Source organism: Amblyomma maculatum, chromosome 1, assembly GCF_055883805.1.
Source record: "Amblyomma maculatum isolate TAMU_Amacu chromosome 1, ASM5588380v1, whole genome shotgun sequence".
In the NCBI taxonomy this organism is placed as follows: Eukaryota; Metazoa; Arthropoda; class Arachnida; order Ixodida; family Ixodidae; genus Amblyomma; species Amblyomma maculatum.
In genome coordinates, this window is record NC_139344.1 from 393,479,731 (window position 1) to 393,623,909 (window position 144,179).

Below are 144,179 nucleotides of genomic sequence, written 5' to 3' on the forward strand. Positions count from 1 at the left end.
AACAAACTGCCGTCGACGAGGAGTATTTTCCGTGATCCATTTAGCAAAATCTGCACAGCATCCATGCCTTTGGCGAGCGCACATTAACGCTTGTTGCAACCTTGGAAGCCAATATTTCCCCAATGTTCACTCATATAGCTGTAGTTCCGCGCTGAAAGTCCTCACCTGTGTCTTCCCTGTCTCCGCGCTGGCTTGCTCGGGTCTCTTATCAGCGTCATACACGCGCGTATCGACGGCATCATCTCCTTTATTCTTTTCGTTCCGCTTTCGCGTCACCGGCAGCTTATCGCACGAGGCTACCGCTGGCGCGCATGACTGTATCGCGCCCCAGCTCGAGTCGCTCGGTGGGGAAAAAAAAACTACGCGTCTTCGGTCAACCTGCTTGGACCAAGCATGCTCCATGGCGGGCCCGGCTTGGACGGGGCCACTGCAGGGGCCACTGCACCATACAGCGCTGCTGCTGTTGCTACTGCTACCACTGCTGGCCGTCGGTGCCCACCGTTCTGATCCGAACAACGTTGTCAAGAGGGCGGCGGACATTGTTATCGTGCTTGATGGCGGCGAGCCGGGGAGATCGTACCCGGCGCGAGGAGGTACGAGAGCAGGTTCTGAGCACTACTGCTATACTTGCCCGTGTATATCTATCTCTGCTGTTGGACCGAAATTCCTTTTTGTGGGGTATCGAAGGTGGGCGTCTAAGACACGCTGGTACCTGCGACGGTGTGGGGGAAAAGAAGCAGCTGTTTAACGCGCGGCCCCGTTTAAGACTCCTGGGTGCCCCTATATTACGAGCAGAAAGTGGTCGACAGATGTGGGAGTGGTATATATAAAAACTACGCCACGTCAATTCAAGGAGTAGGCAGTGTTTTTATGAATTATGCTCATACAGTTTGTCCTTCAATGCATAGTCTACGTAGTTCCTATTTCGAGTTCTATCTCGTACATTTCTAGTCGGGAACATAAGTGCGTCATTTAGTAATGCATATGTGCAGTTGCATGGAGTTTCAGCATGCCTTGAACAGGTGATAAACAAGCACAAGACATATTTGCACTCATTGCCAAAAGTAAATTGCACAAGGTGGCTATCCTTCTGGATAGCGCTGCAGCCTGATATACCGCCCTCCGAACGGTTAAAACTTTCACGAGGGTTAGCTGAAACAGTCTCATTACATAGCTTAGAAGTAACCCCCACAAGGATCTAAACTTTTATGGAGAATAACGCCCTTCTTGCCTCATGCTTTGTGTGACCACCAGAGAATGTGACTAGTAAACTTCCCTCGCACCTGTATATAATTTAGAGTTCGACTATATTGAAATACCGACAATTAATTATTCTAATTATGATTTAGTTAGCCATGGCATGATTAGACATAGTCGTGGTTATGGTTGCAGTGTCTGACGTCATAACAGCTCAATGTAGACGGCGTCACTGCATGTTCTTACATAGTGGCTAGCGCACAAGGAAGACTCACACTGAAGGTAGAGGGACAGGACATACGCTAGCTGTAACAGCTGTAACAGCTGTAACAGGGGGACAGAACGCGTGTGTGCTCTCCCCTATACCTTCAGTGTGCGTATTCCTCATGCGCTAGCCACATGTAAGAATCTGTACACTAACTAGCCCAGTTAGGAGCATTGGTAGCCACTGAATGCCCAGACATGCCAGAACATGGCAGGCTTTGGCGTAACTCCGTGTACAACACAGCGCATTAGAAGTGTGGACGCAGGCGTATAACCAGACGAGTAATAGGAGAGAAATGATTTCGCTTTGCCGCACGTAAGGAGGCTTAGGTGTGCCCGCCGGAATTTTCGACAAATGGTGTATCCTCGATTCAATGCGTCGATAAAGCTATTTGATTACTTCGATCGACGGACGTATAGCGACACGAAATGCTTTGCATTATGCTTATGCGTTATGCATGACGTAAATTCTTCTTGGACATTACATTCTCGTTTTCCCTCCAGCACGCCGTGAGTGGTCATTTTATTAAATGTCAAGTATATAGCTTTTAACACATTCAAGTTGCTTTGAAGAGGTCTCACAGTTTGAGCGGCTGACGGCAATTGTGTGGGAATTCCACCAGCCGGATTACCGGAACGAGATAGCGGAAAATTGTGATAAAGCGAGAGAGAAGGCTTTTGTTTGCAGTGATAATCGGAGTGGCTTTCGTGGCGTCTTGGTTATTGGTTCTCGTGTCCACCGCAACGTACTTATGTGGTTTACTTACCGAGGAAAGGCTAGATTCGATTCGGTTCAATGTATCATTAAAATAGACATAATTCAGCCATTAATGCACAGTGATTGCACATTCACATACACATTTAACGCAATTGCAGACGCCGTGTACTACATGAGAATATTGATTCATTCAGTGCTGACTGGCACTTAAAGCAAAATGATGAGTGCAAAATTGCTGATATTTTAAATCACTTATATTACCTAATTTTGAAACCAACTCGTACCGCTTTTCTAATTGATGTCGGACATGGACTCAGTATCCTCAGAATATTTTCCAGTGAGAAACCCGATAGCTAGAAATATATGTTTGCCGCTGGGATTGGAATTGAAAGAATGCGCGTGCGTTGTGTTCCGGCCGCGGCTGTGACATTTAAGGTTACGACTATGTGCACAGTACGAGTCAAGCGGCAGCTTGAACCAGAGACCAAGTCTTTTCGTGTACATTATCGCGCATTCAAGAGCTATAAAACGAGATGTTTATTCTATAAGTTCGGTACAGAATCTCGTCAGATTCGATTAATGCATTATTTGGAAAACTTTGATGAAGGCGATAACGTGCACAGCACAGCGCAAAAGTGTGTCGCCGAATGCACGCTGAGGGATTGGCTACTGCGATTCAACATAATTTTTTTAAACTATCACGAAAACGCTTGCACAAATACTTGATTTCGATGTCTTTCCTTCCTCCTCTTTCTCGCTCGATGTTTAGTGGATTGGAAGCACGTGAAGTCCTTACGCGGTACAAAAAATTGTTTCAACGAAGGCTTTCTTCTCACACGCGTAGACATTGCCTGTGAAGACTTGGGCTCAGAAAAGGGTATTTTTGTGTCATCTATGAAGTGCTGCCTTTGTGATATTCCTCTGACAATTGACCATTGATTCATCAATAGTAGGAACTCAATTGTATTCTGGGATGTTGTCACTGACCTTGAAAAACAACTTTGACATCACATTCCATTCAAAACTTCACCGCAGTACAATACTGCTGATATGTTTGTTTTTTATATAATTGGAGGGCATAGTTTATAAAAAAACTAGAATGATGGATTGGTAATATGAATGAGCTGTTTCGACCATATCTTCACGCACATAATTGTTCACCTAAGAGTAGTCTATGAACAGACCGACTTTGAACCGCACTGGGGCTTTCTCTTGCTATAATGCTAAACCTTACATCACATCCAGTATATTTAGGCGTCTTTAGTGGCTTCTAATAAAATCTCTTTTAATATTTCATGTGAATATAGCACATTTTCAGTGTAATAAATGCCATGTTTTAACAAAAAAGAGGCGGCCCCATAGCTACGACGTTCCATATTTCCATCCCGCGAGAAATTCTTGGATTCGAATCTTCTTTGGTTAGACGTTTTTTTGGTGTGTTTTTTTTTTAAAGCATGAAATTATTTTAGTTATTATTGTTGGCGACCTTAAAGTGACGTCGAGCAAAACCGAGAACTAACATCCGGGCACCGAGTTACTGTCATCTGGGCAGCGAAAAAAAAATTTAACGAGATAAGTTCACCGCTCCATAAGCTTTCGAGCACGACTGGCATATACGATGGGTGCTGCACAAACAAGTTACAAAAGTCATTATTTCCAATTTGTTCTCAACGTTCGTGGAGATATCGATATCACTCAAGTTGTGCATTTGAAACACGCTGAATCTCTCAATTCCCATAACTGCATGAAAAAGACAGATTTAAGGCACCATACACTTCATTATCATCCGTTGGTTATCAGGGGGTCTTTGAGAGAGTGCCGCTCCAGGATAAGAGGGATGCTCCAGGGTGAGAGGGGCTCTGAGTGGAACGACGGCTTCTGCGTCGTCCCCAAGGATGTGCATGGTCTCACACAGCCGCTGAACCAACTCACCAGAACCTAGTTGTATCTATTGCTTGTGAATAAAGGTTCTCTACTCTAGCCAGATGCACTCGAAGAGAAACGTGGTTTTTGCCCACTCTTTAAAATTTTGCTAACGGTGAAACCGACACTTCATTATTTTGCGATCAGTCTTCGAATCGTTATTTTTTTTTAAGCTTTGTTGTCTAACATTTCGGATCGCCCTGTAACTGACGGGTGGATCTGCTAGAGTAGTTCGTATTACTGTCTTAGGCAAAACAGTTTCCCAATGTTTATTCGGAGTATAGCCAGCAGATTGGACGTGGGAACTGCAGAGCCTGCAATAAAAATTTTTAACGCGGGAGCCTTTCTAGGCTCATGAAACAAAATTCCGTGCGCTAGAGATGCGCGAGATCTATGCGCGAGATTTACGCGAGATTCCGCGAGATTAGTTCTTGTCTAGCGTTCCTGCCATCTGCAATGCCATACTTGAACGCTCGCCAACGAACGCTACGCGACAAGAGCCACACTTGCCGGAGAAAGTGTGACAAACACTACGCCTTTCATTTCCTGCAAACAAATTATAATTATATGTAGCACTGCAACGAACGCCAATAAGAGGCAAATGACATGAGAGGAAGGTTAGGCTTTCGCCATTCTCATCTTGAGAGACATCTAAGAGACCACCTAATTTTTTTCGCTCTCAAGGTTAAAAGCTTCGATGTCGGCAATTTTAACTGTGAGTGGAGTATTAAAAAAAGGCTGATCTCCTCTAAACATCTCATAGCAGGAAGATTTGACATCAGCGCTCATAACACTACGCGCGCGTTGTTTCGTCTCCAGGAGTGGACTTTCCCTGCACCCACCAGGCGAACTGCACCCCCTACTACGCCGTGTGCAGCAGCGATACGAGAAGGTGCGAGTGTCCAAGCGGTCACAGGAGACACGGCAATTTCTGCATCTACATGGGTGAGTTGGTCGCTTCCACAGTACGCATGACTCACAAAAAAATATGCATTCACTAGCGCTCACGTGCGTTCACTTTTATTCATGTGCGTTCACTTGTGTTCACGTGCGTTTACGTGCTGTTCATGTGCTTTCCGGGTCTGGAGTACGTATCGATGTTGTATCCTTCTTTGTGCTTCGACAGAATGGCTGTCACAAGGAACAAATGCATCTCAGATCTGTGTACTAACTTTAGTGTCTTTCGAAGTATAGCTGCCGCTTGTGGCCGGACATTAGCCATTGCGAAGGACCGTGAAAGACCGGAAGAGGCGCGTAAAAAGAGCGCCAGCAGACAATGCTGGCAGCGCCACGAACGGCGGTGTCTGCCTTCGCTCACGTAATTGCGTGCCGGCCGCTACTAGGTGTGTTCTTCGTATGTCGATAACGTTGTTTGTTGAGCAAGCTTTCTTTCTCCTCTAGTTTTGTGGTGAACTCAATGCTGAGGGCTGTGTGCACGCCTGGTGGTCTGGTGGTCTGGTGGTCTGGTGGTGGTCGGTGTTGAATGCGCATGTCCTGTATGTGTCACAGGGTTGTCCTGTGATAGTTGGCCGGTTCGTTTTGCAAGCCTCGCAAATATGCTGCCCGTGTGATGGGTGGGAGGCACTCAGTGACGAGTGCTCTGTATTGTGCGACCTGAAACCTTGCGGCCTGCGGCGAAATTTCTAAGCCCCAGTTTTTCTGACGTCTTTAAGAATGCTTGATTTTCCGATAAATGACGTGGCTGGAATAACCGCGGTCTGTGATCTGCATTATTATGCTTTCACATTTATAGCAATCCCGTTCTGTAATTCGTTTTGACATTGAAGTAATTAGACGCGAGCACGTGCATAAAACTGTTTTAGTTACACTTGCGCACCTTGCTAAGTTTTTGAAAAAGAAAACGGCAGAACTGCTTCGCCGGTAATTGAGATTGTTCTGCAGCGTTAACAATTAAAATCCATTGATCTTATGATTTATCGCTTTTTGACTCATGCTATTTAAAACCATCATTGTTAAACGATCCAGGATGACGACAAAACTTACTCATATTAGAGGCCGAATAGCTTATTGCCTACCGGACAAACCACAGCAATGGTGGTAATTTATAGGCTATGCACATTTCGTTACCTCTGCAGATTTTCTCTGAGCTTCATGTCGTAGGTCTTTAGTTCTCGAGATCCCTAATGCAAGTTTTTTTTCCCCTGGCCTGGTGCTCGCCTCTTTGGGGCGAAATACTTGGGACATGTGTCAGCGACCCCACCTATAGACTGAAACACCTTGTGTGTTAAAACTCATCACCATTCTTATTTTTTATTCAAAGTTGCACTGTAACCTGAAAACACGAAGAAAAGCAGTCTGAACAGCATGGTGAACTTAGAAGTGCAAGAACTAATTAAAGAACCACAAAAAATGAAGCCGAGTAAAAGTTCGCAAATCTTACAAACTATTCACCATATACACATGTGTCAAACATGCTTTCGCCCTCTAAGTTAGACCACAAACCATGGTGCTTCTGTGATATGCGTCATTTTTGTCTCCTTTTCAATCCTTTGTATAGCGCTGGTTTTAAATAGTTAGCCACTCGAGCCAAGAACCGCAGACGAAATCTGGAGATTACCCCCTCTTTTTAATGCTTCAGGAGGAGCTGTCGTTTGGCAGGGAAGTATTTTTTTATTTCTCTAAGAATTCACAAGTGTTTACGCGTCTAAGTAAAATGCTCTCTGCAATTTGCTCACTTCACACACACCAGCACTAATCGGCAATAAGAGCGCATAAATACCACTGAAAAGGAAATGCGCTGCCTTCTCCAATTAGCTAGAACTTTTTTATTCTACAACCAAATAAATCGTGGAAACGCGACCAAAAATGGCCGATGACCGGCACCTGTACATAATCCACGGGGCTAAATCTTGGCCTAAGTCATTGACGTTTGCCTTAAAATTAAACTCCCCAACTAGACAGACTTATACGCTTTTGAATGCGTAGCTGCCATCCAAATGAGCTTTTACCGTTACTTGAGGTAAGCTTCCGCTGTGAATCTCATGTACTACACAGTTGGCTGTGTAAGATGCCCCGGAGAGTTTCTCTTCGTTGGGCCTCCGCACAACTGCGCAAGTGTGCATCTGTGCACCCGAATGGATTGATGACGAACAAAAATAGGCGGAGAGCAGGAGGCCGGGTAACGAAATGTTCAAAATGTAACATTTAGTAATGCATTTTATGCACAAAACCTTATTTGCAGCTAGGGTGCAATTCTTGCGATTTTTTACACAGTTGACAACGAAGAAGACCGTGCGAGACGTTCCAAGTATTGGGCACGGAGAAAAGGAGGTGAGTATAAAAGGCGGAAGAAATTTGGAGACCACTGAGATAGATCGTTGAGGGCGGTTTGCTGTGCGCACGCTTCCACCGCCAGGCCGTTGTTGCCAGCAATACATTTTTGATGGGTGCGGCACGGTAGCGCCATCATCCTGCTGCACGGTACTTTATAGAAGACGGGAACACTCAGCCTTTAGTGCTAGGCAGGCTTAGATGGTAAGCATCAGCTCTCGTAACTTGAAAGAATGGAAGATGCATTGTCCCTTGTGGCATGCCGGCTGGTAGGAGCATTGGATGCAGCGGGAATGAAAGCACAAGAGCAGACCCAGGTCACGCGGTGTCTTTGCTTCTGTTATCGCACTGGTGTGACCAGCGCTTTACGCCTCTTTAATATAAGGCAAAGAATTGAATACTAACTGAGTACTACCTATTCCTGTAAATGGGACTATCTATGCCTGAGATGAGAGCCTTTATTATTATTATTATTATTATTATTATTATTATTATTATTATTATTATTATTATTATTATTATTATTATTATTATTATTATTATTATTATTATTATTATTATTATTATTATTATTTGGTTGTCGTGGGCGACCATCTGGAACACATCTGATTCTGTACAGGCGGCAGTCCGGACAGCATCGCCATATACCAGGTGACACTTGTGGTGGCAGCCGTCTTCATGGTTTTGGTATTCTCAGTCTTTGTGGGCTGCGTCGTCAAGAGGTGAGTTCATGCATTCGTACCTGCATAAGTCTTCGCATGTCTGTTGCTGGGCTCTTAAATCTTCCCAGTAGACAGCGCGCGCATTTTCTGCAAAATTTCTTGGCTTGTGATACACAAAAATGTATTGAAGTGCAAGGTTATATTTCATAAGCACAAGAAAACCCCGCCGTGGTGACTCAGCAGTTTGGGCACTCGACTATTGGCTCCTTGCACGTCACCAGACGCACAACGGTCGCCGCTTAAGTCGCCGCATGCATTCAGTGCCACTGGTGGCCACTTCTGCGTTCAGAGTGGGAAAGCGCCCCATAAGAATACTTGTGCATAAAAGCCTTAAAACATTTTTCTTTCACAGCGCAAGTACGATTATTCGCCTTTCACGAAGAAAAGCTGAGTACATCCTAAAACAGAGTGAAAAATAATGAAGCCCCAAAAAACGCCGCGATACGTGAACGTGGGAGTCGACTGGCACTGGAGGGGAGTGCAGTGCGCAAGGGAGGCTCATTCAAACAAAAATTGTTCGAACATTTTTCTCATTTCATTGTGCACTCAAGTATAGGTAGCCGTTCGTCCATCATCATCATCAGCCTGACTGCACCCACTGCAGGGCGTAGGCCTCTCCCATATTCCTCCAATTAATCCGGTCCTGTGCTAGCTGCATCCACTGGACCCCCGCGAACTTCTCAACCTTATCCGCCCAGCTAACTTTCTGCCGCCCCCTGCTATGCTTTCCTTCCCTTGGAATCCAATTAGTTAGCCTAAGCGACCATCGGTTATCCTCTCCTCGCACTTCATGTCCTGCCCTTGCCCATTTCTTCTTCTTGATTTCCACTAGATTTCCACATTACCATATCTTTTGAAAATCATTACAAGGTATGCGATGATATTTAGAATCTATGTTTTTAAAATGGCACGAAAAGTGAATGTTGCGAGGCCGGGCATACCCCTAACAGGCGCTCTGCTCTGTCAGCTTGGTGTTTTAGAACGAAAAATTTTCTTCTCGAGTCCGACAAGCTTTTTTGTGTTCTGCCCTGGTTCAAAAGCACGGTCGCTAAAACTGGGCAGCCTAGATGCTCAACGCACAAAGCAGCTCTCAAACGGCATGATAAACGACTGAAGACAAACGGCGCACTTTTGCAGACGATGGCGCAGAGGACACCCCGGCCGCTGCCGCCATCTGCGCGCGAGCAACCTCAGTGGCCGGGGTATTGCCTGCGCCGTCGTCTGCAACGATGCGCAATTTGTTTTCGTTCGTTTGTCGTACCATCTGAGAGCTGCCTTTCTCGTAGATTGTCAAGGTTGCCCAGTTTCAACGACCGTACTGTGAACTAGTGGAGCGCACGTAACAGCATATTGGACTCCTAGAGAAGCTTTTACGATCCAGAGAAACACCATAGCCCGTATTCCGAGTTTGCATCGTTATCGAAGTGACGCTATCTCACGTGACCTCGAGGCATCTGATTGGTCGAAATGCCGGAACCGGGTGTTGCCACTACGGACCCGGAAGAAGGGGCAACATAATGTTCCGACTTTTCCACCAATCAAATGACTCGAGGTCGGGGAGATAGAGACATTTTCGATAACGACGCAAACTCGGAATACGGGCCCAGCTCACAGAGCACCTGTCAAGGGTATGTCTGGCTTCACAGCACACACTTATCCTGCCATTTTAAAAATATGGCTTCCAAATGTCAATGTATATTTTGTCACAGTGTTGTTCTACCTGCACGCCAACTGCGAACGAATAACTGTCTGCACGGTGAAACGATAAAAAAAAATAATCGATGTTTTGTCTCTGTGAGTCACGCTCCCATGCGGTGCCGGTGGCCAGCGGCGACAACCACGCGCGCGTATCGCGGTGTTTTAAAAATACATTGCCTTCGAAATGAGGTTTAATAATTTTGCAGTATCTTTCGGGGTGCAATGGACATTTCTTCACCAAGGGCCGACATCATTTTTGCGCTGTGAAATAAGAAGAATTGTTTTAAAACTTTTATTTACATGTATTCCTATGGGGTGCTTTCCCACTTTGGACGCCGAAGGTACCGCTAGTGGCGCGCACGTCGCCCCGGAGTTAGATGTGCATGGAGCCTATTGAATACAAGGACGCAGGATCGAATTTTCGATGGACTCGAAAAGCAAGGCGCCCGCATACTGTGCAGGGTCAGTGCACGTTAAGGAACCCTAGATGGTCGAAATTTTCGGAGCTCTCCGCTACGCTGTCTCTTATAGCCTGAGTCGCTTTGCGACGTTAAACCATAGAAACCAAACCAAACCACACTAAAAGAACAATAACCGCTGTTCTTTGAGCTTCTTAACCTCAGTATATTTGAACGGCCTCTTCGATTTACTAATGAAACTCAAGAACAGATCTGATATGTTTGGTTTTTAGACTCGGTGGAGCTATCGCGTCTCAGCTGTGGCAATCCTTCACCTTCTAAAAATAAAATAAATGGGGAGACCCTTAAGCTCCGCTTTTAAGGGTATGGCGCGATAAAATTAATGGCTCCCGTTCTCGGTTCTTCATTAACCTCCATTCCCTTTGCTATTCTCTTAATTGTGCATCCAGTATTCCGCACATACCCATTAGCGTAGAGACATAAGATAGCACATTGTGTGAAATGCCACCTCAAACAGATATAAATCCTTGTTTTAAGCAAGTAGTACGAACTCGCCTGCATGGCCTATAGGGAAGCTTGTCTAACTGGGGACCCAAGGGTCCTGGAAGGCTGGATTCCGGTCTCACCCTCCCATCTCAAAGGCGATGCCTGAGTTGACAGCACCTGCCAACTCAGCCATGTCACGTGGCCTCGTGACGTCACATACACCATCGACCAATCAGTGTCCAGCCATGCCACCTGCCAACTACCACCTGCCAGAGCCATGCCAGCATTCTCTTGCTCACAACTCCGACGCCGAATGTCTTGGTGAAAGGGGCGTTTAACACTGTCGCGTTAAAACAAAAAGAAAAGACGTTATGAATATTCGGGAATCATTTTCTATAGATTTCTATGGATTTTCAATCCGCTAACTTGAGCGGGCACTGTGTGCTCCTCTTGAAGGCTCTAGAAGCAATGCAGAAACGAAATCATGGAAGCAAGCAGTGCAGATGCTTTTGTTTTCTGCATCTATTTGTTCAAGGCCGAGCCCCTGCGGTATTAAGTATGGCTCCCTTAGTGGTCTGGTCAGAGCAATATGATTTGAGTGACGACCTTTGCAAACGATGAAGATTCTGCCTACTCTTCTTTACACCCATCCATGGCCACGAGTCTTCCTATTCAATAAAGAACGTTCAATCAATCAATCAATCAATCAATCTGCTAAGATTGGGATATATGCATGGTGCTGTGCAAGAAACAAACATCTTCCACGCGCTTTCTCGTGCAACGTGAGTGCCTTGCATCACGCGCAGGACATGCGAGCGCTCCAGGGACCTGGCTGAGAGGATGCGGGAACTGTCGATGGACGTGTACACGGTTCCCGCAGAGTTCGAGGGCTTGGATCGGCCGCCTTCGTACACGGACATCGTCAAAATAGACAACATGGTGAGTTTCGCGTTTGAACCAGGCCGCGTGCACTTGTCTCGTCACTCATGCGCCACTTATTCTTTCGATTTGATTTGATTTATTTCCAGAAATAAAGAAGTACAAGGTTGTGGGGGAAAACAAAGGGTAAAAGGTGCAGAACAGCTTGATTGGTGCCTAGTTCCATTAACAACACAAATTCGAATACGAGGTCTAATATTCTCTTATAAATTTCACGAAAAAAGTTGCGATTAAAAAAACTACACACCAGCAGGCGATTATGATGATAATGTGAATTTTCAGCACAGCTACCGAGATATTTTTTTCTCGATATGTTGGTGCAAATAGTTTGTATAGAATAAAGTGTACATTTATAAGCCTCTATTTCTTTCCGCGCATGCTCGTTTTTTAACTAGCCCTCTTCTACTGATCCTTTCATAGTCAGGAGGGAAACGTTGTGAGCTGCGAAGGGCCAGGAGGTGTGTTCGAGGGTTTGGTTTTAGGCCTTGGTTCTGAAGACGAAGTTTGTGAACGTATTTCGGGAAAGACGGCACAGAACTGGGAGGAGTTATGAAGGAAGGAACACTACTGGACTTCATAAAATCAGCCAACTTTTTTCCATTCATTTAATCATTTATTCATCCTTCATCTCATACCCTACTGATGCCCTGAGGCAATAAATATCGATAAAAAAGAACACTACTATTGAATCCCGGCGAGAAGCCCCTGCTCGTGAGGCTCGTTTGGCTGCCGCGACAGGCGAAGTACTACCTGCTGCATCGATCACTGTTTAAAAAGAACTGACAAAGTATTATTTGTTAAGCCAGCTGCCGTTCCAGTTATCGAAAAGAGCACAAAAGCAGATAGAGTATGTACAGTAATTTATCATTGTTGCTTGAGTAGATGGCCAAGTATGCATATACTAGCGGGCGCTATTTCATTATCATTCCACGATAACCACCGGTAGCCACCCGGTTACAGTGGTCCTCAAAGCCGACTCACTTAAGAGCTGGGCTTTGAAAAACAGATATTACACGTAGGGCTGATATTACTAAACGTTAACAAACCCGCAAAGTGAAGCATTTATGCTCGGGGACACATAACTTACACTTCAAAATCTACAGTGTGGCTGATTTGATCTTGTCGGGCCATATAATGCGTGTCTGTGCGATACCCCATAGCTGGACTCATACGCCGCGCAGAATTTTATCGTTCATTCAAGCAACTTTAATGCAGTCCTGGTTTGACACTTCACGGTTGCTGGGTAAAAACAAAATAAAAAGGCTTGAAACGATATGATTGAAACATTGGAGGAAGTTCGAAAAAACGAAGGAACGATTGCTTGTATAGTCGTAGAGTCATAGACTAGGTTTATGCCATGCGAGTTCATGGAAAAATACTTCTTGAAGATTCAGGAAAAGCACACTGAAAAGTTTGCACGTAGACACAAGTACCAATCGAGGAAAACAAGGACGAGCGATTGTCCTTGCGTCTACGCGCAACTTTTGGCTCCCCTCAGTTAAATGAAAAGCATAGAGGCAATTGGGCATTAGTATAGTCCATATTTTGGAGCTAATACCAGCTGACTGCATATAGTGAGGCACACAGAAGTTGTCTTTATTTAGTAGCAATCTTCCTATGTGCAGTACCTTTACTGAATGGATATTGTTAAGGTTCCATGAATGAATATAGGAATTGCTTCTTTCAATGTACTGAAAAGACCCTTATCAATCGCACATTCTACTCTTTTGGAGGTATTCGAAACGGCATGTGCGTTTTAACTACATTTCAGCAGAAGAATATACATCTTGTTCTGTTATACAGGGTGCTTAAGTGTAATCTGATTACGACTTTCAGATAGACACTGTGATGTAGTTTTTGTGTCAAATATATCGTCTCAACCTACATTTCGATATGTGATGCTTAGTCCAGCTAAGTGTCAGGTGGCATTGAAAATGTTGCAGGACCAGCGCCACAATATCAGAAAACAAACTCCTTTCTTATATATTTGTGCCAAATACAGGAATGAAACTGTCTGCAGCGAACATCGTTCGACCTGTTTTCAATTTAAGAACATAAATCTTTTTTCTGGTTTGATGTCAAGCAGCGTACTGCTTTCCAAAGGAAGACAGAGAGGGCTGGGGGATAAAACTACAGAGACGAACACAACATAGAATGATTCGCATCGTTGGTTTGACAGAAAGAAGGAAAGAATGGACGCAATGCTCTGCTGTTTAAACGCGACTTGGGTAGATTGTGTGACTGTCCTCTCCTTTTATTTTTGTTATTCGATTGGAATGTAAACATCACGCATTGCTTTTTTTTTTTTTTAACAAGGTGTTTGACGTACTGTGACATTTTGAAAACAGAGATTAGCACCGAGCGCGTAGCTTGGACTGCTTGGATTGACGACCGCGCCACGGAGCGTTGACCGCTGTGTCCGTTGCATGTTGCACGCCGTACTTGCTACTACTGACGATAGCAGATACCTTGATTGTTTCGAGTGCTCTTTCGTCTGTGGATATTTGCTGCGGAGAATGAGCGATGTCGAAGGGGGCGTTTTGCCGCCTTTGGCTTGCAGCTATTTTGTTGCAGTTTGCTTATCCGCGTAGTCCGTTATGGACGAGTTAAGGTTTTATAGCTTCCACGGATTTAGGTTTGGGTGAAGTTTGGGCCTCGTTAAAACCGTGTGCTCGCTTCGCTGCAAACGGCCGCCGAAGGAAGCACAAAAGTAAAAAAATTGGCGCCCGCTATTGTCAGCTGCTGCTTAAAACCCTATAAGCTCCGTGCACTCGGCACGCGCTGATTCCATGGATGGATGGATGGAATATAGTAGCGTCCCCTTTGAAACGGGGTGGTAGCAGTAGCTATCATGCTCATTTTTCTCCCTATATCTTAATTATTGATTTAGAATGGTTAACTAAACCATCATTTTATTTATTAAATTTTTGTTCCTACATTACTAACATTATGTCACTTCTCTGCTTTTAAGCCACCAATCCTCCAGTCGTTTTTTGCTAGTTTCCACCGCCGGTTTATTCACCCGGCCACTGTTATCTCTAAACCCCAGAGCTTCAGGAACTGTGATTTCGCCTGCATCAACTTCCGGATAGATACCATTACATTCGAGTATAATATGGTCAATTGTTTCACTGGAGTTTCCACATACAGCACATGCGTCATCTCCATTGTTAAATTTCTTTTTGTAGCTGCGTGTTCTAAGGCACCCTGATCTAGCTTCAAAAAGTAGAGCACTGCCTCTTGAGTTATCAAAGAAATCTTCCTTCCTGATCTGCATTTTCCACTTTCGGTATAATTCCACACTCTGTTTCTTTTCCATCGAATTTATCCAATTTTTACCTTCTGTGTTTTTCACCTGTTGCTTAATGTTCTTTATTTCTCCGTCCTTGTGACTAGCATACTTACTAGTTAGTTTCCTAGTTCCTTTCCTCCATTGTGAGTCAACGCTTCTTAAGTACAGGTATTTAAATACTTTAGCTGCCCATCTGTTACTGTCCAATTTCCTCAGGCGTTCCTCATATAATATTTTACTCTGAGCTTCCCGTACTTCGAAAGATGCCCAGCCCATATCTCCCTGTACCGCCTCATTTGTAGTTTTGCCGTGGGCACCTAGTGCTAATCGTTCAACGGATCTCTGATTTATTTCTTTGATTTGATTTATTTCTTTGATTTATTCCATCGGCAATGCGTTCAGCGCCACCAGTGGCATCTTCTGCGTTATGAGTGGGATGGCGCCCCATTGGAATACCTGTACAAAAAGTTTTATGCGCAGTTTTATGATCTCACACTGCAGCTGTGATATTAGAGACATTTAGTTTAGCGCTATACTGCTGCTGTCTACCGCTACTGAGTGAGTGTCAGTACGCATGCGCACATGATCCCGAGGGCGACAGATGGTGTCACGTTCCTGTCAAATTCCGGCGGACTCCGCACGCAGAGACCAATCAGCGCATGCTGTGCTGACGGCGCTCGGTAAACTAAATGTCTCTATTGTTACTTTGTGAAAAAATAAATGTCGAGCAAACTCTAAAAGAGTCCGCGCAAGCATGAAACGTTCTTTCAAACGCGACGTATTTTAAACGCTGCGATATGTGCGCGTGGGAGTAACCCCTGCAGTCGGCGCCAGGTAGGAGTGCGACCAATATAGTAACGTATAGAAACAAAATTTTACGAACAGTTTTTTTCGTTTCACTAGGCATTCATACAGGCAACCGTTCGTACACAGATTCCGTGCGTTTTGGAGGAGACTGTGACACACTATGCAAAATTATTTCGAAGCTGCCGTGTTAAAACGGCTAAGTGCGTGTTGGGAAGCTTGACGCAACCTTTCCAGACATTCTGCCATCTGGAGTTTCTCCGAACCGCTTAAGCTTCTCTTGGAGTTCAAAATGCTGTCAGGTGCGCTGCACTGGCTGAATAATGCGGTCATTGAAACTAGACAGCTTACAATGCTCTACATGAAAAGTAGTTCTCAAATGGCGACAAGCGAACGAAACCTCTGCGCAGTGTTGCAGAGGACGGCACAGACGCCGCTTCCCGCGTACGCGCGTGCGAGCCCTTTACGTTTCTAAACAGAGTAGTGTATCGGCTGGTCACAGGCTGACAAGTCTCTTTTATGGCGAAAACTTGACTAAAGACATTAGGCTGTTTGCATCTAGCCACTTCGATGGCATAGGGTAACCGCATGACTGAAGATGAGAGTGAAATATATATGGGCGCCGTCTGTCACAAAACGACGGCAAGCCACACGCGGCAAAAGAAACAAAGAGGGCATTTTACTGCTTTGTTTTACTTTACATAGAACATGTAACAAGAAATCAACATTTTAGAGTTGTTTTAAGACAGAAAGAAATGCATCTGTGATGACAATAATAGAAACAATACAACGAGATCTTACTCCTGACGACGAACCAGCGAGATAAATTCAAAGTGTCCGCTGTTCTTTCTTTCACATCTTGGTCCCCGGCAAATTGTGATAAGTCCTGTTGCACATCAGTTAGCATTACTCTGTTCAATATCCATAGGTGCCCGAAAGAAGCTCCGTGACGTACTGCATAACCCACTGCTACGCACGGCGAAATTCCTCTACTTACCCACTTTGGATGCTCGCGTCGCCGCCAGGGGCGCGCACATAGCTCCTGATTTAAATTTCCAAGAAGCCTCATGTTCTCTAACACAGAGACCAAAACCGCTGGCTTTAGTCGACGAAGCTGAACCTATGCGCTGGTTCAAGTTGAGTTTGCGGGTGACGGCACGTGTGGATAACATGGTCGTGTCTCTCAACTCCTATTTAGTGTGCATGGAGTACCAGTGCGACGAAGAAAAGCCTAGCGAACAGTGTTCTAAACAGATTACGAGGCATGTCCACCAAGTGATCTTCATTTGATTAAAGGCGACTGAAGATTAGATAGAAAATAGAACCTCGCAAATTGAGCATTGTCTGTCTCGCGGCCGGCCGCCGCGAATGCTTTCACAAACACAGCGAAAAAATCACACTGCTAGCAGTATGCTGGTCATCTTCTGCTAAGACTTGGTTCTTGCCTTCTCGAAGGCCATGCATTTTCCGGACCTAGGGTTGTAGCTGCACCCCACTTTCTGGATGTAGAGGCTTGCACAGTCCTTCTGTTCTCGGCCGTCCTGACGCGCTTTGGCCTCCTGGGCCTTCTGCGCCGGAGTCCGGCCGGGCTTGGACAGGTCCTGGCAGTTGCCGATCATGGCGTTCACCTCCATGGACCGCCTCGAACTCCGGCACCAGCGCAGCGCGTTGAAGTTAGCTCGACAGTGGAAGTAGCTGCGAAAAACGGCCAACGGCAACAAGAGGTTACCCTAACTCTCAGTTCATCAGCAACGTCACCAGTAGTAAAGCCAACCCCACCCCCGTAGCCATCCACATTAAGTGTGCTGCCGAAAAATGTTTCAAGGATTCTCGACTGATTTTTGGTTAGCCGCCGACTTTCGGCTCACCTGTGATTAAGGGGAGGGGAAAGAAGTTTTATTTTATGTAATTTATTTTGGATGAATAGTTTCGTTTCATCACTTTGGATCTACCTGCCATACCAACAAAATTTTTTAACCGACAACACTTGGTTTATATCCAGCTTATCATGAACGTCTTGCCGAGCCAAAATGCAATCTATTTCGGCGGTATCATTAGGAACTCGTAGTTCCATGCTGAGATTCCGCCTGACGTATTCAGACACACAGGCCACATAGAGCAGAAAACGGAATCTTGTGCAACAAGGGCAGGGTATATAAAGGATTCTTCCCGGTAATTTCCCCGCGCAAAATGTCAGCGTGTGTCTCTTTCTTGTTTCGCTTGTCTCAAATACGTTGCACAGCTCACTTGCCAGTTGTCTAGTTTCTATAGGGGGAGTGATATCACTTCACTCCAAGTACGCATTCTGCTCCTCCCTGTAGGTATTGCGACCATGTTCTGAGCTTTATGCCTTAAGGAAACTCGAGGTAAATATATAACGACCCAGCAGACCTAGCGTAAAGAGGCTCTATGGTGGACCCTAAGCGCTATCGTTAACTCTTGATGGTTCTTATTTCTCGCACAAATTGTTAATGGTAGGAGATTCAGGATTTCTCTCAATTCTTTCCTTCTGAACAGTATGAACCATGTAACTTACATTAAATTAATCAGGTATTTTCTTGAAGAATCCTTTTTTTTTTTCTTGCTTAAGAACCAAGCCGTACAGTTCACTGTTCCTAGCATAGTTTCGGTTTCACTTCCTTTATTTTTCGGTATGCCATTTCGCTTTGTAATTGGCTTTGCTGATTTTTTTTTCGTGGAATTCGTTAGTATACCTTAGGGCTCCTTATTTTTGGTGGTATGTTGATGTGAACGCGATGTTGCATAGGCGATTTGAGGGCTTTATACCTTATAGCCAGCTCAGCTCTGCGACCTAAGGTATGACTGCATGGCATCGTCACTTAACGTAACTATGGCGTTTACTCCGCTGGTGGCAGTCGCAAAGACTGCTCAGTTAGTCGTCGTCATCTTAATGTAAGCCCAATGACTGCTACAGTTGACCCGTCTCGGTGAATTTGCCACCTGACGGTGATGGCAGCAGCAAGAAGTGAATGTCTCCATGTCAGCGTAGCTGAATGAGGCGGTTCGAAGATCTGGTTTTCTGGACAAAACGTTCCCAAGCAATACTTGCCTGACATACTTATTGCGCACAACGGTGGCTACGAGCCCAAGTTCTTGGACAGTTGGTGAACCAGCGACCGTGTGACCATGCTAAAGATTAGCCTTGCGTTAAAAATATCCCCGCATACTGTTAGCCTGAGGTACAGAGTGCACAGGTTGTTCGCCGAGCTTTTTCAATTCGCGCTTAGGTGCGGTTGCACTGTCGTAATCCCCCGTGTTCGTATCCCCTTCCCCCCAATCTAACAAGGGTGGAGGAGGTATCTCTGAGACGGCTGAGAGTCGGAGTGGCCCTTACGCCCGCCGTTCGACACCAGTGACAAAGTACTACTATTCCAGTTCCCGACAAATGCCCACACTGCGAAGAACCCGCTTGCGACACCACTGTCCGGCATCTAATATGGACATGCCCAGGAACTTCGCATATGCGCCAGATCATTTTACAAAAAGCGGGACTTTCACCGACTAATGACTCTCATTTCCACCTATGGATAACAAACTACATTTATGCACGCAGTTTATGTGACTTTTTTTTTTTTTTTTTTTTTTCGAAGAGTTTGCCACAAGGCATAAGGTGAGAAAGGGGGAATGGGATGCAGGAGATAGAAAGTTAAAAGAAGGAGTGCAGTCCAGTTGTGCTTATGAATTCGAGAAGGTTGGCAGTATAGCGATTGTCCATTGTCCATTTGTCATAATCACTATCGCGATTCCACCGCAGGCCCACCTTCATGATTATCCGTTGCCTGATGTGCGTTGTTGATGGACACGTCCACAACAAGTGGCGCACATCGCAGACGTCAGGTGGAGTGTCACAGTGAGGGCACCTGTCAGTCACTGGTAGGTCTTTTTCCCGCCATGTGACTTATGTGACTTCTTGCACATGGCTGCACTCCACACATTCCTGTGACTCTACCACCACCTTTTATGCCGTGTGGCAAACTCAGCGCCATAAATAAATAAATAAATAAATAAATAAATAAATAAATAAATAAATAAATAAATAAATAAATAAATAAATAAACACTGTCGTACGGAGTGGCGCTGCATCGCACTCACAAGTCGCAGTTGGGGCACTCTAGTTTGAGCATGGTCCGGTAGGTGGCGTACATGACGAGCGCCACGCAAGCCCCGTCCAGCGAGAGCAGCAGCCAGGACCGGTTGTCCACGCAGCGGATGAAGGTGCGCCAATTGAATTGGCGTCGCCGAGTCACGGACTCCGCGTTGTCGTGGCACACAAGCAGTACGGCCAGCAGCAGAGCGCGCCAGCTTGGCCCGCGGAGAGGGCACCCTGCATATGCCGGAGGGAACTTTCGATGAGTTCAAACGCGCCATACGCTACCGCGGTCTGATCATGCTATGTTATGTGAATACAATATGTGATGTCTCTTATGTACATACGAGTTGCTTCCCCAAGAGCGTCTAAGTAGCGTTTATCATATAGTTGTGTGGGTCTGCAGTCGGGCATCGTCACTGCCGGTGTGCATCACCACAGTTTTGACTAAGATAGGTTAAAATATTAGCATGGACTTCATGGAGCAGCACGACATCCAAAAGTAAACCGACACCATATGGCCCAGTGACTGACATTTAGCTTTTGAGGACAAGGTCACAGGTATCGAGTCGTGACGGCTACATTGCGAAAGCGACAGAGACAAAGTGGAAATTCATCCATACTGCGATTTCCGGGAAGCATGCATTAACGAGGGCAAAATTACTGCGGAGCCTATTTAGAACTGTGGGGTGCTCTCTAGTGGAAATATATAATTTTTATAAGCTTTTTATAAGGTAATATATAAGCTTTTACAAACAAACAAATTTACTGAGCGAGTTGGGCTAGTTGGTTTTGCATGGTGAAGTCAAAGGACGGGACACAGTGACACGAGGAAGCACAAACACAAAGCGCTGATCATGTTTGCCTTCGCCTTGTGTTTGTGCTTCCTTATGTCACTGTGTCCCGTCCCTTGCACTGTTCCTTCACCATTTACTGAGTAAGTTAACTTGCTAATTGAGGCGGTCATGTAATATTAAATAATTATCGGTATCATCAATTACTTTGTTAATTAAGAAAAAAAAAACAAAATGCAGACTTAAGCTACAGCCTCTCACACGCGCGTTAAAGCCCATGCATTGCACCTTTTCGCGGCTTTCTGCTTCGCATATAGCACAAAAGTCCAAGCATTATGTCTGACAGCTTTGGGCTGGCCGAGCAGTCAAAGACGCGTTCAACAACATGGTTCCTAATCTGCGCACAATTTCTCGGATGTGATCTCGAAATCCTCCCTATGTGTCGTATAATGCCCACTCGAATGGAGCACATCAGTGGGCTGTATCTGTTTCTGAGTAAATTGTATATTCAGCCAAAATATTTACACATGTGAATTGAGACGAAAAGTAGCGAGTAAACAACCAGTACCCATTTTTCAGTGTGCATGCGCATAAAAACAGTACCGTGCTATGCAGCGACATGCAATCTCTTCTGTCGGCAGGGCCTTGGCCTTTCAGGGAGCAGCCACCTGTACAGGTGACTCATACGGGGCCATCGGACGTTGTTTTATATAAGAACAGGTGGCGGCACCCCCTCTCCCTCTACTTGGCGCTGGGCTGGTACCTTATGATTTGCCCTGCTTTTGATGAATGAGTCTACCTGCGTAACAGAGCTAGCTTTACCAGTATTCTACATTACAGTTCGGCGTGAACTTCTTATACGACAAACTTCTTAGCCCTTTTATGTTGCCTCAAATATGTAGCATGCAAGTTCGGTACCGGCCTTAATATTTCGCACAATGATTCGACAGTCACACTCTTCTCGCGAAAATAAGGAAGTGCTTTATAAAATCGAATAAGCCATCATACCTTCAGCATGGAATGAGTGCACAAATTTCGAACGCAGAAGAGTGCCCCGTAGTACCTTGGCCGCACCTGCGCTTAATGCATTTACTGTATTGATTGACAGATTCGATTTTGTAATCGAGCTCACTTTGCTCGGGGGTTGCTCAATACTCGAGTCGCGGCCAAGGCGGGAGAGAATGCGAAGGGAGTGAATGGAAGCAAGCAATGCTACTGCGGAAAGCCTTGTCTTCTGGACGCCTTGGAGCCTTCATGCACTGAGGCAGTTGCTACCGCCGGTGCTGCACAATGGTTTTACGTGCCCTTTCTTTTTCAATAGAGCGCGCAAAGGACATTCAGATAAGGCCGATACGAAAGCAGGCACAGAACTCAGACAGGAATGAACAGGCTGTAGTAGTGGCACTGCTGCTACTAACATTCGTACTAATAACACTAGTATACTATCACTAGGTGGTGCTAGGAGTATGGAGAGTAGCATTTGTCATCCCTCTGTGGAAGTTTATATCTTGTGTTTCGGCTGTATGTCGACTGTAAACAATGGATGGCCGCCATGTTGAAAATGCTACTGTGCAGCGGGTCCATCTGTTCACTTGTGCACGCGCTGTTGCAAAGCAAATGCAAATAATGGGGGACGGAAAGAAACACACACACACACACACACACACACACACACACACACACACACACACACACACACACACACACACACACACACACACACACACACACACACACACACACACACACACACACACACACACACACACACACACACACACACACACACACACACACACACACACACACGCACGCACACGCACACGCACACGCACACGCACACACACACACACACACACACACACACACACACACTATATATATATATATATATATATATATATATATATATATATATATATATGTATGTTTGAAAACAGCGTCGAATTAATGATAGCAGGAACCAAGAGACCGAAATGGTTTTGATGAGGACCTGTAATGAGTGGAATAGAGAACAGATGCTGTATTAGTGGATACTGAGGGAAGCGAAGAACAACTCGGTGGGACTGAGATAAGAGAAAATGAAATTAGGGGATATTTAAGAGATACAGGATCCAGTGGCTGGTACTGGACAGGTATACTTGGAAAGCGTTCCGAATTGCCTTTGGCTTGTAATGAACTCAATAGGGATACTGTTGATGCTGATGATAACGGTGATGAAGTTGCAATCACCGTTACAGTTGGTATTGTGGGTAGGCTACCAAACGTATTTATTAGATGAACATGCATTGGCTGAGGGTCAAGCGCCTTTTGAGTTTACGAGACCATGGTTGCGTCACTTGCGCTTGCTTATTTTATGGCTTCAAAAACAGATAAACAATGCTGGAAAGAACAAATCACGAATTGTATAGTATATACACAGTGGCGCCGCTGTCATCACTTGCAGATAAAACCAATCAGAGACGACGTTTTTATCAGTCATATGCTGGTAGGTCAGCGCCACCAGGGAGTCAGGCTCTATCCAGAAACTCATCCAGTGATGGCTGTGGACCTTACTGAACAGCTTGTTTAGAACAGCGAGACTGGAACACATGAGAACACATGACTGACATGACACATGACTGGAACTCGGCTATCGATCCGCATGGAGGAGAGTTTGCCACACAGATGATCCGAACTTGTACTCACCCATGCTATATAAGTTGTGCTATATCCAGCTGCTGACTCCACTGCAATGCTTCTAAAGCGGACCGAACGGCGGTTGCTGAGTGCTGTCGGCCGTAGGTCAGCGACGCATTCGCGGTTGGCGAAGCGCTCCGCTCTAAACATAACCGCACAATGCAAGGATGCGGACCTCAGACGGCTGTCGTCTGCCTGTCTTGGCTGCCTTTGAGTGATGGCCGTCTCATCGCTGGCCAGCTGGAGCTATCTTAAGCTGAGCGCTAAAACCGACTCCTACCAGTGTTTTCCTAGTTGATTTTGGGCTTGCTCAGTTACCCCGATGAGTATTTTTAACCTGTTTCAACATGCACATTACTTGCACTGTCAAGCATTTAGGAGTCAGATCTCTTGGATACCTTGCCTTGTTCGGGCCGAAGCCCTAACTCAAGTTAAGATCTGTTTGTAATTATACGTTATGTGCCTCAAATATATGCGTAGCTCAGTGCTATCCGTAGCTCAGCGATCCAAGGGCAGCTTGCCTCGGCGGAGGTGGTGGTGAAATCATGAAATGAAAAGTTGCCAAAGGAGTGTGGGGCCCATAGTTTAGGGCTCCAGTGCTAAGTGCCGCTTCCTTGGCTTGTTCCACTAAACAACGGTTGTCACCCGGTTGCGAGCTGAAAGGCGTAGCTTCCTAGCTCTTCAGTGGAAGGGGCTCGGATGGGTGGAAGGTTTTGGCGATGTTGGCAGGCCCGCATTACCTTATATAGGCAGAATTCTGAGAATGGTGATGTGTCTCATGGTTTTATGTAGGGAATAAGTGATGTAGTGATCCAAGGGCTGTGTATATGTGGGACTGAAAGTGGCGTTATGTGATGGCCTCTTCCCGCTTTAAACTCCATTGTGCAAAGGGAAATGGAACTTCTTTCCTTAGTGATGGGTGATAATCTTACTGTGTTGATTGGGGATGATGTGCGGCCGGCGGACACTGGCTTAGTACGCTGTATTTGGCACCCCTTGTGCACAGGCTCAGGCGAAGGTATAGATTTGCCGATTTCCAGGTAGAGACCAATGCACACGAGCCCAGATAAGCTTGTGTTGTGGTAGTAGGCAGAAAGAACACTGAGCAAGGGCAGATGGGGGGGGGGGGGGGGCTCAGTTCACAAGTCGAGCGAATGTTTCGACAAGTTGACGCCTTCGTCTAAGCAGCGCGAGCATCACTGGCAGGGATTTAAATGTCAGTGATGATCGCGCTGGCCGGGCGAAGTCACCTTGTGGACACGTTGGCTCGACTTGCGAACAGAGGCACCTCCCCCCCCCCCCCCTCCCCCCCCCCCCCTTTACGCTTGCTCAGTGTTTCATAGCATGTAGTCATCTTCTTTTTCTCGTTCTACCATGGTAGTAGGCAGAGAATAATGAAATTGCCCTTGCCGTTTCGGTGGCGGCATAAGATGGCTTTGGAATCAGAAAGGACGATTATATATCCTTTGTCTATGGCGATTTCAAGGGCAATGGTGACCTCTCCAGCTTCTGTCGGATTGGCAGCGGCCAGTGATGCTGTGGCCACCGTCTTGAGTTCGTGGGGTTCACAACATTCACACGGGTCTTCCCAACTTATCGAACGATCGTACAATGTGCCAAATAACTTTATATTTTCGAAGTGATTGAGGTGAGTCGATCTTTGGGGCGGGGGTATAACTTAAAATTATTAAAAATGCGCCGTGAAAGGAAGAATCTTCTGGCCTGCTCTGCTCCTGCGAGCGTCGAACTGCAACTCCAGTTGACAGGTGAAGTCAGTAAAAGAAAAGCAGACTGCAGTATATATGTCACGGCTCGCGCGCGGCTTCCCTTTGTCAGATTTTGCTCTACGTGCCCGCTCAGAAAAACGTTCTTCAGACTACAGCGCCGACTTGAACACATCGCAATGCGTTCAGGAATCAGGACGTGCGAAAGTGCCATGCTATCACGGCATGCTCAACGTTTCTTTGTGTTCTCCCATTATTACCACGCCTACGCGTTGTTTTTTTTCGAAAGGAAATAAACTTGCACAATAAGTAGAAGAAGAAAAGAGGCGTGACAACAGGCGCATTGCGCTCTGTCCTGTCGTCACATCTCTTTCTTCTTCTGTTTATTGCGCAAGTTTATTTCCTTTTGCTAATATGAACCAACTCGCTCAAGAGAAAGTACTTAGCGTTTTTTTTTTTTTTTTTTTTGCGCGTTTAATCCACCATTCGGTCGTACACAATGGGTGGACCACATTTACCGGTATCTCCTTGGAATCGTGTGGCGTGTATCGCCAATTTACGTAGTAAATGCAGGTCTGCGTTGCGATCTTATTTATTTTGTGCTCTTTAAAGGAACAGAACACTGACCAAGATAGGCAATATGATTATGGCGGAAATGAAAATATCTAGTCTCGTATAGTATAGATTAAGCACTAAAATATCCAAGAAATTCGGATTGATCATTTATTTTTTTTTACCGAAAATCGCATGAAAACGGCAGCGAAATGCTGTAATTATCATTGCTTTAACTCACGTGACCATATCTCGAAAAAGTCTCACTGGTTTTCGGAAGTGCACGATATTCTCTAATCTTTGAAGATTTCTCGCCCTGCTTTATTATATCACTAGATGGCGCTACAGTGTTTCGAATTCCTTGGATGAAGCTGTGACTACATCTATGGTCCTATGGCCCACTAAATCTTCAGTAAGCGTGCGTTCCTGTGCCGTGTCAGCCTTCGGTGTAGAAACTGAAATTGACGCTAATCTGTACTAAAATACCTATTTATTGTCTGGCGTTTCGTATTTATATTCGGTAAGCGCCATCGCGGTCGCTACTCATGGCTTCGACCGTCAGACTACATACAATCGGGCGCATGAACTGATCGAAAAATTCTCGGCATAATTTTTCAACAGCGTTTTTGACAAAACCGTTAGGAATCCACCCCTCTAGACAGAAAGCTTCCCTGCGCCGAAAAAAAAAAAAGGGACGTTAAAGTGCTGTGTTCTGTCCCTTTCAGTTTTCAATCCTGTATCGATGGGTCACTGCCATTTTAAACTGTTTTCTTTATGTTCTACGTTATATTATTTTTGTTTGCTTGAAGCGTCATTTATCGACATTGCCGAGAAGCTGAATGTAGCCGTAGGCAGTGGCCGATCAGGGAAATGTTCCACCCGTATCGTCGATACCCCTCATTACTTCACGATGCCAGCTATCGGATGCTGCAACCCGAACGAGCTATAGTCGCATGAGTCAATAACCGCATCGGGAATTCTGAGTAGGTCCTCTTGCCTGTTTTGTCCTATGGTGGTTCAGATTTCTGATCTTTGGCTGTACCCAGCTGCCCCGCTCCTGGGGACGACGGCGTATGCTGAATGATCGCGCTGTGACTTGTACTTGTAGTAGAGGCTTTAGTAAGTGAAGAGTGGTGAGTCCGTGAAGTGGGGACTGCCAGGCGAAAGACACGCCGTCTCGCTCTGGACACTGTTCATTGTCGGATTCGTCGTCCCAGTCCCATCATTCTCGCCATCTGGCGAGGTTCTGTCGTGTCACAAAAATATTGAGAAACCTTGAGTTGAATATGGCCTTGCCATATCTGTTCATATCCTTTATAGATAGCCGCACATGGATGGAGGAGGTATATCTCCCCCGAACTCTAGCTTATCGACCACCTCCGCCGGTTTTCATAGTCTCAATTTGCCCTACTGCTCTTTGTGAATTCCCCTCCAGCTCCACTCCCCCCCCCCCCCTTCCCCTCCTTAGTACAGTAAGTTACCCGGCTAAGCGGAAAAGATTCCTGGCTATGTGCTTGCTGTAAAAGTACACCAGAGACATTGTATGCCGATGGCGACTACCTTTCCAATGCTTCAACCGTTCTTCCAGCCTCGAAACGTAGCTCCACATCTCACCAATTGAGCTCGCCGAAATTCTACTCCCAGGTACCAAAACTGGGACACCCGCTGTCTTCTCCTATTGTTGATTCCATAGCTGAGAACTAGGGAGCAAAGCACAGGCAACACACGCACAATGACAGATAACAGAGAGGGCAACGCGCAAGTACCGTAATCATGCAACAGTGACACACAGCCAACCAGCGCGCGGCACTAGCAAACCGATGGAGGAAACGGGCATCAACGGTCACCTTCCTTTGGCATAAATTTAGCATTACACAACGCAGCGAACTACAGAAGGGAAAATGATTAATATAATGTTAAGGAATAAAAAGAGAGCGTGATAGATTAGGGCCAGAAAGGCGGGTTAATGGCGCCTTAGATGAAGAAAGGAAGGGCAACTGAATATGATCGGGGCGCGAAACGCGCTGAAAACATAAACGCTGGCTTCATAGGGCTATTGAAAAAAATGAATGTAGCAGGGGTGTAAAGATAATCAGGCGGCCGGACGAAGTTTTCAGGGGTAAAATGGCAGCAGCTGGGTCTGCCTAGAGAGGTCTAATTGGAGGGCATTGGGAAATGTCTTCGTGCTCCAGGGGGCGAAAACGGATTGATGATGACGCTATGTTCTACTGTAATGGTGGTCTGTATGTTATGATTCGCAGGTGTACGGCGTGCCCCCACCCGAGTACTCGGCGCCCAGCGCGCCGCAGGATCCTCAAGAGGCACCGCCGCTGCCGCCCCCTCGTACGCTGACCCTATCCTCAGTGGTCCGTCAAGCCGCATCGCGAAGAAGAGCGCCACCTCCGCCTGTGCCGGTGCATGCGCACAACGCCAGGCCCGAGGATGCCGCGTCCATCGTCACTGATGGCGAGAATGCTACGTGAATACCACCTTTTCGGCCTGCTTCGGTCTGGCTCCTCGGCTCCCATCAACGTGTGTGTGGGTGTGTGTGGCTTAACTCTGCGGCGACCGTGTACAACGCTGCTGGAGACTCTCGCCGACACATTGCGATTGTTGTGCCTCTTTAATGGCGCTTTGGTGGGCACTCTAGGCGGCAGCTATTGTAAATAAACTCAACAACAATGGTTCTTTTTCCAATACAGCTTATGCGTGTCTCCTGGTGTGAGCTTCTATACAGTAAACTGAACCATGCCTGGGCTGCAGCACTTTACACCAAATTTATCCAGGCAGGTCTGTGATTTACTACTGTAAAGGTGACTCGCGCACGTTCTCGTTGCCAATGATTTCGCACTTGTGGAAAAAGAAGCTTTGGATTTTTCCTTTGTGCGCCCTCGAGTATCAAATTTCCGCGCCGATGTGTCTCTGCTGGAACAGATATTCTGCGCGGCGAAATTCTGTTGTCCGTCTACAGCCGTGACCTATTTTGTTTACACGTACTTTCAGTGCTTATAGTGCGGTCCTTGGTTACGTCTGCAATCATTTGTGTCGTTATCTGTGTGTAGGCAGTTAGTGATCACCTCTAGTCTTCAGTATTCTGATGCGCGTTGCCTCTTTTCTCGACCTTTTCTCGCTGTGGACGATCAAGCCAGAGGCATGTCCGTCGCTCGACAGTTTTGCCTTTGCTTTCATTAAAATGTTATTTCCTTGATTGGCGCAGCGCGGGGTTGCAAAGGAAGGCAGGCTGAAACCGGAAGTGGCCGCCAAGTTTTACCAGGGTTCTTCACTCGCCACCTATGCTCATCTTTAAGACGCGACTTCGGACATTACTTGATCATTACGCGTGTGGATGCTACTATTGCAACTCTAGGAAGATAAGAGCAGCCGATATGGCTGCTTAGCTTTGAGAAGACATAAATTGGAGGCGAAACGATTCCACAGAGTTGAGATCTAGTTTGTGCCAGAAGTTCCGTGCAATTGGACATCACCGCTCAAGGAGCTTTAAAGTTCTGGCAAGCTCGATCAGCTACGTTGCTATAACAATGAAGGCTTAGAAGTTGGTAATAAGCTGTATTTTGCCTTTCGGCTAGATGTTTTGATGATTGTCTCTCTTACTGTCCCATCTCGTGCCGGAGCCGTCGCGTCATCATCCCGAGTGTTGGTGAGTGTGCCTCTAAGATCCGAGTTTACGAAACTGCACTGGTTGCAGACACTGCTAGGTTGTGTTTACAGCAGCACCGCAACACTGCAGGATCGCGCGGTAGCTGGGAGTAACTAACAGTTATTAATAATCATGGCCGCCTGTGATTAACATCATCGTACATGAGCGGGTGATGGTTTGGCCTCTGGAAACCAAACTCAGATGCTACGAAGGCCTAGCATTTATACCCATTACACCTCTTCCTGCGCGCGCCTTTCGTAGTCCGATACATAAAAGTAACTGTAGTCGACCACTTTTCAGAGAGGCACCAGGGGTTCGTATGTATGCTTAGGGGCTTGATTAACTAACAGGCGATCGAGATGAGAGACTTCTAGTAAAAGTCTGTCCCCGCTACGTATCTTTGTGCTCCTCAGTTTCGCTATTAAGGTGTCTGTGCAATAGCCTACTTTTATAACACATTTGCACCGAAATTAAACTGCACCGTCAAGGTGAATCCAATAAAAACAAAAATATCTCGAGATGACTGGCAACCCAAGTGGTAAAACTATTTTGCCGAACATTTGTGCATGCAACCTGACCGACTGAAACTTCTCGGGCCTAGCTCGGCCAGCTAGCTTCGCCCGTGCAAAAGAATTAACAATAGCCTTAGACTGGCTACTAATTGGCAGCAGCCTTTCATCGACATATGCAACAAAGGCATTGCCGGCTTTGCCATCAATCAGCATTTTGTGTCAATGCATGATTCGGGAAAGTTCCAGTTGGTATTCAGCAGCGGCAACCATTTCAGTAACACGGTTTTAGCTTGAAATATGTGCTTCATTACAATCTGTTGTATACAGTTAGAAATGTATAAGCAAGTCATGCATAACTTGAGTCATTAAATAAGATTGACCAATGTTTACGCCGCTACCTTGAGCAACAATGCCTGTATAAAATATTTCAAACAATGACTTATAGTTCATATACACTGCAAGTACCGCAAATAGCCGCGCGTTACAACAATCATTCGTCTATGCAAGATGACAGCTGTATCAAACAGATGTTGGTAGCAATATACAAGCATCCTAACGCAATCTTCCCTATTTCGCGCAAAGAGGTACAAAGCTAAGCAATAAGATCAGGGTAAGTTGTTTATAAAGCTCAATTAAGGTTATTTCACAGCCAGTAATAATGGTTCTCTTAAAGTGCTTGAAAGGACTGTGAAAAGCTGTTTAATAAAACTAGAAAACGCTCACGAGCGATCGGTATTCCACCAATATCATTGGCAACGCAAGAAATTATAAACTACTTTCATTAACACCGAAGATATCGACGATCAAAAATGATGTTCCTCATCTTCCCCCTCAAAGAGACGCTTGGCGGGCGGAAGAAACAAAAGATTTCGGGGCACTTAGGGCCGCCAACGTTGGGGTCGCCTGCGTGTATGAAGGCGAAAGGTCGCTCGCGCAGCGGCGCCTGATTCGAAACGCGTGCTGCGTTAGGTCACCTGGTGTAGTGAAGGGATTAGGACATACATTTGGTGATACATAAATCAGATGCACGCCAAGTAGACAGCGAAGTGTTATGAATGACACCACCCTGAACGCTGCACAAAGAACGATTGCATCACAATATTGATACGAAACAGGGCGAACCTAACGCTACGTGGAGGTACATTACCGATAGTGATGACTTAAGAGTGAATGACTTAGAGGGAAGAGCCTTGGCATGGGAGTGGCACGGAAACCGCTACAGCAGTGCCGTTCTAGGTTCTTATGTCTTGGGAGTGGGGACGCGTCTGTACACAGCACTTACTCTAACCTGTGTCCTCGTCCGCAGCTCTTCTGAATCCAGTGTGTAGTGTCTCCTAGCATGATGTCCATCGGGATGCTAGTGCGAGGTATAGGTGATATGAGAACCTGGCAATGATCTTTTAAGTGGTGTGTTGTACTGTGTTTGACAGCATAGTCTCCGCACCACGTAGTCTAAACGTTCAAGGACAATAAGGGAGGACTGTTGTATAGCCAGTCAGCATCTCATTTTAACATGATAGTTTACGACAGCGCCCCGTGACCAACGACGATGTGTTTATTTCCAGCCGGCACTCAGAAGAGGCTCGTTGGTTCACAGTTCATACCAATGGCAACGAGAAACGGTAGCATAATTTCATAAATGATAGTTGATTTCACTTCAGCCAGTCATCATTCAACACACGATGGGCTGGGCGATTTCATGGTCTACAAGTATGAGAATATTTGGAAAAGAAGATATCTACCATACTATAACGAAGTCATTTAGCGAGTAGAGGGCAGTATTGCTGGTAACGACGCTGACGAAATTGGCCAAGTGTTGTTCTTGATCGTTCCACATCGGCGAGGTGGTCAGAAGAGTGAAAGATAAAATAACCAAAGAGAGCTGCGTTCGAGCGCAACTCATTGTGAGCAGCTTGCTCTACGATTTTTCTCTGGCTATATATATATATATATATATATATATATATATATATATATATATATATATATATATATATATATATATATATATATATATATATATATATATATATATATATATATATATATATATATATATATATATATATATATATATATATATATATATACACTAAGGAAGAGAAGAACACACTTTTTATTCTGACTGGGTGCTGCTAAACTTCTCTTCCTTCGAGTGAGAGGAACGTTTCGTCCAGTGTAAATCCTTCGTTAAGCGACTTCACCGATACTTGTCTGAAGCCGTTACCAACTTGGGGAGCACATTTGAGACAGGAATCGAGCCTACCAAGACATCCCTCTTTCGCAGATTTCACCGATGTCACCGATGATTTCACCGACGTGTGTGTAGCCGTAGGCAAGAGCTGTCAGCTTGGGCAGCACTTTTGAGATGAGACTCGGATCCCGAGTCACACCTATGCCATGCAGGCACGTTAGTACTACTTGGTTAAACACGACTTCGCATCTATGTCGGGCGGTCTTCCACATTGTGGTAGGTTACGAATGTATTTTGCCACCCTTATATGGAATCATACTTTCATATGCGGGAGTCGACACAGTGAAATGAAAGAATACAACGGCGACGACAACATGGAAAAAAAAGTTTAATGTATACAGTTAGGCTATTGATGCCGGTGTAGCTCATCAAAGAGTGCAGAGATCGACGCCCGCTGAGTTGAAGATTCCCACACTGGAGGCTGATGTTTCGTCGCAGTAGTGGTCAGCGTAGGGTAATGAATCACGTGCTTGACCAGGCTTCGCCCGGGTCTCGGTCGGTTTCGGCTTTGGCGGCGGAAGATTCTCGACTGCTCTCGGATCGCTCCTATGGCGAGTCTTCTTCATTTCGACCGGTGATCTCGATGATACGTGACAGCTGCTTAGAGAGGGTATTTAAGCTTATTAACTGCGGCCCGCTTCCTCAACTTAGCCATGAATGATGCGGTGCCTGGGTTGTCAATGATCTACAGAGTTTATGCTTGTTAAATAGAGGCAGCCGGGTTGAACCCCAACAATTTTGCTCTGTGGCTATCCTGGAACCTGATGCATGGCATTTCACACGATGACCATGGAATGCATACGGTTCCGCTAGGAGCATGACTACATATATGTGCTAGTACTGATGCTTGGGCGAGTTGGTATGCCATTTTCTGAAGAACAGCGCGACTTGGACAAGGACGGAGCTTCCGGCCAAATCACACCTGCTGGTCTTATGAACCACGTAGCAACAAGCCATTGCTTCCGTTTGCGTCGTCGCACTCTAAGCTCGTAAAACGCGCCGTGGCTAAGTCGTGCTATACAAATGCCTTAAACAAATCATGCCTTCATTCCGTAAAAGAAAATTTCAACCATCAAACCGATCGCCTTGTGAAGGCAGGATATCCCAAGCAACTGCTCGTGTCCGTTTCTGAATCGATGCTTGCGTGTTTAGGCAAAACCAAAAAGAAGGAAACGGCCGAATCCGCTAAAGAAAAACAAAAGACGACAGTCATTCCCTACATCCACAAATTTTCCCACAGGCTAAAGAAGATAGGCCACCGAGCTAATGTCAGAGTTGTCTTCTCGGCTCCCGAAAAGCTTGGGAAATTGTGCAAGCTTGTTAACGCTGAATCTATACGAGAAAAGTGCACTATATATAAAACATGAGAATCAATTTGTTGCATGCAAAGATGGTGTTATCTACTCCATCCCACTATCTTTCGGCAAGCAGTACGTCTGCCAGACGGGCAGATGCCTTAATGAGCGCCTAAGAGAACACAATAATAATGTTTTCAACTCCGTTAAAGGGCATCTCGGCATCCATTGCAGAGATTGCGAAAGTAACGACTGCCAACCTTATTTCCAAAAAAACAAAAGTGTTAATTAGGCATCGGGACAAGATAACCCGTGAAATTATTGAGGCCGCACAAATCGCATAGTCAAATGACGCCTGTGTCAGCAGCCCGTCCTTGGCGTCGTCAGCAAAGGAGCTTAGATATCTAGCTACAGGGAAGTGACGTGGTGGCATCACACGAGTTTTCAAGTGTTTATTCAATTGTGTATCGCTTCTGTGTTTTCTCTTGTTGTTTGGAGCCTGATATATATATTACCACGTTCCGAGCAATAAACTTCAGTTTCAAGTCAGCGCCTGTCCGTGTTGTCTTCCTCTTGTCCTTGTCCAAGTCGCGCTGTTCTTCAGAAAATACATATATGTGCGCGGACATCCCTGATATGGCTGTAGCTTCACACACGGAGTATCTTAAAAGCTGTAGCCGCTACGTTTTGCTAATTAGTGTGTGCGACCGGGAAACGAAGACGAGAATTCGCATTTGGCCTAACCACGCCGAATCGGCCGTCTTTTTTTCACGCTCTCTACAAGAACAAAGACGTGAACGATGCCGCGTGGGTTCGTGCAAGATATGGCGCGCAGTACGCAGAGGAAGAGGAGAAAGATCAGACTCTCGAGGGCGCTCTTGCCGTAGGCACCCGTCTAATTTTTCCCGGCCGCATAACCTAGGTAAGTCTCCCCCTATGATGCTGACTTGTCTTTAATCCGTGCCATTGAATACTTTGTGCGGTGTTTGCAGAAAGAGGGTTTTGTATATTCTCGTCCGCGACAGAAAGCATTAGCCTAGAGTTCAGCTTCTATCGCTGGCCATACCGTCCGATTTTCGTATATACCATGTGTGCTGGCGTGCGTATATATGTGCAAGTCAATGTACATTCACCAAGGGTGACGTCATCATCTCTATTTTTTTTACTGCAAGAAACTTTGGGACGCTCTTCGACCTTGCCTCTACTCTAGCAATTACCACGCGGCTGGTCGGTGCCTTACTGTTAGCGGCCACACATCGCTATAGGACACCATGGAGTTTGAAATCAGACGAGTATACCATGCTCTGTAATGCGAGAACACAGGGCTAGCTGTTACGTTGTCTCCACATGAGTTGTGCTTCAGCGCCTCATCCTGAACCACCACGCTATGTTGTAGCTGCTAACACAAGGGAGAAATGGGTCACGCTAGACATGAGAGCATCTGCGCCAAAGGCATTAACGCTTCACTTATTGCTATCGGCATTAAACATATAACATCCCTACGTCTCGCCCCAGGTTGGCTCTGTTATACTTCACTCCTCTCTCTAAATGTTGTAGGTTGTCTGCAGTGTCTATTTTAGACTTTTTGTGCTCGTGTCCTTTTTAGCCTCGGAGTGTCGGATCATCGCATAAACCTCCCAACTTTGTCGCCTATCTTGAATGGTCAGCTATGCCAGAAACAAGTAGTTTTTCAGTCTTCAGCCCAGACTGTGGCTCGGCCGCCAGGGGCCGGGTGGTTCGCGCAGATGGCGGACCCTAAGGGTGCCCCGGTGGCTCGTTACGTGCGCGCGGCCTGCGGCCCGGGCCTAGCCGTGGCGGCGCTCGTGGCCACCGTGGTGGCCGCATGGATCCGCTTCGCGCCGGCCGCTGCTGCCGCCGGACGGCAGCTGGAAGCGGATACCGGATTACCCGCCTGGTGGCCCGGAGCTGCAGAATTGGCCGTTGTGCGTAGGTGGGTGGTCTTGTTGTGCACGCTGCAGCAACCCGTGATCAATGGCTGCATGAGACTACAGATGGCTTGAATATCAGTTAGCGTTAACACATTTAACCCCTACGGCTGTATGCGACACGTTGGACGATGCCACGACATCATCGGCATCGTAAGGACTCTCTAGTCACTGTCACTTTCCCGTCACCCGTTTTCTTGCAGCGTCGATCACGCCGGACGCGCGCCATATCTAGATGGATTAACGGCCGTGTATGGCAAACACATATATCTTACGCCCTCATCACCACTCATCTGCGTCCCTGTCTCATATATCCTGTTACCTACGCACCCATGACTGGTATAAACGTACTCGGTCATGACAACGCCGACTGGCATCGGCATATTGAAGCACCCCGTTGTTGCTGAAATGCTCAGGTGATAAGGGCAAGTAACTAACGATTTAGGTGCAGCACAGAGTAGCCAAAGGAGAGCACGAACGGCAGCGCTACCAACTGGTCTGCGTGTGCAGTTCAGGCGGATGATCTCGGTGAACCCGCTTCGGCAATGTGGAGCTATTGCTATACAGACGTCCTGAATGTCAATTGGCATCTGTGCCTCTTTTGTGCAATGCAGAACAATGAAAAAAAAAAAGAGTGGACAGAAATACTGCGACCCTTTTAACCAGGATATATATATAGGGAGTATTGGACGCCTTCGATAACACGTAATTCAAAACGTCGAAGATGAGACGCCCAGGCCTGAAGACTGTTTCGTCGGATGTAGTAGCGCCATGGATTCCTACGGGCAGTTTAATGTGAAATTTCAAAAGGCGGTCTGCCGGTGGGCCCAGGTTTTGAGTCTAATGCTCACAACCCATTGGGTTGATCAACCCATGGATGGGATAAAATTTATAAACGCGTCCCTTCCTGTTGCGGGTGCTTTGAAAGCAAGTAACCTGGGCAGCATGATGCTCTGGAAGTAGCGAAACTTTATTCCCTTTCCTGAGCTAATGTCGCCATGTCACGATCAATGCGGGAAATTCCTAATACTCCGCTGCAGTTATCCTACACGTTACTTTCAAAGGAAGTTCTCATTGTGCGACTTTTTCTTGTCGGATATACGAAAGCAGTGAATGACCTGTGAATCTAAGAAAAGCATGCCGAAATATTTTTTAATTTTACGAATGGTATAGTAATTGAGTAATTCGACAACTTTCCATGATTATGCTGCACTGTTGCCACAAACAGCTAATAATATAATAAAAAAAATTGCCCACGATTACGTTACTTCCTAATGCGGAATTTGAGCTCAGCTTATCAGCTGTTTCACCTTTTCGATAGATTGAGGCAAAGATTGAGAGCAAGACACGTATGTACAATTACAGACAACTTTTTAATTTTTCACTCGTATTCCATCAAGAAACACTCCACTAACAGTTCTTGGCTGTCATGAAAGGAGCTATGTGGTCGGAGAAAAGAAGAGAGCAATTCAGTTATCGGAACGTTGCGGGGAGCAGCGCGTGGGACTATAAGAACGTTGCGCGACGAACAGATAGCAGCGACTAACTGATGCCGCTGACGCCGCTAGCGAGTGAAGCGAGTGAGAACAGGATGCAAGCAACGTGATCATCTGGCAGCGAGCCAGCGTTTCGGTTTCGGAGGAGCCAGCGGCGACGGTGTTCTACGCAGTCACGTTGTCTTGACTCGCTGGCGGCGGCAGTGGCATCAGTCAGTCGCTGCTAGCGCTGCCTCTGGCGACCTCCCCCCCCCCCCCCCCCCCCCCTTTCCTTTTCTCGTGTTCTCCGGTTGCTGCGCGTGCTCCTGCCCCCATCGTTCGCCCCTGAGTGTACCCCCCTCCCCTCTTCCTGCGAGGCTCCGTTTGCCGAAGCGCCGGCTCGAACTAGGGGGATGAAAGGGGGGCGGAGCTGGTTACGGGGCCGACGCGGTCGACCCCAACGCCGTCGACGAAGGCGACGACGCGAAAGCCAGGAACGGGCGCCAAAGAGCTGCGCTCTAAAAGGAGAAACCCGCTGCCTTAGCCGAGTTCGTAGAGCACTGTACTCTGTACCTTGCAACAGTGATGGACTCGGCGCCCACAGGCTGGGCTTTAACTATTATATTTTGTCGATTTTTTCCTATACAAAATATGCCTTATTACCCTGTCTTAGAGCGCAGATCTACGGAGATCCTCCTAGCATTACATGTTGTCGGTGCCATCGTCGGCGCAAAGTAGTAAGCGTAAGTGTCGGTCTGCTAGCCCAGTCAGATAGTAGTAAAGCCCTTCGACCTTCGAGCGGACTTAGATAACGGCAGAGTGAAGCGCCACCACCCGCGGCTTGCAGGAGGCAGAGTGGAGAGACGAAAATCATCGGCCTAGGTATAATGAAGATGGCGAATGAGTGAAATGCAACAGACGGCGTAGTGCTTGAGGGTGTGACGAGAGTCGAGGATGCGCAACCTGAAGGTGGCTGCCACACTGGAAGAACCTGGAGAGGGGCCACCGTGCCGGAACGAGGTTGTGAGCAAGGTTATGACAGAGAGCAGGGCAGCTACAGAACAGGAAAGAAGCAAGCAAAATAGGGAAAGTAGAGGAGAGAAGGGGTGCGGTAATCGGGCTTAGCTGGCTCTGGCCGATGCTCTATATTAACACGACAGCGGTAAGGCTTTCGTTCAGCAGAAAAGCCAGCGTAGGTGTGGTCGACGCTGCATTCGAAAAGTAACGAATACGTCTCTCTCTCTGGCAAGTAGTATTTTGGGTTATTTGAAGGCTTAAAGGGGCATGAACTACTACCCGAGATGGCACATGCTAACTAGGGTTCAAGGACGACAAGGACATGGGCAGGGTAATGACAGGACACGTAATGAGAAGGTAAGACACTCGATAATTGCTAAGGGTAAGAAGCGACTGGAAGGCTAGAGTCGGGGTAAGTGGGTGGGTGCAATTAGGAACAAACATTAAATTAGGAAGTTTGCAGGGATTCTGCGTATACAGCCGCCACAGGGAGGGGTATGATGATGATGATGATGATAAGTGCGCGTACTCGAACCAGGAACCGTATAAGGAGAGCCACAGACGGAAGCCATTAACGAGGTTACCTCTGAAGGCGGAGATCAACTGCCCTCAATTTTTCCGCAGTGAAATATGTTTGCACAGAAGAGAAATGCATCCACGTCGCCCACGCATCACTCGAGACGGGGTCTACGAGGTGCGGCGTCGGAGATGACAGGTCTCATGCTGGCGCCTCCTTTATAATTATCAAGAACTGAGAAAGGAGTGAGTGTCACTTTGAGGACGGTAACGCATCTGAAATAGAGAATAGGGTTAACTGCACACACACATATATACACGTCTTTCTCTAATCCTTTTGCTTAGAATATCGCAGAACCAAAAATTTGAAGGGCTGGCCTCACATTTCGTATTTCCGAGCATTGTTCTCGTCGGCCCATTTTTTTTTTTCTGACAAAGAAAAGCGAGAACGAAATATTTTCCAATATATTCTTAATATATCACCACTGCGCTCGCAGGCCCGGCCCCCTGGCCCACATGTCGGTGCTTCGCGAAGACACATTGGCCTTCCTGCGTGCCCGCCACCGGACATCGGCGCAGATGGTGCGTTACAACAACCGACTACCGCGGGCACTCGTGCCCGAGCACTACGACATCGAGATGCGGCCGCGCTTCGGGGAACCATCCTCCGACGAGACAGAGTTGGCCGGCGGGGACTCGCAGGCTAGCGGGGACGACGACTCCTTCACTGCCACCGTAGCCATACGCGTGCTTTGTGAGCAGAGCACCAACACGGTGGTTATGCACTCCGGCAAGTTCAACTACACCCCTTCCTCGGCGGGTGCCGGCGCAGCCGTGCAGGTGAGGTTGCGTTCAGAGAACGGGGTGAGCTTGAGGCAATGAAGTGGTTGGTCTGTGAGAAAATGGGTCATAGGAGGAACTGAGATCAGAGCATTAGGGTAATCACTTGGTTCGTTAATATGTTAGTACTGATAGTGCTTCAACTTGACTGATATAGGATTTATGGGGCAGCGATAGGATTACTGGGAATGGTGCCATGCCTTTGTATCAGATCTACCCCGCGTAGGTTAGCGCCTGTTGACATTTTTCCCCCAGACTGAAAAATCACATGGCAGAAAGAAAAAAAAAAAAGATACTACCGGTTACCGTAGTCATGTGTCGCCATCACCGTATCGCTGCACTTCGTATTCCGCACCACAGAGCCCGTTGAGCTCACTTTAGTAGGCTCCGCGCCGCAAATATTTAAATGAACTTCAGAAAACATCCTCCACCCTGTAGAAAGTGCCCTTAAATACGCTTTTCACAAGTTTCTCGTATGAGGATAAGACTGGAAGGAAGCGAATCGCTTCGTAGGCTGATGCTTATTGAGACAAAAGAGCGGATGATTGGAGTGCTGCGCGCAGCCGTCCTTCTTTCCTGCCATTTTACTTGCTGTTTCGCATTATGCTGCCTTTCAGTTACTCTCACCTTTTTTAACGCACGTGGGCACCGTCAACTACTTCTTAACTGTGCACTTGCAACCATAATTGCACAGAGCACTTGCTGGAGTAATGACCACAGCTTGTAGAGTCCGGGAAGCCTTTGGTGTAAGCGTGCGATTATTCTGTGGTTTCGTTTTCCGGGCCCCGCCGCAGGTATGGGATGCTTCCAGTCCACTCAACCAGGTGCCAGTTATCGGACTCGACAAAAACGACACTGGTATGCTGGTGCTGACTCTGGCCAACAACCTCGAGGCAGGCAAGAAGTACGTCGTGCAGATTCAGTTCAGCGGACGCCTTGGCGATACCAGGGGCTTCTACAAGTACCATTACACATCGGGAGACCGGAGACAGTGAGCTCGCCTCTTCTTCATATAACGTTTCAAGAAAGTGTTGGCTCCCATTACGCGGAGACGAGGATGTGTTCCACTAATCTTTCTTTGCTTACCGCCATTTTCACTGCCGAGGATTGGTCATAGGTCGGTAATATTTGCATAAACCAGCAAGACTAACTACTTGTGTCTACTATTGTTTATTTGGCGACGGGTTGCTGACAAAGCAGTTAAAATATTCTTAACTGGCACATAACCCAGAGCTGTCATTGACCACGCACTGTATCGATCCTTCTGTAGTAACAACTGAAGTTTCAGTCTTTCAGACTAGGCGAGGGACCTGTGCTCGCAGAAACGGGCAAAAATGGAGCAGCTGACTTTTTTAGCTCCTCAATGTCGTTATTTATTTCCAACAATGGGCAATTTTGAATGCCTCTAGAGTCCCCACCCGGGTTAAACACGACAAAGCGCGAGTCGAGTAGGCATCACTTCACCTGCTTGCTAGTGGCAGCGGAAGTAGCGCTTGACATTGGCACTGTCTTCGTTGGCATATATGGTCGGTGTGCCAGCTGCGTGCCTTGTGGGGCGCGGTTTGTGCCCTTGCTCCACAATCGTTGCTACACGTCTTGCTGCAACCTCTTCTAGCAAAACTTCATGACAAGTCAAAGAAACTCTGTCGGTGTATTCCACGGATGATCAGCTCGTCAACGATACTCTTTGTCCTCTATTTCCTGGCCTTCTTTTATCTAACACGTCGAAGTCTAGACGTGCCTAAATTTAAAAGCAAGAAAGAAAAAAAGCTCACCAACCTGCCATCAAATATATTTCGATATTCCTACGAATGTACCGGCCAATTGATATCACTAACAGAAGTGAGTAAGACACATCAGAGTAGCAGCAATATAGTGTATGCAGTTTTGGCGCTAAATCAAAGGATGTCGACAGAAACGAAAGTTCACGAAGACTCTAGCACGTGAGAAAGACAGGACACAGCACACAGGCGGTACAAACTATCAGTCCAATATTGGCATTTTACTGGCAACGTACTGGCAACGCACTGGCTCTAAGTTTTAAAAGACATTGCCAACACAGCGCCAATATTGGCCAAAAGGTTTGTGGTGCCGGTGCTAAATTGTAACGAAATTGAAAGCAAAAATGCATATACGCACTGAAGCGCGTTCAATGAAAAAAACAAACAAAACAAACAAACTCAACGCATGAATGAGCCATTTGCATCAAGTAATGTCATTTTCTTATCCGAGAAATTGACTGGTGGTGAACTAACGCACTCGGTTCCGTTCTTTTGTCAATCATACGGGCTCCTGTTATGTCATGCATGTAACGGTCCTAACAACATGCTTCAACTGTGCACTTGCTGAACAATGGTTTGTTAGGACAGTCGTGGCAGCGCTCCGACTGGCGACCGTTTCCTGGGCTGTGCCGAAATACGCTTCGGCCCTATGTACGTATACGCGACCCCTAAGCCACTGGGATAGGGTGTACTATTCCTTCTGTACACCCCACAAACTTATTTCGATGCCAATTTTCGCATTCTTTTGCGCTGCTTGGAAATGGCTTCGTCATCGTACACAATTTCGATAAATTGTCCGGGGGTGTGAAAATCAACCACACATTTTCTCTGCTGGCAACTCTCTTGAGCCTGTGTGAAATGCCTACATGTGCAGAATCACCGCCGTCATTTTTTTCGTAACGCCTTTTACGACACTTCCGCAAACGATCTGTCCCGGAAACAAGCACATCGCTAGGGCAACCACCTGTACAAACACGACAGGCTTACGTAGTGAGGCTGATGGGCGTTAAGAGGGGACAAAACTTTTTCGTGCTGTTGGGTAATCACGTGTTCACTATTGCACTTTTGACAAGCTTCGTATGAGAGTGGTTTGTTAACCTAGGGGCGGTAATACCAACTCACGGGGGTTTGATAAATAACCATCGCGAAAGACTAAGACGAAATGCTAGTCTTTAGCGCTGGTTATTTATCATGTCACCGTACCAACTTGCCCATATGTCTCTTCTATCAAGGAGGTTGCTGAAAAAGTAATATTAAATATATGAACTGCGACCTGTTATCAGCCGGCATCTTGCGAGGGAACTCAAGCGGATTGACACACTGTTTACAAACGCATAAAAGGAAGTTTCGGTTCAACATAATCTGGGTTATTGTCAATAAATATTAAAAATTTGTCAAAGCGCCTGAAAACATCTAAAACTTAGTAATCTAGCTTGTAGCTGGGTGGCTACCATCGTGCGCCAAGAATAGATGCTAAAAACCGGGGAATGGATCTCGTGGGCTCTAGCGGAGGGTCAAAGGTCAACATTCCCATTCTGTGTTCGTTGGCATGTCCTTTTTTCGCAATTGTATCTTTGTCTGAATTCAGAACGTGTTGAAAACAGCCAACGTTAGTCGTACAGCTAAGGCAGATTACACAAGTTCAGAATCTACCCACATCTTGTGTCTGTGGTTCGTCCCACGTTGTTTTTTTTTTTTTGCTGCTAAATAAAGGTAACCAATTAGTTACCAAGCCCTTTTACGTCATCACAGGCACCTGTTGGTGACTTTCTTCGAGCCGACATTCGCCAGGGAGGCGTTTCCGTGCTTCGACGAACCAGACATGAAGGCCACGTTCAGTGTGGTAGTGGTTCGGCCTGGGCCGTATCATTCCATCTCGACTATGCCACTGGTGCGATCGGAGGATAGGTGAGGACCGTTACCAACGTTTACAATGAATGGGTGGAGCACCAAGAAATAGAGTGAATCGCAATGAATAGCGCCACTCGTGTTTTCGTCGGGTACGTGCCCGAACATTCCTCCTAGCATTACCCGTTGTAGATCAGAGGAAATGAAAAAAAAAAAAGAAAAAAACGCTATGTGTAAACCGACCAGTAATCGAAAGTATCAGGTGAAAAAAACAACAACGAATTTTCCAGAACTACACCCGCTTGCACTAACTGACGAATGTTTCCCGCCTCAAAACAGGGAATCCTTTTCACCAGCTGTGGACCCTGAATAATAGAAGAGGATATGATCTGTCTTTAAAATGCCTTGCTTCTGGCAGTGGTACTGGACACGTAGCATAGCGCCTTTGGTTCATTTCCGATCGCTTGCGTGACGTGGCGCGTACCCATTAAAGGGACGCTTAAAAGCAGGTTCCTAATCTGAGCGCAATGTCTCTAGGACGAAAAAAAAACAAAAAAAAACAAACAACAGCCGCAGTTGACAGCCTGTCTGAAGATCTTGGCCTGTCATCAGAAATGGAAATAAAGCAACTGATACCACGCGACATTACAGCTACAGTAAAGCTCCGCTAGCTGGCTCAAGTAATAAGCAGCCCAATAGCTTTCCAAAACGCATACGGTGCAATTCTCGTGAGGGTTGATCTATTGGTATCAGTCTTGTGACTTTTTAGTGACTATTATTTGATTTCAAATCGAAGCATCTGTAATGCAGGTTTATTGACACTGCAGAGGGCTAGACACTCGACGGTTTTCACTGGCAGACAGCGGCGGACGTTCCCCGCAGAGGAAGCTAGCAGTGCGCGATGGTATTCCCGCTGCCGCATAGGCGCACCGTCGTTGTTATAAGATAGAAATCATCCTGTCTGCTCAAAGCCTGGTACCCATAAAGGGTCAGGATAGGGCTTCAGACGGCTGACAGGAACTGTTTCACGGTCACGATGACGGAGGTCAGACGAGAGAGAGAGAAAACTTTTAATGAGCATATAATCAGTAAATATTCGCAGGAGCTGGGTGGTCGGTGCCCCTAGTCCAGGGCTCCGCTGGCAGCAGCTGACTTGCGGACTAGCTGGATAATCCAGGCTTGCTGGTCCAAGTTGTCGCTGGTCAGGGCCGCCTCCCACTGCTCGTGTGTCGGGCATGGCACTATTAACGTTGGGTCAGGTTTGTCCTGGCATTCCCAAGAGATGTGAAAGAGTGTGGGGCTTGCACCGCACCAAGGACAGTAACTCGTGTATTTTGTTGGGCTTATCTTATTTAAAATTTGAAGATTAGGGAATGTGTTTGTTTGTATTTTTCTCCAGTCTATAGCGTCCGAGGAAGGAAGGTGTTTGTGTGGTGGTGAGAAAATTCTTCTTTCTAACCGTAGGTGTTCCAGCCTGTCGCCGTAGGGTCCTAGGAGAGGGGTGAGGTAGGGATGGGGATCCGCCCGGTTTGTAAGAGCTCGGGCTAGATCATTCGCTACCTCATTTCCTTCTAGGCCTTCGTGTCCAGGTGTCCATGTAATTGTGTGCGTCTGGGAGATGGAACGTAATATTGCACACGCTCTTTTGTGAGGTTTTCCGGCCAGGTAGTCCCTGCAGGCTGGTTGGGAGTCCGTCACTACGTGTGATGACTTATTTTGGTTGTCTTGTGTTTTTATGGTGATGGCTATTGCCAGTGATTCCGCTTCCGCAGGATCCTTGGCATAGATCGAAGCCTGAATAATTGGCCTCTTCTTGTGGTCAACTGCAGCTATTGTGAACTTGCCAGGTTCGCCGTAAGCCCCTATGTCCACGTAGACAACTTCCGCGTCTTTAGACAATTGTTTTTCCAATGATTTGACTCTGGCTTTCCTTCGACCCTTCTGTAACTCATGGTGCATGTGCCTGGGTATCGGGTTCACATAGATGTTGTTTCTTGTGGATGTCGGAATTTGTGATTTGATCTCAGAAGTTCTTAGTGCCTGCCATAGCCCTAGTTTTGACAGGATTTCCCTACCCGCCTGCGTTGTTGTTAGGCGTTGTTTCTGACTCTCTAGAACCGCCTCCTTGAGCTCCTCGAAGTTGTTGTGCACTCCGAGTGCCCAAAGACGTTCCGTTGATGTTGTTGGCGGGAGGTTTAGGGCCGTTTTATAGGCTCCTCTTATGATAGTGTCAATGGCCCTTTTATCAGTGAATCTAATTTCGTGATATGGGAGCCCGTAGGTAATTCTGCTAACGACTAGGGTCTGTACAAGGCGTAGGGTGTCCTTCTCCCTCATCCCTTTCCGGTGGCAGGTCACCCTTCTAATCATTCTGGAAATTTGGTTGACTGTGGTTTTGAGTGTTTTGATTGTATAATCCACTTGTATAATCGACCGCATTGTTCGCCTCCATGGAGGAAGGAAAGAACTTAGGAGAGGCCCTGACGTCATTTGTTTGAAGCCGTCGCGACCGGATGCTGCAACGTCTCTCCTCCTCTTTTACCCTCCGCATTCTCTTTATCCGCGACGCTCACGTACCTAGGGCCCTTAGCAACGCTGTTGCTAGTGGCCCGAGTTTTCATAGTAACAGAGTCGCCGTTGCTAATGGCCCGACTTGGCTAACCCTAAATTTTGACGTCACTTCCCCCACACTTTCTCCAGTGCATTGGGAATGGCAAGGGCCTCTCCTAAGTTGTTTCCTTCCTCCATGTTCGCCGCGCATGTTCGTCGAACAGCACAAGGGACATGATACTCAGTGAGGAATTTTAAAAACAACAATGAGTTCCAGAAACAATAGACAGCTAATAAGTGAGCCGGAAGGATACGTGATAAGAGGTGCAGCGAGATCACGGTACTCTTTCTGTCGGTTCTGATCATCACACATAGGAAACAGGCGAGATGGCGGCGCTCCTCAGCATACGCCGTAATCTCGGAGGCATGCGCGTAGGCTGATGCATCGGTATGGTAAGGACGAATTATGTAAAGCAGGCTTGAAAGTTCGCAGATAAACACACAAAACCGACAGGGACAATCCGGTTTAACCCGTTGTTCTAAGATGGCAGGCCGTGGTCGCCCGGTGAACAATGCGCCATTGTTCGAAGAGCGCTTGGACAAAGTTTGATAAAAACAACCGCGGCCGCTCAGAAGCTCTCGAGGGGAGCTGTGGCGGAGAACGAGCGGTCGGATGATGAATAAAACCCCTTGTTGACACTGGAAGAGCCTCCGTTTCGGCTTAGCGCGTCAGATGGTCGATTGCTACATCAATCCAGCACTGGCTTGAAGTAGATGACAAGCGCCAGTAAAGGTCGATGCCCACGCGATCAAACGCACGGGCAGAAGGATAGAAAGACTGCAACGAACCATAGAGATGCATCGGAGGGGTTTGCGGCGCTGGCAGTGAAGGCATGAGTTGATGTACTTGTATAAAAAGCTGTACATTTCGTGCCAGTAATACCGGTTGCAAATCAAGTGTAGGCTCGCAAAATGCCTTCATGATTAATTAGCCTGCAGGTAGGCGAAGGAAGCGGTGAATTCAGCGCGTAAATGGCGGGGAATGAGAAGAAGCCATTTGCGGCTTCCGGGCATGTGGTCGCGATGTAATGTAATGTAAATGGTTGTATAGTCGTTTGGGCTTAAGTGCGTTGGTACAATCATTAGAAAGCCATCGCTTCCTCTGAGACTCAGTGAACTAGTTATCGGATGCAATTAATAGCCCCACAGATTAATATTATTTTCGAGAACAATATCGCGCAGTTCTACGATACTCATTTTTGGCTTAGAGTGCGCTCTGAATTTTCGAGTGTGACTGCACTGGTTCCTTTGTTGTTTCAGGTCGGGCGGAAGCGTTGCTGACCACTTCATGACGAGCGTCAAGATGTCGACTTACACGCTTGCCTTCATGATCAGCAACTACACCTCCACTAAGAACGGCAAGGCAAGACGAAGCCATATGCATATGCTAGTGTTCTCTTTTTTTTTGCATAGGCTGCGTTTGGTGAAGGGATGAAACCACATCGTTGGCGCTCGCAGGTCGCTATTTGGACTCGGCCCGAGGACGCAGACCAGGCCAGCTACGCGGCAGAGATTACGCCCCTCATGATCGATTACTACGAGCGCCTGCTGGACATGCCTTATGTCCTTCCCAAAATTGGCAAGCCTCTTTCTGGCGCTCCAGTGGCAGCGCGAAACGAAACGCAAAGTGTGCCATAAAAAAACATTGCCTTAAAGGGACAGAACATTGCACTCTCCCCAGATTGGTTTTTATGCGCACAAAAAGACGACACAAAAAGACTAGGGGGACTTGTCTTTTTGTGTCGTCTTTTTGTGCGCATAAAAACCAATCTGAGTATGAACCAACTAGCCCCACAACGCATATTATTGCACTCTATGTTCTCAAAATTTTTTGGGTGAAATGTAAGGCTTCCTGTCTGGAGTGGTCAATTCCATGACGGCTTTTTCAGAAACGCAGTAGAAAAATTTTACAGATCAGTGTGCCTGTTTTTGCAGGAAGCCATGAGTAGGGACTGGGATGGTGATTGCGTGTCAACAAAGTGATGCACCAAAAAATAATGCAATTTCACTCTCCAGACGCTAATTAGACTTTGTTTAGTACACTTTAGCATCAACTTTAGTTTCTACACCCAAGATTGCTACGGCACTGTAACGCAAGCATCATCGACGGAAATATTCAAAACACTGTGGCGCCTTCTAGTGACAAATGCTAAAAGCACATCATAGCCGATGCGAAAGGAGGCGTTTTCTTGCTGCCGGGCATGGCGGAGAGAGTGAAAAGTACAATAAAACAAAGCGATCGAGCGCTCTTCAAAGTATAGAGAACACTGGTGCTTACGAAACAAGTGACATTTTCTCACCATGTGGTCACGTGGGTTACTGCAGTGAACATTTAATTAGGCAATAACGCGCTAAAAGGCATGGACTAAGATTGTAAGGAAAAAGAATATCCAAGACAAATATTTCAACGTTGATTGAAAGTGAAGCGCCTATCTTTGCGTATACTTTTATAAGCGTAAACGTATGCGCGCTTAAGTATGCTTTCGTAAACGTACAACTGCACAAACTGTCAACTTGTTGAGTTGACATTGTTGTTCAATGTGCCTAGAATATATTCTAGGCACTATAGCCATAGTCACCGCTACATCCAAAATATTCAAAACACTGTGGCGCCTTCTAGTGACAAATGCTAAAAGCACATCATAGCCGATGCGAAAGGAGGCGTTTTCTTGCTGCCGGGCATGGCGGAGAGAGTGAAAAGTACAATAAAACAAAGCGATCGAGCGCTCTTCAAAGTATAGAGAACACTGGTGCTTACGAAACAAGTGACATTTTCTCACCATGTGGTCACGTGGGTTACTGCAGTGAACATTACAGCGTTTCGCCGCAAGAGGCGACACCAATCGTTTTCATGCGACTTTCAGTACCAAATTAAAATTTTAAAGGTTTATTTCTTGGATATTGTAGCACTGGATCTATACCACACGAGGCAAGATCTTTTCATTTCAACCATAATCCTATTACATATTTTGGTCAGTTTTCTGTCCCTTTAAGACGCATGGATGCGCTCCTATGAAGAGGCCCTGTACACCTTTTATCAGCTGGAGAGAACAATCGGTAGACGAGCCTGTATACGAGACAGCGGCCCGAGAAATGCGAGCCCCAGAGAAGAATAAATGAAAACGCAATTAACGCACGCCAGTGTTATCGTGACTAGGGCTTTTCATTCAATAAACTTTTAAAAATGCCTCTTATGGGATCTCATCAGCCAGTTAGCTCTTAGAAGCGAGTCAAAAGCAGCATTCTGTTTTTAATTAGGCAATAACGCGCTAAAAGGCATGGACTAAGATTGTAAGGAAAAAGAATATCCAAGACAAATATTTCAACGTTGATTGAAAGTGAAGCGCCTATCTTTGCGTATACTTTTATAAGCGTAAACGTATGCGCGCTTAAGTATGCTTTCGTAAACGTACAACTGCACAAACTGTCAACTTGTTGAGTTGACATTGTTGTTCAATGTGCGCCTATGCTCAGGTACCCATGGTGCTGCGTATACACACCTTTTACTTAGGACGTCTTAAAGATTCTACAAGATTTGTGCTTCATACTTTTCTTATCCTTTTTCGCTATGCTTGGTACCACCGAACAATATCTACCCCCCATCCTGTATTCTTCACAAGGAGAACAAGGCTTAACGTTTTGTAGAGCTTCAGTTTACCTGTATACTACCCCTCCGGCATTACACTTGCAGACCTGGTCGCGCTTCCATCATTTCTGGTGGACGCCATGGAGAACTGGGGCTTACTCACCTTCCACAAGGGCAGTCTGCTTTTCAGCGAGGCCAAGGATGCCCCCACGCGCAAGGTGGCCATCGCAACGGTCATCTCCCACGAGCTGGCTCATCAGGTGAGCACGTGACCGGCGCTTTCATGAATGGTTCGAGCACTGGTTGACTGAGAACTCCAGGTGGGGTGGAGAAATAGTGCGAGTCAAAACTAGCTAGCGTGAAATTCACAGGCAAGCATAGTTTCTAACAAAGAGTTATGGTTTCCTGCATCCTCTTATTGACTCCAGTTTGCAACCATGCACCTGCAGCTGCGCTTCGTAACGGTGTTGATAACGTTACGCTTAAGGGCCTACGTTTTTATGTCTATGTTTTCTCACGTGCATGAGGCCACTGATCGAACGCTTGTGACGTCAGTACCAGGAAATGCGCTATTGTGTTGTTTTACAGGTGAACGTATAAGACATTGTGCGAGATAATTTGACCTTTCTGACAGCGCCCCCCAGAGCGTGGGGTCTTTGTCTTCGGGCCGTCTTTACCTGGCAGTCATGATCCATAAAATATCTTGCACATTAGTGATCACGCTGATCGAGATGGTTAAGAGGCTCATTTTTGTAGCGTGGCACTGAAGCGTTCCCTTAAGACTGGCTTCAATGTATCGCAGTGGTTTGGCAACTTGGTGACCATGCGCTGGTGGAACGACGTGTGGCTCAACGAAGGCTTCGCCTCGTACATGCAGTACCTGGGCGTAGACGCAGTTCATCCGGAGTGGAATATCGTGAGTGCAGGTGGCGTGGTCGTCGCATCCACAGCGTTCTCTCTTTTCGCCTATAGGCCAAACTAAGCATGTCTTCTTAATTTCTACATATCAGGTGTTTTTCTTAAGTTAGCATATAGGCCAAGCTAAGCATGTCTTCTTAATTTCTACATACCGGGTGTTTTTCTTAAGTTAAACGTTTTCAGGCAAATGTAACTGGCTTTAGGTTTTAGCCCTGGGGTTATATTGGGGGCTACGGTGCACACTAAGTAAGAGGTAAACTTCATCAATTAGTTCGGTAATTAACTACATACGTTAATTATTTTTCTGAAAATTTTAGTTTAGTGTGTTGTGTTTGCCGAATTGTAGCTCGTCCTATGAATAGTATAGCCTTCAAAACTAATTTTCTTTACAAAATTGTGCTTGTTACAATGTCCGAAAATATCACCCTACCCTTGTTCAGTGCTCTTTCATACCTCGATAGGCAGTTTCGCACTGTAGCACAGAACCTGTGACGTAGATCTTTGCGCCCAGCGAGGTCGTCACTATACTGGCATCACCTAATTGCCAGACGGGCGCATGACGGTTCGCTTTCACTTTAGGTTCGACCATCGCCTCGCTCAGTCATTGCGCTTGGAGTCCGCACTCAATGCGCCAATTGGCCGAGCGATCTACGGCCGGACGCTCGCTCCGCTGGCGCTCTCTCATTCGATGTAACCGTCTATCAAGGTGACATTTCTGTTCCTTGTATACCGCACGGTACAGTTTTCTTCTAAGAAAATCTTTTTTCGCGGCTATACCACTTGGAAGACGAGCTACAATTTTGCAAATACAACATATCCCTCAAATGAAAATGAAAATGTTAAGGTAATTTGTCAATTCGCTAACTAATTGAAGCCTTCTGAATCTTACCTGGAGTATGCCGTAGCTTTAATCTGCAAGCAAAAAGTTTAAATATCGCATTACGCCGGACACGCACTACAGGACACTGTTATCCAGCACGCATTGCGACCCTGAATATATGTTAAAAAAAAATTAAACACGCTGTAGCAATTGGCTAGCTTAAATGCGATATGTCACAGTTTAAGTTCGTTTTATTAACGGGTGAGGATTGCGTTTGAAGAGCGAACCACCATTTTGAAAGTGCGGTTTTAGTTGCCCGTTCTTAGACCACCATGTGAGAACAAAATTTTATTGCGTATTTTGCTGCGTTGCATCGCAGTATTGTGGGCACATTTCCAAAACGTGTGGTTTGGGTTAATATATTTCTATTAAAAATGGAAACGTTGTGCCCTATACCTTAGACAGATTGCCAAAACATATTATTGCCATACTGACACTCTAAAACACTAATATGAGGTCGAGATTATTGTTCCACAAGCTGCTGTAAACATCAGGCCTTTTTTACGTTGGATTCAGTTCTAAATACCATTCAGGGGGAAAAAAAAAGTGGTGTGTAAAAAAAAGTTGTATTAGCCGCGTTTCACTTTAGTGCAGGCTATATTGAAAGCTGCGCTTGATTTTGTTAGCAGACTCTTCGTAATTGAGCTTTTGCTTTAAATTGCGCAGCTGATTAATTAAGCGAAATGGTTGTGTTCTAAAGCAATGCACACCAACGACACGAATAAACATCGGTTAAAAAATGATTGTCCCCTCCAATGAGAAAAGTCGACCACCATTCAACGTCGTCATGCAAGCGTGGCGAAATAATGGCTTTCACAAATTGCTCCGCTCTGCGACCCCGGCCCTCTCGCAGCTCAACCAGTTCACGGTGACGGACATGATGCCAATTATGAAGGCCGAGTACAATACCGAGAGCCATCCGCTGTCGGTTGACGGAAACTTCTCCACCGAGCTGGACAGCCTCTTTGATAGGATTGTCTACAACAAGGCAAGTTTTGCATCACACAAACACTTTGGGGGTTTCTCCGTTCAGAAGTTAAACTCCCGTTTTATTCATCCCGCAGGGTCCCTCCATAGTGCGAATGATGTCCTACTTCCTGTCGCCTCCCGTGTTTATGAAAGGCATCAGGGTACGTTGGAATGGTCTGCGCCATTTAAGGAGTGTCATGTCTTGCCGTAGGCCTTTGGAAAAAGAAAGTTCAGCAATTTCTTATGGCTTTGTCATGGTCTGATGTGTGTTATGTGGATACCTAATGCTGCTAGCGTCAAACCAACAGAGCCACGAACAGGGAAAGCAGAACTAGAGACTGAATACGTACTACTTGTCTTGTTTGAGTTTCGTCTAACGCCGAGAGTGCACTTACACGAATGTCACTGAGTTAACCTGGATTTTTGGACTGTTTACTGCCCTTCTTTGTCTTCAGCGATCTGCCCTAATAGCACGTATATTTGTTTAAAAATGACCAGAAATCACTATTTACATATAAGTCATTCGTATTAAGGGGTTTGAAAACGTACTGATAAGGGCAGGAACATATATTTCACTGAACGATACCTATCGAAGAAGTGATGGCCACTACGACGCAGTTCTTATTCTTTTGGTGTCGTTTCCTTTTCAGTCTTACCTCAAGAAATATAGTTTCGGCAACGCAGTGCAGGACAACCTCTTCGAAGAGCTTACGAAGGTAAGTCTGTCCCCGCGAGGAAAACAAGTAAGCAAGCTGTTTTTGTAACGTACCTAGTCTCCTCCACGTATTCAACACTTGCCAGGTACCGTATTTACTCGCGTAAGGGAAGCTTTTGCATTATGAAAGCATCCCTTGATTTGTCTAGCAAAATGTTTTTTCTTTTTTATCTTGTAATGAACGCTCGCTTTCTTGGCGCACACTGTTCTGCTGATAACGACAACGAATGCTATCTGGTGCCATTTATTGAACTCCGAAACAATTGCGCAATAATATAATATAATATAATATAATATAATATAATATAATATAATATAATATAATATAATAATACTGATACTACTACTACTACTACTATTAATAATAATAATAATAATAATAATAATAATAATAATAATAATAATAATAATAATAATAATAATAATAATAATAATAATAATAATAATAATAATAATAATAAGAAGAAGAAGAAGAAGAAGAAGAAGAAGAACAACCACAACAACAACAAGAAGAGCAGTATAACGTAATAATTGCGCAATAACAGGAAGCCGCATCTGCCTAATGTCAAGCCGATTACGCCTCACCCAATGGACGAACCGGCAAAACAACGTTCTGCGAGGAATCCGAGAACCAATAAAAGCCACGCTTGCTCGTACAAGAAGGCTCCTCATTCCACTCTGCTGTAATAAGAACTTTCGACTTTACGCGCACCGCCGTGTGTTACGCTAAAGTTAACTACACTTCTGTTTTCTCTTTGCCAGAATCATGGCCCGGTACACGAGTTATACTGGCGGGGTTAACATGAAATATATGTTGGCTAAGCACCGATCATTGAAATTGTGCTGAAGAGCGTGTTTTGTTTCATTAGAGAAGAGGTCGTACCGGCCGGGCGAATTATTTTTCACTAGTCTGCTGCTTGTAGCATCTTTCCAGTTTCAAAATGCTTGAATATTGTATCACGTGTAGTTAAGGCGCACTCAAATTCGTAGATATTATATTGGCAAAGAAAAGGTGCTCATTATGTCAGTAGACTTGGCAATATATCATGCACGTCTGTGGGGAAGCACCTTCTTCATTAAACTGCACCCCTAGCCATGTACAGTCTTTGTCAAAAGTATACGACCCAAGAGGTTCGCTTCTAAGCACTTTAACGCGGCTGCTGGCAGCAATACTGGAATATGAATGTAAGCTAGAGGAGGAGGAGGAGGAAACAACTTTATTTAACGCATTACATTAAGCGTTAAGAATGTCCCGGGCCAGGGTCACCAAGGGCAACTGATCTTGCAGCTGGTCAGAGGCTAACCAAACCCGCCACGTTGGGGGAGGAGGGTGTGGAAAGTGAGGAGATTGGAGGGCGACAGGGCATGAAAAGATGCAGAGGAGAATGAGGGCGAGCCTTGTCATCTACGAGATTTCGAACGCGAGAGTTGCTTTACGAGCCTCGTTACAGGGCTAAGAACAAAAATCATGGGCCGTATACTTTTGATAAAGACTGTACATCTTCGCTGACGCAGTATTCGTTCGTAGTTTTTCTTCTTTCCCGAACTAAAAGCTGATCACAAAATTAATGGGCCTGTTAGCGAAACAAAATATATCCTATACGGCGCAGGCGCAGCCCGAGAGTAGGCACCGGGTGAATGTCAAGGAGGTGATGGACACGTGGACAAGGCAGCCGGGCTACCCGGTGCTGGATGTCATGAGGGACTACAAGCTGCGCACGGCGACCATAACGCAGCGCCACCACTGCGTCAGGCCCGACCAGTGAGAAGAAGCTTCGGAAACGCTTCTTTCCGCTCTCTTTTTAGTTAACGGATTGAACACCAATTTCTTTCTGCCAGCGTTGCTTCTGGAATCACCAGTAGCTGTAGTTATTAGCGAGTCAAGAACGCGGTTGGTCTAGCAGCGGACAGTTGTATCGCTGAATATCCGTATTTCAACTGAAGGACGGCTAATTTGCCCATCTTACCAAAAATGAAGCAAATCAAGCAAAGAAGTCCAGAGGAGGGAGCAAGGTTTAGGGGGAAAAGAAAACGAAAGAATTAGCGAAAAATTATTTATTTAACCGGAGCAAATTAGTGTGTTAGCCTGGCATGGGATACTTCAAACGAGTTTCGAAGTGTTCTACATTCTGTACTGTGATTTCTAAACATTAAAACTACTGTTTATATTATTTGTTTATAGTTTTTTCTTACATCTACCTCTCTAAGTGACAGCTTGGTTGTTGAGCAAATAATGCCGTACAATAAGGCCCCTGAGGTGCTGCAGGTAATATCAGATTCTGGTCAGATTAGTACATTTTTTTTTGTTACGTGTAAATAAGGAGGACACTTTTTCTATTCAGGTCAAGGTTGTGGATCGTCCCAGTTACATACACAGACGGAGAAATGAGGAATTTCACGGGCACAGAAAACGTCTTATGGATGAAGACTAAGAAGGGTAAGAAGTCCTTTGGCTTGTAGTGTAGATTCCTCTTGCTCGTGGAAAAAATATCCTTAAAGCAGTTGAAAGAAATTTCGAAAGTTGCGCTGAGCTGTCTTAGTTCTTCCTATTAAGGGGGGAGCACGGCGCTCGACATCTTGTTTTCACTGACCACAGCTTGGTCGAAATCTAAAATATATATGGCCAGCTACATGGCTACACATATCCAATCCGTATTATTGTTTTGGAGAAATATCTACCGATTGTGACACTTTCTTTGGATGCATGGTTAATAATCACAACAGATTCTTCAAAACAATCCCGATTAGAACACTCTAATTCTGAATTATAGAACCTGCAAGATTCAGCGCGCTCACTGAAAAGCGTTAATAAGCAGTCGATAGAGAAATTGGAGCTTCAAATACAAAACTTCACGCACTGCGATTTCAACGATTTAAGATCAGGGCGTTGCGGCGATTAAAAAAGGAAACCATGTCAGTGTGAGACTAATTGAACGATAGTCTTCAGGCGAAGGAAATAGTTAAGTGGACATGCCGTGGACATAGAAACTGCCAGGCCCTAGCAGAGTTAACAATAGTATACCTCCGTCGCATTGTGAGCTAAATTCTCATGCGGCGTTTTTAGTGTTTAGACGCCCATGCGGTTCATTACATTGCTAGGGACACACAACACGACCCCTTCATAACATCATATTGAACATCATAACATCATATCTTAACATTGTAAATGACTTCGCTATTTGGTGATAGCCTCCCTTTTCTAACCTTACGTCATAAATCTCAGCGAAAAAAACAAAAGCTGGGCCATCTTTCTCTTTTGCTTAACTTCATCCGACCTCAAAAGTTTTCATTGAGTGGCGATGCTAGTTTGTCCGTTAGCAATGTGAACGAGAGGGGAACATGGACGCTTGCTTGATTTCGTCTAATCTTTGGATGACATGCCCTCACTTTTCACTGTACTTGACCACCAGTTCGCTCGAATTCACTCTCAACAAGGTCGTGTGGCACCACCTGAAAAAAAAAAAAAAAAGAAAACAGCTTCCTTTATTCTTCCAGCTATGCTGCAGAACCTCCCCGGCAAAGATGTATGGATCATACTGAACCTACAATCGGCCGGCTACTATAAAGTCAACTATGACGTCGACAACTGGGCGCTCCTTCGGAGACAGCTTCTTATCGCACCTGAGGTGAGGCCTGCCCTACATTTATTAGGTGCCTGCCCTTGCTTAGCTACCTATAATGCATGCGAACGAATCAAACAGCGGCGTGCGATCATTCGTGCAGTGCCACTACCTTAGTTACTGATTATGCTATAATCGCGGTACATTAGTATTGAAGTGCATCTGAAGGAAATGAGCGCTATACAGCCGGTTTAAAATAACAAATTTATTATGACTTTGTAGAGTTGCTTCGATTGTGTTTTCTTCCGCCCTTTAAATAAGCACTAACACTGGTCGTTGTGCTCCTGCTGTGTTTCTTTATGAAAAACGTGCACTCACTTACCCCCCCCCCCGCCCCCCTTTTTTTCTTTCACGTTTTGACGACGCCAAGTAGGCAAGGAGGTAGAAAGATTTCAATGAATCTCTGCCACTGGTTTCTAAATCACTTTCTTCAACGCCACGTTTCTTAAATGAAAATGAATCTTACGTGAAGTTCAGATCAAACTGTAGAAAAAAAAGGGGCGCATGCTGTTAGCAAGAACGTGAACTCTGTGTTTCAGAGGTAGGTTTCTCCGAACCGTCTGACTTCTGGCTCTCCAGAATTTATAGTTTGTGCATACTCTCCGTGCAATGAATCCGGTGTTCTACGAAATAACCGGCCGCGTGTTATCTCAGCATGCTCAGGAATGTTTCTACTCTGTCGTAACCATTGAATTATCTGCCAGTATGTGCTCTCACTATGTATTTGAAAACAGAGCCCTGTGTGAGTTTTTTTTTTTTTTTAATTAATCAATGCAGAATATCTACTTGTTGCAACGAGTGAGTCGCAACAGTGCACTTTTCAAAAGTTCCGCAGAGTCGCTGCTCTGAAAGCACATCCCTCGCGCAGTAACGCTGAGTCTTACTCGCTTCTTCCGTGGGAAATATTGGACACTAGAGGGGCTGGGGCTTCAGGTGCCAGAGAGTTCGAAATTGTAGTCAGTGTATATGAAGCGGTATACATTGCAAAATTTTCGATATTTGTGTTATGCTATATTCACAAGTTTTAAGACCAGTATAGGAAGACTCAAGCGTAGAGATCCAGACAAGTAACACTGAATGTGTATATAGCGTCGGTTTCTCCGGTGTAATTTTCTGTGACTCTAAGGACAAGCTGAAATGCATATTAGCCTCTGAAAAGGGACTGTATCAACACCTGCGTTCAAATGCGAACCCATTTTCATGCGAGGGGCGTTCAGCCGGCCAGCCATACATAGCAATGGTAATTTATATTTAACCTTGAAATCACCGGACATAGAGCGCTATACATTAAGGACTTAACGACAAGGCGCAAGTGTCAGAAGAGTCAAGAGTTGCGGATTTTTCTTTCTAAAAAGATTGAGAGGAGGCATCGCACGTGTCAGGCAAGGAGAATGCTAGTAGCGCTCAGCGCGAAAAATAAAATAAAATAAAAATGTTATTTCAGGCGATTCCCGTGCTGAACCGGGCGCAGCTGATTCAAGACGCGAACGACCTGGCGCAGTGAGTAACAGAGACCCCTTTTTGGCGGTGCTTTTTCTTCTCTTTAGTAAATATTCGGCGCGCTCTGGGGAGTCGATCCGTTAAATGTCAAGCACCAAGCACTCAATAAGGATGCTTGACTTATCGCACTACCATTTTTATTTTTTTTTCGGCTCCACGTGCATGTTTCTTTAAATAAATAGGAAAGTTTATGTGAGCTTTTTTTTTTTTTCATAATTCAGCCTTCACATGTAGTGCTTTTCTTCCTTTTTATATTTAAATGATAAAAAAGAAAATATGAACTGATGAGCAGTGCTTGGCTGCTACAGTATCTTGAAAAGGATGAACTTTTCTGCAGAACTAATTGTCACAAACGAGCAGTAAAAAGCATGTACAACTACATGTGCACTTCTGGGTCTTTATCGATAAATAACTGAATTAAAATAAAAGCGGCAAAAAAGTTATTTTACCCACACGCTTCCCGATTTCGTAAAATGTTCTCCTAAAAACTTCTGGGAATACCTTAACTCAAAAGAAAGTATGAAGAAAGCCAAACTAGCGCAAACAAGCTAAACAGCTACTTCCAATCTGTTTTTACAAGATAAAATGGCGGCTCCCCACATCTAAACCCATGCAGTTTCAGAAGTCGCTTAAAACCACTTTCAGTAACCGAATCGGGAATAGTAAACCTTCTACTAAACCTTGATTTTAAGAGAGGGACTGGGCCCGAATGTTTTCCTCGTACGGTACTCTGAGTGGGTTGCGAAATACGTATGTGTATTGTTTGACAAATCCCTTATATCTGATAAATTACCAAGGAAACGGAAAATAGCAAAGGCTATTCTATTCACAAATCCGGTAGCAAAGACGATATTTCTAACTTTAGGCCAACATCACTAACTTGTACAGTCTGCAAACTTCAGAACACAAAATACTGAAACACTTACACATATCTTGAGCAGGAATACCTGTTATCACCCTTTCAGCACGGTTCCCGCAAGGGACTATAAACTGTCGCCAACTATTGGAGCTAATACACGACATTTACTTTAGCATTGATAACCAAAAACAAATCAACCTCATCTTAGATTTCTCTAAAGCCATCGATTGCGTTTCTCATGTAAAACTTATCAATAAATTAACATCTACATTCGGTGATAACCCTATTATAGATTGGACTCAGGAGTGTCTAACAGATTGGTACCAGTTTGTACAAGTAAATGACCAGAACTCACAAATAGTACCTGTTATCTCTGAAGTACCGCAAGATTGCGCACTGGCGCAAATATTATGTTTAATCCTAATAAATTACCTTCCTAAAATTATTCATGTAAATATCAGGCTTTTCGCAGATGATTGTATCCTTTATTGTGAAAAAATTCCCCTGAAGATCATGTCGCCCTAAAAAGCGCACTGGAAACAGTGTCACAGTGGTGTACAGAGTGGCAGATGGTACTAAATGTTAACAAGTGTGCTTTCCTACCAATAACAAGAAGGAAACAGTGCTTGTATTTTCCTTACAGAAAAAATAATACTTTACTAAGTTCAGTCAGCGAACGCAAACATCCACGCATAACCTAAGATGGGACTGTCACTTAAATACCGTAGCTGCAGCTGCTACTCGAAATATTTTCCCTTAGACGTCGTCTCCGAGATGCGCTACCTGAAACTAAAATGCTAGCTTACAATGAATTTATAATATCACCAGTAGAATATGATAAAGTCTTATGGTTCCCGGCAACTAAACAAAACATAAAAAACTAAAAGAAATGAAGACGATAAGGTACATTTTTAACAAATAAAAAATGACTGACTCGCCAACTCATCTACTTAAGAAAGCTGGCATGCTGAGTTTGAAAAAACGTGCAGTACCAGCACGCCTGAAATTTATGTATCTACTCCTGCATCACCACATAAACATAGATACATCGAAGTACATCGTCATCGTAGACGCAAGGCTCACACGTTATGAACACTTTTTGACTATAAATGAATTTTCTTGTCATTCTGACAGTTTTAAGAACTCATTTTTCCCCTTGCAATTAGGGAGTAGAACACCGTAAAACCATCAATAACACACAGTTCAACACTCGATGAATTTGTATAGCTAGTGGAGGATCTTTTACACACAAATTCTTGAATGCTTATCCCAACAGATTCCTTATTAGCATACATTGATAACTTGGAAATTGTACTAAGCCCTTATTGCACTGTTATTCCCATTCTATGCTCATTCATATACATTTTTTTACATGTATCAACAGCTTTTTTTTGCGTCATTGTTGATGCTGTATTTTATTTAACAGCACTTCACTGTAGTTTTTACACTGTACACTGAACATTTTCTTGCTTCGTTTATTTCTAACTACAATTTCTTCTTTAGTTCAAAATTACTGTTTCTACCGTCATTTACGAATTGTCTACGACTGTAAACAGCGCCTAACACCGTATTCACCATTCGCATGGGTCGTGGTCAGCTTCTATCGCCTGACAAAGCTACATTGGACCCAACAGGCAGTGACGAATGGTCCGAGCGCAGTGTCGAGTGCGCCATTTGAGCGCTCTATAGAAACGCATGTACACGTGTGTGCGTCGTTTCAAGTACAGTTTGCGCGCGTCCATTTTTCACGTTGGCAATGGCCCCGCCTTTCACGTGCCATTTTATTTTCTTTCTTCTTGCTTCTGCGTCTACATACGGTGCTGACTGGAGGCAGCCGTGAAAAATAGAACTTTATTTCTTTTTGTACTAAGTGTAACTCAGCAGGCACCCCCGCCTAGACCATTCTTTGAGGTCCGCGTGTGTACTTACATGACCTAGACGCAGGTAAAAAAAAAAAAAAAAAAAAAAAACCTGACGTTGGCATTGCCTGCGTTGTTAATGTGCCGCGAAAATCCTTAATGCGTGCACAGAATCGGGACGTCAAAGTCACGTGACCTCGCGAGGAGTTTCGAATATCCCATAACGCTCACGAGGAGGTAACGTGACGCGTGAATTGGAAGCGATTGAAGAATTGCATGTATTGCGAGTTAGAGGCCATGTGTTTCAAATGATTTAACTGTATGAGACAATTGATTTCGCTTAAATAGAACCGTTAAGGTAGCTCTGTGGAACCTGCGTCCTGATGAATGTTCCTTTGAGGCTTCGGTGTTCTCTATTCGGAGGCGGCGTTCGCGAGTCTTCGTTCAATTTGTCAATGCTGAACCATCCCAGATGATCACAGGCCGCTATTGCGTCATACCCTTAAGGAGGAGTATTAGTGTACCCCGCCGGGGTGGCGCAGTGATTACGGCGCTCGACTACTGTTCCCAAAGACGCGGGATCGAATCCCGGCCTCGGCGGCCGCTTTTCGATGGAGGTGAAAAGCAAGGCGCCCGTGTGCTGTGCGATGTCAGTGCACGTTAAAGAACCCCAGGTGGTCGAAATTTCCGGAGTCCTCCACTACGGCGTCTCTCATAGCCTGAGTCGCTTTGAGACGTTAAACCCCACAAACCAAACCATTAGTGTGCCCATAATGTTTGTACAGACTGCAGTGTAACGGTATCGCTGCAGTGTAACGGTATCGGGTAGCTATATTCGACTGTTTTAACTCTAGGCTTTCCTAGAGTTTTAACCATCGCACTTCGGGGTGGTGGCACGAGAAAGTTTTGTCGCTATAATCACCACTAATCGTTTGTCTGTGCCGAGCTCTGTTATCGCACTCAATGACAATATGCAGAATCATTTTTCCTCTTGTGATAAGATGCGTGCAGCACAGGTGACACTCGAAATTTCACACAGGAGGTCGTCTTATTGTCACCAAGCGCTTTTGTGTTTCCTACGCGCTTCTTTCTGTATGTAAATGGTACACAATACATTTGCATATTTTTATTTAATTCCAAGAATTTTTAAGGAAACGTAAGCTCGATACTCAAAAACGAATTTACATTTAGTTGTGCACGATCTCCAAACTTATTACAGACACCAAGGCTCTATACGAAAACCAATAGAAAACCGAAACATCAACAAAATGCATGTTTACCACTGACAATTCGCGGGTGTTCGTTAACTGCATAATAGTAAAGCTTTCTATTCTAAGTTTTTTCGACCTTTACTTTGTACAGTGCTGGCAGTTGCGATTACCATAGCGAGGAAGCGCATATAGTCGCGTCTAGTTAATATGGATGACTAGAGAAGGAAAAACTTTTTCAGGGAAAATTTTTTAAAATTTAATTTGGTTTAGTTTATAAGGTTTAACGTTCCAAAGTGACTCAAGTTATGATGGACGTCGGAGTGGAGGACTTCGGAGCAATTTCGACCACCCGGGTGTTTTTTTTTTTTTAACGTACACTGGACGTCGCACAGAACACGGGCGCCTTGCTCTTCGCACCTACACCGCAGCGTCCGGAATAAACTGAGCCACCGCGGCGGGTGGAATGCTTTAATGTATTTACGGCTGGTTGTTGTATACATTTTCTTTTCGGGCAACGCACAAGACGGAAACTTACAGAATGCATTGGGCACACATTTTATTCACGATAATGTGGATAGCCGATGAGAATAAAATCTAGACTTCATCAACAAAATTATTTTTTTTTAGTGCGAAGCACCAGAGAAAAGCAACGTGAAGATGCAAATGCCTGAATAAGTGAAAGTTGGACTATTTATTCGGTAATCCTTTACAGCTCTAGGGTGCCTTACTGTTCCCAGTTACATGGATGGCAGTGAGGAAACTCTCCCGGAAACATGAGTTTTTCAAAGCCCCATTCAGCAGCTACCTGCCTATTGAGTATATATATATATATATATATATATATATATATATATATATATATATATATATATATATATATATATATATATATGAAGGAAAGAAGTCAACAGTCGGCGAGGCCAAGGAAAGCATTGGGGATTGTATTTTATGTTTTTTTTAATTTTTTCTTGGATAATCACAGAAATTAGTAATGTAGTATATATATATATATATATATATATATATATATATATATATATATATGTGTGTGTGTGTGTGTGTGTGTGTGTGTGTGTGTGTGTGTGTGTGTGTGTGTGTGTGTGTGTGTGTGTGTGTGTGTGTGTGTGTGTGTGTGTGTGTGTGTGTGTGTGTGTGTGTGTGTGTGTGTGTGTGTGTACTAGCAATTAGTGGCGAGTGAACAGTCATTGATGAGGATACACGCATGTCATGCTTCAGACTGCGCCGCAATATTTTCGTAAACGACACCAAGATAACGCACTTGAAGCTCTCAAGAATCGGTCCAAGTTACATCTCTCTTTAAGAAGCAGACTGTCACTTCAGGATGTCACTTTTATAGTTGTCATTATATAATCATTCTAATCATTCTTCTTGTTTTCTTCACAATTTTTTCTTGTGAACGACTCTCCTGATTGGCAGTTTGGATTATGAACAAATGTGTCCATATATAGCGAGGCACGATAGTATTTGATAGGTGAACCATAAGAAGTTTACCAATCAAGTGGCCACCAACTGACTGCCATTTAATTTGGCTGCATTGTACTGGCTTCATTTATATATATACATAAGGCACCTTTTTATATGTTACCTTTGTACAAACAGCTCTAATCGAGAACTGTCTTATGTATATCGAGCGAATGACAAATATCTGGCAGGCTTTAGGATTGTTGGGGGTGAAGATATCGCGGTTCTCTCACAGAACATGGGATCGTAAGCCTAGTAAAGAGACAGCGCGTGTCACGCAGTTCCGGAGACCTGAGCTACGCAGTGGCCATGGACATCCTGGACTACGTGCGCCGGGAGTCCGAGTACGCGCCACTCAAGACGTCTATGAACACGGTCGAGGTGTTGGACGCAAGGCTGAGGGCCACAAGCTTCTACACCAAGTGGCAGGTGTGTGAAATATTTAATTTGTTTAGCGGAGAGTTCGATGAGCTCTGCTTTCGCAGAGTTTATGGGTAAATGGAGCGATATAAGGCTTCGACATTCAAATTGTTGGAGTTGGCAGTATGTCGAAATAAATGAATAAATAAATAAATAAATAAATAAATAAATAAATAAATAAATAAATAAATAAATAAATAAATAAATAAATAAATAAATAAACAAACAAACAAACAAACAAACAAACAAACAAACAAACAAACAAACAAACAAACAAATAAATAAATAAATAAATAAATAAATAAATAAATAAATAAATAAATAAATAAATAAATAAATAAATAAATAAATAAATAAATAAATAAATAAACACGTCTTGCCTGCATCCTACCGGCGAAAAGGGGAGACAGTTGGGCTGAAGTTGTTTTTCTGAACACGAGTAGACGCAGTACGATCGCTAACAGATCAGGTCTTAACAATTTAGTCACTTCATATCAATCAGCCGAGATGTCCGCAAAAGATATTCATAGCATTCTTATTGGTTAATCGTTTTTTTTTTGCCATCATCTGTTAGGGCTGCTTCTGTGTTTAACTTCGAAAAACTATTGACTATCGATATGAAAAGTGAGTACAGTGGCAGGAGCGGTTAGGGAAGCCGCCATTGTATATATATGTATATATATATAGCTTATACTTGCTTTTTTTTTAACATCTGCTTAATAAAAAAAGTGAATTTGTAAGTAATCATGTTGTGGTATCGGTGACCTAGCTCTAAAAAAAGGCAGCAAATAATATTCTTCGAGCTTATAAAATAATCATCAACCATATGTCCTTTTTTTTTTTTTTTCTTCAACGAGCAGACTTACATGAACCACCAGATGAAATACCATTTCGATCGCCTGAATTGGGAAGGCCCTTCCAACGAAGCCATGTCGGACAAGTAAGGACGCTTCATGTTCGCGGATTTCGAGCCGTTATCGGGCACCGGTTACCCAGATAGGCCCGCTTTTCTCGCAGGATGATCCGCAAGGACGTGATATTCTGGTCCTGCCAGTTCAACTACCAGCCCTGCGTGGAACACTGCGTGCACAAATTTAGGTCCTTCATGAACAGCCCTTATCTTCTGAAAGAGTAAGTTCTTCAAGGTACAACCCTGAAAATAACAAGAAATAACCGACCATGCCATTGTAATCGCAGGAAGCAGAACAAATATCGATGTTCAATAATGATATTGAAAACAGTGTAATGCTGAACTAAATTAAAACCGCGCAGAAAACATCCCGCCGTCGGTACACTCGAAACGCGGTTGCAGCAAAGTTAATGCGAATGAGGTTCATGTTGCGAGTTACATGATGCACTAGCGTCAAAGGTTCAACGGGAAGGCCCAAGTATTCAAACCAGCAGCCAACTGTACCGCTCTCCTTCGACCTGAAGTGACGATGGTGACTGTAATACGCCCTCTTCTTGCACCATGTCAGCAGCCGGTCCCCATGGCCCAACATTTAACAGCTTCATAGGGCAAGCGATAAATGCCGGAGCTTTCGATAATGATACACTAAAACGCTGTGCGTATTGGGAAAGGGTCTCTGTCACCATCCACAAAAACGGGAGAAATTGGCTTTACATGCCAGTCTCATCGGCCTCCTTCCATCGCAGTGCACTGAGGCGCGACTTGACGGGCACACTGGTCACGCTGTGTCACGGCATTCGGCTGGGCGACAACACCGACTGGCGCTTCTTGGTCGACCACATCCGGGATGCCGCCAGTGCCGACGAGGCGCACGTTATCGTCAGTGCCTTGGGCTGCAGTCCTGAGACCAAGAACCTGCAAAGGTGCGCCATTCTCAGTTTCTGGCCAGTGTTGCTGCCGCCATAACTATACTGTCTTCTGTCTCTCACTGCTCATAAACCCATACTGTGATACAACAGTAGTGCGGGCGAGGTAGTCCTCCCTGATCTTAGTGTGACCCCTGTCTCTGCACTTAAACCCATAAAACTAAAAAAAATTACGAGGGACTTTAGCGACTAAAGTAGTGAAAGGTAAAAGCCCGAGTGCCGCATTTTGCTAGGCAACTGGCACTAATTAGTAATTGATTAATTAAGTAGTTAATCAGGTAAATAAATGAGTAGTAATTAAGTAGATAATTAAATAAATATCTAATACATCAATTCAGCATCAATTAATTTACTTATTTAATGATCAATTGGTAATAAATTCATAAAAAAATAATTAGTATTTCATCATTGTTTGACATATGGCTAGAAGGCACGCATTCGCGCATACTGTGGTGGTGCTCTGTGATTGGCCGAGACCTCTATGACGTCATCCCGCCTCGGCCAATCAGAGCGCCGCAAAAGCGGGACACATTTTGTCCACGACAGCATAAGCCATTAAAGGCTTTCGCCTTAAAAGTGAGCTTTGGGCGAATGGTAAGGGTGAGGACCATAGAGTTCCTTACACTAACTAGAGGGAAAGCTGAGGGCGCTGCACTTCAGCCACCATGGGCGCGCTAAGAATCATGGGCCGGTGTGCTACTTGTTGCGGGACAGTCGGTTTTTCTCGGGTACGTGGAGTGGCGTTACTGCAATGTTTTGTTTTCGTCATCATCATCATCTAAAGGCGCGTACATAGACCGCGAAAGCCATAGTAGCGAAGGTGCAAAAGCAGACGTCGCCAATAAATGGTTTTTGTTTCCCGATATGCCTCTAAAAACTTCTTTTAGTGATTGCACAACCATAAATATTTTTGTAACGTTTTTTTATTTCAAAGTTTGCCTATTAAGTGCGAAATATTGGTATTTGTGCTGCTCAAAACTAAGCCAATAGGAGAAAGAGCCATCGCTTATATTGGATAAATATCACACTGACATGCTGTTGCTCTCTCTCTTTACAATTTATAGTCACAATATTCAATCTTAGGGCATTATTTACGGTAGAACAACGTTTATCTTTGCATTAGTTTTGGCCAAAAGTTGTAGTTCTGCACTCGGTAGCTCACCGGCCCATGATGCTTTGAGCGCCCATGGTGGCTGAACTGGCCGTCTGGAAACTCCATGTAAACGCCCATAGACGGCAGCACAGCTTTCCCTCTAGGTAAGAGTAAGAAACTCTATGGTGAGGACGTTGTCTATTTTGCGGAATGGCGATTTGTATACCGTGTGTGGGTTTAAAGGTCAGACAGCTGAGTCGTCTCTGAGTAGTTCACAAGGAGAGCAAAAGGGGACGAAGGGGTCGCGGCTAGGGAACACGAGAGACTGTTCTCCGCGGAAGGCTTTGGTAGCTTTGGGTGAAGGACAAGTCGAATGGGATTCGTGGTAATGTTTACACGGACGCTTCACTAGAGTGCCTATATACAACCGGATCTGATCGTATGAAACATACGTTTTTCATCGCGGCGCTTTTGCCTCTCGCAGCCTACTCGCCCTCTCCATGCGCAACATAACGTCTCTCAACAAGAACATTGGTGACTCTGTGGGCTACTTCTTCGAGAGCGCCTCTTACTCCAACGAGGGCAGCGACCTCACTCTCAAGTTCTTCATCGACAATTGGAAGACGCTACTCGATAAGTACGGGTGCTGATTGCAACAAGGATTGCTGCGCGACATTGACGCTGGTAGATTACCGCGTTCTGGAGGAAAAGAAGCTACATTTAATGAGCTTTTACAAGCCACAGATTAGATAAAAAATTAACTGCACACATTACCCCCATGCGGCCTGAGAACGCACATTTAGAAGTTTTATCCCTGTTTTCTCATGATTGGCAGATGCGTATTTCTTTCTGCAATAAGATCAGCTTAAAAAAAGAAAAGAACACGGATTCCTTAGCTAAGAAAACATTTCGACGCACGAGTTCGAACGGGGCAGGAATAAGCATCACAGTAAAGAAGGCTCCTAGCATAACCTAAATTGATATTGTCACGGTGTGAAGTAACAACAGGAGAACTTCGGTTTCTTCGCCTCGAGGTGTCACACGCTCGTGACCAGCGCAGAGGGAAGACAAAGACAAAGACTGCACCGTGTCAATATTACCTCATGCTCTTCGATTTCAGGTGTAGTGAATAACGACTATTTGATGAATCGGCACGCAGGTCTTAGCGAAAATTCGTTGTCGAGGTCAAGTTTCAGAATTATTGTACGACTGATTCCCGGGCTGTTCTTTTAAATGACGAGGCGCGTAGCAAAATCTTGCTTTTGAAGCTAGTCTTGCGCTCGGATTGAGTAGGTAATACTGCAATAGCTAGAAAACCAATGGGGAGCGTATTTTTAAAACAAACGGTAAAACTGCAAGCGCCAAATGGAAACTTTTACTATATTGACTATGGTTCAGTCTTGCGTAACGCAAGAAAATTACTTTCATAAGCAACTTTTCATTGAAAATTCGCCTTGTCCAGTATTTATGGGTATGGGTGAACTGAAATTTTTTGTAGCATTGGAGGAAATCACTGTGCGCTGAGTTGTATATGCCGATGCCATGAAATGAATGACACTTAATTGTTTATGGAAAATAATTTTTTTATGACTGCAATTCTATTCGGCAAGGCCACGTTGCTACAAAAGTTTATTAATACACACTTGCTCTACACAGGTACGGCCAAAGCCCGTCCCTGAAGGACACCATTTGGTTCGCTATTCAAGGTATTCGCAAGAATGACGACCTGACACGGGTATGGTTTGCGTTTTTCATATATACTTGCGCAAAAACTACTCGTATTGTTGGACAAAGTCCATAATTAACTAAGGAGAGTATAGCGAAGTATAGCGTAATTGTTATACGTTTCTCATATGTGCTTTGGCAGTATGTGCCTTTCATGACCAGAGTGATATAACGAGACAGATAAATTGAAGTAACTGCCGGATTTGCTGTAATAATGGCAGCGATTCATTGTGTTGTTAGTACCTGCTAACCCCACTCTACAGGCCCTTGTTTACATCTCTCTATTCTTCCAAGACATCGAAGCGTGCGACTTTGTGATTGCAGAAAGCATAAGAGAGAGCCTTTGAGAGAGCCTTACATTTTGAGAGAGCCTTACATTTTGAGAGAGCCTTAAAGAACCCAGGCAATATAAATAAGCGAGCAGACCTCATACCTGTTGCTTATATATGGTGCGTGTGCATCTTAATGACGTATCATATAACAAAACAAACCCATTCGTAAGTGTGGTACGATAAATATGGCCTGAAAGGGACACAAATAGGTACACCGGCGCCTCTCAAAAGAATCATGGGCACGATGGTGCGTGAGCCGAACCTTTGAAAGGATTTCTTTCGACAGCTTGTGCATTCTTATTAAATGACACAAAAATTACTGAGGTTCTGTAGACCTTTTTTTTTTTTTCAACAATTCGTATGATTAGTTTAGATAATTTTCATCGATAATTCGATTATGGAGAGTTCAGGAAGTCGGGCTTTCAAATTATCACTATTAATGCATATTAGGGAGCTGTGATAGGCAAAAAGCAGACAGATGTATGTGCTCATGGCGTCCCAGATTTCGTGGAGGTAGCAAATATGGCGTCTAAAAACGTGTCCCATTATTGCAAATGATTGGGCCTCGGAAGGAGCGCTTACCAAAAACAAAAAACAAACAGCTTCGCCTATAGTTGAGGCTTGCGAAACATGAAATGTTAATGCATTTCTGCTTTCTGCTGTGCGTGGATCTGCACTGCTCTACGGGAGGCCAAAGCGCTTGTCTATACAGCGTCTTCTTTCTCTGCTCAGATGGAGCGTTTCTTCAAGACCAACGTGGAGACAAAGAAGACAGGCAGGAAGCTGACTCGTACCTTCCAGACTGCGCTGGAACTGGCCAGGTCCAACATCAACTGGGTGCGCAAAAATGCACGCGTCATCGAGAACTGGCTCGACAACAGGCTTGCTCACGGAGGCGATGTGGACGCAGTCTCCGTGGTCTCCGCAGTCTCCCCGCAATCCGCGGCCTCCACGGCCTCCGCGGCTTCAACGGCCTCAACAGCCCCAACGGGCTCAAGGGGCTCCACGGGCTCCACAGCTTCAACGAACTCAGCGGGCTCCACAGCCTCAACGGTCTCCACGGTCTCCACGGTCTCCGCAGTCTCCGCGGTCAGGGTGACATAAGCAGCCCAGAACTTCGTTTCGTGCCGTGAACTGCACAGGAAACCGATAATGCGCGTTTCGGACAATAAATGGCCAGGAACAAAGGCACAAAGATGAATATAATCTGCGGGTATATAGATTGCTATGGGGAAATTTTGGGATATGCGAGAAAATAACGGTCGTGAAATTGTGTTACCAAAGAACAATTGTCTTGTTCAGAAATTGAGTAGCTTGTGTTATAGTCGCAGTCTGCGTGCTTTCTCTAATGGCTTTCTGTACATCGAAAGTCTTCATGTGCTTATTCGACATAATTCTACAAGTCTATGCTATCCTCCCGCTACGGCTTCTTCCCTATTGCCCCCCCCCCCCCCCCCCCCCCCCCCACACACACACACTTATTTTCCCGTAACTTTTATGGTAAGTACTCCAGAGTCTTCTGATCCATTGGCTTTCAAACCTTCGCAGCCAGGTGACTTTTCTTATTAGCGCAAGCAAAAAAACATTTTCATTCTTAATTACTTATTCAAGATCACTACGACCAATTTTGCGTGTATGGCATCAAAAAACTCTCCTTACGCCTCTCGCTCTGTGTTTATTGAAGGCAAAAAGTCAGCTTCTAATTGGTCACTAAAGACGAGTTATAATCGAAAATATTATTAAAGATCAAAATTGCTAGTTTGCTCACTCATGCTATGATGGAAATCAAGTTTGATGCTTTGACAATTCTTCCTTGACAAACTATTCTAACTCACCTGGTGGCTGCTTAAACATTTCAGACAGGCACAGAAAACGATATGTTCAAACCTCCGACTGTAGCATTCGCACGTTGTTTTCTTCTAATAAAAGGCATATCTCTTCAAGAGAATTAAAAGCGTGCTTTATTTTCAGGTACATAGATGCTCGAGTTTGTTTGTATACGTATCGATGAAAACTTTTATGCAATATTTGTTTCAGCCTGCATATCGGGACGCACCAGGACGCATAACCAGGAATTGTAACCAATAGCTCTGCTGTCAGCCGGTACCCGCAGACCAGATCTAACGATCTGAGAGTCGGACTCTTATATCGTGGTAACAGAAGGAAAATCAAAAGATTGGCCAAAAATGTGGTGCTTTTACGCCAGATTTGTTTTTCTCGTGTCCTAGAAACTTTTGTCCCTAATAATACATACGAATCTCCGGCTATTAGATTGATTTTTTTTAGTTCAATTCAAACTGCTTGCCTAATTTAATTATTGTGCTGTAGGTTCCAGCTGCGGCACGATGAATGACAAATTTAATTCAAGCATGTTGCTAATTAAGCTCATCACACCGTTAAAATTATGCCTGCCGCAGATTTCATCTTGTGCAGGGAGGATCATTTGGGCATTCATGGGCCCTTAATGGAACGCTGTGCATTGATGCGGTGCATTCTAGGTTCTTACGGATGGCGAACGCGTGCTGAGGAAATTACAAGATGTGGAAACTCTAACGAGCTCACATTGTAGGTTACACATTGTAGGTTACATTGTAGGTTACAGGTTTCAGACTCATGATTCGCTGTGGATCTTGCTGTTAAGTGTTTCGAAGAATAAAGAAAAGACAAATAAATCCGCGGGGCGCTAGATGTGCGCCTCCGTAAATTGGTGTCGAAACGCGACACCAGGCCTTTGTTTTTCTACAGATTTGTTCCATTCTTTTGCCCTCGCTAACTGTGTATTATATATTGAGACACGTAAAGTACAACTTTAGCGGATAAATTTTCGCCGATGAAGCTACTTGAGTCGTCATAGTATTTCAAAGGTGCAGTAGATATAGGTGTTGCACATGTTCAGTGCTCTTAGAGCGTGCGCACCCGAAAATTCATGGTTGAAAGGTTTTTTTTTACACTGGTGTGATACTTTGCCTCCAGTAGCGATCCTCCGGAGAAACTGAATCATATTTGCTCGGAAGCATGCACGTAATTTGCTGCTCAGACAAACTACACTTCGCAAGAGCCCCACACAGAAAAAAAAAAAAAAAAAAAGAACTCAGGCTAACAGTTTCATTTTCAAACTCATGCGTTATGGTTTCCGTAATGCAAACACAGCGCAGCTCGTAGCCAAGTTGGTGGGCAGCTACAGCTGTCAGGTTGCCCTTTTTAGCAAATTTTTACGGACTGCAAAACAATAAAGCTTTGGTAAAGCTATGCACGGAAGATAAAATAATTAGGGGACACTTAACCTCCGTCTTTAAGGGCATGACGCGCGATAGCGTTTCACAAATTCACCTTTTTTAATTTTTTCTTAATTTTATAAACGGGTACTTAGCATCCGCAAACATTGGCGGGTGCTAAGCAGTTTGACACATTTCTGAGCAGTTTGACACATTTTGAGCGCATTTTTATCTTTTCTTTCAGTTACTTCAATCAATTTTCTCTAATTAGCATCATAAAGCATTGCCTTTCGATTCTGAGCATTTTGACACCTTTGAATCCTCTTCTTCCAGTTTTGCCATGCATTTCAAATAATTGATCAAAACTGCATTCTTAATTTTCCTAATTAGCATCCTCAAGCATAGGCTTTTCATTCTGAGTATTTTGACATCTTAGAGCCCACCTCTATTTTTTTTTTAATTTCCTACCATGACTTCATTAACTTTTCATCGCCTATCGCACACCAATCAGTCATCGATCACTAGGACAAAATTATTACGATACACTTTTTTTTTTACTCAGGCTCCGATAATTTCCGACACGCGGTGAGGACATCTACTAGTGTCGCGACTTTTCCGACCGAAGGAGCTGTATAAACTATTGCTTAGTATGCAAGTCTCCGAACGGTGCAGCCATCTCGTCGACTCGTCTGCTCCCTACTATAGGCTTGCTCATATTAAAACCAGGTGGTGCTGCGTGTCTGATTTTAGGCGCGCCCTCTGGGCAACGTGGGTCCTCTATTCTCGGGAGAGGGGGAATATAGGGAGATCATATTTGGACGTCAGTGCCTGCCTCACGTCCAAACTCCCTGAGGGATAGAAGCATGGGTCCGGCCCAAGCGTCGGTGCTCGGTGTAGCCCAAGCACTGAATTGGTGACGTGGCCTGGAAGGTATTTTCTCCTGATATCGTGGTAACGAGAGCAGTCCCACAATGTGTTGCGCCGTTGGGTGGGCGGCCATGTTGCATTTTCTGTATCTAACTTTAGTTCGTATTCTTGCACGTGTTCAGCTTTGCTCTGCCGATCGTTTCTTACTGGGCAGCCGTTTGACAATTACACCTGTGATGAGTGCTTAGCTTGTGCGGGCCTTCCTATGTATGATAACTAGCTGGCACAGCGCGGAAGCCCAAGTAGCAGATAGTTAACAGGAGTCTGCACCGTGAGGACACGTTGCCTTGTTCGGGTGCACTGACACACGCGATCGGGTCAAGGTCATCAGAGTATTCACAGAGGAGTGGTTATCGCTTATGGTTTGGTTATTCTTTGTGGTGGTGGTGGTGGTAAAAACGTCCAACAGATACAGGGTAGGCGTCAACCTATCCGCCTACACGACGGCCTGGAGCCCTTGGACCCGGGCGGCGTGTTCGGCCAGTCGGATTACACCTAGCTGAGTCTCAGAGTGTGAGCTCAAAAGTAGTCTCCCGAAATTCTTCCGTTTTTGTCTCTTGATTTATATTTTTTATTTCTGGACACGTCCATATCATATGTACCAGATCCTCCTTATCCTGACATAGTTTGCACCTATCTGAGAGTTGCTCCGGGTACCACTGACTTAAAGTAGCTGGTTTCGGAAAAGTCCTTGTTTGTAAGCGCTTCCAAATGCTTTCTTGGATCTTATTTAGCGTCTTATCTGCCGGTGGGTATTCTAACTTGTTTAGTTGATAGTGCTCGTAATCCTTTTGTAGCTGACTAGCCTGTCCCTGCTAAGAGTGTACTGAGGATCAGAGCCTACCCAGAAGGTGTCCGCGGGCAAGCTTATGAGCTTCCTCATTTCCCTGAAGCCGGGAGTGGGCTGGGGCCCATATCAGCCGGATTATTCTATCATCCTGACATATTCTCAGTATCCTTTTCGCCTGTGGAGAGAGTGAGTGAGTGAGTGAACTTTATTAACTGCTCGGGGATCTTTTTCTTCGCCTCTTCAACCGAGGCTGACGAGCGGTTGGCGCCCCCAGTCCAGGGCACCACTGGCTTTCGCCAGTTTGCGAGCTCTTGTGACCAGGTAGAGCTGAGCCTCCGGGTCAGAGCTGGCCAGCAAAGCCTCCCACTGTCTTTCATTTGGGTTTTCAATTTTTTGTAGTTGATGTGAGCTGCATTCCCATGTTATGTGGTACAGGGTAGGGGTCTTCCCGCACCACGGGCACTCGTCTCTGAATGTCGTGGGATGCATCATGTGTAATATGTGTAAATTAATGAAGGTGCCCGTCTGTAGCCGCCTCAGATCTATGGCCTCCTCGTTGCTGAGCTTTTTATGCGGCTCCGGATATACTTTCCGCAAGCCTCTATAGTGTTGTAGTATTGTGGTGTAGTCAGGGTCAAGCGGAATCAGGTCCTCTGTCCCGAGACTGTTGGGCGCACGGTAGGTTGCATGTCCTCGTGCTGCAAGACGGCTGGGTGGCAGGCCGTTCTTTTCGCTTTTCGTGGTGCTTGAATTTTATATGAACTGCCGGGCCTCTTGGCATCAATGTTACTAGGCGGGGACCGGTAAGACCTGAACGACACCCTGAGTGGCCTTTGGTCAGTGCCTTTGAATCAATTTTTCCCCTTCTGCTATCCGACGGCTGGCGAGTTGGGCCTACCGGCTGCTTGAGGCCATGACCGACCAGGCTGCTCCAGGCAGGCCACCGCCTCCGTGCGACGCGTCCTCCTGTCAGGCGGCTTCTAACATCGTCGCGGACCTGACCTCCTACAACCCCGACGTTGCACCTCCTGATAAGCTTCCGGAGTCCGACCCTGCCTCCCCATCTACCAGTCTCCATTTGGAACGCGACATTTCTAAGTTGCCGGGAACCCTGGACCTTCCGCCGCGGTCAACTGTGGACTCGGAGTCGCCGAAGTACAACAGCTTGGAACTTGGAACGGACGCTGACGCCATGAGGGTCCATGAGCAGATCGTTGCGGCTATTCTGGACAGGGATAGCAAGATTGGTCCCTCAACCAGGGCAGTCCTCTTGCCTCTTGTCTGTGCCCTGTACCGCCACACTGCGCACTTCTTTGCGTGTGCTGTCGCCGAAATGAACCATTCCCAAACACTTCGGACCTCTTTGGCTGCACGAGATCATGAACTGAGTGTCCTCCGAACGCGGCTTGCTGGGGTGACTACCAAGGACACCACGGCTGCGGTGCACCTTTCCGGCGGGAGACAACAGCCCCAGGTCTCTAGGACATATGCTGCTGCAATAAGTGGCTCTTCAATAACTGCTCTACAGGCTGACGCAGCCATTGCAGCCCCTACTGCGACCTCTGACTCGTGTGAGTATCCTGCTTCCGGAGATTCCTGCATCAATCCCCAGCCGCACCAGATGGTTTTAACTTCTGCTGCATCTTCGGACCACGTCGGCAATGAAGTGATGGCTCTTCTCAAGGCAAACATTGATCCCGAAGTCGAGGGAATCGGGGCTGTTACTCTGCGGGCCTCCCGTCGCGCCCTGACGGTTACCTCCAGGGATCCTGAGGACCTCTATCGCCTCAAGTCTGCCATCTCGCGGATCGAGGCCACGCGGACCTCCGTCAACGTCCGAATCCCCAAGCAGCGGAATCCGCACGTTCGATTGACGGGGGTTGACCCTGATATCAGGCCGGAGGAGCTTATCTCTGCACTCAACCATCGCAACCCGACTCTTCATCTGGACCCCTCTTCCTGCAAGGTCAGGCTATCTTTTCTACAACGCTCCGGACAGTTCGTTCACGTCATTGAAACAGACCCCCCAGCTTTTGCCCGTCTCTGCAAGGCACGTCGAGTAATCATAGGGTGGACTTCCGTCGAGGTGTGCGAGGACCTGCATGTACCTCTGTGCACATTTTGTGCACAGTATGGGCACGCTTTGAAAAAGTGTAAGCTTAGGAATGACCCTTCGAAGGCGCGTTGCACCCGTTGTGCGGGGCCGCATGCCTTGGCAGCTTGCCCGAGTTCCATCCGGGATCCTAACGTTAAGTGTGCCCCTTGTGCTGCCGCCGGTCGCCCATCAAATCATCATGCGGGACACGTGTCATGTTCTATTTTCAATGAACTCTCGGACAAGATCCGCGCGCGAACTAAGTATGGGCCGTGCACGGAACACAAGCAGAGTGAAAATGGCACACAATAAGAAGACGCATCGGTCTGCAGCCTCGGGCATCACAGTTTGGCAATGGAACTGTCGTAGCTTCAGACGGAAAAGGGCATCCCTACAACTCTACATTCAGAACCACGCAACTACTCCGGATGTCATAGCCATTCAGGAAACAGGCTGCTCGCCCACTTTGACCGGATACAATACCACCTCCCTATCTGCACGCACTGCAATTCTCGTCAAAAACACTCTCACGGCCATAGACCATACACTCAGCAATCAAGCCATTGAGCATACGCTCACTGAAATACTGCCGCCTACACCAGATGCCCCCAGCCTTTTCATAACGAACGTTTACGACCCACCCCGAGCCAAAGGACACGGCTTCCTCACATTTCTATCCGACATCAAACGCATATCTGGCTCACATACACTGATAGTAGGTGATTTTAACGCTGGACACACAGCCTGGGGATACCTTAAAAACACTCCCAAGGGCACACGTCTGTACAACGCATTTATGCAACTCTCTCTCACCCTCATCACGGACCCCAACGCCCCTACCCGAATCGGCACTAGCACCGCCAGAGACACCACCCCAGACATTACACTGACCAACATTCGCTCTCCCATTTTCTACAACGTACTACCAGACACACTGGGCAGCGACCATTATATTATCCAAACTCAAGTGCAATATGACGCAAAACAGTTCACATCCAAGAGCCAGCGTCTCACTAATTGGAAAGAATTTCGTGAGCAATTAGCGGTAGTCACTTCCGAGGACAGCAATCTCCCACTGGACGCCTGGGTAGATAAGCTTCAGTCTGCACTCAAACGCACCACTAAAAACATCAAAATCACTCCGCAAGCACCTCAAATCGACCCTCATCTTTTGCATCTCTGGGAGGCAAGGCGAAGCCTCGTTAGGAGATGGAAAAGACAACGACACAACAGAAAACTCCGCCTCCGAATCGCACATATTACCACTGAGGCCATAGAGTATGCATCCAATCTGGCAAACTCGAACTGGCGAAACCTCTGCAATAGCCTTCAGGGTACTTTAGGCACGCGAAAAACTTGGAATATTCTCCGAACCCTGCTCGACCCCACAGCCACCAAACAACAGACAGCCATCAACACGCACCGCCTCATTCACACTACAGCACAACAAGGCACAGACATCCTTCAATACCTCACACAGCGATACATTTCGCCCCCGCTCCCACCTTCTTCCACGCCCCCATCCCCTCCCCCACCTAACCCAAGACTAGATGAGGACATAACCACCGCGGAGGTACGGTCCACCCTCGCCCATATCACTCGTAGCACCGCACCCGGGCCAGACCAAATTACATACAAACTCCTTCGAAACCTTGATGATACATCTCTTTCTCAACTCACAGCTTACTACAACCAACATTGGAGGGAGGGTACTTTACCAGCCTCTTGGAAACATGCTGCAATCAACTTCATTCCTAAGCCCGGAAAACCCCTTTCCTTAGACAACCTACGCCCCATTTCTCTCACAAGTTGTCTTGGCAAACTCTATGAACATGTAATCCTTAGACGGCTTCAACCTGAACTCGAATCTACCGGTTTTTTTGCCCACTCTCAATTCGGCTTCCGCCCACATCTCTGTACCCACGACATTCTACTGCACCTGAAAGAGACCATCCTAAACAATACCCTCCATAAACATGCCACACGGGCTATACTTGCACTTGATATACAAAAGGCATTTGACAACGTGAGCCATGACCACATTCTGTCTACCCTTGCCACAACTAACTGCGGGCTACGCATCTGGCGCTACGTTGAGGCATTCCTAACGAAACGCACGGCTCATATCACACTCGGGTCCTACACCTCCCCGACCATCTATTTACCCAACCGAGGCACACCGCAGGGCTCAGTCCTCTCACCCATCCTCTTTAACATCGCCCTAACTCCCTTAGCCCGGATACTCGAGACTATACCTGACCTTCAGCACGCAATATACGCAGACGACATCACACTATGGACTACTAAGGGTTGCCCTGGCCAAGTTGAACAAACTTTGCAATTCGCTACAGATGCCATCCACACATATACAAAGGCTATAGGTCTTGCGTGTGCACCGCAGAAATCTGAGCTCCTAGTCATCAAGCCTTCCCCACGTGCCCCAACCATCACCGTACTCCTTGACAACGCTCCGATTCCCAAAGTACCACGGCTCCGACTGCTAGGTCTCCACATTCAACAGGACACTAGAGCCACCTACACCATACACCTCCTGCAGCGCCAAATCAACCAGATAACACATCTCATTCGTCGCATTTCAAGCCGCAATCATGGCCTCAAGGAAAAAGACACTTTAAGACTCGTAGATGCCCTTATCGTTAGTCGACTAGCTTACCACCTCCCCTACCATCACATCACCAAAACCCAACTCAATAAACTTAACGTCCTACACCGCTCAGCCGTTAAAGCAGCCCTCCATTTACCTCGTCATACCAGTACAATTAGGCTCCTTCAATTAGGCATTCATAACAATGTTGAGGAGATCATAGAGGCGCACCTCTCCAGCCAGCAACGTCGACTCCGCACAACATCTACAGGCACTCATCTCTTGCGCTCAATGGGCTACAATACCCCTGATCCCTCACCTCATACTCATATACCCATCCCTCCGCATCTGCGGAGCCTCCTCGAGCTCAAACCCCTCCCACAAAATATGGATCCCGAACACCACAAAGGTCGTCGCGCAGCCCGTGCCTCATATTTTTCCAAACAGTACTCCACACGCCAAGACATCATCTACACGGATGCTTCACACAATCCGGACATTCCACACATCTGCACTGCTGTATTCACGGACATTCGCCGCTCAACATTCAATGCCGCCTCCATCCACTGCACTAGCATCGCCGAGGCCGAATGCTTGGCCATTATACTTGCAATTGCACACATCAGTCAGTTGCAGACTCAGCACACCACAATATGCACAGACTCCCAAACAGCATACAGATATCTACTGCGAGGAACCCTCCCACACTCATCTGCTAAAATATTATCTACTCTACCTACCCCTCCCGATACCATCACCATCACATGGGTTCCTGGGCATGAGGACATCCTCGGAAATGAGCGCGCTCATGCGTTTGCCCGAGAACTAAGCTTCCGGGCGCCGGTGGATGTCCTCCCCAAACCTTCATTATACACCACCATCGAACCTCTTGACTACACTACAATTGTTCAGTACTATCGTCGCTGCCGTGCCACGTTCCCGCCACCACATCCCACGCTTTCTCACATCGACAGCACGTACTGGCGACAACTCCAAACACATTCGTTTCCATCTCCTCAATTTGCCCACATATTTCACCCCACGGACTTCCCACCGTACTGCACCACATGCAACGCCACCCCACCCACTCTCTATCATTACTTATGGGAATGCCCACATCCAATCCGCGTTCCTCCCGTCAAAAACCCCACCCCCTCCTCCTGGGAGGCTGCCCTTCTAGCCACGCAACCTGCAGATCAGTTACGGCTGGTCGAGCGGGCTAAGCTAGAAGGAACAGCCAGAGGGCTCCTGGACTAAGAGGTCCTCCTGGGAGTGTTTACATTTTTTTTTTAATAAAGTTTTTTCCTCCTTGTTGTAACTCAGTCGGACGCCAGGGTGGAACTGAACAATCTTTATTGATGCACAGCCGTTTTTATAGCATGAAGAACGAGTGATACGCCCACCGCTACTTGCGTGGCTGATAAGTGATGGCGCAAGAAATGCAGTGTCGTGACGATGCGATAAAGATACACTACATTCCTTTCCCCTAAGATTATTAACACAATCATGATGTTGGCTAATCATTAATGCCGTAACGCACAACAGGTCGTCGAACACGTGCTGATCTTCTCGGTTCGATTGATTCCTGTGTAGCTTGACCTGAACGTGCTTCCGGCGTTGCTTCCGCGGTGGCAGGCGATTTCTCTGGCCGCCTGGCAGTAGGAGGGAGCCTGACGTGGTAGTCCGCACTTGTGAGTTGGTCAGGCTCGGGTCTGGTCCAGGCGCACCTCAACTGGTTCCGGTGCCTGTGATGGCGCTCACCGTTGTCCAGCAGAACCGTGTACGACACAGGGCCTCTCACAGCCACAACCCTGGCCGCTTTCCACCTTGGACCTGGACAAAAGCTTTTAGCATAAACTGAGTCACCGACACGAAACCTTTTAGTATCTGGCCGTGGGAGCTCAGGCACGTGTTGCCTATCCGGATGAAGCTTGTCCAACGCTGTCCTCAGCCTACGCCCGAACATCAACTCTGCCGGAGATTTCCCTGTGATGGCATGCGGCGTCGTGTGCTGTTTAAACAGGAACCGCGAAATCTTGCACTGCGTCGACCCTTCCTGCTGCTTCTTTAATGCTTCTTTAACTTCTCTTACCATCCTCTCCGCCCTGCCGTTGCTGGCTGGATGATAAGGTGCAGTGAAAACTGCACGCACACCATTACACTTCAAAAATGTTTGCATCTCTGAGCTTGTGAAGGCTGTGCCGTTATCTGAAACGATAACATCTGGCACGCCATGAGTCGCGAACATCTTTCTTAAACTGGTGATAACCGCCGTAGCCTTCATGGAAGGCATGATTTCGACCTCTGCCCAGTTGCTATATGCGTCCACTACGACTAAAAATACTTCTCCCTTGACGGGGCCCGCGAAGTCAATGTGTAGTCGACTCCAAGGTTGATCTGGCTTTATCCAAAAATGCACTGGAGCCTTCGGATCGCTTTGCCGATTACTCTGGCATGGTTGACAGTGCCGCACGAATTCCTCAATTTCGTGGTCCATTTTCGGCCACCACATGAGTCCTCTAGCTGAAGCTTTCATGGCACTCATCCCTGGGTGATTGGCATGCAGGAGTTGAAGCACCCTTTCTCTAGCTGCGTTCGGAATGACTACGCGATTCCCCCACAGTACGCAATCACGATGCAGAGACAATTCAGTCTTCCTCACCTCGTAAGGCGCGAACTTGCTGTCCAGTTGCGTTGAAGGCCAGCCACTGAGCAGCCATTCCTTTACCGTGGATAGGACTTTGTCCGTCTTGATCAGCTTTGCGATGTCCGTCGCCTGCAGTGGCGCGTCTTCAACAGCTTCTAACAGCAGCACGTCTCCAGGTGGTTGTGGCTCATCTTCGTCTCCCGGAGCTGGCAGACGACTAAGTGCATCGGCATTGGCGTTGTCTTCGCCTCGTCTGTACTCCAAGCGATAGTTATATGCAGACAACAACAAAATCCAACGAAGCATTCTGGGCGACAGAACTTCGGGCACTCGCTTGTCTGGGTTAAACAAGCCGAGTAGCGGCTTGTGATCAGTTATCACCGTAAATTCTCGTCCTGCCAGATACTGGTGGAACCTTTTTACGCCGAATACCACAGCCAATCCCTCTTTATCAATTTGGGCATAGTTTCGCTCACTACAGCCAAGAGTTCGTGAAGCATAGGCAATAGGCTGCTCTTTTCCATCATCTGCACGATGAGCTAGTACTGCCCCCACCCCAACAGGAGATGCGTCGCAACACAAAACCAAAGGACGCTTGCTGTCATAAGGAGCTAGTACAGAGTCTGAGCTGAGCAATTGTTTCAGCTTGTCAAAGGCACATTGGTGCTCACCTGTCCACTCCCATTCATGGTCACGATCGAGGAGTCTGTACAGTGGCTCGGCCGCTTCCGTCTTTCCCTTGAGGAAACTGCTGTAAAAATTGAGCAACCCCAAGAAAGCTTGCAGCTCTCTCTTGCTCTTGGGCGCCGGCGCTTGCTGGATGGCGTCCGTCTTGCTTTGACTGGGGTGTATGCCTGCGTCATCAATCTTGTGACCCAAAAATTCAATGCTTGTTTGTTTGAATTCACACTTTTCTTTATTTACTCTTAGCTGTGCCTTCTGAAGACGCTCTAGTACGGTCTGCAATCGCTCGGCGTGCTCCTCGGCATTGCTTCCAGATATCAAGATGTCATCGAGATAAGCTTTCACGCCGGGAATGCCTGCTAAGAGTGTGTCGATGACGCGTTGAAACACCCACGGAGCCACTGAGATACCAAAAGGTAAACGTTTAACCTTGAAAAGTCCTTTAATCGTGTTAACTGTGAGCACCTCAGCCGACTCGTCGTCTAGCGTAAGCTGTTGATAAGCCTGGGCTAGATCTAGCTTAGTAAACCACTTGCTTGAACCCAAAGTAGTCAGCATTTCCATTGTAGTGGGCAGTAGGTACCCGCTGTTTTTTAGAGACTTGTTTACTGTGCTACGATAGTCGCCGCACAAACGCAAAGTGCCGTCTTTTTTTCTTACCACTACCAGTGGCGTAGCCCAGTTTGAGTATTCAACGGGTTCCCATACGCCTTGTTGCACCAAGCGGTCAATTTCTTCGGCCACGGCATCCTTGAGTGCCAGTGGCACTGGTCGACTTTTGAGAAACACTGGTTGGGCGTAGTCTTTCAGCTCGATATGAACTGGGGGTCCGTTGAAGCCAGGAAGGTCCCTGCGAAACACTTCACAAAATCTTGAAGGCACGTCTTCCACGCTCATTTGTTGGATTCCTCGCAAGCCAATGCCTAACGGAGTAAACCAGTTTCGTCCAATAAGGCTGTTGCCTTGCTTCTTTACTACCAGCAAAGGTAGCTTTGCCTTCCGGCCTTTGAATTCCACAAAGACTACTGCACGACCCAAAACAGGTAACGCCTCTTTGGACCATGTTACGATAGTTGTTCCGGAATCTTTCAGCGGAATTTTACACCCGCTTCCCTCGATTGCTCGAAATGTGTCTTCACTCACAATTGAGCACGACGCTCCGGAATCAACCTCCATCGGGACTTCATGCCCTTCAATTACGACTTGAACAATGAACTTCTGGTCCTGCTCATTCACTTCGCAGAGTGAAAATAATGCACTCATTTCGTACACGCCCTTGTCGTTATTTGCCCTTTTTTCCTGACGTATGGTCTTCCGGGCCTCTCTAGGTTCGTCTTTTGAACGGCAAGCCCTTGCTATGTGGCCAACGTTTTTGCATTTGAAGCATGTCGCTTTTCTGAAACGGCATAAATGAGGAGCGTGCTTACCGTTGCACCGGTAGCAGTTCCAGCTCTCTCTCTTGAAGGCTTGTTTCGGGCGGGTTACTTGTATCACACCCTGGTTGTCCGCTGTCTCGTCTCGGCCTTGCTTCCGTATGTCTTGCTGTTGCTTGGCTGTTGCTTCTGCGGTCGCGGCCAAGTCGTATGCAACCGTAAATGTAAGGTCGCTTTCTGCGAGTAGTCGCTGCTGAACTCCTTCGTTTTGGAGACCACATACGAAACGATCCCGCATCATGATGTCCAGTGGGAGTTGCTTGTCGCTGAACCCGCAGTCTTCGGCTAGCTTCCGCAGCGCCGTTACGTAGTCCGCAACAGATTCCTCGGCAGCCTGGTTTCTTCTGTAGAACAAAAATCTTGCGTACAGCTCTGAAGGCCTCGGATGCAGGTGCTTGCGAACCGCTGTCTTAATTTCATCGTAAGTTGCTGTTGTCGGTCTTGCTGGCTTCACCAAAGTTACGATGAGCCCATACGCCTCTTCGCCGCAGCAACTCAGCAGGACTGCCCTCTTCTGCTCTTCCTTCGTTATCTGGTTCGCTTCGCAGAACATTTCCAGGCGCTCGACGTATTCGTCCCATGACGCGTTCGTGCCGAGACGGTACTCGCCGATCCTGCCGACGGCCATCGCCGGCCGTCACCGTCGCCGCCTCGTCGCCAGCTGTTGTAACTCAGTCGGACGCCAGGGTGGAACTGAACAATCTTTATTGATGCACAGCCGTTTTTATAGCATGAAGAACGAGTGATACGCCCACCGCTACTTGCGTGGCTGATAAGTGATGGCGCAAGAAATGCAGTGTCGTGACGATGCGATAAAGATACACTACACTCCTCCTCCTCCTACCCTGTCTGCGTACAAATTCCCCGTGACCCCTGCATGCCCCGGAATCCACACTAGTGTTTGAGTGCATTGTTTTGTTGGCTCGCTTGTGGAAGAAAGGATTTGGTGCGCTACCTTAGATAATTTACCCCGTTGAAAATTTCTGCATGCGGATTGAGAGTCGGACAGTATCGTCAGACTCCCTTCCCTTGAGAAAGTTGCATATTGCTGTTGCATGTTGCTTCTTGGGGTTTAATGTCCCAAAGCGACTCAGGCTATGAGAAAAGCCGTTAGTGGAGGGCTTCGGACAATTCGACAACCTAGGGCTCTTTAACTTGCACTTATTTGTCTATGATCTCACTCGTTAACGCTGCGTCGTTGCTGACGCCGCCCACGTGTCCAGGCGCCAAGTCCACTCTCACTTCCAAACCATGGTGTCGAAAGTACGTAGGTCCTTGTTTTGATGTTGCCCAATACTACCCTGTGCCTATTCTAGAAGTGTCTCCATGGCAATTGGGGGCTTCTTGGGTGTCGGTGTATATAATTACACAGCCTCCTCTCTTATCTTCTGAATTGCTGCCAAGACCCATGAAATCTCAGTTTGAGCGGAATTGGCTGTGTGGTCGTACTGATATGTAATCTTGAGGCTGCCAAGAGGCGAGACCACGGCGAGTGTTGCTCGGTTTGTCGAGGGGTCCCATGGCTGCATCTCTAAACACTGCGTTTTCTCTGGTCCGAGCAGAAAGATGCCAGCTCGCGTTCGTCCCGGTGGTCTTGCGCGTTGCATTTCCGGGTCAGTGGCTTGACAGGCCTCACTAGCACTTCCCCAAAAGGTCTTGGGATTGGTGGTGCAGATCTATTAATCTAGGCCGTTCAAGATCAAGGTGCTCCCAGTTCTCTTCGGCTCCTGACAAAAGAGCCCATTGTGGTGCCAACTTCCATCGGACCACCTTCAAATTACCAAGCGAACATCGGAAGATGACAGGAGTCTGACTGTACCAACTTTTTGGTGAGCGGACCACCGATTTTTCGATTATTGGAGCACTTCCATCGACTACGCCGGCGTTAGGCTTAGCGCGGCAGCGGAGGAGCGAGTGGAACCGAGAGCGCCCTGCGGCTGGCGGCAGCCACCGCGGGGGCGAGGATCTAGACAAAGGAGGTCCATCCGGGCCAACATTTCGCTCGAGAATGGACGGCACCCAAGGCCAAGATCTATCGATGGACACCACACCGTGCCCGAACCTGCCTCCACCCGACGGGGAAACAGGCGGAACGCCGGCTGCCAGCACCAGCTCCACCGATACGAATGCCACGGAAAACACCTTTCAAGGCGAGTGGACAACCGTAGTTTCGAGACTATGGCAGAAAAAAGCGAAAAAACGGGAGCGTCAGGCCAAGATTACCGAGAATACGAAAGCAAACACTCAAGTGGGCGAGACGGCGACGACGGCGCCACCAGCCAAGATGGCCGCTGCGGCGGAACATGAATCCAAGATGGCGAGCGGCGCGGAGAGCAGCCGGGGAGGCCGCGGAGGCAGCGCCACCATGCAAGATTCCAGCCAACGTCACGACATAGCTGACGCGCCTGTTCCGAGAGGACGCCGGCCCAGCGCGGAGGAGGGAGCGCGAAATTCGAACCGTTTTAGAGGCGGAGTGGCGACCCAGGCGCACGAAACCACTGCCGATAAATGACGCTAAGGTGATCTTCAGACCCCATCAGGGTCTGGTGGTGAAGAACTTGACAACACCTCAAGCAGCCAAGGCTATAGCGCAAGCCTGCGGATATCCACAGAATTTTCGTCTGAAAGACTTGTTGGTCCGCCTCCGACCGGGATCCAACATCATCGTCACCAGCACCCCAGACATGCAGATGGCGGAGCGCATGATGAGCATCCGAAGCTTGAATTTCGAGGGAAAAGACCATCCGGTCAACGCTTTGATGACTACACCGGAAGAGTACCTCAAAGGGGTGGCCCACGGCATCAACCCCGGGGCAACGGAGAAAGAATTAATGGAGAACCTGTTCGTCAGGACCCAGGGCGTGAAAATTATCGCGGCCAGAGCAATGGGCAAGTCCAAGTCGGCCCTCATTGTCTTTGAGGGGCCAATCGTACCGAAGTGGGTGTACTACTATGGGGGAGAGATCCCATGTGATCCGTACAAGCCAACGAAGCAATTCTGCTACACCTGCCGAAAGCCAGGACACCGAACAGACGTATGCCCGAACCCGTCTATCAGGGCATGCAGAAGATGCAACAAGCAAGATCCGGAGGAAAGTCACGAGTGCGAACCTCAATGCGCTCTCTGTGGAGGAGCACATGAGACTGGAGCCACCGGCTGCCGAAGCAAGCTCAAGCAGATCCCAAAGAAGACAAAGGGACATCCAAAGCCACGTCAGAGCCGCCCAGAAACGAAGGGCATCATGAAGAAGCATCAGAGGTGGTTCAGTTCGGACGGGGAGGAGGAAACATCGTGTGAGCGGTCCAGGTCCCAGTCCAGGTCGGAGGCCAACGCGGAACCCAAGAAGCCAGCGAAGAAAAGCAAGCCAGGCGCCTGGGAGAAGAATAAAGAAGAGAAGAAAAAAGACCTTGATCAGGTGAGCTGGCCAGCATTGCCCTCCCAAAAACAGCTAGATGAGGAAAGAACAGAAATTCTAGCCGAGCTAAAAGGGATAAGAAAGGAGAACGCAATGATTAAGCAACGATTAGATCAGATGCAGAACCAAATTAACATTACACAAAACAAGTTCGAAAAATCCACGCCATCGGTAAATCAGACACCCCCTTTGACTGCCGAAGACGTAGGAAGAATAGTAGAGGAAAAGCTAGCACAGCTGCTCCCACACATCATTGAGCAAATCACAAAAAAAGCCATGGAACAAGTCACAGGCTATATAGAACAAAAGTTTCAGGCGATGCAAATCGAGATGACCAAACTGATTAGGAAGCAAACAACAGCCACCACAGTAAGAGAAAGGGCTGAGAAGCCGTATCACAGGCCCGGACTGACCAGCTTGCAATCTGAGACCGATCATGACTAGACACCAGAAGGCGAAGCAAGACCGCCTAGAGATTTGGCAGTGGAATTGTAGAAGCATCAGACGCAAGAAGGGGATGCTGTCACAGCTGCTGGCCTCACAAGCGGAACCACCGGCTGTGATAGCCCTACAGGAGGTTGGCAGTTCCCCTTCAATTAGCGGGTACGAGGTCTTTGCTGGCGATGACGAGAGCTGGAAGGTGGCGACAATGGTGGAGAAGACCATTACAACAATTCGGCATGACCAATTTAAAGGGATTGAAACACCCCATATCCTTGTGGAGGTGGTCCAAAAGAGTGACAAAAAACAGGGCACTTTTATCCTAAATGTATAAAGCCCCCCCTCCCAACGAAAGATCGACTTCGACAGGCTTCTCGGAGAAACATTAAACTTGGTAAGAGGAAATCAGCTAATTATATTAGGCGACTTTAATGCAAAAGACCTGGCCTGGGGATACACGCGACAGGACAAAAGAGGCCGCATTATTAGAGAGCTAATAGACAGACATGAATTAACACTGGTAACGGACCCGGGAGTGCCCACGAGAACGGGCAATAGTGTGAGCAAGGACACTACCCCGGACCTTACGATGGTCAAGAACTGCGGTGATGTTGAGTGGATAAACACGCTTAACGATCTGGGCAGTGATCACTATATAGTGAGCACGACCATCCACACCTACAAGATCAGGCGTCAGGTTGGCGCAGCCAGGATTACCAACTGGCACAAGTTCAGAGAAGCGCAGGAGGAGGATCAAGGCGAGATTGAGGATCTTGATAGCTGGTGCGGGGCGCTGCGGAAAAACAAGCAGAGATTTACGCAAGAACTGACACGCACAAATGAGACACCAGAAATAGACGCCCATCTACTCCACCTGTGGGAAGCGAGAAGGGGACTGTTAAGAAGATGGAAGAAACAGAGGCACAATCGAAAGCTTAGAATGAGAATCGTGGAGATCACGAAGAAGGCGGCGGAGTACGCTGAACAACTGTCGAGAGCCAACTGGGGCAAATTCTGCGACTCTCTGCAGGGGACGCTCAGCACTTCCAAGACATGGCGAATTCTAAAAGCCATCATGGACCCCACCAAGACCAAGCGAGAGGGGCAGAAGTCGCTGGAGCGGTTGCTACACACATTCCCAGGCACGAAGGAAGATGTGATTAAGGCCGTCCACGACAAATGCTACGGAGTAGAGCTAGAGGATCCATATCCATACGCAGAAGATTACAAAGGAGACCCAAATCCGAAAATGGACGAGCCGATCACAGAGGAAGAAGTCCGGACGGCAATAGCAAGTGCCACTCGAAACACAGCGGCTGGTGACGACAAGATCACTAATGGCATAATTCGGAACATGAGCAACAGCAATATCAAGGCACTGGCGCATTTTATGAACAAGCATTGGGAAGCAGGAACGGTGCCAGCGCAGTGGAAACACTCGGTGGTCATTATGATCCAGAAACCGGGAAAAAAAATGGCAATAGAGAATTTGCGGCCCATTTCTTTAACTTCGTGCCTGGGAAAGATTTTCGAGAGGGTTGTCAATAATAGACTGAAAAATTACTTAGAGGATAGCGCTCAGATGCCGGACACCATGTTTGGCTTCAGAGAAAAGCTATCAGCCCAGGACGTTCTCCTGCAAATCAAAGAAGAGGTCTTGACGAGTATCCCACGCTCGGCAGAACACGTAGTTTTGGCAGTGGACATTAAAGGTGCATTTGATAATGTTAGTCACAAGGCGATCTTAGATGGTCTGGCAGACACGAATTGTGGAACCAGAGTCTACGAGTACGTTAGGAGCTTTCTAAGTAACCGGACGGCCGAAATCAAGATTGGCAATATAGAAACAGAGACCTTCTCCCCGCCCAACAAAGGGACACCTCAAGGAGCAGTCATTTCGCCCCCACTGTTCAACGTGGCAATGATTGGCCTGGCCAGGCGCCTCGAGAAGGTGGAGGGCATACAGCACGCTATGTATGCTGATGACGTCACCATCTGGACGACCACAGGATCACTCGGGGAGAAGGAAGCGAAATTGCAAGAAGCAGCATCTGTCATCGAAGAATATCTAAAACAGAGGGGCTTGGAGTGCTCATCAAGAAAATCAGAACTGATCAGATTCTGGCGAGGGAAGGGCAACCGCTCTGCTCCCACAGATCAAGGCCACAAGCTCGAGATCCGGCTGCAAGGAGAGACAGTACCCGAAAAGACAACCGTGAGGATCCTGGGGATGTGGCTCCAATCGAATCAAAGGTGTCAACACACACTTAATCTGCTCAAGACCTCGACCCAGCAGGTCGCCCGAATGATAGCACGGGTGACCAGCAAAAAGATGGGGATGAAAGAGCCCGACACACTCAAACTTGTCCGGAGCCTCGTTATTAGCAGAGTAGCGTATGCTCTACCCTACTTCAATATGACCAAAAGAGAGGAAGAGAGAGCGGACGCCATCATCAAAATGGCTGTCAAGACCGCACTCAAGCTCCCCAAGAACACACCGAACCACAAGCTAGCAGCTCTGGGTCTGCACAATACAATACAAGAATTAGCAGAAGCCCAAATCAAGTCACAGCTAAACAGACTTCTACAAACGAGGACGGGAAGACGGGTGTTGGAAAGACTGGGATATAGCACACACCTGCAGGCTTATAACAAGACAAGAGAGGTATCGCGGGAAGTCAGAAATTGGTACCGAGTTCGGCCCATACCAAGAAACATGGACCCCCGCCTACACCCGGGAAGGAGGCAGGCAAGGGCAGAGTATTATGAAAAAAATTTCGGTCAACAAGACACGTCAAGGTTCACCGACGCAGCCTTATACGAAACCAACGCAAAGAGGGCGATAGCCACGGTCACAGACTGCGAAGGCCGGGAGGTAGTTAGCGCCTCGATCCAAAACTGTACAGTCACGGAGGCAGAGGAAGTGGCTATTGCACTGGCCATTAGGCAAGGAAGAGAAACGGGAGAGAGTCTGACGATACTGTCAGACTCTCAATCCGCGTGCAGAAATTTTCAGCGGGGTAAATTATCTAAGGTAGCGCACCAAATCCTTTTTTCCACAAGCGAGCCAACAAAACAATACACTCAAACACTAGTGTGGATTCCGGGGCATGCAGGGATCACGGGGAATTCGTACGCAGACAGGGTAGCACGAGGACATGCAACCTACCGTGCGCCCAACAGTCTTGCGACAGAGGACCTGATTCCGCTTGACCCTGACTACACCACAATACTACAACACTACAGAGGCTTGCGGAAAGTATATCCGGAGCCGCATAAAAAGCTCAGCAACGAGGAGGCCACAGATTTGAGGCGGCTACAGACTGGCACCTTCATTAATTTACACATATTACACATGATGCATCCCACGACATTCAGAGACGAGTGCCCGTGGTGCGGGAAGACCCCTACCCTGTACCACATAACATGGGAATGCAGCTCACATCAACTACAAAAAATTGAAAACCCAAATGAAAGACAGTGGGAGGCTTTGCTGGCCAGCTCTGACCCGGAGGCTCAGCTCTACCTGGTCACAAGAGCTCGCAAACTGGCGAAAGCCAGTGGTGCCCTGGACTGGGGGCGCCAACCACTCGTCAGCCTCGGTTGAAGAGGCGAAGAAAAAGATCCCAGAGCCGATAATAAAGTTCACTCACTCACTCACTCACTCTATTAATCTATTTGGTGCAGTTTTGGTGCACCAAATAGGGTTGGTGATCGTTAGGATGCAGTTTGAGTAATTTACACCGTGCCACTGAGTTTCCGACATAGCACAGCACTTCGTGGTCCTCATGAAGCACCTCGATGAAAGCCTTCAAAGGCGGCAGGTCAGCATACCGACAGAGTTCCGTGATTTTTTAGTGTCATGGAAGTCTATTGCATACAGCATTCGAAACATAGGGTCTCCAACTGTCTGTAGTTCGTTTTGTTCATGAAAAAGCATGTTTTTTTTTTTTTTTTTTTTTTTTTTTTTTTTTTTTTTTTGCTCCGTAGGAAGCCTTGGAAGTGAGGGAGGACAGTCACATAGTATTGATAGTGCGGGCGACAGACCTTTTATTAATAGCACCGCTAACCAGTCCAAATCGTCGCCCGCTACGGCTCGATGCTAAACAGGCAACGCCTATGACGGCTGGGGAGTGGAGCAGTGCCAGCGTGAGGTATACATGCATACATCGAAAAAAGCAGCGCTCATCGAGAACGTCGACACCGGCTGCGGTATAACAAACTGGACGAGCTTTTTTTTCTTTTTTGCCTGTATGCATTTTGTGCTCGCAGAGTTCGGTGAATCACAAACCACAAATGGCACGCCTTCGCGTTGTGCTGAAATGGTTTCACCGCACGGCTCTCCCGTTTTACCCTATTCATGCTTCGTCAATCAGGCGGCTGGTCCGGGAATAGAGAATCGCACTGTCTCAGATCGTGCTGTGGCTTATTCTTTCAGATGAGACCAGTCATATAGCACATTGCCTCACAAAGCGGGCAGTTTAACCAATGCCTGCTTGGACGCTTTGTGGGAACATACTGCTAAGCTGGGGGAGAGATAAAGTGCGGTTTTAGGCCTTGGTAAATTGCGCTGCACTAATAATAACCAAAGAACGGAGGTCGTTCGAAACAGCTTCTTCACAGCGTGTTGTCGTCAAATATATGCTTAACTATTTATACTGACTGCAGTGTGCGATTAATTCGAGAAGTATATGTTTGGTTGGTTCCCATACTTAATTTTGCCCATCTACTTTGTTACTTATGCGTCAATTTTTTTTTGTCATCAATGCTGGTAGTTTTTTGTTTGTTTGTTTTGTTTTGCGACATTCTGCGACCTGAGCGGTAAAGCCATCACGCTTTCACTTGTGTTCTCAATCTCGCACCCGCTGACGTACAGGCGCGTCTTCTCTATGCTTCTCATCCCGACGCTGTGTCGAGGCGAGAGTCATTGCAGCTACTAGGTTTGAACGACAATGAGAGCAGCTAGGGAAAGGGAAGAGCGTTTGAACGAACGCTGGAATTGCGAATAAGAGATGCGCTTAAAGAACAACGCTTTCTCCAAGTATTATTCGGTTCACGGCTGCTTTATTGAATAACACGCCTTTGCAAGTACGCGCCCGTGCTCCCGAGAGAAGCCGGAACGTACTGATTAGACAGTAATGACTTGCCTAAAACACAGAATGACCCCAATACAGCTCTTAATATTGCCAAACGCGCGGCTCATACTATACCATGCGTCCACACATGCTGGATATATGGTACTATTATTTACGCAGTAAGGAATAGGGAGAAATAACCTTATTACGGCGCAGCATTAAGCCTGGATGATATCTTGCGTCTAGGTAACCAAAACCAATAGAGCTCTAGGTTGGGAGACATAAGCTGCCCATTTTGCAGTAGGGCCTCTTCTTGAGTACCGTTCTTAACGGCTGGTTTACCAATAAGGTACTCCTAATCGTGATTTGTTCGCTTGTTTTGTGGGGTCCCAAATCGACTCAGGCTATGAGAGACACCGTAGTGGAGGACTCAGGAAATTTTGACCACCTGAGGTTCTTTAACGTGCACTGACATTGCACAGCACACGGGTGCCTTGACCGAAAGCGGCCGCCGAGGCCGGGGTTCGATCCCGAATTCTTGGGAGCAGTAGTCAAGCGCCTTAACCACTGCGCCACCAAGGCGGAATTCTTAATCGTGAGGACATTGAATAGGGATCCAAACGCCGGTCGTTATATATATGTCCTCCCTACAGACACGTTTGTCAGCCAGTCCGATTGCTTTTCTGGCCATGGTCGACGCCTTTATTTTCCGTTTCGCCATACGTGGTGCGCCCGCTAGTACATTGACCTGACGACGTCTTCGTAGAGGAACGGGTACTTGGCCATCTTTTCGTCCAGCCACTTCTCCACCGCCGGGCCGTGGTTCTGCGCCCACAGCAGCGCCTTCTCGGCCTCGGACAGCGCCGAGATGAACGCGCTGTCCACCTTGCGAGAAATGCGATGTCGTCGTGCCAGATCATCACGGTATTTCTTGATCTGCGCCAAGAATGGAGGAGAGAGGCCGTGAGAATCTAGTCTGTACACCCGCCGAGATCGCTGCGAGACTGTGCGCACGAAGAAAATGTGGACGCACGGGGAAGGAGCCATGCAGAAGCGGACAGGAGAAAGCAAGCATTCAAATATCCAGTACGTTTCTGCGTTAACACAAAGCTTATAGCCTAATAGCGCGCACAGTGGGGCACCGAATCCTCTGAGCTATGTAATTTTGGCGTCGTTTTTACGTTCGGTGTCCTATAGTAATGTGCTTACTGGACTTAATATGATCGAAGAAATGCCCTATACTGCCCAAGAGCGTCCACAGCACGTTTAGAAATGAGCTAAATCACAGACTTTATCTGGAAGGTACCAGCGTTACCCATAGCATGGTTGGTAATTGCTTGTAATCGCGCTGTATGTATGTGAACGATATTAATGTTCGAAAACCAGCAGCTATCACTCGTGTTCGATTCCAGGCTACTAATCTATTTCGTCGGGGCAGTGCATAAACTGGAGGGAAACGGTTAGTTACGCCTGGTTATTAACTGAAAATGATTAATTATCTTCAGTGACACTGCTTTAATTCCTAACTGTGCGTTAAACGTTAAGGATGAGCAGTTTTTTAGCATAGAAAAGGATGAACGCTGCAGCCCATATGACAATACAATATTGAAAAACGAAAGGCAGGAGAACAATTGTAGACCATGCAGGTATTGAGGCTTTTACATACGAGAATTGCATGCAAGGGTTCTTGAAAACACACACACACACACACACACACACACACATATATATATATATATGTGTGTGTGTGTGTGTGTGTGTGTGTGTGTGTGTGTGTGTGTGTGTGTGTGTGTGTGTGTGTGTGTGTGTGTGTGTGTGTGTGTGTGTGTGTGTGTGTGTGTGTGTGTGTGTGTGTGTGTGTGTGTGTGTGTGTGTGTGTGTGTGTGCGCTAGGAGTCATGTAAACGACCAGCTGTTATTTTTTCGCTCTGCCTTCTTGAATAATTGGTTGAAATAAACTTTTTAAATGCGGCCTCAAATCGAAAGTTATCAAAATCACCTCCCTATGCCAACGGGATTTCACGGTGGTGATCTCTCACAGCGGTGCGAGGTGACCTTCGCTTTAGTCAGCGAGGGGCTTAAATGTGTGCTTCTTCAGCGAGGTCCTTCAAAAAATGTTACATGACATGCACACTGAGATGACATGAGATTTTTTTTTTTCATTTCCTACACAAGGAGGGCTCAGCTTGAGAACTCTGATCAAATGTCGATTCTCACAGTGTAACCCAGCGAGAGAGCACTATTGATGATGACAACGGTTTCCTCAAATGCGCACATATTGATCTCGCAATGTGAATGATACAAGCATCCTGTGTTCGGTCGTTTGGGACAGATGCGCGGCAGGTGATTCGAATTCCGAAATCGTTCACATGTACGCTCTACAACACCTTTATACCACCTTGGTTTTCGACACTAGCTATCACAGTAAGGACCCACCTTGGTGAACTTTTCTGTGCTGCGAACCCCAGTGACGACTGCACGTATCGCATGCTTCATTGAGGAGCCTGTGCCGTATCTGAGAGAGAGAGAGAGAGAGAGAGAGAGAGAGAGAGAGAGAGAGAGAGAGAGAGAGAGAGAGAGAGAGAGAGAGAGAGAGAGAGAGAGAGAGAGATCTTCTGTAGATCAAGCTGGCGATTCCAGCCCGATAACGCTCGCGGTGCTACTGCCTGGTTGATGGCTATATTCAGTACTGACTAGCACGGAGGATATCGTTTCGTAGCGTGCATGAAATAGAGCCTTTTATTACGATAAATAAGCGAGAGCTGTGTAACTTACTTGTGAGCCAGCTTCTTCAAGTGCTTCATGAGGAAGTCAGTGGCGAGGTCTTCACCAGAAGGAGTCTCCATGAGACTCTCAAAAATGTACTGCATCTTGCCGGAGAACTCGGTCTTGTCCATGGTGTGATGCAGAAGCCTGTAACCAAACTTGATTACAGCCTTCTTCTTTAAAAAGACAATAAATTAGTTATGAAATTGATTGTTATTAAAAGGCCACTACGGTAAGCAAGCGCAAGCATCAGAACTCAGTTGGTATCGTATGGTTGCTGAAAATCAGCGCGTGAATTTCGCCACCCGATAAAACCATGCATTGGTATTTTAGCAAACGGTTCAGTTCGGCCAGCTTTAAGAGTCGTACTCATAAAAGAGAGCAAAACAAAAATGAACACAGGAAGGGCTCTGTCCTAGTTCTCCTTCTTCGTTTTTCATATTTTTTTTTTGCTCTTTTACTATAGATAAAGCGCACAGGAAACACACACAAGAGAAGCAGACACAGGACACAGGATTAACGCGTGTCCTGTGTCTGCTTCTCTTGTGTGTGTTTCCTGTGCGCTTTATCTTTAGTCAAGCAATGCACCATCTAGCCCAATTCCAAGTTTTGTTAAACTATCTTTTACTATAACCACTGCTATCTGTTGCCCTGAATTTCAGCATGGAAATGCTTGCCTAATGTTTCCTGTCCCTAACAAAAAGTAATGTCACCAACTATGATTTAAACACATTAATGCGAGCATTCGGAGTTGTATAGAGACGCTCACCACGTCGATGTATACGTTGTTGCGTAAAGAGCAGGTGGAACAACATGCCTAAGAAGCGTGCGCACTCACTAGCACATACTAAGAAGAATCTGAAGAATTTTAATCAGTACAGCACGCTGCGCAAAATGTACAGGCACAAAGAATTAAAACGAAACCCTTCACCAATGCTAAAAAAAAAAGTTTGTTTTTTAACTTCCGAAGCGTATTAAAAATATTACAGGGGCAACTCGGTCATGATGAAGACTGTATAACTCGAAAAAAGAAAGATATGTATCTCACGCATCGTCATTAAGTATTACTCGGTTTAATGCGCTGAGAGCCCCCTCCTCCCTTTCAACTTTCTTCGCAATGTAAAGCTTAGTGTTCGCTTCCTACACGTAACAAGAGCACCGCGGAATAGAAAACAAATGATAAGTACTGCTGCAATAACTTCCACAAGATTTAAAATCGACTATAATTGTGTGAAAAGACCGTGAACATTCCATTCTGACACGCCGCTGTTTCGGTAGAAGACAGACGCTTACATTTCGAGCCGGGAAGTGTCCTTGGTGCATCCCAGTGCCCGCACGAGGGCCCTCTTGCCGTCTTCCGTGGTGGCCGCATCCAGGTGGTCCAGCACGAACCGCCAGTGGGCGCCATCGTCGATGCGCACGCCCTGGCACAGCACCACCATGGTGCGCCATGGGTTCTTGCGCAGGGCCCTGCCAAGGCCCGTGCAGGATTAATGGCACATGTGCGCTCAGACGTGCAACCAGAAACGAGGGCGAAGTTCCTGACTTTGGTACACAACATCAGAAAAGCTTCTGGCTTAAATAGTTTCTGAACTCCGCGCGACTTCGGTACGAGTTACTTTCTGCCTTTCGCACTGGGTAACAGTTTATAACTTCGTGCAGAAGAAAACACCCACAAAAGAAAAATGAAACAAGATGGCGCCGTATGTGAAAAGTGCGTGCAATGCTGGTCCGCCTCTTAATAAGGGAAAAATAAAAATAAAAGAAATACGGCGGACAAGTAACACCCGCCTTAAAGGGCCCACGTAAAGATATGCACTGAAACCATAAAAGGCGCACGAGCAATAGGTATCTCATCAGTCTTTTTCGCAATGCAAAAATTGTTAAGTTAGCTGCATTAGCACAAATCACACTGGTGAACGAAAAAAAGCAAGGCGGTTGTGTGCTGTGCGATGTCAGTGCCCATTAAAGAACCCCAGAAGGTTGAAATTTTCACAGCCCTCCACTACGGCATCCTCCATAGGCCGAGCCATATTAATGGCACGTTGATTCCCCAAGTTATTACCCACAAATTCTTAATTTTTGTTTTGCCTCTGTTATTTAACATGCACTAAACCAGCATACAGTTGTAAGTTATCACATTAAACCAAAAGCAGTCGACAAAGATATTACGCCCCGCTTTAACTAAGATCTTCAAGCGTTCTTTGTGTCCTGTAGATTATGCTTGACTCAGTATCCAAGTGTTCGGGTGGGTTTCGTTCCATTTTAACCTAGAATCTAAAATGAGAAGCCCAGGCTGACATCTCTTGCCACCACCGGCCAGAGGCATGTCCATGAATTTTCTCTCAAAACGCCGACTCTGAGTTTTCTGGAAATTGGCACCTTTATTATTATGGCGTTAAAATAAGAGAGAAAAAAGAAACAGCGAATTATGAATGCAACATATGAATAAAGCAAACAAAACCAAATGCCTGGGATATTAACAGCCTCCTCCAAAAGGGCCATCTATCAGTGTCTGTTCGTTTAAGCGTCGAACTTCACAGTTGTCACAACCGGGTGAGAAGCTTGAAAATTACCCTCAGGCCCGATTCGCAAGTAGATCAGATATCGCAAGTAGATCAGATATCGCAAGAGGTAACGTAGGGCATACAAGATGCCTATACTACCAGCGCTCACGCTTATCATGAGTCCCACGTATGGTGCGCTTGTACAGAAGGTCATCAGGTGCCTGGTGCCCCGGCCAGCTGCGAACATACCTGACTCGCGGGGACCACTCACTCATGCGCATTAATTGGCGAATCGCGATTTGCTTAAGCAGAAGCGTTGGACTATCTACTATGCTAGATCTCTCTAAGGCCGCATGAATTAAACATCCACAGCGGTGGCTCAGTGATTTGGGCGCTCGAGTGCTGATCCTGGGGACGCGGGTTCAATGCACTATGCCATACCAGTACGTGGTAAAAACTCAAGCTGGTTGAGATTTATGGCGCCCTGTACTACGGCGTCCCCAGTAGCCGACGCTGCTTTGGACGTTATACCCTAAAATCGAAAGTCGCAGTCTCGAATGCTGCATGCGTGATAAACAACTGAGACCCACGAAACAACTGAGACACGCACCCACGAAACTCGAGCTCAACTAAACCGCCAATCGCCAATATGCAGCAGGAGGGTAACCATGGGAAGACGAGGGTAGGTGGAGGATTACACTGGAAGGGGAGCATGGGGAGAGTTGTTGAATACGTAAGGTGGTTGTCCCGTGAACCCACAATGGTTTCATTGTAAGGGAGGAGCTACTTCGAGAGCGAAGAAATGTGCAACAGGAGGCTGGTTTCTGTGGAACAAGGACGGCACAACAAACACAACTGAGAACTGGTTACCACGGGAATGGCATTGTAATTTAACATAACTTCCACTATGGCGAAATGGTGCACAATCTTATCGAAGTAACATTTGCTGAGTAAAAGACACACACACGGAAGGCTGATAAAGACACAAAAAGCCTGCTAGCCAACGAGCAAAAAAAAAAAAAGACAAACAAACCCAAACGCTGACTTAATCCGAGGAATTGGGTCAATCCCATACAAAAGAGCGTTCATATAATAACTTAAATATAAAGGTAATTAACAAAAAGTGTACCTAGACGAGATGGTGCATAACTTAAGATGTCTTGTGCCTTTCTTGTCTTCAATGCTTGCCTTTTATTGAGCTGATATTCCTCCCACCAGAAAAATAGCGAACTAATTGGTCTATCATAGCTAAGGGTCAGCGCACAAGAAGGACTCTGAGACAGTATGACCGCCGAGAGATCGATATCAACCAGAGCAGCTCCAGAAAGGAGCTAGTATAGGAAATTATGCAGAATAAACTAAAGGATAGGAAGAGAAAAACTTACCTGGCTATCTTTGAAGAGTCGTTCAGATACGTCCTGAACTTGTTCGTCGAAAACGCCAGACAAGCTGCATTCTCGAAGTAGCACGAGTTCATGATTATGGCCTTACGAAGTAAGCTGCAGAGGCAAAAGAAACAGAAGCAACCGGAATGAACATGCAAGAACCTTAATGAGCTGTCATAATCGGTTTTGCGCTCTTCCCATTGAACAAGCGGTTCGATTCATTCTACCCTTTCACACCTGTTGAGCCAGATGCAAATCATCATTAAGTTACAAGTTGAAATATAGGTGCTAAAAGCCGAAGACATCACACGACGTCCTCTAGTGGCTGGAGTTGGAGCCGGTTAAGCGTGACAGCAGGCGAAACATTTGGATCTCCTTTGTCTGAAAGCTGTCACGGCACGGCATTTTGCTGGAAGTGTGCGTACTCATGTTAGCACTGCTATCCCATTGCGCGCTAGAAAAAGCATGCTTTGGTTTGCATGACCGCCGCTTGCCGAAAGCTCTTGGTTTGAGATAGCCTGCATCTAAGCATGCTGGTCAGCGGTGCCTTCAACGGCGATCGCGGTTGGCAACCGGAGCGGTGATAAATATGTAGCCACTTTCATCAATTGGTGGATTCGCTTTTCCAGTCCCGGAATACTTGCTGACAGATATTGGCTTTCGCTCTGACAAGAAGTAGAGTGTCGTCACATGACCTTGCAAGCTCCCTCCTTCATTTGCTTTTAGCCGACGATGCTATAGGGTGCCCTAAAACCACCAGTCACCACGACTCAGTTCCTTCTCGCTGGCGCCGCGCGCATATTTATCTTTTACAGTACATGCAGTATTAAAATGGATACCATAGCAGCAAATTAATTCGTACTTTTCACGAAAGAAGCGCGACATGCCTGAATCGAGGCGTTTTACAGAACGCAGTTGGGCAGTGTTTTCTTCCCGTTGCTGCTCGCGGAGTCTTCCAAGGGCTAAGCTCACTGCTCACGAAAGCAGACGAGAGCGTTTGTAAAATCATTTACAAGTGTTAGCTGCTACAGCACACAGCAGTTTACTTGCAACGTTTTAAGACCTGTGCGGTGAAATGATCGCAAATCAGGTGAAGAACCTCCAGGCAGCACGAACAAACAATTTCTGCTCGAGGCTCTGGACGCTTCCGCGTGTAGTGCAAATTCAGGGCAAGAAAGCGAAGATGCAAGATTCTAACGTCTTACAGCTGCTTAGAGACCACCTACGGAGCTTGTGACATTGCATAGCGCACGACATCGTCTGCAGGAACACGAAAAGTACTCAAAACGCGCTCGGAGTCTAATGGTGTCTTCGGCTGACGGCACTCGTGGAGCACTGTTGTAGTGCCTTACAAACCAACACCGCCACAGTCGCAACATTTCGGCATGCGCTGGAGTCGCTAGTTAGCACTAACTCTACACACCATTTGTAGGAACGTAAGATAGCCTCCGAGATAACGTTAAGAGTCTCGGAAGCTATGCAGGAGTTCACAGAAAACTCCACGAGTGCCGTCAGCTGAAGACACCATAACTCAGTATGGCCGCCAGTCAGGGAGCTGTACTGGTGGGCGGAGGTTCTCGGCTGCCTGATTAAGTGATACAGATTAAGGGGTCCAGGAATGACGAGATATTTTTTTTTATTTTTGTGGTCTGTGACGTTTCCACGCTGTTCCTTCCACTACGTATAAAGACAAAAGGTTTTGTGACATGTAACTACCCATGTTAAGGCGTTTTTACCTGCAGCCTTTATGCAAGGCTAGCGCGATTAATCATTAATTAATGTTACGGTAGCTAATTATAGAGAGAATACCATTCGAAATAAATTTGACGCTTGTCGTCTAACGTTGAAAGACGACCAGAGTTAAAAATAAAGCAAGTCAGCCATTTTTCGTTCTTGAAAATGGGAAAAATGTTTCTCATTTTGTCTCCAACGATATTTACTTTATTCATGTTACCGAATTATTATTTACTACACTTATTCGTTCATTACCTGGATTTCATATGTCGTGACGTTAGCATGTATATTATAGCTCAAATTATGCATTAGTGAACCCGATCTTACTTTTCGGATATCGACATCTCCTTCTTTTCTTGTATGAAGGCTTGGAACTTGCGCTCAAGAATAAACCGGACGAAAACCTGCATGAAAAAAAGTTAAGAAACTTGTAGGCCTGTGAGGAGCAAAAATTTCGGGAAATGTCGCGCAAAACAAAATAAAAAAAAGTTTCATTATCCTGACTGTATGCAACGTTCGGTTAGCACCGGAGTTGTCGCTTTAACTTTTCTACTTTCTTCATAAAAGGAAGTAGAAGCACAGTACTGTTGAGAGAGCAGAATTATGTAAGCGGAGTAGCAAGTCGTGTGCCATTTTTACGCAAACATATTTTGTCATCGGACTTTTCTTTTTTCTTTTTTTTTGAAATTGTTGGCGCGAAATGTGCACCTATGAAATAGAAATCATTCCGACTTCCTTCAGGTGTTTTCTTGACAAGTCGCGGCATTGTGGAGCCGGTATTGTCATCGAATTCGTCGAATGTGACGCTTTGTTTGAAATTGTTCACGCTTTGCAATTTTGTTGGAAAATCAACAAACCGGCTTCAGTAGGATCTGATAATATTGTTTAGGCGGAATAATATACTACTTGAAGGAAACAAAAGTATCTGTGGAGAAGAATTAAGAGGGGACAATGACCTCAAATTAACACGTGGGTTCTGTTGTTTCGTACTTTCCCGGCTGCGCCGTAACATATATCTGAAACACAATTTAAAGTTGAAACGGCGGAAGCACATGTTCCTGCTGCTTACTTGAAACTTTCTGTAGAACTTGGTCTTCCTGGTCAAGAAATCGAGGTCGTGCATTCCATCCAGCGCCGATTTCCAGGGCATGTAGTCCTCCTCTGGACGAACTAGCTCCAGAAACTCCAAGGCAACATCGTAAGGCAAGTAACCATACCTATGGGGAGACGCGTGAAAACAGACTACAAATTATCACTTGATGTGAACAGCGAAAAGCATTCAAATAATTTGAAACGAAACTTTACCTCGTTTTTCAGAGGAGTCTTGTCATGAAGCAGCTTTCTGACACGTAGTCAGATTTTTGTTTTTTGGGAGGGGCCTAAGGTAACTTTTTTGTATCGAGTGAGGAAGTCCAGGCCAGTCGACTATCAAGAGCTCTCAGCTGGTTTCACTTGGATAGGACCCTTTCATTTCCTAAACATTGCTTACATTTAGCCAGGACTCCTCGTTTACACCTACATACGCTAGGGTACGATTTAATAACTACTCTTAGAACTGTACATTTGGTATAGCTACTCACCCACTTAAATAGTATACAGTTTTCGTCTTCTCAGGGAAATACTCGCCTTGACGTGAAAATTAGGCTAAGAAAGCGCGCACGTGTGTGCAGCTCTTAGTGAGTACGTGCAGAATGCAATTAATTCATCCAGTCCATTCAAATAATAAAAAAAAAGCGACACCACCAAATCATATCGGTAGACTCAACAGTGCTATATATATATATATATATATATATATATATATATATATATATATATATATATATATATATATATATATATAGTGTGTGTTCCTGACGGACGAAGTAATTCAAATCTTTTAGTTGCGGTAAATAGAAATTCTCCTTGACCGCATAAAGACAAAAGCAAATGTTCTCGCACCTTGGCCGGAACAAGAGACAATAAAGGAAGGCACGTTCTTGATATGGGCTCGGATAGTGAGAATGTTGTTATTATAGACTCCTCTTAGTTTCCATATTCTTTTGATCGTTGTGCTGCTGCCGTGACACGCCTGTACCCGTTCATCGACGCCAGTGACGTGTAACAGCACTTGGGGACAATTCTCACCTTGCAAGGTCCAAGGCATCGTCAATGAGCTGGGCCCTGTTCAAGACGTGTATTGCCTGTAAGAGCAGATACATCAGTTGGCACGCATCGTTCACACTAAAAGGCCTCGCACGTCTACGGCAAAATACAAATACAAAGAACCAAGCAACGATGTCTTCGGAGGACACTCGTACACTACCGTATAGGCCCACAGTGCACACTTTATCGGCATATCTCAAATATTAATCGAAAGATAGGGCATGTGATTACCTCAGAAGGAGCGTAATCATTATGCCACATTTTCGTTAAACTTGGTTAGATGCTATGCCGATCGTAGTTTGAAGTGACCTATGAGGTACCATGTCATCAATAATAATAATAATAATAATAATAATAATAATAATAATAATAATAATAATAATAATAATAATAATAATAATAATAATAATAATAATAATAATAATAATAATAATAATAATTGGTTCCCAGGAAGGGAAAGGCGCAGTATCTGTCACACTTGCTCTGTGGACACCTGAACAGCGCCGCAGGGGAAGAGAGGAAGGCGGCAGCGAAAGTGGAAAGAGAAAAAGAGGAGCCATAGTGGAGGTCTACGGAGTTATTTCGACCACCTGGGGATCTTTAACGTGCGCTGACATCGCACAGAACACGGACGCCACTTCGTTTCGCCTTCATCGAAACGCAGCCGCCGTGGTCGTCGGGCGTCTTACCAATGCACCACACCGGCAGGGCTGCAGAATTGCACTTTTTTGGTCAGATCCACGTAAGATGACCGTTGCCGTAGCGTGGGCAAATATTTTACTCGATCGCGAATAAAATATCAACGCTAGTAAGCTCTCCAGTAAAGACCGAAACACTTCTTTCCTGTAATAAGTTTTGTCATGCGAGCGTATCGTTTTCGAAATCGCCCAAGCTCAAGCAGTGCACCTCACGTTTTTGAAAGCAACCATCGCGCGGACAGAGGTTGCAGTTTTAATATTTAAAATTAATCCTCTACTATTTATGGCATAATCAAAACGCTACCAGAAATTGTACGGACCCGTATCCAGCAACAACCATTAGCAAGTCCGAGCTGACAGAACTGCATATATACAAGTAAAAAATAACGCATCACTGGTGACTTTGTCCCATTACACAATAAAAGTACAGCCGAACAATGTAAGCGATGTGACAGAGTAAACGTTAGCAGTACCATTCCTGCCCAAACAGAGCAGCCACCGAGACTGACGGGTTGAGACAGTGCCACTGAGTGGTGTGACCCAGTCCGTCAGCGCTCCGTTTCGCTTCCCCACTCTGCCGATCCAGTCATGCAGTCACAACTTGATATGCCGTACCTGTCGTCACTTTCCACCCGTTGTCTCATTCTCTAACCTTCCTTCTACAACACTAGGTTCCCCACTTCCCTGAGGTGGATTCCTATCTCTCCTATCTCTCCACTTTTACACAGGCGTCCTTCCACCCTCTCTTCGTATTCTTCACCTACTCTCTTTCTCCCGTCTCTCTCCTTTTAAATTAGATAGGAGGATTTCATTCTTCTCTGTGTCACAGATGGACGGAACAGAATTTTCCAACACGGGGATATTAACAATAACGCGTTAAAAGCGCATCTCAATTGCACGCCTTGTAATTTGACAAAAACTGTCGATTGCGCCGGCAGAAATTTGTTACACGAATTACTTCAGCGGTCAATTCATTGCGACTTCCTCGATACATGCACCATTGGCGTGCTGTCCGCGAGCATGAATTATTTAATTTCAATTAGAATTTATTAGTCTTATTCACTTCATTGATATGGTTCAGACAACACTGCAGAAGAGAAAAAAAAATGATTACAAACTTAAAGACGTAGCTGACTTAAAATGAAAGCTAAAAGTTTAAAACCAGCCTGGTTTAAATTCCTAAGTTTTCGAGATTGAAAAAAAAAAAAAAAACATTGAAAGTTTCTGTAATCTGCGATGTCCTTGCCTCGGGGTTCTCCTTCAGCTGGTTCTGCAGAAGCCTCCAATTGAAGATGTCGTAGTTGACCCTGTAGTAGCCGACGCGCTGTATGTTAGCCACGAGCCACTTGTCGTGGGGCACTTTCTTCTTCAGACTCCCTGTTCAAACGCAAGGCCGCCAAAAAGACGTGACGCGGCAAGATTTTCTTCTTCTTCAGACGTACGTTTAAGACAAAACTATAATATCGTTTCAAAATGCACACTTGAGACACACATGTAAACTATGCATGCGTATTTTTAAGCTGCTGTTGATGAAATAGACGACGCATTCTCACATGTGCCACGGTAGGGATGGGCACACAAACATATCCTGCCTCTTTTTGTTTTTCATAGCACAATATTCAGTGTTAATTTCAGTTAGATCTGCGACCTTGTAACGCAAAATTCCAAATTACAAGATTTTCGATTTATTATGGCTCCTGTTTAATGTTTGAAATTTGCGATTTTCATCATCTGCATGAGGCGCCTCAATTCAACCGATGCAGGGCTATGGTCCGGAGGACTTTTTCTGGAGTCAGCGTAGGTATAGAATAGGAGTTTGTCGACGGAAAAAGCTTTCTGTGAACCAGACACTCTCGCTTTTCGACGGTGTAAATCATTATGCAAATGAATGAATGAATGAATGAATGAATGAATGAATGAATGAATGAATGAATGAATGAAATCGCTTTCTGACATTTGACATCGCCCGGAACAGGTCGAAACGCTCGCATTTCAAATTAATAACGTCGTGTACTGGGTACTGTTATACAGGGAGCCAATATCAGAATCAGAAGCGAACTTGTTTCACATTCAGCACACCATGTAAGCAAGACTTAGCAGTAACCATTCTCTATGCACATAAAAAAAAAGTCTGGAAACGCTTGCCAGATATATAGTCGCCTGAATTTGAGCTCATAATAATACGGCATTTTCACTTTTTGTCCCCACAAATTTTGATAACCTAATGATGTTCTAATTATGGTTATACATTTCTAATTGTATTCACAGGTAGAAGAAAAAAGAAACAACGAAGTCCCCTTTTCTGGTGCGCTCTTTTCACGGAGCACTTAACCGCGCAGTATGCAATCAAGTGGTTGGTTTATAGCAGCGGATGCAACAAATGCAAGGCCTCTGTACTACAGTTTACTACGTTCGACTCTAATCCATCGTTACAGTACGTTCGTGTGACTAATATCAGTAAAAGCGATATCATGCGCTTGAGTGATGACGAAGTGCTTAAAAGGTGTTCAGCCGTTTCTTATTACCACTCCCGCAAATGTATAAGAGCTCACCTTCTTTCCTGTGCAGCCATTCGACTTTGGCACTTGGGTCAAAGTTCTTCACTGCCACGGACGTGTATGTGATGGGTATACTCCATAGGACTTTCCTACGCGTAAAAAAAAAAGGTCCTCAATTTAAGTTTACGGGCTGTTATGGTTTATGGACTGGCCTTAAAGAACAGTCACACAACTTTCTTTCTTGAGTTTTTGATTAACTAAGTTAAATTCGAACAGGGAGGCTTGCTGCAACTCTAACGCAATGGTTTGCTTTCGTGACACTGACGTTCGAACTCTGTGGTATTAAAGGGAGGGCTTTAAGGCTTATATCTTCGTTTTCACTCTCCAATGTTATTTATCTGCGCAAGCCAGGTACTCTGAAAGCGCTGCGCCGCAAAACAAAAAACAAAACAAACAAACAAACAATGAGGCGACTGGATTACGAACTCGTGCCAAAATGAACAGATTAGCTTTCCTGGATGAGGCAAGTGAGCACTATGCTATCGCCATAGCCTATGACGCCTCGTGTGAGACTGCAGCGCACTCTCGCGCTGTGCAGAAAACATCGTAGTCTTCGTTTTACACATACGAAATATGAGAGAGTGCGGGCGAGGCCCGCCAGTGTAGTGTCAGAAGAATCCACCAGGCGGCGTGACAAAAAGACGCGGCAAGATGTAGAGGAAGTCACTCGATCTCACCGAGACCGTAGCTGTGCCAACCAGGACAGCAGCTTGGACACGTTCATTCGTGAGGGAAAAGCGCCGGACAACCAGGAAAGAAACAAAAAGTCTGCATTCGTCTCTTTCTAGTCCCGTTGTCCTTTGCCGTTCGTAAACAAAATCCATGCCAGACAGGCATCCGACACCACCGAACAAGAAGAAGCCAGGCTAGACATTTGCCGAGAATCTTATTCAGCGTAGAATCGAGCCAAAATCAAACCGGCGGCAGTGACTGCAGCTGCCGCAGTATCTGCCTCACTTTTAAGTGAATACCCACACCTAATTAGGTTAAAATAATTCGCACCTAACAGAACGAAGTCCGTAATCCTTGAGTAGTGAAGCTTACGCTCTAAATTACTTTTGCAAAATTAGTCCAACGTCATTGAGCAGGGTCTTGCTTACGGTAAATATAGCTCGCAAAAACATTCACAGCCATATGTAGCTTTACGCTTTGTGGTGGCGCATTCTGTGCCACAAGAGACATCAGAAACGTTTATTAAAGGCTACAAATGAGTACACAACAGTTGCAGAGTTTCAATAGCTGTTCTATAATTATGTGCTGCTCTTTGAAGCAGATCAAATATAGTGATCGCAATGATACGAATAAATCGCCTGAAAGGCAATTTTTTTAAATACTGAGTAGATATCAGAGATAAGTTCATTTCTATGCTTTACAGCTATTCGATTCGCGTAAACAATTTTAATGTAATACGAAGTGGTCCCCTTAACTGATACTCGTTTGGAGAGCCAAGGGTGCATATCTGAGTGAAGAAGCCGCCGCAACGTGAATATAATTGTTCCAAGCTCAAAGCGTTACCTAGGTTCTGAGTGCAGTGTGAAACTTCGCCGAAATTGCCGAAACCGCCGAAATCGTCGACTTTAACGAAAACTGCGCATTTTTCTTCACAAATTCAAATCAGGAATGAAATTTTTGTGCGACTAATATTTGTGACTTAGCGGACGCACAGTTGCTTGTAAAAATGGTCTGGGCTACGGTGATATCAAAAGTCAGAAACGCTACAAAATACGTTGTACGGAGCCTGAGAAAACGCGACAAGAGGCACGTTTGTACGGAAAGGTGATAACGCATTTCATTATATGGCCACCTTCCTTTGTTTTGAGCAAGATGAATGCTGGTTTTCTATAAAGGCTCTCTTGAAAATGCTTTTAATTGGTATTTCAATGGGAATCCGCGGCCTTGCCTTAGGAGAAATTTACCTTCGTTTTGTTATCGCATTCTTATGCTACTACATTAAAGGACTCCCGTATCTGTTGGCGTATGTTTATTGCACAAAAATCTTTCTATGGACTACGAGGCTGTCAGACTGAACTCAGGTTGCAGGCAACTTATGACCACATCATCATCTGTAAACTTTCCCTGTAGTTCGGTTCATTATTTTTTCCGTGCAATACTATATTCAGGATAACCACGTGTTGCTAGTAAGTTGGTTAAGATAAGTAAAAAAATATTCACAAAAATTGGCACATCTAAGTTTAACGGCTGCTTATCGGATCAGTCAGCGTCAGTTTATTAGCATTTGTAGCCAAATTGTATCGAGTAATGGAAGGCTCCGGACTTGGGATGGGAGTGCTAACAGCTGGATTCACTTTCTCTCCCTGCTCTTTCCCACATCAACGACGTAGAGCAGTCCAAAAAATTCTAGAGGGAACTTTGGACCACTAAAGTGCGATGACGCGAAAGCCTTACTGATGCTAGTACTAGTTACTGTGTGACACTACTGATGTCGTCATCATTTATTTCAAGGTACGACATACTACAGCACTGATGACGTCATAAAAAAAAGCGTTATTGACGGACAAACGGACACGATCGTGGCCGCGAGCATGAGGCATTACCTTAATAATTACTGTATATTTGTTTGAGGACGCTTATATTCACTGAATTTGGGCCCCCATTATACGCTTTCCAGAAAAAAAAAAAAAAGCTCTTCGGAAAGTGGCACCAAATCTTTAGCATGAACATTTGAATTATTTCCAGCCTTGGGTATCCTAAATATATACAACCTGGTTACATACAACATTGCTTCCCTAATTTACCAAAATGACATTAAATGAAATGAAAAATGAAATCATTAACAGTACCTTAAATTTAAGTTTTGTATCGCTTCGTCACTCACCACTCATCAACATGTCTATTGTACGGCACCAGCTCCTCCTCCCAATTATAGACACCAATGATGGCCGACAAACACTAGAGTTTAGAGGAACTAACCTGTGGAATGGTCTCGAAGAATTTTCGAACTTTACCTACGTTTCGCGCCTTTCAGAAACGACTACAACTTTTTATGCTTAAATTGTTCTAGTTTGTATTTTGTTCGGCTCCCGAATGTTGTTTGTAGTGTGAACAAATGTGTTTATTTGATTTCACCAAAGTCGTCTACTCTTACTACTCTCATGCGTTTTGTTAATAGTTCTGCTAGGCTGCCAAAAAGAAGAAATACCTTTGTTTGTTGGGACCCTTAAAGGTCAACTCCGGTGGTTTTTCCATCATTCTGTGTTTTTGGTTGAATTAAAATCCTCGGCACGTCTTGACTCGAACACAAAAAACCGTTTTTCGAAATTCCAATTAGAAGTATTTTTAAAAAGAAAGAACAGTAAATCGAAACCGAAACTGCTTTCACGGCCAGAAATGACGTCCCAGATGACGAAATCGTGACGTCACACTCAGTATTAGAGAAACACTCGTACGTGCGTTGAATGGTGAAAATAAAGCATGGAAATCATGAAGCATTGCATAAAATGTCTGAGGTAGTTCAATATAAGCCTCAAAATTTCATAATCATGCGGGAAGTGGACAGTAACGCCGGTATACTGTTTGTGACGTCAGAAACTCAGTGTTGCCGGCAGAAATAGTCTCAATTTAAGCCATGAAAACAGCATATTTTAAAGTTGTGTTGCGCGCGAACGGATTATCGTACGGCGCCCAAATTTTGTAGAATGCGTCAGGACGGAGAGGAGAATCTACAGTAAAATTTTTATTAGAATATTCGAATGTCAAAAAAGCCCCGGAGTTTCCCTTTAAAGAAAATTCTGTTGTGTGCCTAAAGTTTTACTTTTGTATACTCATTCTTTTATGTAATAATAAAAACTTTCAAGTTTTCAAAGAACTTCCCATTACTCGCGGGATTCGAGAGTCTGCAGACCTGAGCGGTTGTCTCGTGGCGAGCGCGGACAAAAGCAAACTTGTGAAAGCCGTCTCCTCATGCTCGTATTTTCCGCTCAAGTGCAGCAAGTCGCTAGACGGAACGCGATGGTTACGAGACGGGCTGCCTCCCTCGTTCTTACTTGTCGCGCTTAGGTTCTTCAGCAGGAGTGTAAGCCTCCTGCATTACGGTGACTTCTCCCGTGGTGTAGTTCCTGGAGAGTGTCAGCAACGGGTAGCCGGGCGTCTTCACCCAAGTCTTCATCACTCGCTTGATGCCGATCCTTGAATCCTTAGGCTGGGCCTGCGGTGTTCATTTTATTTAACCTGCTGTTTCAAAGTCAGTGTCCTGTTTACGCTTGCAGCCACCGAGACGACTGAAAGCAAAAAATAACTGTCGACGTCCTTGTACGCATGGAAACATATGAAGCTGGCAGCCTGCGAAATAATGTACAGTACCGGAGACTAGAACACCGTGGTTTAATTGCACTGAGCGCGATGTCACGGGTACGATCATGGAATACTTTCTGAAGTGCAGTAATTTTTTCGGAGTTCAATAACCTCGTATGTGCCTAACGTGCCAGCGCTTGTGAAACGAAAGCACTTCCTTTCGCGATAGGTATCTGCTCGCGGTGAGGAAAGGATGACACCGGATTGCGATTTCTCTTTACGCGATCCGACCACCAACCTTCCCATAAACCCCGCTCCTTTTTTTTTTCTTTTCAATAAAAAGGTTTCATCATCATCATCATCTTTACGCGAAGAGAGGCTGCCTTGGATGAATAGCAATAACTGCATGCATACAAAAAACAGGCATGATTTTAACTTACTGCAAAAAGCTCACTGAATAGGTCATCTTGCTTGACGTTCTTGAATTTGTATTTTTTGAGGTACGACTGCAAAAGAGGAAGTTAGGCACAAAAAGTTGGAAGCAATCGCGAGGACTAGTTAAACGTGTCGTAGTTTAACTTAGTCGAGGCTGATAACCACTGTTGTCCTGAAGAAGAGAAGGCTACATCTCTATCTGGGTGCTAAAATTCCGCTAAGTTGCTTAGAAACAAAACAGTACTGCGCGAAGGAAACGGGACAAGAAGGCACGAATACACACACACAGGGCGCGTCTTACTGGATGACATTTCTTCTACTCTGGGCTCCACCACTACCACTCCTCCTATCAACAACTGCGCTTTGTGTGTGTGTATTCGTGCTTTCTTGTCCCGTTTCCTTCGCGCAGTTCTGTTTTGTTATAACCATGAACCGACTAGCCCAACATCACGTCTTACTTGCTTAGAAAGTTTAGTTTGGTTTGGTTTGTGGGGTTTAACGTCCCAAAGCACTCAGGCTATGAGAGACGCCGTAGTGGAGGACTCCGGAAATTTCGACCACCTGGAGTTCTTTAACGTGCACTGAAATCGCACAGCACACGGGCGCCTTGCTTTTCGCCTCCAACGAAAAGCTGCCTCCGAGGCCGGGATTCGATCCCGCGTCCTTAGGAACAGTAGTCGAGCGCCGTAACCACTGCGCCACCCCGGCGGGAGAAGTTGCTTAGAAAGGACTGAAGCGTTATATTACTAGGAGTAACGGAGGCCTGTTATTAGGGTGTTTTTAAAAGGCTCCGAGTCAGCGTCTTAAAACACAAACACATCGAGTGGCGTCAGAAAATTCAGCCGACTGGGGCTCATGGACAAGGTTGCGTTTTAGGCAACAAAAGTACGTAATCGTGCTAGAGGAATCTGTAAAGGCGAATTGTTCGTCTAACCTTGATACCTTTGATGAACACCTCCGGTGTTAGGAAGTGCACCATCATACGGATGACACTTGATGCCTGGAAGAGATTATAAAAACAAACATTACCTAACACGGATAGAAAACATTATAACAAACCATCAGAGAAGCAGCATAATGAATAGGGGGGATAAGATAGTGACAATAATGTCTTTCGTCACAATGGATTTGCCTCATTAAACTAATTGATAAGCGACTGCTTTATGAGCAAGGAAAGCTCGAGGACAAACGGGGAAGAGGAGAGCGTCAATACTAGCCTTGCTGTAGATAATGCGATCGAAGAGCGCATCTAAGTGGTGAGTCGAATTCGATGACACTGACATCGAGTGTGCCACCACTGTGGATTCGGCCCTCAGGATCGGCTGCAGCTCGTTCACGACGAACAGGTCCATCTTTAAAACGAAAAGCAAATAAGTGAAGGTTTAGGGCGAAAGCATTTAATGGCTCATGCTGTTGTGGATAAAATGTGTCCATCTTTTGCAGCGTTCTGATTGGCCGAGACGGGATGGCGTCATAGAGATATCGACCAATCACGGAGCACCAGCACAATATGCACGAATGCGTGCCTTATATGGCCATACGTCCATCAATGATTAATAAATAATTAATGAATCATGTAATTGCTTACAAATTGATGTCCAATAATTCATCAATTAACCGAATAATAAATACTTAATTGACTAATTAAGCAATTAATCCCCTACCTAATTAATATCTAGTTCTTTAATTAATTCATTTCTAATTAGTGCCAGCTGCATAGCAGAATGCGGCACTAAGGCCTTCGCCTTTCACTACTTTAGTCGCTAAAGTACCTCGTAGTTTTTTGGGCTTCCCTACATTGGCAGGTGTGCAAACGACTGTCACATAGCACTCACTAACAAAATATGTGTCCTTGAATGTATAAATCGGATATGAAATGAAGCGCGGAAAACTTACAATTTCTGAACTCCAACTAATTTAACTGCAGTGATATGTAATTAACTTTTACGTATCTCTAGAGGTCCGCTTGTGGCTTTTTTTTAGACAACGTTCATTCAGCTATATCGAATTCCAAAAGTTATGGTGGACACTTAACCTCCACCTTTAAGGGTATGACGCAACAGCGTAGGCTACGATATATAAAGCCCGCTTTAACCACGACGTATGAACGTGCTTGCGTGGCCTAGGAGTAACGTGAGTGTAAGGGTCTTGGCAGGCTGATTCTTATATCAGCCTCCCATATGAAGAAACTAGAGGACCGAGTTGGGCAGCCTCCGCCAAACGTAACTTCAGGCAACCCTACGTCCACTCACTGAGCGGCCATATCAGCTGCCAGCCACCGTGCACCTGTCAGCGCCATGCTCTGATATTTCGTTCGCAACACCGGCAGACGGCCGCCGACGCAGCATGTCGACGTCGGATTTTCGGTGATTGGGGCGTCAGCGCTATAGCGTTAATAAGTTTGGAAAAGTGCCAGAGAAGCTTTATTTCAGTTTCTAATCGATAATGCAGCAGAGAACAATAGCGCAGCCTTTGAAATTAATGTTTCCTGTGCAACATGTAAAAATATTTGTATATCAAACTGTTGTTGATAGATTAAAATGAACTTCACAGATTCGAGCCGCGATGCCCACCATCCGCCACTGCTGCTCCAGGTAGTCGGCCCCTGTGTACTGCATGTAGGTGGCGAAGCCCTCGTTAAGCCACAGATCGCTCCACCAGTCCATAGTAACCAGGTTGCCAAACCACTGCACATGAAGAGGGAATAAACACATATACGGGAAAAGCAGTGTCGTTTGTTTTCATGTGTTGCATTGTATCCACGTCACGCATAAAAATTAAAGCATTCTTTTCAGGGCATCACTTAAAAAGATCAGAACGATAGCCTACCTATCTCTTCCTTCCCCCTTCCTCCTTTCTCCCGCATGCATGCCGATTAGTGAGCGTAGAGCTTTACAGTTGGCACCGTATACAGCTTCTGATGCAATATTAGCGTAATCAGCGAAACAGCTAAGTATAAGTATTGCGCGTAGTCGGCGTAGTAACAGTTGCGGTTAGCCATTAGTACTGTCATCGATAAGGTTATGTATGTTACACAGTTCAAGCAGAATATCCACGAAAGAAACAAACAAATGCGCTCAGTTTACGGTGTCGAACCTAGGAGTTTATAGAAACCAGTTCAGATGCTCTGTCAAAGCAAGTTTGATCTAATTCTATTTCTGTTCCCAGTTCCGCCCCCCTCTCATCCCATAGTGTTCGATAAGAATACCAGGTGGAAGTGTGCTGTTGGTAATGGGTGTATACCTGGTGCGCTATTTCGTGGGCTATGAGGCCAGCGATGAGGGGCTTCTTGTGCGGCGTCGTCTTCTCGTCGTACAGCAGGCATTGCTCATGGAAGGTGAGCAGGCCCCAGTTCTCCATGGCGTCGGCCAGGAACGACGGCAGGGATATCAGGTCTGCATGCGAAATGCTTCCCTCTTGTTTCCTCTCCACGCTCACTGTTACAAGGGCTTTTTTTTTTTTATTCACAGCAGATCTATCTATTATGCTTTCGATTTTTTGGGTCAAGCCCATATTTAGATTGTAACTGGCCTTGACCATATCCTCTATTTCTGAAAGGTGGTTATTTCGGCGTTGATGCATTCCACAGACTGTAGGGTTCAGCCTTGACACTTTTCCAGTGCAACTATATCAATTAGAGCACCTATTTTGCTCGATGTTTTTTCTTGAGTCATGAACCAAAGAACCCAAACATTCACCCTTCTAGCGGACCTAGCGGGCCTATAACATGTTTTTCGATCGAGACGGCAAGATAGGCTCTACGCAAAAAGAATGTGGCGAACTCCATCAGTATTACTGACACAAAAATAAAAAGTAAAGACGCTCTACTGGCTTCGTGCGCTAGAATACTGGCAATCTCAACTGTGAATGCAGATCACATGCGACCGCCACGTGGAGTGTAGAAACAACTTTAGAATGTAGAAGATCAAAGGAAGCCGAAAAGGGTTTGGTGGGGTGCCTCAGTCCACTAGCCAATGTTTAGACGAGTGGACAAGTCTTCGCCTGGGGAGCGCGGCCATCAGCGGCACCGTTTATATAAGTTTTTGCTTCGGATGAAGAAAAGCAGGGGAGGACGCGAATAGGGTGAAGAATAGTAAAGTGGAAGAATGCAGGCTTGAATATGGCTTTATCTGAGTAGGGAACCTATGATCCTCTGACCTAAAAAAGGTAATACAAACATGGCAACAGCGGAGAGAAAAACAGTGCGAAGTACACGGTGAGCCCCAAGGAGCGGGCTGTTTTGTATTGTCTATTTCAGGTCGTATAATCACATTTTATCAGCTCAGACAACGTGATATCAGCGTCGTTATTCAGACAAAGCCACCTTCAAGCAACATTCAATTTTCCCATTCCTCACCACAGTAACCTCCTCTTCCATCCCCTGCTTTTTTCTTCGGAAGAGAAAACTTTATAAAATCTGCCAGTGGTCACTGCGCTGCCCAGAGAAATCCACTCTTCGAAGCTTTGACCATAGCAAAATGAGCCCCCCCCCCCCCCCCCCCCCTCTCCTTTCTGCCCTAGTCCGGTTTCTTTCCAAATTTCTACAAGTTGGGGGCCCCCAGGAAAAAAGCTGTCACAGACAGCTTGACTGGGCCCTGGGGGCCTACAGGCAGCATCTCGCAGAGGACATTGTGCCCCCACCTTCTACGCACCGTTTTAACATAGAGTGAAAATTACACATAAAAACAGCCAAAAGGGTTCACAATCGTAGCTGACGGGCTGCTCAGCGTACTATTGGCGCAATATTCCAGCAACTAAGCTAGAGCTCAATTTTATATTGTTCACGTTGAAGATAACTTTGCATGCTTTCTGCGCATACTAGGGTGAACAAAAAAAAAATGAAAACGGTAATTTTTCACACAAACCCATCTTGGGAAGAGGGTAAGGGATGCCCAGGAGGTCTTCGTAAAACTTGAGAAGCGTCGGGGCAACCTCCAGTGCGTACTTGAGGTAGGGAGACCTGTCCGTCAGGGACCAGATGGTGACCTGTTGAAACGCGCCTTCGGTGTGTAAGTCGAAAAGACCGCGTTGCGGAACATCGCCTCTAAAAGCGATTCGTGCGTCCGATTCGTGCGTCCGATTCGTGCGTGGATTATTCGGTAAATAATCGAATATAGCAACATATTGTGGAATCCTTACCAAACATATCTAACTCGTAAACGTGAAATAATTCTGAATTCAGTAATCCGATTCATATATTCTCGGTATTCACATTATGACAGTGTAACTGCTTTGAGCAGCAAAGCACGCAAACCGACCCTTGAATGCATTCGACGCGTTACATTAATGAACTTCCAGCTTTTGCTATATCACAATCGTATAAACGTAGATAGAGATGGATGTCTGAAACTACCCTTCCAGCGTTCCAAGCACAATAAATCACGAATTGCGCATTAGGCCCATTGCTGCAAATATGAAAACACACTTTTTTATGCCGCTAATCATTGAAACATGGAATGCACTTCCGCATGACATTGTGAATACCACATCCGCGAAGTATTCGCCCAACAAACGTAACTATTATGTCAGAAATGAAACGTTACTGCGTTTTTTTGTTTTTTTTTGCTTTTCATTCATATTTTAGGGCGGTTGTTGTTGGGTCTGTATTTTCTGAACGTTTTTTTTTTTTTAATATTGCTGACTTGTTCTGATTGCTTCTATGTCAACCCATTTCTGTACGGGCCTATCTATACTGGACTACAGTATAAATAAATAAATAAATAAATAAATAAATAAATAAATAAATAAATAAATAAATAAATAAATAAATAAATAAATAAATAAATAAATAAATAAATAAATAAATAAATAAATAAATAAATAAATAAATAAATAAATAAATAAATAAATAAATAAATAAATAAAGCCACTGTAGACACACAAGGCGAAGGTACATTTTTTTCAAATAAAAAAAACTTAACGGCTTTGTTAGTGAGCGAAATATATTTCGAGTCCTGATGATCTTTATTTTGTCATCGGTATCACCTGCCTGGATTTACTATTTTGTTTGTATCGTAAAATAGGTAAAAAAATTCGTAGTCATATTTTGGTTTCATGCTGGTAATTGCATAAGCACATTCATAAACCGACTGGCGCCTGAAAATTAAACTTGGCAAAATAATGGAACAAATTATCGCCACCGGCCCAATCATAGCGAACCGCACGGTAGCTGTGAATGCATGATATCAGTTTTTTCTGGCACGACAACATTTTGACTTGGGCCTGAGAACACGTATAATTTGAAAAGACTGAGTGAGAACTAGATTCTTAACCGAGAGATAGGAGGGCTTTTCTTACATTGCCGTTGCTCTGGGACGTGAAGTTGAGGACGGCGAAGGCTAGCGTGTACGTGGACATGGGCATGGTGGTCTGGAAAGTGTCTGCTACATACCCGTTTGATCTGCAAAGGTCAGGAGCGAAATGAGTTAGTGCAGCAATTCAGCGAGTTGTAGATCGGGCGATACAGGAAGGTAGATGCATAATAACTACGAAGTCGAAGTTGAAAGCAGGGGTCGTGCTTTTATAAAGACATTTATTTTCCACTTCATTTGGCCTGCTGTAGCTGATCGCTGTTTTCGCTAACGTGGGCACTGAGAGAAATCGTTGTTCTCGTTTCGTGTCTGAAATATGCTCTGTGATGCCACTTAAGGCCGATTCACATGATGGGCCGTTAGCCCCTGGATCAGGCATCACGTGACATCTGCCGCCCGCTCCGCGAATATCGCGGCTGGCCCGCGTACAGAGAGCACCCTCACCCGTATCTGATGCGCTTAAGGGGAGACGCACGTGAAAAAACGGCGATTTTCATAAAAAAAATTCGTTGCTTGTTTTTGCTTGTTTTATTATCATTAACGCTTTCACTTTCATGTCCACCAACTCCAGCCCCGAAAGTAGACCAGTAGTGGTAAAAATATTTGATGTGAGTACGCGAGGTGATGCACCAATGGGCAGAACTGAGCTGCTTTATATGACTACAAATTTCAAACACGGCGTGTACCACTTTTGTGATGTTGCAGGCAGGTAGAAAGAAATTTTAGCATTTTGTGTATGCTCCAACTGATTTCAAAAATAGAAACGAGTTTTTTCTTCCGTCCCCAGAAGCTGCACCACTACTTTGAAAATGTTGCCGCAGAGCGATCAGTTACAGCAGGCCAAATGAAGTGGAAACTAAATGCCTTTATAAAATCACGACCCCTGCTTTCAACTTCGACTTCGTAACTCTTACGCATCTACCTACGTATCCTTCCCTCTCTGGAATTGATTTTAGTGAGTAATCCGCGCGATAGTCTCAATGATATCGGCTAAAGAAACTGCTGAGGCCAAGTCCCATCATCGCCACATGACGAAGAAACCTCGCACCGAACACACGCACATATTTGAGGCAACGCGAAGGACGTACTAATGTCCCCAAAATAAAACGGAGCGTTCGAACAAAATTTTGTTTCGCGGCGCGCCCTCTAGGCAGATGCGCGTGTGGGAAATCCGGATGTTCACCTTGACAGCCTTGGCGTTCGCCTGATCAGGAGTCCGAACGAATTAGAGCAATTTTTCTACAGGCCCGTGCTCCATTTTATTTTCGGGCCAGAAGAACATACGTTACGGGATAATTCTAAGGAAACGCATTACTTTGCAGTTCCTTAAGCGGCATTTGTTCAAGTTTGTTAAAAAACAATCACCATGTTCTTTGACTAAATGTTAGCTGAAATATTAAACACTCTTTTGGTTTGTTATTTTCAAGCAGCCTTACTGCTTATGCATGACATTATTTATCTTGTAGATGTTTTATCACTATAAAATTTTGTCAGGATTTTCTTTACTATTTCAAAAATACAGCTATACATTTTTATTGCAATTTGTCACTGTAAATACGATATAAATTAGCAAAAGCATCTAATTTCATCAATAAAACACAACTTAAAGAGTAACTTTTTTTTTTAATCTTCAAAGAATTCAAAGATAGAACATTTTATTCTCATTGTGTGGAGTGCATCACAATGATGGAAATCAAATATTGCTAACTGCTTTTTGGTATTTATACTTACGTCAAAATGGGGCACAAATACACCTTTATATTTCTAACGAATGACTTGCAAAAACCAAACTAAATTAGATAGGCATGAATTAACACCACATTTGTAAACAGCCTATAAAAATTGGCCAAATGTGAAATTTTCGGCTACCTGGGTCTGATATTAACAAAAACGTTTCGTTCTGGAGCATGTCCCTTATACACAACTGCGTCTTCCGCCATACATTTGACAAGAAATACGTGATCACTGCAGAAACTGCACTGGGGTAATGCCGTTGGTGGCGCCTAGTTGACGCTTTTCAACATATGCTTACCCACATGGCATTACTTGGCTATTTTATCACATGACCCATGACTCTTATGACTCATGAGTTACATGACTCGATACTTTCATATCATGACTAATCCCTCATGACTCGATGATACATCACTTCTAAACCCATGACTTACAACTCTCATCCGGTCATTGATTGATGACGACACTCGGTAAGGATGTCAGAACGACACCAACTTCCGGCGACACATTTTGTTGATACTTTCGGCGCCAACATAGCCTACTAATACTTTCCCATTCATAATCTGATTAGGCCCACTCATTATCTTTAGCCACTATAGCCTTGCTACGTCCGCCAGCAATTGCTGGCCAGGCGCAAACCTCACAAAACGGAAGTGAGACGCCTGGCCTGTAGTCGTTTTGTCCGCGGCCGATTCGTCCGTCGTTTGAATCCAGCTCTATTCACATGAATGCAATCCGCACTCATGTCGCTTTAGCTAACACAGGCCTATGAATGGGAGAGAGCGGCGACTTTCCTGACGCGCACGGAAAGCCGTATCCTAGCTCGACGCAGTCTCGGCTAATTAACGGTTCTGTGGCTGCGTCCCCGCATGGCGGAGTTAATCCGTGTTACACGGCCGGGCTGGATGTGGTGAAAGTAGCGGCGGCTCAGCGACAGTATTTATGACTTTCGACACGACTGACGTCACGGTCACATTAAATGAAAACAAACTAAGCCGTTTTTTTTTTTTTTTTATTGCAGACTCGGGATATTGGCTATCGAAGCGAGTGTTTCTTAAAGCAAGTAAAGCTCACCTTTCCTCCTGCTTTTCGACGGGCATTGTGGATAGAGCAGTGTAGCCCTCCGGTCTCACGATAGTGACAGAAAAGGTGGCCTTGAAGTCCGGTTCGTCGAAGCAGGGAAAGGCTCTTCGAGCGAACGTTGGCTCAAAGAACGTGAGCAATAAGTGTCTGGAATTACACAAACCCAAAGATCGTAAGCGCTAGTCACAGTAGATGTGAAACCGGCCCCGATACTACACGCATGCCAAGTGACACTAAAACATTTCCTTATGAGAAATGAGCAGGTTTTCGAAAACGGTACTCTACTACCGATCATATTTATACCATCAACCAGGTGATAGAAAAATGTTCGCAATATAACCAGCCCTTATACATCGCATTCGTTCACGCATTCGTTCACGCATTCATTGATTACGAAAAAGCATTTGACTCAGTAGAGACCTCGGCGGTGATGCAGGCATTGCGAAATCAGGGGGTAGACGAGCCGTACGTGAAAGTGCTGGAAGATATAGTGGCTGCACAGCAGCCGTAGTTCTGCATAAAGAAGGTAACAAGATTCCTATAAAGAAAGGTGTTAGGCAAGGAGACACGATCTCCCCGGTACTATTCACAGCTTGCTTAGAGGAAGTATTCAGAGACTTGGAATGGGAGCAGTTAGGGATAAGGGTAGATGGAGAATACTTCAGTAATCTGCGATTTGCTGATGACATTGCCTTGCTAAGTAACTCGGGGGATGAACTGCAAATAATGATTGATGACCTAGACAGGAAAAGTAGAAAGGTAGGCTTGAAAATAAATATGCAGAAGACTATGGTAATGTTCAACAGTCTCGGGAAGGAACAGCAGTTTACGTTAGGTAGCGAAGCACTGGAAGTAGTGGGCGAATATGTCTACTTAGGACAGGTATTAACTGCAGATCCGGACCATGAAAATGAAATAACAAGAAGGATATGATTGGAATGGAGCGCATCTGGCAAGCACTCTTTGATTATGACTAGCAGCTTACCGGTATCGCTCAAGAGGAAAGTATACAACAGTTGCATCTTACCTGTACTCACCTATGGGGCTGAAACGTGGAGGCTAACCAAGAGAGTTCTACTTAAGTTGATGACAACCCAGAGGGCTATGGAACGAAAAATGATAGGGGTAACATTAAGAGATAGAAAGCGTGCAGAGTGGGTCAGAGAAATAACTCAAGTTAACGACATTCTAGTAGAAATTAAGAAGAAATGGACATGGGCAGGACATGTAGTGCGAAGAGAGGATAACCGATGGTCGCTTAGGGTAACAAACTGGATTCCAAGGGAAGGAAAGCGCAGCAGGGGGCGGCAGATGTTAGGTGGGCGGATCAGGTTAAGAAGTTCGCATGGGTCAAGTGGATGCAGCTAGCACAGAACCGGGTTAATTGGAGAAATATGGGAGAGGCCTTCGCCCTGCAGTGGGTATAGTCAGGCTGATGATGATGATGATGATGATGATGATGATGATGATGAGAAATATTGTACAATTCCAAGGGCTTTCACTCAAATCCTCTCTGTCATATTAGTAGTCTAGCCTAAACGGCAAGCTTAAAAATCATACGCAATATAAGCTTTCCTGCACGTCTTCGCGGCTAGGCCATTGCTTACTTCAGTGTTCCATTCTGGCGGTAATGATACTTGTGGAAGCCCCTGTCGACGCCCAACTTTCCCCGAAAAGCAATGGCGACCACGTAAGACTGGTTGGCGCGCAACTTCTCCCCGAGGCGGATGTGGAGGAACTCCTCTTCCGGCTCCATGGTCAAATGACTGGCCTTGATTTTGGCGAAGGGCAGCTCCGCGCTACGCACCGTCACGCTGAGGCCCTTGTGACCAGCCAGGGACACCTCCAGCTCCGGTGATGCGTGCAGAGTGATTGTCTGCGTGTCTGGGGCAAGATGGGGTGCAGGCTACTCGCACATCGGGGGTTCTAACCGAGAGTCTGACAAGTTGCAGAATATCTGCAAGCTATTATTTATACTCCGAACTTTGCGCAGAAACATTGACCACGAAGAAAAGCAATGCACAGGGCGCGTGTTTTGTGTTCTAGTTTTCGTTACATCCTGTAAAATTATTCACAAATATGGATATCAAACAACATGAATAACTAGCAGCTCTCTTCCGATCAATTTCTCTTTTCCGTCCATAATATACTCTAGACGAGAGTGCATGCATAATTACCGTCGGTGCAGTTCACGCGTATGACAACGTGTCCGCGGAAGGTGTCCAACTGCTTGGGCTTTCCCTCGAGCTGCGGCTGCAGTTCCAGGTCGTAGTGTACGGGCACCAGGTGTCGCGGCAGGCGATGCGTGCGGTGATGCGAGACCGACGAGGGCGCCACGATGTTGTGGCTTAGGTAGGCCTGCCGGTCGATGACGGACCACGGTTGCGGCGACAGCACGTCCAGCCCCGGCGCCGGCCCGGGCTCGTTCAAGGGCGGCGGAAATAATTGGTGCTGGATGAACACGCGCCTTTCGGTGGCGATGAAGATCACCAGGATGATCACCACTGCCGTGGTCACCGTGCCGATCACCACGCCGTTTGTAAGCCGGTCGACGCGGCCCATTACCTGCGTGATCCAAAAATTCATTCATTCATTCATTCATTCATTCATTCATTCATTCATTCATTCATTCATTCATTCATTCATTCATTCATTCATTCATTCATTCATTCATTCATTCATTCATTGCCCATTTCTTCACCATGCTAGCACAAAACCAAGAATCTTCTACTTCCTCTGACTGGAAGTATGCTTCAATAGCATCATCTAGTGCAGCCGACCCTACCATGTGACACTTGTTTTTCACAAGCGTACAGCCCCTATCAGAAACATGGCGCCTGAATTTGATGACTGGCTTTAATTGTGGCCATTGCAGGCCATTGTAGGAAAGGACATTTCTTCGTTGCTACACAAAACATTCCAACACGTCGCCAGCGTCATAGACGTATGGACCGGAAATTGGGACCATTAGTGAGGTCAGCTGCGTAAAGTTTTCCAGTTTGACGAAGTTATTAAAATGCCTTTCTTAGCATAGTCAATCCGCACAGCCAGTGGCACATAATACATAGGGAGCAGTGGAATTGTAAAAACGACAATGGAAATAATACAACAAAGTGAGGGGAAACAATGTCAAATGCGATCAATGATGTAGAAAACTGGATGACAATACATAGGTAAGAAATGAAAAATCAGAACGCCATCAGCTGCCTGTAAAACGATGAAGTCCTCTTTAAACAATGCTCACAACTTATGAGCACATAAAGCTGTGTATTGTTGTAGCTATACACCCTTCCAGTATTTGTGTGCAGTGAGCACAGATACGGTGGCTCACGAGCAGCCTAGCTCTTGGTCAGCAGGTATAAAAAGTACTCCATTTAATGAGAGTATAGGCACGTCCCTTGTCCGCTGCGCTAGACACCCTGATTCGCAAGCCGTAACGCCAGCCACTTCTGTAATGAGGCGGAAGTTTACCGCCTTCGCTTTTGTAGAAGGTTCACGAAAAAAATCTTATGCAAAAACAGCGGTTGTAAATTCCAACTCATTAGAAATACAGAAGTGACAAGGTCACAGTACTGAGCTGTCGCATTTCACTGCATTATTTTTAGTCTATTATTCTACTACGAGTGCTACGCTAAGAATCTTTCTGGATACCTACGAAAATCAACTTGCTCCCTTCCTTTTTGCCAAGGAATGGTCCGCTTATGTTCATCAGAGACACCTGACAGTGGTTTGTATTGTGCCTCCCGTCTTTAGCGAATCACGAATGTTGTCGCGCCTATATCGTAGCCTTTCTGACAATAATGTGAAGGTGAACTGCAGCATTATGGTGTTCAAGATATGTTATTTATTTGTGAAATCTGGCAACCAGGGATAATCTCAGAGTTGTAATACTGGGGAACAGCGCAACAAAGGCGGGATAAGACCAGTATTAATGGATACCAACTCACCCAGATTTCAGCTTTTCTCAGAGGAAAAACTATCTGATACAGCGCGAAAAGCGCGTTTTTTTTTCTTTGCTTGTATGAAGAGTTCACTGTAAGACAAGGCTTAAAACACATCTTTCCACTCGTGCCTTCTTGCCCTAGACTCTTATTATGGAATATAGGAACATCCTTTGAAACGAGATGGTGCCAGGTTCCAATACACTCCGATTTGTTTTCCTGATATTTCTTTAATGTTGTTATAAACAGGTAAATGCATTGCTAATTTTCTTCATTATATTTTATACCTACACATTTAAGCTTATGTGATCTTTCTGCTTTTCAGCCACCAGTCTTCTAATTGTTTTTTTTTCTTTTTGCTGACTTCCATCGCAGATTCATTTACCTGACCACTGCTGTCTATATCCGAGGGCCTCTGGAAAAGCGACAGGCCTGCATCGACATCCGGATGGCTAACAACATATTCCGGTATCGGATGTTGAATGGGTTGTACGGATTTGCCACACACGGTACATGTCTCATCTTCATGTTTTTTTTTTTTTTTTAAATCCCGGCCACGTTAGCTGCTTTTCGACGGAGGTGAAAAGCAAGGCGTCCCTGTTCTATGCGATGTCAGTGCATGTTAAAAAATCCCAGATGGTCGAAATTTCCGTAGCCCTCCACTACGGCCTTTCTCATAGTCTGAGTCGCAAAACCCTACAAACCAAACAACCAAATTTCTTTTTGTAGCTGCATGTTTTAAGGAACAAGGCACTGCCCCTTGAGTTAATTTAAAGGAATTCCTTACTGTTCTGCTTTTTCTAATTTTGGTGTAATGCTATGTTGTGCTTTTGTTTTCATTGAATTTATCCAATTTTTACCTTGTATTTTTTTACCCGTCGTTTGAGTCATTTTATTTCTCTGTACTTGTGTCCTGCATACTTATACTGGTTAGTTTCCTTGTCCTTTTTCGCCGTTTTGAGTTAACGCCGTTTGATATCGGTATTTAAATGCGTTTGCTGCCCATATGTCATCGTCCGAACTTTTTCAGGCGTTCTTCATGTAACATGTTACTCAGAGCTATCCGTGCTTTGAAAGTAAATGAAGTCTCGGCTTTCTTTTTTTCTTTTTTGAGAAAGTGATGCAGGCGTTGGGGAGTGCCGGACAAAGCAACCACAAATCGCGACTCCGTTAATGAAATCTCGAAAAACTAACAAAAGCAGTCCTAAGCTATTCCTCCAGCCAGTGAACAGCATTTATCGTAGTGTTGGTAACGTTTGTCACCTCAAACGCAGCGTCACCCGTAGACTTTGAACAGAACTTGCAGAGGGGAAAAAAGTTCACTTAAATCGTTGCGAAAATGGAGGGCATGATTACCCGAGGCATATAGAAGAGCCCGCAGAAAGAGTGTCAATGAAATGCTCGAGTACCGGAAAACTGCCGGAGTGGCGTCATTTGTTCAACCCCTGGTGTCTTTGGTCATGACAGTGCTGATAGCGAAGTGAAACAGAAATAAGGGACGCATCGTTCCCTTTTCTTGCTGCCTGATCCAGGCGCTAGCGAGTTTCACGGAGCTTATATGAAGGAGGCTCAGGTGGTAGTTAAACGCGATTAAGTCAGACACTTACGAGGAAGTGGTTGTTGTCGCGATCCGATGCGGGCGGTTTACCCTTCTTCTTCTAATCCTGGCCGTGAGCCACGCGTGATGCAGTGCGCGCAAGAGCACGCGTTTAACGCTGGGAGAACAGCTTGGTAGTGCTTGTACAAATCTCTCTGCATTCTTCTCCCGGGCCGTACCAGGGAGGCATACTTACCACCCTTTATGAATAAAAATTTCAACTAGCAGTTTCTTCGCGTCTCTGGATGGCCAAGAACCCGAATTATTGTTTGGGTAACGCCAAGTGTCGGGCAATGCACGCGAAGTTGGAATCGTGCGGATGATGATAACACGCTCGCTCAGCCGAAAAGTGTGGACCGAAGAGGAAGATCAAAGCTCAGAGAGAGAGAGAGAGAGAGAGAGAGAGAGAGAGAGATTTTAATGAGCATAATAATCAGTAAGAATTCGCAGGAGCTGGGTGGTCGGTGCCCCTAGTCCAGGGCTCCGCTGGCAGCAGCTGACTTGCGGACTAGCTGGATAATCCAGGCTTGCTGGTCCAGGTTGTCGCTGGTCAGGGCCGCCTCCCACTGCTCGTGTGTCGGGCATGGCACTAGTAACGTTGGGTCAGGTTTGTCCTGGCATTCCCAAGAGATGTGATAGAGTGTGGGGCTTGCACCGCACCAAGGACAGTAACTCGTGTATTTTGTTAGGCTTATCTTATTTAAAATTTGAAGATTAGGGAATGTGTTTGTTTGTATTTTTCTCCAGTCTATAGCGTCCGAGGAAGGAAGTTGTTTGTGTGGTGGTGAGAAAATTCTTCTTTCTAACCGTAGGTGTTCCAGCCTGTCGCCGTAGGGTCCTAGGAGAGGGGTGAGGTAGGGATGGGGATCCGCCCGGTTTGTGAGAGCTCGGGCTAGATCATTCGCTACCTCATTTCCTTCTAGGCCTTCGTGTCCAGGTGTCCATGCAATTGTGTGCGTCTGGGAGATGGAACGTAATATTGCACACGCTCTTTTGTGAGGTTTTCCGGCCAGGTAGTCCCTGCAGGCTGGTTGGGAGTCCATCACTACGTGTGATGACTTCTTTTGGTTGTCTTGTGTTTTTATGGTGATGGCTATTGCCAGTGATTCCGCTCCCGCAGGATCCTTGGCATAGATCGAAGCCTGAATAATTGGCCTGTTCTTGTGGTCAACTGCAGCTATTGTGAACTTGCCAGGTTCGCCGTAAGCCCCTATGTCCACGTAGACAACTTCCGCGTCTTTAGACAATTGTTTTTCCAATGATTTGACTCTGGCTTTCCTTCGACCCTTCTGTAACTCATGGTGCATGTGCTTGGGTATCAGGTTCACACAGATGTTGTTTCTTGTGGATGTCGGAATTTGTGATTTGATCTCGGAAGTTCTTAGTGCCTGCCATAGCCCTAGTTTTGACAGGATTTCCCTACCCGCCTGCGTTGTTGTTAGGCGTTGTTTCTGACTCTCTAGAACCGCTTCCTTGAGCTCCTCGAAGTTGTTGTGCACTCCGAGTGCCCGAAGACGTTCCGTTGATGTTGTTGGCGGGAGGTTTAGGGCCGTTTTATAGACTCCTCTTATGATAGTGTCAATGGCCCTTTTATCAGTGATTCTAATTTCGTGATATGGGAGCCCGTAGGTAATCCTGCTAACGACTAGGGCTTGTACAAGGCGGAGGGTGTCCTCCTCCCTCATCCCTTTCCGGTGCCAGGCCACCCTTCTAATCATTCTGGAAATTTGGTTGACTATGGTTTTGAGTGTTTTGATTGTATAATCCACTCTCAAATTGCTTTGCAACCACAGCTCCAAAACTCTGATCTTGTCCTTCTCTTGAATTGTCTGGTCTCCTAGAGAGAGTTGAATTCCTCCTGGGGACTTGTAATTTCTTCTGTGTAGCCTGATAAGTTCGGATTTTTCTGGGGAGCATTGAAGACCGATCTTCCTGACAAATTCCTCGACTAGGTCTATAGCGGCTTGCAGAGCTTCTTCTTTTTGCGCCAAGGATCCCTGAGTAGCCCAGATGGTGGTGTCGTCCGCGTATAAAGTGAAGCCAATATCAGTGCAGGTCAACAATTGTTTTGCTAAATTTATCATTGCTATGTTAAATAGCATTGGAGAGATTATAGAACCCTGCGGTGTACCTTTGTTCGGCATGGGTACTTTTGGTGATCGGATCTCTCCAATTCCTATGGTGGCTGTGCGATCTGAGAGGAAAGCCTTCACGTATTTGAAAATTTTCTCCCCGCAGTTGATATTGTTTAATTCTTGCAATATGGTTTGGTGGCCAATGTTGTCGAATGCTCCTTTGAGATCTAGTGCCAGAATGAAATTTTCGCCTTTTCGGGGTATGGTGTTGATGACTTCTTCCCCAATCCGGAGGAAAGCATCTTGCGTGCAGAGTCCCTTGCGGAAGCCCAGCATGCAGGAAGGAAAGATGTTGTTTTCGTCGATGTAATTTTGGAGCCTCAGGTGGACTACTTTTTCATAGATTTTCATAGAGTTTTCCCAGGCAAGAAGTGAGGGAGATCAAAGCTCAGCATTTCCTTTATTCTCTATAATGAGTAGAACACACCTAATATTACAGACATATTATGCAGCCGTTTAAATAGTGCTCACCCACAGCGCAGTTCGGCATTTCAGGGCTAAACTTCGAAACTATTTGCCTTCACGTTTCACTAAAGATTCGTTATTGGTGTTTTCCTGAAGTGTCATTTACCCTAGGCATATAGACACTAGCTTCATGCTCACCAGGTAGGCAGGTATCAACTTTACCTCTCGTCTAGACTTTAACGCATTCTTCACCTCAGGACAACTCGCTCTGTGCTTGCACAGTACGACGATTCCGGTTGTTGCGGTGACGCGCCACGTTCAAAATGATGTCTTAGCCCGTGCTAAACTTTGTATTCGCTCTCTACAGAGCTCGAAGACGTCGCAAGACTTCGTGTAGCCGAGTTTGCGTATGATGATATGTATATGTATACCCGCCTCCGGCTGCGATATGTGAACACTCGGTGCTGTCGCTGCAACGTTAAGAAATTGACGTTGTCAAGTAATTTCTCTCCAGCAAGGCATCTAGAACATGGAATCAATACACTTGAAATGAAAGATATGCTAGCGTGCTTCTAAATAACTCCGACTTAGACGTTCACTTGTTTTTGTTTTCGATTTTGGCAAATTTATTCTTTTTATCTGACTCATAATAGCGTCACAAGGAGTATATAAACGGCTCCTCGTCGCTATGAGCAGTTTCTTGGACGGTTATGAAATTACGTGAATCCTTTCAATGCTTCGTCGACTCAAGGTAGTGTAGACAACTCCACTCTTCAGGTGAGGAAACAGTACAACATAAGAAATGTTCTAAAATTTGACTCTTAGCATGGCGGCAAGTGTTAATTCTTTAATTTGTTTTGTCTATTTCTTCTGCTTCTTTTACCACAATTCTTATGACGTCATGAGAATTATCGGGTTACAATAAACAAGAAATGTTTTCCCAAATAAAACTTATAAACTATTAAAAGTAATTCCTAATAGCTATATTTAATTTGCAACGGAATATGCGTGTAATGTACGGCATAAGTGCTCGAGAGTTGCAAATACTGACAGAGTCGCAGAGTCCGGCGAACTTTTAGTAATGGCGTGCTTTTATTTATGTTATGTTCTCTTCTTTAATATGTGCTCCCTAATGTTTCGAGGGCAGTCTCACTTATTATCTTAATCAATTTTACATACTGAATTGTGGATGGAACCTTGCTTTGGATAAACGGCTTTGACGTCGTAGTACTTGGTATTGGAAACTTGAGCAAAACGAGAATATTGCATAGTTGAGCGTACAGCACAGTCGCCCAGGTTATGGGGACAGCGACATGGCTGAGGTGATGGTACATGAAACTCAAGGCCGCATGACCGAATGTACATGGTCACGTGCCAGGTTGGGCTTTATGGAACAGGAAGCTCCGCGCAATGCCAGATAGCGTGGCGGGGTTAAGGCGTGTGAGATGGGCGCGTGGTGTGGTGGGACATACTGCAAAAGAAAAAAAAAAAGACGTGTCCGGGGTTTGTGCGAGCGGTTACTAGAGGCGTTGTGTGGTAATGTGATCCAAGTCAACTTAGGAGACGGTGCTCTCTTCAGACAAGGGTGGGGTGAGAGGATACGCTACCTCCACCACGTCATCACTGGTAGTGCGACCAGAAGTGAAGCAGTTGATTGAGTGATCATTCATTCATTCATTCATTCATTCATTCATTCATTCATTCATTCATTCATTCATTCATTCATTCATTCATTCATTCATTCATTCATTCATTCACGACAGGGTATGTACAAGTCATTACAGGGAAGCATAAGTTAGTCTTTTCACCATAGACGTTTTTAGCCTTCGGGAGATAGACATGCACTTGCGTTCATAGCGCGACGGGTGCTTCATAAAGGCACAATGAACAGTGATGAATGTAACGGTTAATTTTTCTTAAGACATGTATGCACTGTCAGCAGCGTCCTGTATTGAATTAATGAAGTCGTAGTAGACCCGCCTGCCTAAAAAGCCGTGTGAGCGTCATAGTCCAACTGTGTAATTAAACCTAATTGGCCTTTTGTGTAATCCCTATGTGGCTCCAAATACGACCGGTAGGTGTGACCCAAGAATTCAATGCAGCATGACAACTGACTCTGAAGAATTGAAAAATAAATAGTTCGAAGTTTTTCATTATAAAGTACCATCGAAACGTATACCATGAAAAACACGCACCACCTAACTTCTTACTAAGTTCGTGAATGTAGGGCTTCCAGAGCAAATTCTTATGCAAAACTACTATTAGATAAGTAAAGGTAACTACATATTCAATATGTTTACCAAGATACTGCATAGGAGGCAGACATTAAGTATTATTTTTCCGATGAATTCTAAGCTAATACTTCTAAATCACTGATTGACTAGCTTTCCGAGCAGTTCTCGTGATCAATGCTGTCAAACGCTTTCTAATGAAATAAAAAATGGTGCAGATTAGATCAACTAAGCTTCGTTTTGCAAGTGAAATCGTTGTTATGATTGCTTATGCTGTGAGCAGAAGCTTGATTAAGCATGACCAGACACGGTTTGATATGGTTTAACTCCTCCAAGGCTGTCTGCGAACGTCGAGGAGAAACGCAGCCTAAGCACTGGTCCCAGAGGACGACTCCTCAAAGGCTGTATGCGAGATTTAAGGTCACCCCTGTCAGGTCTAGGAGGTGTCGAGGGAATTTTTAAGGCGAAGGCCCCAGAAAGCGAGCCAGGTGGGCAGTAGTGGCGGTGGAGGTAAATGGTAAGCAGGAGACTGGCAGGCTGTGTGGCATTGTGCCAGGAAATGCTGTATATGTGTGGAGATAAGTACCGGTATGAATAAAGTTCACCAGCTACGTGATGGAGAAGAAGAAGCGAAGCAGCAGCAGAAAAAGAAGCGCGGCTCCTCGCACCACACCTGAGGACAAGGTTATTCGGCGCGCACACGGCGAAAGTCGCTCGACTAGGCCAGTGACGGTCTGGCTTCAATATTCCGAGTGTAGTATTGTCTAGAAAATTATGTATTACATTCGTTACGGCTACAACAGCCATTTTGGTATAGATCGATTAGGTCTAAAACCATGTTGGGCTTGTGGTTCTAAACAAAGTCCTTAAGTCTCTTAGCAATAATTTTTTTCGAAAAGCTTGTTTATACAGCTTAACGCAGATATTGGGCTATAATTCGCAACGATGGTAAGGATTTTATTGTTATGAATTTGTACTATTCTGGCCAACTTGAATAAGTCTGGGTAGACTGAGGAATAGAATGCGAAGTCGTACATTTTTTCAAGCGTGACACATAAGACATCAATGCATTGCTTCAGCAGAATCACAAAAATTGCCGACAATACGTTACTTCCTAATGCAAAATTTTAGCGCAGATCATCAGCTGTTTCACCTTTTCGATAGATTGAGGCCAATATTTCGAGCAAAACATCTATGTACAATTACAGACAACTTTTTTTAATTTTTGCAAATGAATAACTGTCGAGATAGTCTCGCCCACAGTAATATCATGGTAGGCAAAATACGCTGAATTATTTTGTGGAAATAGTAGGTATTATCTTCAAGAACAACCATTTCCTATATTTCTATCAGCAGCAGAAAGATAAACATTAAATCTAGAAATTAAGCTCTCAGTTGTTATACCTAAAATTTCAATTTTTGACCTAGAGACTCGAACTGATGTGGCTAAGCCATTTGTTCTGCATGAGCCTTCTCTGCGAAAACGCGCCCCAAATGAGGAATAACTAAATTTATTATGATAAATTTACTTATTCCTCCTTTGGTACGTCACTGATTGAGGTGGAGCATTACGTACGCGTTTATCTCGAAGCAGATATTTTCTTCTTCTTTAGAATCACATGATGAAGATTTCTGAAGAGCTCGCATGTTAGCCTCACATTCCGTTAAGCATACATTCTGCCGCGTATCGGATTTGCACCTTGCTGACGGAGACATTCACATCGGTTGGCATGAACTTGGAAACATCCACAACTGATCATGGCGTACAGAAATTCTTCTGCGACACCTATAAGGCAGTCGATGTAGCAGCGCTTTTTTATGTTTACAATAATTATACTAACACACCTTCTTTACGGGCTATGGGAAATTCCACACAAAAAGCGCGCTGAAAGCTGTCAGTTGGTTTAGTTGATTGCGGTCTAAAATTTGAGGAGTTTTTAGTATTAAATAAACAAGGACAAATAAAAGAGGACCCCGCCGGGGTGGCGAAGTGGTTACGGCGCTTGACTACTGTTCCCAAGGACGCGAGATCAAATCCCGGCCTCGGCGGCCGCTTTTCGGTGGTGGAGGCGAAAAGCAAGGCGCCCGTATGCTGTACGATGTCAGTGAAGGTGGTCGAAATTTCCGGAGTCCTCCACTACGGCGTCTATCATAGCCTGAGTTGCTTTGGGACGTTAAATCCCACAAACCAAACCAAACCAAACAAGAGAGGATTATAGTAATGCTGCATTCCAGGTGAATATTGTTTGATAGACGAATATTACCAAAATGTAACAACTACGAAAAAGAAATTCTAAGGGAATGCTTAAAAAGAAACGAACAATTTTTTAAAATTCCTTTGCCCATGTTTACTTTAAGCTTACTGCTCTGATTTCAGTACAGCGTTTGTGTCATCGTATCTTTGTTTCCTCGTTAGTCTGCTGTAGAAAATACGAATAACTTTTGAAGTACACTTCATTCTTAGCAAAGTGCCGACAGCAAATTTATTCGCGCTAGCGTTCGTTCATTCCTTATTACTTATTCGCGTTTTCAGTTGTTTTCTGGGGCAAATTCGATTGAACGAAAGAAGGTCCCTGCTAAGTTCCCTGCGCTTGCATAGCACACGGCGGGAAGCTGGAACAAACTGACCAAGTGATTGCATTGGTCATTAAGATGAAAAAACATCAATTTGTAAATAAATGTAAAAATTCACGCTTTCCGCACTTCGGATAAGTATCCCAGACTTGAAATATATATATATATATATATATATATATATATATATATATATATATATATATATATATATATATATATATATATATATATATATATATATATATATATATATATATATATATATATAAGTTATATTACTTTCAGCACCTCTTGTTGTTACGGTTGGTGCGATTTGGCATAATTAGTTGGTGATTTAAGAATTCCGCTTATGAGATGTGTTGCAATATGTAATTCAGTAAAAAAAGAACGATGTCGTCACAATGCAGACAAATGATCCGTGTGAAATAGAAGATGCGCTGCTAGAAACAATATATTCTAGCGAGTATGATGACCAATGATGTGTCGAGGAATGCGCAACAAACAAGCATTTTTTTGTTCCCTTCGCTATTCGTTATTCTAGACAGCGATACAAGAATATGGAAAAATGCGCTGCCATGCAGTGTTTCCACACTCGAATGCAGCAGTTTTAAAAGAGGAGTTAAAAGTCCACCCAGCCGGAGCGCGTCACTTGCACCCGGAAAGCGGCACTGTTTGCTCTGATCAGCTTCTGCACTTTAAACAGAGCGCTGCTGTCCCGGTTGATTCATCTGGTCGATGACGAAAGTTCTCCCGCCTCTACTTCGTCCTCGCAGGTGTATAAAAGATCATCCGAGGTGTACAGTGTGAGCAGCGTGTGAGATTGTCTCCGCAGCATAGGCAACACTTGTGACGAGCATCGTTTGTGTCGCCTGTTTTGGGGGGCTTCGCGTCATGAAGGCAAGCATGTCTGTCCCCTTAGTTCTGACATGTTCACTGGCCTTGCTTTTCGAAGGATGCTGTGCGCTCACTTTCGCCGAGTACCGCAGGAATGTCATGAGCATCAATCCGGGCGCACTGCAGCCCCAGTGTAAGAAAGGTGAGCCTGATGAATTGAAACGCATTTTGTGACTCCAAAGTACCTGGAAGAGGTTTTTGCTAGCTAAAAGTTAAGCTTGGTGGTTCTTCGAAAGCCTTTCTTAAATAGCTCAGCAGTATATATATATATATATATATATATATATATATATATATATATAAAGTTTTTACGAGTGAAGCCTGAGCCTTTAAGTGCTTATCGGATCCTGTTTTCTTGTTGTCGAACATATCGGGCATAAATACATGAAATTTGTTTCTGGCAGTGTTTTGCGTGATATACGTGTCAGCTGTATGAAGATTGACTACCAATATCTGCACAACCTTAATCCTCAAAATCATTGTATTTATACGAGTGTACATACATACATACATACATACATACATACATACATACATACATACATACATACATACATACATACATACATACATACATACATACATACATACATACATACATACATACATACATACATACATGCATACATGCATACATACATACATACATACATACATACATACATACATACATACATACATACATACATACATACATACATACATACATACATACATACATACATACATACATACATACATACATACATACATACATACATACATACATACATACATACATAGATTTCAGTGCGGAAGCAGCAAGTCTCAAAACTTTCAACTTTTTGAAATGACAAAAATGGCGCTTTCCACCTCTAGTGGTATACGATTCTTTTTCGAGAAAACTACGCCGTATTTTGCAAAACTAAGGTTCGTTCCTTTGTGTCGAGACGTCTTTCCACCAAACAAAATTTTATTGCAAACAAAGAATGGTAACCGTGTGACCTAGATTACCGTTCTTATTTGAACTCACCCATACTACACATATTCTTATATTCCATTCAAGAGTAACGTGTCGACATGGGCTCATGGAGATGAATTTAGGTATGACATGGTCGATATGGCATGCTGTGCTTAATTTTTTCTTCTAAGTCTTTCGTCGCCTAACCGGTTTACTTGCGTTGTTCTGCCATGATCATGATTACTGTCCAAATGCTAAAAAGTTAACTGAAGAGTAGCAGTTTGCGGCGCTATTTATTCTTCGAAAGGTACTGCGTATGGAATAAGCGTTTTTTGGAGAAATCCGATTACTGGCTATAACTAGACCCGCTGTGAGCTTTAAAAGGATTGACGAGCCCTTCGTCCAGTTTATGATCTCGATAAATATTATTTATATTGCTCTAAATCTGAATCAAAAATTTAATTTATAGCTGATATACTTCCGTAAATAATATTCCAAGACTCGATTTATATTCCCAACCCCTGCCCCAAAGATAACTTCGTAATTAAGGAGTCAGAATAAATTAGTTTCCATTCACGCTGTGCTAGGTAAGGTACCAGCATTTATACTCTGATATAGTTTTGACAGCTCCATTAAAGTTGGAGGCATCAAAATTCCAGAATAAGAAACAATGAATATCGAGTCCCTTTTTTTTTTTAAGTGCTACGAGTTGGATCAAAGGCCAACTCGAAGCTCTCAAAAGGCTGCATATATACTGAGGGTCGGAGGAAAATAGTTTACCCAGAAAACGTGTTCTAGATTTAGGAAAATATGCAAGAAAATGGGGGATGAAGAGTTCCTCGCAATGCCACCCGGCTTTTTCTTTTTCTTCTGAGACGTCCTGCTCCTGAAAACACGCTGATGTTATTGTTTGTTTCTGATCTCTATGTCATAATGAGCACATTGTGAAAACGCTGCTTCCGATTCATGACGCTTGGAGTTATATTCATAATTAGCGTTCTCAAGTCCCATATGGCTGTTGTACGCGGCGACTCGAAGTAGACTCTAAAGATGATGTGCTAAACACTGCATAAAATAAAGAAAACTCTGAAAGAAAACAGAAATAGTAAAACAAACAACTAGAAATCACGACGTTTTTTCTTCTAATCTCTCACTTTGCTTTACATGACAAGTTTTCAAGATCTGCAGTGTGAAGATGGTCAGTCTCCTGGGTGTGATGGACGTCCTGAAGCAGCGATGGGACGAATACACTGTGAGTTCCCCATTGCACCACCTGTGGCTATAACTTCAATTTTTAATCAGTTTTGAGCTTTGATCACAACCGTAGTGGAGAACTAGTAGCCGTTATATTTTTCCTAGGGATTTGCTACAGCTGCCCAGATATGTACGAAATGGCCTCCTAACAAACGTTATCTATATAAAACGCTATTATGGCTGGACGGATGAAGGCACCAGCCGTCACCAAACACATCAGGCCAGGGGTGGAGCCAATAGACAGGCGACATATTCCCTGTGATTGGCTGAATCATCATTGCCTTATACGTGTCCGCTATTGAAGCTTCTCACATTGCTGTCAATACATGCACGTCGACCGCTGCGGTAGATTGACGCTGTTCGTCTCGTGTGTAGTGCCCGCCAGGTAGCCCTGCAGGGGCGCGCTCGGTTAGCACTTGGCATCAATATGAATACACCCTTTGTTTCTGATTTCGGGCAACGCTCGTATTCCTGCATGCATACAAGGCCGAGCTTACAGCGCCTCTTAACTCGCTCTAACCGAATGGTGCTACCTCAGCTGCATATTGCAAATGATATGCAGTGCAGATACCTCGATACACATTTTTCGGTACCACTTCCTTTGTTTGTAATAAACGAGTGCTGGTTTTAACTTCGACCTGTATAAGTCAGGTCGTTCGTGAAATGTAACTGGGACAGTACATAGCAGACCGAGAAAGGAAATGTCATACCAGCAAAATGGTGTTCATGCACATGAGCACACAAGTACGCAAGCACGTACAAACTGGCGGCAAATGTCGAATGTTGGTCATGGTTTCCAACGATGGTACACCGCAAAAATTACCGCCATGCTGTAAAAAATTATCTGAAGTGGCGTTTCCAGTTATCGCTCTGAGGAATTATTGAGCTGCTGTACTTTCGCATATCGATGCTGCGTCTGCTCAGAAATGAACACTTTTCAAGGTGAGAACTATAAACAAGACCTAAAAACATGAACTGTTTAGCATTGTTTTGCAACATAATGAAGCAGCGTAACCGCTTATACAGACATAAAAAACACAGCGTTCTGTCTTTTTATCTCTGTTATATCTTAGTCTCAAGGCCTTGTTACGCCAACACACGCTTTCGCGGATTGAGACTTTCTGTTAATCTTTTAATTGAATTCAATTATTATTAAATTATTTTGCAGCTCAAGAAACAAGTGGTGGGGCAGTCAAATGTGCAGCTGTCAGTACGGCCAAATCGCAAGATGGCGCTAAAAAGAAAAATCCCTTTTCTACTGACTCTATATTCCCTGCTCCAATATATATGTAGCTGAAAACTAGGTTGCACTTGCAAGGAAGACATCAGTTTGCAAGTTCGTGTACCGCTTTTGCCAAAGGTAACCAAGCTGCATGCAGGATCTGCTTTACAGTCATCTATTAGAGAACTCATACCACTTCTGAAGCTGTAAATTTCTGCAAAGTAAAGATGAGCCCCTGCCTCCACTTTTCAAGACGTTGTTCATGATGTTCTCAGAGTATTTACTGACTCTATAATACAAGTGACAAGCAAACCATGCAGCCTGGTTAGTTTTGGCAAACACGGTACTTATCACAAACGCAGAAGAAGATGCGTGCAAAATGAGATATTTTTGTTCCGGCGAGATCATCTTCGCCGCACTTTTCACATCGCAGGAGGTCCCTTGCGTGAAAGAGTTACTTTCGAGAACATTCCCGGATTTCAGCGAAGAGTGCTCGATGCAGGGCTACTACGGGAAGGTGAGTTTTCACGTTACTGGCTGCACGAGGTCCGAGCCTAGACTCGCCAGCTGTTTGTGATTTTAATTGCTTCTGTGATTAAACACGCGTTTCAATTGGCTCATTTACACTTATTTATTTCGCTTAGAAGGACTGCTTGGGGTGGTTAGGACACTTAGTACTAAGCATAATTCTAAACAAGGTTTCTGGCGTCCATCGCCATGCTAGAATTTGTACGAATAAACGTTTTCAAGGCAATCACGAGGGCACGCATTAGGCGTGAATGCCCCGAAAATTAAGCAAAAAACAGTCGCCCTTAAGCGACGTGCAGGTGTCGCTGTTTCATTTGCAATCGATGATGTGTCATATATATATTTTCTATGCTTCGATAGTATATTGGCAATTTAAGTAATAAAAACTGATGAAAAACATCCTTCAGGAAAGCCACAGAAGACAAACCTCCACTGCAGTCATTACAAGGGAAGCTGAATTTCAATACCTACTGTATTTTCAAGTTTAAGGTAACCTGCAACCTTTAAAACCAAGGACAGATCAGGAATACAACGGCAGTTCGGGCGAGCTAGTTTGGTAGTGCCTTCATATAAAACAGCGCAAGGACACATGACGTTTAAAGACAGAATAGGAAAGACTACGCTAATTGATCACCACCAAGTGTGTCCTTTCTCTGTCTTTATCCTGCGTCCTGGCGCGGTTTAGTGAAGGAAGATTAGGGGAACGTTCTATTGATATCGTAAAAAAACAACTCAGTTAATTACTGTCTAGAGAGCGAATTATGTAGAAGGTGTATAAAGTATACTTAGGACAGGATGTAGTTGAAGGAAGCAAACTGAAGACCTCCAAATGGTGCTACAGTCTAGTGTACTGCTTTTTTTTTTTTTGTAGTCGCACAGCTGCGTTTTTGTGGATATCAGTGACAATATCCATTTGATAATAAAAAAGGCTGGCAGCTAGACCTGCTGTGTACACTTGCGTAGGAAAGAAACGAGAGAAAAATATTCATTCAGACAGGACGGCGGTCATCCTTCTTGCCTGCTGGGTCCAACCATAGACTGCGTACACACGGTGCAGGATAATCTGTCACCCATCTCGACACTTCGCCAAGGCCTCGCAATCTTTCCTTTATTTTGTGCAAGACCAGTGATCTGAAATGAAGCTGTATCAGGAGAGTGCTCAGACTTTTTGAGAGCTCGTTTGTCAAAGCTGAGGTGTGTAAATTTGACGGGGTGAGGGCGAATCCTTGACTGGGGTGCACTGCTGGCTAAGATGCAGCGCAAAACTGAAAACAAGTGGAGCCCAGGAGCCCGAGCAAAAATTATTTGCTCTGCAAAACATGCGGCCCGACAGCGCTGTGAGCCAAAGTTGTTGACATGTCTGGCATGCAAAACTCGAGCAAGTTCTCCGTTCCTTCGTTGTTTTCTGTAATTTATCAAATATTACTGTATCAGGACTAAACCCGCTTAAAGTGCTACAAAGCTATGCTATTAAGTCTAAAGAAGCCGCGTGGGGATTACAGAAAGAAACGAACTAAATGTGCATGATTATAGAATTGATTTACGTCGCACTACCTTTCGCAAGCTATGCCACTTTGTTTGTTATGAATGTTAACAGCTTTAAACTTTTTCATTGTTTTGTCCAGCCATAAATAATGCAGTTGCATTGTATGTGTTCACGTGTGCCTTTTTACCGCTTTGTAGAGGAGACCGTGGACTCCTGCCAAGCTGTTTTGCAGCTTTATCCCACGGCCCCCTTTCATATTTTTGATGGAAAAATAAACATTATTATTATTATTATTATTATTATTATTATTATTATTATTATTATTATTATTATTATTATTATTATTATTATTATTATTATTATTATTATTATTATTATTATTATTATTATTATTATTATTATTATTATTATTATTATTATTATTATTATTATTATTATTATTATTATTATTATTATTTGATTTGAATTTGATTTATAAAGGGAAAGGAGAAAGGCTGCACATAAAATCCTACAGGCCGATTACCATAACATCTGTAATGTACAGGTTAGCCATGCAGGCGGTGAAATTAAAGGTGCAAGCATGGGTTGAAAGTAACAAGATACTCGGAGAACTTCAGAACGGCTTTAGAAATGGTAGGCGCTTAGATGATTGCCTGTTCGTGCTTACCCAATGCATCGAAATATATAGAGTGGAAAATAGACCTTTGTATTTGGCCTTCCTGCACATAAACGGGGCGTACGACAACGTAAGCAGGGAACTCCTGTGGAACATATTAAAAGAAGAAGGTATCGGTTATGAGATAATAGAGTTCCTACAGGAAATATACCGGGATAACAAAGTAGAAATTACGTGGGAAGGGATAAGAAGTACGGAGGATGTCAAAGTATGCAAAGGATTAAGACAAGGCTGTCCTCTATCACCGGTGCTGTTCATGCTTTATATGATAAACCTGGAACGGAGGATACAAGACAGTAACCTAGGTTTTAACCTGCCATACAGATTAGGTGGAAAGGCGGTAGAGCTGCGCCTCCCCGGTTTGATGTATGCAGACGATATTGTGCTGCTAGCTGAGAGTCTGGAAGAATTGCAAACTCTAGTTAAGTATTGCGGAGACGAAGGGGACGCTCTAGGCTTCAGTTTCAGCGCAGTTAAGTCGGGTCTGATGATTTTCAACGGCTCAACTGATCAGGGTCTTAAAATTCAAGGCCTTGAAATACCTAGAGTAGCAGAATATAAATATTTGGGGGGTATGGGTAAACGAAGGATTGGCATACATTGGAAAGCATGAGCAATCACTTAAGGCCAAAGGGCGAAGGAATGCCGGGATAATGAAGCATAAGGCATTGTGGGAATACAATAGGTATGAGGTATTGAGGGGTATTTGGAAAGGAATTATGGTGCCCGGACTTACTTTCGGAAATGCGGTTTTGTGCCTAAAATCAGAGGTACAGTCGACATTAGAAACAAATCGGAGATCCGTTGGACGATTAGCACTAGGTGCCCACGGCAAAACTACAAATGAGGCGGTACAGGGAGATATGGGCTGGGCATCTTTCGAAGTACGGGAAGCTCAGAGTAAAATATTATATGAGGAACGCCTGAGGAAATTGGACAGTAACAGATGGGCAGCTAAGGTATTTAAATACCTGTACCTAAAAAGCGTTGACTCACAATGGAGGAAAAGAACTAGGAAACTAACTAGTAAGTATGCTAGTAACAATGACGGAGAAATAAAGAGCATTAAGCAACAGGTGAAAAACACAGAAGGTAAAAATTGGATAAATTCGATGGAAAAAAAAAAACAGTGTGGAATTATACCGAAAGTGGAAAATGCAGATCAGGAAGGAAGATTTCTTTGATAACTCAAGAGGCAGTGCCCTACTTTTTGAAGCTAGATCAGGGTGCCTTAGAACACGCAGCTACAAAAAGAAGTTTAAGAATGGAGATGACGCATGTGCTGTATGTGGAAACTCCAGTGAAACAATTGACCACATTATACTCGAATGCAATGGTATCCATCCGGAAGTTGATGCAGGCGCTATCACTGTTCCTGAAGCTCTGGGGTTTAGAGATAACAGTGGCCGGGTGAATAAACCGGCGGTGGAAACTAGCAAAAAACGGCTGGAAGATTGGTGGCTTAAAAGCAGAAAAGTGACATAATGTTAGTAATGTAGGAGCAAAATTTAATAAATAGAATGATGGTTTAGTTAACCATTCTAAATCAATAATTAAGATATATGGAGAAAAATGAGCATGATAGCTACTGCTACCACCCCGTATCAAAGGGGACGCTCCTATATTCCATCCATCCATCCATCCATTATTATTATTATTATTATTATTATTATTATTATTATTATTATTATTATTATTATTATTATTATTATTATTATTATTATTATTATTATTATTATTATTATTATTATTATTATTATTATTATTATTATTATTATTATTATTATTATTATTATTATTATATGTGAAGCTTTCTTAACGAGGTGCATTAATCTGTCTCTTTATTATGGTTCTATTTTAAACGTTCCTACGCGCGCTAAAGACGAATCGTACAGTGCTCTTGGAACGAAGTAACATGGCATTAATGAAAACTGCCACGCAGTTCTATACTACCGCGATGCTCTGCAAATAATAGATTCTTTAGATCGATTGTATGTTGCTGCGCATTAGTGGTACGTGGATATGTGCTGCATGATGACCACTCTGCTATGCATCGTAGTGGTCCCTGTATTAGCTGTATCTAAGCTACCGCTTGAACTGGAAGCGCACCAAAGGGAAAGAAATTAGCCAAGCCGAGAGACGTACGTCTTGAGCAAAAGTGGTATACAACACTCAGCCGGTGACCGAGCTCGGGAAAACTGCATCTAAATGCCATCTACCGACAGCGACAGCTACAGACGCAACAGGATAAAATGGGGCACCGCCACGGTTGTCTCAATTCCAAATAGCTGTTGCCATACGAAGTTGGAATGCAGTTTTCATGAGCTCCGCCACCGGCTGTGTTGTATACGACTTTTGCTCACGACTGTACATCTCAAACAATGCCAGTGTGTTCCAACTTAAGGACTGGCTTACCTGTCCTTATATATTTAGGTACACTGACTAAGCAGGCATATTTCTCACCTTTAATAACGCCGTACGTGAATAGTGAGGACTCCTTAATTCCCCTTCATAAATTACTTAAATGTGCTTCGCTTCTTTAATGGGGACGCTATTTTGGCTCAGTTGAATTTCTAGCGTGTGTGCGCAGGTTTAAATCGCTGTTTATCCACTAACGAGATTTCTTTTGTGTGGTTTTAAACTTGCAGTATGCTGTCGGTTTCTCTCTATAACGACGTCAATTATTTCTGTTGCAGTCGGTCAGATGTATGATGTCACCTGAAGCAATGGTGAGTTATTGTATAGTTTCGTAGTGATAAGGAAGCCTCAAATGTTCCTCTGCTAATGGCCGACATTAGTAAATGGCGCATAGAAATCTTAACGAGCGCTGACACATTATTTTGTAGAAAGAATATCGATTGTTATATTTGACAAATTTTTTGTAGAAGATTACTTTTGCTCATAAAAATGTATTAAGCTTAGATATTCGTAATATCATAAATGTTTTCTTAATTTTTTTATTTCTTTTTTTGCGGTCGCTTCGAGCGGAAAGATCAAACTTTTCAAAGGTTTATCTTTTTCTTTTCTCTCATTTTTGGACCTTTATATACCTTCGTCTGAGGAACTATAAGATGCAAGTAAACAAATTATTCCACATTTGTCCGCCAATGCCTTTTACACAAACACGACGACAGCAATATTCATGAGTGACAATTTCGTGGCACCAAGAACAAAAGACGTAATAAATTTAATTTTTGGTATAAACGTTCGTACTTTCCATCACATTCTGAAAATAAAATGCCCAGTGAAGACAAAAACACATATACAAGACAGAATTCAGTCCAGTTCGGACCCTGATGAAGCTGCATTCATTTTGATGATTGCTAGCAAATGCCATAGCCAAGGCTTTTGTTACTACTTTTCTACCGCAAATTTTATTAACCCATTTTCGAAGTCTCACCACAGCTTGAACTTGACTCGTAGATTTGGGCTCATTATAATCTACCCAGCCGGTCCGAAATTTCGTCAAAATGCAATGTGTTCAGTGTTCGGGAGGCAATGAAGTGGGTGATAGACTTTTCTCGTGTACTTAGACCTTTTTTACAAGCACGCACGAGTATGCTTTACATAGGTTTTTCTTACTGCCATTCTAGCAGATATCGTTCTTCCAGGTGTCGCTTTATTGTCCCTATTTCGACAGATATTGTTGCAAATCACCAACATTGTTTCTGTGTGCGAGCGGGTTAGGTAGTGACACGCACGCACGCTCACAAAACATACACACACTCCCCCTCCACACACACACACACACACACACACACACACACACACACACACACACACACACACACACACACACACACACACACACACACACACACACACACACACACACACACACACACACACACACACACACACACACACACACACACACACACACACACACACACACACACACACACACGCACACGCACACGCACACGCGCACACACACACACACACACACACACACACACACACATGCACAAACAAACAAAGAAAATAGCCAACCTCTCGCAGTTGATGTAAATGCGGCCTGCTTTGCCGAGCTCACTGAACTTGTTTCCTTTCCAATGTAGGCCATTGTCGGAAAAAAGAACGAAGATAACCTGGCGACCCTCTTCGTAAGTGGCGTTGCTTTTCTTGCCGCTTTGCACACGCACATCTTTTATGCTGCTGCGCTCAGTCATTTTGCTACATTTCTCTGGTACCGTGTTTGAAAACTTTAAGATCCTTCCAACTGTCTTTCTTCATTATTGAGATTCTTTATGTTTTGCCCCATGATGTTTTTAAAACTTCAAGAAATAAAAGTGCCTCAGTGTACTATTTGTGATAATTCGCACACACTGCAAGCCAAGGGCCCTATTTTTCGCTTCCTTTAAAAATTTACCTCACGCGCAATCGGAAGCATAAGCAAAGCATCTGATCACCCAGGTTACTGTCGCCATACGAATACGACACAGGACACACAAGAAAATGGTCAGGATTATTTCCACAGAATCAATCGATAAGGAATAAACAATCACGCTATAAGTAAGCCAAAAGTGAACGTCAAACAAAGAATAAAAGAACGTTATCGTCTGCATAGAAGCCTATCTGAACTGATGCGTTGATTAGTGTTATTAAATGCTCATTGACCGTGAAGGAGAGAAAGGATGGTAACTAAGGTACTGGGTAATGTCTCCGCACGTGACACGCAGGCTTTTAAGCGCGGTGCTTGCGATCTATTTACCGAAGGGCAATGAAAGTAAAACTACAAACTGACCACAGGAAGCCGAATGGGAGCTTCTGACGTTTCCGTTCATCAGTACCGAGGAAATACTTAAACATGGGAAGGTTATCCACATTTCTTGAATTGAAAACGTTTTACACGAGTTTTTTCAGCTTGTGTTTCTACCTGCAGTTAATATTATCACATATTAGATGTGTTTTATAAGGAGAAGGCGAAGCATGACAATAATTGAGTTATAACGCCATTTTTGTCGCTTTTTCCTGTTATTTTCTTACTTT

General features: G+C 45.1%; 5 protein-coding genes across 6 annotated transcripts in view; 3 read left to right on the forward strand and 2 right to left on the reverse strand.

Moving 5' to 3' along the window:
• The first annotated feature begins 290 nt into the window (after window positions 1-290).
• Window positions 291-28,316, forward strand: LOC146208576 (uncharacterized). Of its 2 annotated transcripts, XM_084595076.1 has the most exons (6): window positions 291-593; window positions 4,922-5,047; window positions 7,337-7,393; window positions 8,013-8,115; window positions 11,525-11,657; window positions 27,872-28,316. In XM_084595076.1, the coding sequence occupies exons 1-6, from the start codon at window positions 401-403 to the stop codon at window positions 28,091-28,093; spliced, it is 834 nt and encodes a 277-aa protein (XP_084451202.1). In that variant the 5' UTR covers window positions 291-400; the 3' UTR covers window positions 28,094-28,316. The 2 variants fall into 2 exon arrangements, with proteins under 2 accessions (XP_084451202.1, XP_084451211.1); XM_084595085.1 differs by lacking the exon at window positions 7,337-7,393.
• On the reverse strand, window positions 16,253-23,501 carry LOC146208577 (uncharacterized). Its single transcript, XM_084587297.1, has 3 exons — window positions 23,344-23,501; window positions 19,867-20,098; window positions 16,253-17,448 (listed from the first exon to the last, which is right to left on the reverse strand). Exons 1-3 carry the CDS (start codon window positions 23,345-23,347, stop codon window positions 17,181-17,183), a joined length of 504 nt encoding a protein of 167 aa, XP_084443423.1. The 5' UTR covers window positions 23,348-23,501; the 3' UTR covers window positions 16,253-17,180.
• Window positions 28,317-32,491: 4,175 nt separating the features above from the next.
• Window positions 32,492-69,471, forward strand: LOC146208578 (aminopeptidase N-like). The gene is made up of 23 exons (XM_084578907.1): window positions 32,492-32,585; window positions 35,055-35,280; window positions 38,781-39,123; window positions 39,918-40,114; window positions 42,657-42,812; window positions 46,623-46,725; window positions 46,821-46,941; window positions 49,054-49,208; window positions 49,751-49,864; window positions 51,600-51,734; window positions 51,811-51,876; window positions 52,366-52,431; window positions 54,041-54,192; window positions 54,773-54,867; window positions 55,926-56,056; window positions 57,495-57,550; window positions 63,243-63,390; window positions 64,242-64,321; window positions 64,399-64,512; window positions 65,038-65,214; window positions 66,795-66,947; window positions 67,967-68,045; window positions 69,100-69,471. Exons 1-23 carry the CDS (start codon window positions 32,492-32,494, stop codon window positions 69,469-69,471), a joined length of 3,333 nt encoding a protein of 1,110 aa, XP_084435033.1.
• A 22,959-nt stretch (window positions 69,472-92,430) lies between these two features.
• On the reverse strand, window positions 92,431-121,863 carry LOC146208579 (aminopeptidase N-like). Its single transcript, XM_084587299.1, has 21 exons — window positions 121,479-121,863; window positions 120,909-121,185; window positions 119,293-119,448; window positions 116,471-116,573; window positions 115,039-115,159; window positions 113,417-113,568; window positions 112,747-112,860; window positions 111,391-111,525; window positions 111,108-111,173; window positions 110,179-110,244; window positions 109,499-109,652; window positions 105,482-105,571; window positions 104,176-104,306; window positions 102,214-102,269; window positions 101,156-101,303; window positions 100,414-100,490; window positions 98,353-98,466; window positions 95,754-95,930; window positions 94,470-94,607; window positions 94,131-94,209; window positions 92,431-92,631 (listed from the first exon to the last, which is right to left on the reverse strand). Exons 1-21 carry the CDS (start codon window positions 121,861-121,863, stop codon window positions 92,431-92,433), a joined length of 2,940 nt encoding a protein of 979 aa, XP_084443425.1.
• Window positions 121,864-133,078: 11,215 nt separating this feature from the next.
• The window catches only part of LOC146208580 (uncharacterized), an 11,139-nt gene continuing 38 nt past the window's right edge, over window positions 133,079-144,179 (forward strand). Inside the window, exons 1-5 of the mRNA XM_084587300.1 lie at window positions 133,079-133,223; window positions 135,194-135,273; window positions 136,931-137,014; window positions 141,884-141,916; window positions 143,249-143,293. Of these exons, the coding sequence (XP_084443426.1) occupies window positions 133,079-133,223; window positions 135,194-135,273; window positions 136,931-137,014; window positions 141,884-141,916; window positions 143,249-143,293 (387 nt within the window). The remainder of the gene's footprint in view (window positions 133,224-135,193; window positions 135,274-136,930; window positions 137,015-141,883; window positions 141,917-143,248; window positions 143,294-144,179) is intronic.

Bases quoted from the DNA above. Each gene is read 5' to 3' on its own strand.
- LOC146208576 (XM_084595076.1), top strand. From the start codon at position 401: ATGGCGGGCCCGGCTTGGACGGGGCCACTGCAGGGGCCACTGCACCAT. The intron at 8,116-11,524 runs GTGAGTTCATGC...CATCACGCGCAG, and splicing joins GTGGGCTGCGTCGTCAAGAG to GACATGCGAGCGCTCCAGGG. The intron at 11,658-27,871 runs GTGAGTTTCGCG...TATGATTCGCAG, and splicing joins TCGTCAAAATAGACAACATG to GTGTACGGCGTGCCCCCACC.
- LOC146208577 (XM_084587297.1), bottom strand. The intron at 17,449-19,866 runs GTGAGTGCGATG...CGTTTTTCGCAG, and splicing joins GAGTGCCCCAACTGCGACTT to CTACTTCCACTGTCGAGCTA.
- LOC146208578 (XM_084578907.1), top strand. From the start codon at position 32,492: ATGAATCACGTGCTTGACCAGGCTTCGCCCGGGTCTCGGTCGGTTTCG. The intron at 49,209-49,750 runs GTGAGCACGTGA...AATGTATCGCAG, and splicing joins CCCACGAGCTGGCTCATCAG to TGGTTTGGCAACTTGGTGAC. The intron at 64,322-64,398 runs GTAAGGACGCTT...CTTTTCTCGCAG, and splicing joins AACGAAGCCATGTCGGACAA to GATGATCCGCAAGGACGTGA.
- LOC146208579 (XM_084587299.1), bottom strand. From the start codon at position 121,863: ATGGGCCGCGTCGACCGGCTTACAAACGGCGTGGTGATCGGCACGGTG. The intron at 121,186-121,478 runs GTAATTATGCAT...ATCTTGCCCCAG, and splicing joins ACGCGTGAACTGCACCGACG to ACACGCAGACAATCACTCTG. The intron at 102,270-104,175 runs GCAAGGACATCG...CTGCTCTTACAG, and splicing joins AGCTGAAGGAGAACCCCGAG to GCAATACACGTCTTGAACAG.